Genomic DNA, 144,179 nt, shown 5'->3' with positions numbered 1-144,179 from the left:
TACTTTACTTTCTGTAAAAGACATCATGTTGATACATATTTTTAATGCCATATATATGGGAAGCTTGGCTTGCAAGGTGTCTGTACTGGGTATTTAACAATTCTCTAGATTTGCCAACTTCTTTGTTGTCAAACGTGTCCAGGTTTGGAATTGGGAATGAAGTTACAGTTATGGGGATCCTATACTTGAGGCCTTAAGCATCCCTATTACAGTCCTGTGACATTTCCCCAGACCATATTTATCATCTCTGTGAAAACTATTGATTTTGTACCAAGAGTTAAATTATGGGTAGTCTCATCTATTTGTCTTCTGTCAAATGGGAACTGAATTCTTAACTGTTATGGCAAACGTCCCTGGGTGGGCTCGAACCACCAACCTTTTGGTTAACAGCCGAACGCGCTAACCGATTGCACCACAGAGATCTTAACTGTTATGTCCCAGTAAACACTGAAATTGGTGTGCTAATAACTAACTGCTATTATTTCCAGGCCCTCGAGAACATTCTGTCAGTGAATAACAAAGGGACACATGAGAAGTGTGATTGTTATAACGTGCTTACTCCCATCAGGGGGCCAGCTCATACTCATTTAACAACATGCACGTGCCATACACATCAGAAACACAGCAGCCACCCTCCTGTTCTGGAATGGATTTTAACCCAGGTGCCAAAGGTTTAAGGGCAAGCCACCCAAAGAGTTCCTGTGCCGTTTTTAATCTCAGCTTACAAAATGACATTCTCCCCTGCACTCTGACATTTTGTTAAAAATACACATACTTATGTCACAAGTGTGTACACATCACTGACAAGCATTGGCTGATACATTAGGCTTATCCTACACTCAAGGTGCCTGAGGATACCTGACAGCCACATCATTTCATGGTGAAAGAATCAGGACTAATGGGGGATTTGGAAAGTGGAGCGGGGGTGGGGGTGGAAGAAGCACTGGAAAATATCTGGCTTCATCCTTTCCCCCACCCCGGGCAACAATCAAGATGCAGGGGCAGTCAAGAGATGTTAGTGTCCGCATATTATGGGGTGGCGCAATTGTTGTGATTAATTCAGGAAACTACCAGAATATGACATGTACCAGAGCGCCACCATACTTTAATGACTCCATTTACGTTTTTGCAAAGGAAGGCACGGATTGCAAAGGATCATTTAAGCAATGCTGAGATGTGTTTACATTAAGAGATACAAATGAAAACAGGGCCATATTTTTCAATCTAGTGGGATGTCTGTCTTTTTTTCAATTCACTTGTAGGATGTGGGGAAGGCTGGCTGGACCAGCATTTATTGCCTGTCCCCAGTTGCCTTTGAGAAGGTGATGGTGAGCTGCCTTCTTGAATCACTGCAGTCCATGCGCTGCATATAGAACCACAATGCCCTTAGAAAGAGAATTCCTGTTACAGTGAGAAAATGGCAATATATTTCAAAATCAGGACAGTGGGTGGCTTGGAGGGGAACTTGAAGGTGGTGGTGCTCCCATGTATCTGCTGCCCTTGTTCTTCTAAATGGAAGTGGTCATGGGTTTGGAAGGTGCTGTCTGAAGATTTCTGGTGAATTTCTGCAGTAAATCTTGTAGATAGTACACACTACTGCGACTGAGCGGCAATGTGGAGGTAATGGATGATTGTAAATGTGGTGTCCATCCAGAGGCTGCTTTGTCCTGGATAGAATCAAGCTTCCCAGGTGTCGTTGCAGCTGTACCCATCCAGGCAAGCAGGAAGTATTCCACAATACTCCTGACCTGCACCCTGTAGATGGTGGACACGCCTTGGGGAGTTAGGAGGTGAGTTACGTGCCACAGTATTTCGAGCTTCTGACCTGCTCTTATAGCCACTGTATTTAGTGACAAGTTCAACTGAGTCAATGATAACCCCAAGGATATTGATATTGAGGTATTCAGTGATGGTAATCTAAATGACCAGCTCCTACTGGGCTTCAGAAAGCAGTGGCAAAATCCCAGCCTTCAGTATTGAGAAAGCTTTTATTATCTCGCTCCTTTCAATTACAAACTTCACACAAGCCCCTCTGGGAGTAGAAACGTGAGCTAAAGGTCAGCATTCAGCTTTCTTGACAGGTCTATGCGATTGCGAGCAGGAATTAACATTTTGATGCTTTTGCTGTCAAGGTGAGCTTATACAAACGATCTTTGGTTACCCCCCCCCCCCCCCCCCCCTAGTGTTCAATTAGCCGATCTCAGTCAGAATGACATTATTTTGTGTAAATGGAGTTTGAGGGTAAGTGCGGTCATGATCCAACCGAGCAGTGGAGTAGGCTTGATGACCTCCACTTTTTTCCTGTGTTAGCTCTGGCTCAGTTGATAGCCCTCACACTTTGGGAAGGTCCCCGTACAGTACTGAGGAAGAGCTGTACTGTCAGAAGTGCTGGATTCTGCAGAGAGCAAAGCCAGGGGGGAAAAAGCCATGCCAACATTAAAGACAAAACTGATCTTTTCCATTTTATTGGAATTTTCTTTGCTCATCCCTAACAGAAAGTTGAAGATTCAAAATAAGCATTTATTGACTGCAGTGCCATGGAAACAGGGGGTCATGTGATGAAGCCTCCAGGAATACATCCAATCAGTGTTGGCAATCTGGTGGTGAGGCAGGTCGGGGGTAGGGGCATCACTGAGATCTCCAATAGCTTGTGTCCTGACTGAATGTTACCAGGATATAGCTATCAAGGAAGAAGATCAAGCTTAACTGAGAGATACCTCAAGTGATTATCTTCCCTGGCTTCATTCTGATGCTAACCAAGCTGATTCCACGAAACATTGGAGTCGGAAACAGAACAAGATAGCATTTCTCTTACTGTTTGTTTGAACCAAACCCCTCCCACTTCATACCTCCCCCACCCCGCTCCCTTGGTGGATGACTCCAGTTTGATATCCCAGTCATAACTGTAATTAATAGGTGAAATTATTGACACCCAAGGCACAAGTAGCATCAGCGACATATCTGAAATAAAGATAAAAATGTAACAAAAATGAAAATAATGCAAAAAGTATACAGCTGAAGAGAAAAGAAAGATTTTCATTTTGCTTTTAAAATCCGCTTTAAAAATTAAGTAATTTATCAGGCTGTCCAATCCAAGTTGAAAATCACCAAACCATCAAATGCCTGTTAATATTCAGACCTAGAAGAGGATATGACATTAGTATTTACAGCATTGATCTTGTGGTGGGAGAGCATTTTGGTGATAGTGACCATAACACTCTCTCATTCTACATAGCTATGGAGAAGGAGAGGATTAGGCAGAATGGGAGGATATTTAATTGGGGAAGAGGAAACTATGATGCGATTAGACACGAGTTAGGAAGCATGGACTGGGAGCAGTTGTTCCATGGTAAGGGAACTATAGACATGTGGAGATGGTTTAAGGAACAGTTGTTGGGAGTGATGAGTAAATATGTCCCTCTGAGACAGGCAAGACGGGGTAAGATAAAGGAACCTTGGATGACGAGAGCGGTGGAGCTTCTAGTGAAAAGGAAGAAGGTAGCTTACATAAGGTGGAGGAAGCTAGGGTCAAGTTCAGCTAGAGAGGATTACATGCAGGCAAGGAAGGAGCTCAAAAATGGTCTGAGGAGAGCCAGGAGGGGGCACGAGAAAGGCTTGGCAGAAGGAATCCGGGAAAACACAAAGGCATTTTACACTTACGTGAGGAATAAGAGAATGGTCAAAGAAAGAGTAGGGCCGATCAGGGATAGCATAGGGAACTTGTGTGTGGAGCCTGAGGAGGTAGGGGAAGCCCTAAATGAGTTTTTTGCTTCTGTCTTTACGAAAGAAACGACCTGTGTAGTGAATGAAACCTTTGAAGAGCAGGTGTGCATGCTGGAATGGATAGAGATAGAGGAAGCTGATGTACTGAAAATTTTGTCAAACATTAAGATTGACAAGTCGCCAGGCCCGGATCAGATTTGTCCTCGGCTGCTTTGGGAAGCGAGAAATGCAATTGCTTCGCCACTTGCGAAGATCTTTGCATCCTCGCTCTCCACTGGAGTCGTACCTGAGGACTGGAGAGAGGCAAATGTAATTCCTCTCTTCAAGAAAGGAAATAGGGAAATCCCCGGCAATTATAGACCGGTAAGTCTCACGTCTGTCGTCTGCAAGGTGTTAGAAAGGATTCTGAGGGATAAGATTTATGACCATCTGGAAGAGCATGGCTTGATCAAATACAGTCAACACGGCTTTGTGAGGGGTAGGTCATGCCTTACAAACCTTATCGAGTTTTTTGAGGATGTGACTAGTAAGGTTGATGAGGGTCAAGCTGTGGATGTGGTGTATATGGACTTCAGTAAGGCATTTGATAAGGTTCCCCATGGAAGGCTCATTCAGAAGGTCAGGAGGAATGGGATACAGGGGAACTTAGCTGCTTGGATACAGAATTGGCTGGCCAACAGAAGACAGCGAGTGGTAGTAGAAGGAAAATATTCTGCCTGGAAGTCAGTGGTGAGTGGGGTTCCACAGGGCTCTGTCCTTGGGCCTCTACTGTTTGTAATTTTTATTAATGACTTGGACGAGGGAATTGAAGGATGGGTCAGCAAGTTTGCAGACGACACAAAGGTCGGAGGTGTCGTTGACAGTGTAGAGGGCTGTTGTAGGCTGCAGCGGGACATTGACAGGATGCAGAGATGGGCTGAGAGGTGGCAGATGGAGTTCAACCTGGATAAATGCGAGGTGATGCATTTTGGAAGGTCGAATTTGAAAGCTGAGTACAGGATTAAGGATAGGATTCTTGGCAGCGTGGAGGAACAGAGGGATCTTGGTGTGCAGATACATAGATCCCTTAAAATGGCCACCCAAGTGGACAGGGTTGTTAAGAAAGCATATGGTGTTTTGGCTTTCATTAACAGGGGGATTGAGTTTAAGAGTCGTGAGATCTTGTTGCAGCTCTATAAAACTTTGGTTAGACCGCACTTGGAATACTGCGTCCAGTTCTGGGCGCCCTATTATAGGAAAGATGTGGATGCTTTGGAGAGGGTTCAGAGGAGGTTTACCAGGATGCTGCCTGGACTGGAGGGCTTATCTTATGAAGAGAGGTTGACTGAGCTCGGTCTCTTTTCATTGGAGAAAAGGAGGAGGAGAGGGGACCTAATTGAGGTATACAAGATAATGAGAGGCATAGATAGAGTTGATAGCCAGAGACTATTTCCCAGGGCAGAAATGGCTAGCACGAGGGGTCATAGTTTTAAGCTGGTTGGTGGAAAGTATAGAGGGGATGTCAGAGGCAGGTTCTTTACGCAGAGAGTTGTGAGAGCATGGAATGCGTTGCCAGCAGCAGTTGTGGAAGCAAGGTCATTGGGGTCATTTAAGAGACTGCTGGACATGCATATGGTCACAGAAATTTGAGGGTGCATCCATGAGGATCAATGGTCGGCACAACATTGTGGGCTGAAGGGCCTGTTCTGTGCTGTACTGTTCTATGTTCTATGTTCTATGTTCTATGTTCTATGTTCTATGAAACAGGCCATTTGGCCCAACCAGCAGCTGCCAGCTTTTATGCTTCATATTGACCCTCTTTCCGTCCCTCTTCATCTTATCCCATTAAATCATCCTGCCCCTTGATGCTATTTGCCTCAATCACTGTTTGTGTTGGAGAGTTCCACATTCAAAGCGATACTACATTGAAAGGTTTCCCTCCTGTCAGTGCTGCTTCCCACCCATTGTTTCTGTGCTGCCTATACACAGAAAGGCAGTGATTAACTGATGCCTTGTAGACATTACACAAGAAACCACACCAAGTTAAGGGATATGGAGCAACTGGTCTGCTGGATTATCCCATCTATTCTCAAGGTTACAACATGGGATTCATTTGTACAGTACTAACCTGAAATAAACAACTTACATATATGTAGTTCCTTCCATGACTTCAGGAATTTTTTTTATTCACTCATGGGGTATTGATGTCGCTGGCTAAGCCTGTACTTATGGATCATCCCACTTGCTCAGAGGGCAGTTATAAGGCAATCACATTGCTGTGGGCCTGGAGTCACATGCAGAACAGACCCAGTAAGGGCAACAGTTTCCTTATCCAAAGGATACTGTTTTCGTGGACCAGATAGGCTTTTCCAACAATCAACAACAGTTTCATGGTCAGCATTCGACTCTTCAGTCCAGACTTTTTCAAGTTCCACCGTTGACCATGATGGGATCTAAACCTGGATCCCCAGAACATTACCTGGGTCTCTGAATTAATAGTTTCACAGTAATATCATTAGAACATCAGTTTCCACTTTACAGCTAATGAGGTACTTGTGAAGTGCAGCCATTGTTGTAAAAATGTGTTAGCCAGTTTATGCGTAGGAAGGTTCCATGAACTACAAGCAGTTAATAACTGGAAAATGTGTTTTTAGCGTAGGGCAAATATTTGTGAGATTCCGCTTGCCTTGCTTTGAAATGGCACCACGGGAATCTTTAACATCTATCTGAACGGGCAAGTTGCGTATCGGTATAAAGTCTTGTTTGAAAGATGGCACCTCAGACGGTGTGGCAGTCCCTGAGTGTAGCACTGGAGTGTCAGCGGGGGTTTTATGCTCAAGTTTCTGGAGTAGGGTTTGAATGCACAACATGCTGGCTCAGAACACAGAATGCACCCAACTGATGCTGTCAGGAGATCTTTGCTGCTGTTTGAACAGGCTATTGACACTCACCCTCCAAGCTCATTTCTGTGAACATTGGTGGCACCCTGATATAAGTCAAAGAATAGCATTGTTAGAGATCCCTCAATTCAAAGCCTAAGTCTACTCATGAACTTGTGCTTTGAGTCTTCGAATAAGCAAACAAGTGAACAATAAATAGGAGCAAAATTGTGAGGACGGGGGGGATGAGTTTGAAAGTATATTCTGTGCAAAAGGAAGAGATCTTTAACACTATGAAATGGCTACACCTGACTGCAAGATTCTATGTTGAACTCCAACCCTTTACACCAAGACACATACATCTCCAAAATCATTTGCAATGAAATGTAAACGACTCAAGACGACAGTCCCGCAGGAAGCAATCCCAGTCATTAAAACAATCAGGCAGAGGGCAGGAAAGCTTGATATTCGTCTGATGACAAGAAAGTACAGTCAATCAGGCAGGATAGCCACACAGTGGGAGGTTAGCAGTCACTGGGGCATCGGATGGGAGGTGTTAACGGGAGGGGAGGGCAGAAGGGGGAATTGATAGAGGATGGCAACCCTTGGCTCTAATGTAGAAGCATTCCAAAACACAGTCTAAGCAACATCAAATGACGTGTGGCTCTTGCAGCTCCGTCACATGCAATTATCAGCGCTTGGAAACAAAAACTGAACTGACACTGTGGCATTAGACTGGCAGCAATGGCTGAACACGTGTCTGTAGGTCTTCGAGCTTGGAAGGTGGGGGTAGAGTTAGAGGGCGATATAACTCACTCTGAAAAGAACTGGGCTGAAACTGCTCGTCAATGTTAATTAAATTTTTAATATGCTGCCACATTCAAGACTTCTAGTCCATAATTAATTAAAACCATTTATGGAAGGAGATGGAAATTGGAATTTAAGTACAACCGCGCAGTCCGCAGGAACATACAAAGATTGCATTATTCCACGCTAGTGATTCATTAGACAGACCAGCATGTAACTCAACACTCTCAGCACACAAGGTTAAAATTCCTCTGCACTAAAGGCACACTGCACTTCCAAACAAATTGTCAACTATTTTCATGCTCTGTGTGTCAGCCAAAGTCTGAGGATGTATTATCCAACTGAAGGTCACTTTTCCCCTGGGCACAGATCAGAGTGTCGTGGTTTTCTGTAAACAGCACTGACCATTTGAGACATATTCAGGTTCTGTTGACAAAATTGCTACACTCTAATGTTCTTTTTGTTGTCTTTTGGTGCAGTTAATTAAGGATGCCTGATAATCTGACAACCAATGTATTTCTTAAATGCAGAGTTTCCTTTTAATCTTTTAGGGAATATAGATGTTGCTTGCCCACCCTTACTTGGCCCTGAGCAGGAGCTGGTCACGGGATAACATGATCCGCTTCACCAAGAGACAACTCTTACAGAAACATTTTATAAGTAAGGACATTCTCCAAAGACAATGTGAGGGCCTCTTAAGACAACCTAATAGCTTCAAGCGCTCTTACTGATGTTGGAGCTTTCTCCCTTCTGGGGGGAACATGTAAACTGCACGTAGACAGTCGCCCAAGGGTGGAATCGAACCCAGGTTCCTGGCGCTGGGAGACAGCAGTGCTAACCATTGAGCCAACATGGAGGACTTCTGCCAGCTTGAATGATGTTCGAGAAATCCTTTAAGGAATCCTGCTGCTGCAATCCTTCAATTACTACCCCCTGCCAATTCCCCCAGTCTTTTTCCCTCCACTTCACAGAAGATTTTGCAGTAACTTAATTTTATAATTTCTGCTAACTTGCATCTGGCAGAACATCACATAGCAGAACTCTTGTAAAAGCATCAAATTTAGGTCATGGGATAACAAGGTGTAGAGCTGGATGAACACAGCAGGCCAAGCAGCATCAGTGGAGCAGGAAGGCTGACGTTTCGTTTCATTTTACTGAAGAAGGGCCTAGGCCGGAAACATCAGCCTTCCTGCTCCACTGATGCTGCTTGGCCTGCTGTGTTCATCCAGCTCTACACCTTGTCATCCCAGATTCTCCAGCATCTGCAGTTCCTACTATCTCTGAAACAAATTTAGGTCACGTGCAGGAAGTTACATTGGAGTAAGCCAAGCTCGAACAAATGATTCGCTGAGGACCAGAGAGGTCAGAAGAGAGCAAAATGGACAGGGAAGAAAAGAGACAAAGACCAATAAGATTGAAACGAGGCTGGAGAAAGGAGAGTGAGGAAGTTGGGAGGTGATAAGAGGGAAGAGAGAGATGAAGTATGAGAGAGGTGAAGAGAAAGGGGACAGAGAGGGGAGAAGAAAAAATGAGCAAGAAGAGATTGAGAGAAAAAGGAGGAGAATGAGCATAAAGGGGAAAGATATAGAAGGGAAATAAGAGAGAAGGCGAGAGAAAAAAGGGAAAGATAACACAAAAGAGAGGGAGTGAGAGAAGGAGAAAGTGTGTAAATGGAAGGGAAAGAGAGTGCAATACAGGCAATTATCATCAAAGTATCAAAGGCAGAAAATAAATGACCCCTACAAATGCACATAGGATAGCTGCAGGCAGATGATGTACTACAGCAATAAGACATGTTTGGCTCATGGAGAAATCAGAATGTCAGTGCTTCTTTCCTGCCTCAACAGAATAGTGCAATGTTCGTTATAACTGTGTGCACAGGCCAGTCTACAACCTCTTAGGGTTTGCTACAGTCAATTGTCAGGCGTATGGCTCATCGCCAACTTCCTTGTTTCTGTTGAAAATTACTCCTGGTCTATTCCAAGCTTCTTTTCGTGGTTATTGCAGAGAAATGTGCACACATATTTAATGGACAAATTATAGGATGGAGAAGGTTGTCAACACATCAGTTTGAGGTTTTACATCATTGCAACCTTAATTTGTCTGGAATAAAGCACAAACAGGCATTGGGAGTTGTATTATTTGAAGTTGGCCATTCAAACATGCCTGGGTGAGTGCACAAAAACAACATTCAAATAACCCTCCAACAGTCAGGCAAAGCAGACCACTTGATCAGCACCCACTGCACACACTTAAACAATCACTCCCTCCACTAACAGTGCACAGTGACAACCATACACACCATCTACAAGATGCACTGCAGTAGCTTTCCTCGATAGCACCCTTCAAATCCACAACCTGTACCACTCCAAAAGACAAAGGCAACAGATTCTCCACCTTCAGATTCCCCTCCAAGCCACACACAGACCTGAGTTGGAACTATATCGGCATTTCTGCACTGTTGTTGAAACAAAATCCTGGAACTCACTACCAAACAACACTGTCAAAGGAATGGGGTAAAAAGGTTCAAGAAAATGGCTGAGGTGTTGGGCTTAAAAATGATATCTCCAAACTGGACCATTAAGGGTTAATTGTTATGGGTTAATTGGACATGACAGTCAGCAATTGAAGCAAATTCTGCATTGAAAACGTCCCTGACAGGCAACAATGCGGTGTGAGATCCACCTGTTTCGTATGTACATCAGTGGTTTGAGCTAACCATACACACATACTATAAATTAAATAAATTAGCTATATATTGAAGTGCATACATCTTCTGGTCAGATCTTAAATAGCCTGTTCGGTTCTTACAGTCTAATACAATGGCTCACCATAAACTTGGCAAGGGAAGACAGGGATAGATGATAACCCAACCAGCAATGCCCATCTCCTCAGTGTGAAGAAAGGGCACAAGGGTGTTCAAGTGAATATCATAAAATTGGTGGTTATTTCAATTGCTGAGCATATCAAAGCTGACACTGTAACATGTCAGCTCTATAGCAGAGTGGATGGTATACATCAATAAAATGCTGATATGAACGCTGGCTGATGTTGTTGGAGATGGAAAGTTAATGAAAGCAGTTTCTGCAGAGTCTGTTCTGAGACACAGCTGGATTGGAATAAAATCTGCCAATTGCATCTTCTGACCTGCCCTCCCTCCTCAGGATAGATGTGTACCTGAGCCAGCCCGCAATTTACTCGTTCGACATGAATGTGCTTTTCAGTTTCACTTAGTGGCTTTTAGTGCTCTGGAACATTCCGTCATTATGTCAATGAGCAGTTTAAAGCTCCATTTCATCCAACTTCCTTTTCTTTTCGTTTCAACACAGAAATCAATAATGTTACCCTTCCAGAAAAACAAAACTGACAATATATGAAAAAATAAATTGGAATCGACTTCAGTCATGAAATTTTAAGGTGGAAGGTTTGATGAATCAAAGTTAGCCCAATTGCTTTTCTGATCCATTGTGCTCAGACCTCAGTTCATCAGTCACATTGCATTTACTTTGCCTGAACAACATCAGACTCATTAACTGGGCTTTTTCTCATGTTCATAACAGAGTTCAATGTTGTGTCCTGTCTCAGGGCAAGCATACAATATACCTTTAAGGGATAGACACATTACATCGTCACCATAGCACGCGACTAGATGGTATAAAAGATTTCCATCGGTGTTTTACAAATTGCCTACTTTAAGCCCAGGCACAGAAGTGGCTATGTTTATAATTATAGACACAGATACAAGGATCTGCGGTAAAAGTTTATTATATGCTTCAGTACGCCATTCTCTTTTTTTCCTTTTTGAAACCTTAAAGTGTGGAAGCAGGCCATTTAGCCCTTCGCGTCTACACTGACCCTCCAACAAGTATCCCACCCCTACCCTATCCCTGTGAACCTGCATTTCCCATGGCCAATCCACCTAACCTGCATATCTCTGGACTGTGCGAGGAAACTGGAGCACCCAGAGGAAAGCCGTGCAGACACGGGGAGAACGAGCAATCTCCACACAGACAGTCGGCCGAGGTTAGAATTGAACCCAGCTCCGTGGCACTGTGAGGCAGCAATGCTAGCCACTGAGCCACCGTGCCACCCTGAACCAACTTGTATCTTATGGGAGCTAACCTCAAATATGAATACCCTGCTGAAGGTAAAAAGCCCATTTCCACGCCTGCAGCAGCTCTTGCGGGCAGAATAGATCGGGGTTAGCTGCGGTGGGTATTCACAGGAGATGGCTACCCACTTGTTCCAACAACATGTTGCTTGGTAACATTGGATGGGGAATTTCATTAAGAATGAGAAAGTGTGGACAACATCACATTAGAAAAATGAACTGGAAATTTTAAACAGTTTTGGAAGATTGCCAGACCCAAAAAAGGGCTATTTGTCCTTTACAGGTGAAAGGAAACCCAAGATGACATCGAGTCTGAAATAATTTGTTTCTCTGTACCTTTCGAGTCAACATGGCAAATGGTACTTCACACTGGATGGTTACAGAGGAGTGAGCTCCATTTGCTGGATATCACCTGACATTATTTCTGTATGTTATTCAAGACATGGGCCAAGGCATTTGTAACAGAATGCATGGAAAATCTTATCATTGAAGAGCACATTCTATCAACTTAGGATTTCCTGAAATGGTTTGCAATCAGTGATGCATCCTTTGAAGTGTAGGCACTGTGCTTATGTAGGAAGTCCAGCTATCACAGTGGCTCAGTGGTTAGTACTGCTGCCTGGGACCTGGGTTTGATTTCACCCTCGGGTGACTGTCTGTGTGGAGTTGGCACATTCTCCCCATGTCTGCGTGGGTTTCCTCTGAGTGCTCTGGTTCACTCCCACAGTCCAGAGATGTGTAGGTTATCTGGATTGACCATGCTAAATTATGCATAGTGTGCAGGTTAGGTGGGAAATGCAGGGTTACAGTGATGGGTAGGCTTCTGGGTGGGATGCTCTTTGAAGGTGCAACGTGGACCTGATGGGCCGAATGGCCTGTTTCCACACTGTAGGAATTCTATGGCACCTCTCAGGGTAATATCCTAGGCCCAAACATCTTCAGCTGCTTCATCAATGAACTTCCCTCCATCATAAGGTCAGGAATGGGATGTTTGCCAATGATTGTACAATTTACAATCCCTTAGATACTTAAGCAGTCCGTCTTCAAATGCAACAAGGTCTGGGCAATATCAAGGTTTGGGCTGACAAGTGGCAAGTAACACTTGTACCACATAAATGCCAGGTAATGACCATCTCTGTTAAGAGAAAATCTAACCATCACCCCTTGACATTCAATGTGTTACTATCATTGCATTCTCCACTATCGATATCCTGGGGGTTACCAAGATAACAAAGTTTGGAGCTGGATGAACACAGCAGGCCAAGCAGCATCTCAGGAGCACAAAAGCTGACATTTCGGGCCTAGACCCTTCATCAGAGAGGGGGATGGGGAGAGGGTTCTGGAATACATAGGGAGAGAGGGGGAGGCGGACCGAAGATGGAGAGAAAATAATATAGGCGGAGAGGAGAGTGTAGGTGGGGAGGTAGGGAGGTGATAGGTCAGTCCAGGGAAGACGGACAGGTCAAGGAGGTGGGATGAGGTTCGTAGGCAGAAAATGGAGGTGCGGCTTGAGATGGGAGGAAGGGATGGGTGAGAGGAAGAACAGGTTAGGGAGGCAGAGACAGGCTGGGCTGGTTGTGTGATGCAGTGGGGGGAGGGGGCAAACTGGGCTGGTTTTGGGACGCAGTGGGGGAAGGGGAGATTTTGAAGCTGGTGAAGTCCACATTGATACCATTGGGCTTCAGGGTTCCCAAGCGGAATACGAGTTGCTGTTCCTGCAACCTTCGGGTGGTATCATTGTGGCATTGCAGGAGGCCCAGGATGGACATGTCGTCTGAGGAATGGGAGGGGGAGTTAAAATGGTTCGCGACCGGGAGTTGCAGTTGTTTATTGTGAACTGAGCAGAGGTGTTCTGCAAAGCGGTCCCCAAGCCTCCGCTTGGTTTCCCCAATGTAGAGGAAGCCACACCGGGTACAATGGATACAGTATACCAACTGCACCTCCCAGTCGCGAACCAATTTAACTCCCCCTCCCATTCTTTAGACGACATGTCCATCATGGGCCTCCTGGAGTGCCACAATAACGCCACCCCAAGGTTGTAGGAACAGCAACTCATATTCCGCTTGGGAACCCTGCAGCCCAATGGAATCAATGTGGATTTCACCAGCTTCAAAATCTCCTCTTCCTCCACCGCATCCCAAAACCAGCCCAGCTCATCCCCTCCCCCCACTGCAACCCAAAACCAGTCCAGCCGGTCTCCGCTTCCCTAACCTGTTCTTCCTCTCACCCATCCCTTCCTCCTACCTCAAGCCGCACCTCCATTTCCTACCTACTACCTCATCCCGCCTCCTTGACCTGTCCATCTTCCCTGGACTGACCTATCCCCTCCCTACCTATACTCTCCTCTCCACCTATCTTCTTTTCTCTCCATCTTCGGTCCGCCTCCCCCTCTCCCCCTATTCATTCCCGAACCCTCTCCCCATCCCCCTCTCTGATGAAGGGTCTACACCTGAAACGTCAGTTTTTGTGCTCCTGAGATGCTGCTTGGCCTGCTGTGCTCATCCAGCTTCACACTTTATTATCTTGGATTCTCCAGCATCTGCAGTTCCCATTATCTCCTGGGGGTTACCATTGACCAGAAACTCAACTCGGCTTGGCACACACATAGATTGGCTACAAGAGCACATCAGAGGCGAGGAATACTGTGGTGAATAATTTACCTCTTGACTCCCTAAAGCCTGTGCATCGTCGACAAGGCACAAGTCAGGAATATGATGGAATACACCCTTCTCGCCTTGACAGGTGCAGCTCCAACATTCAAGAAACTTGACACCTTCCAGGACAAAGCGGCATGCTTGATTGGTCCCATATCCTTTCCCACGACTACTGACACTCAGTAGCAGCACTCTGTACTATCTACAAGATGCACTGCAGAAATTCACCAAAGACTCTCAGACAGCACCTTCCAAATCCACTACCAATTCCATCTAGGACAAGCATAGCAAATACATGGGAACACCACCACATGCCTGTTCCCCTCCGAGCCACTCAGCATCCTGACTTGGAAATATATCACTGTTTTTTTTACCACTGTTGCTAGGTCAAAAGACTGGAATTCCCTCCCTAACAGCATTGTGGGTCAACCTACAGCATGCGGATTGCAGTGGTTCAAGAAGGCAGCTCACCACCACCTTCTCAAGGGCAGCCAGGGACGGGCAATAATGCTGACCCAGATAGTGATGGCCCACGTCCCACAACTGAATAAAAATAAACATAAGAACACACACACAGTAACATGACAACGACTAGAAAATCTGTTTTTTTTTTGTTTGCTTTCATGATACTTATTGTGGGAATAAATCCCAGCCAGATTAGCAAGAAGAATGTCCATGATTACATGTGGGGTTTTTTGCATCGAGCTGAGAGGGTTAAATGTTTCATCTTAATTACAATACCTCAGGCAGTGTAGCACTCTATATGTCGTCCCCTGCTGTGGGATTTGAACCCCTGAACTACCAGGCAATATATCTCATAAATTTCACTTCTGAGGGTAGGAGATAATAACTTGCAGAAACTATCCTGATGTATCAATGGATTTCCCCTTAGACACAGAACCTTTTCATCATGTTTGTGCAGAAATGACCAAGTTTCTGCATTCAAAGGACAAGCAACAGCTAACACTGCTGGAGAGACTCAGAGAGAGAGAGAGAGAGAGCACCAAAAGATGAAAGCGCCATGTGAAGAAATTTCAGTGAGAAATGCAAAAACGTTCCAAATGAAAATTCAAACACAGAAAGCACAATTGCAGTATTATACTGAACGCTGAATTTAATGGAAGTGATGGACATTAAGCGAAGAAAAAAAACAACACTGAACGGTTTGTGTCTTGTATTTTATAGCTGTACTAGCATGATAGATTTTCATACAGCTCCTGGTCCATTATTAATTGGTGGGTTTTCAGTGATGGTAGCTATACCCATATTTAAAGCCCACCTCTAGCTGCCCGCAGTGAATTGTATTGAATTATTTATTGTCACTTGCAGTGAATAATACGGTAAGATACAGTGAAAAGCTCCAACTGTTTCCGCAATACAGTGCCATTATGGATGGTCTGAGAATAAAAAGAGTAAAAAGAAAGTTTTTGTTCCACTGCCTCCAGGATGACTCTGAGCCGGCTCACCAAAGACATCTGCACTGCCAGCCCTCTTGCGCCGTCTTGCACCATCTGTGCCAGGTCCACCAACATAGGTGTCGCCACTCTTCAGGAGCCTTGCCACGGGGCTCATATCACTGTCACCAAGTCCCGTGCTCAACACATAATCGCCCCACATACGGGAATTCCTGATTGCAATCCGTCGCCACCTTGCCAATAACCAGGGGTCCCTGCTCCAGGCCTGCAATCAGCGGTGCCTGCCCGCACTGCCACCTTGATGATGCCAGGAGTTCCCACTCTAGGTCCACCACATCCAGGAGTCCCTGGCTCTGCTGGCGACCACCTCGCCAAGAGCCTCGCTCTGGCTGCCTTCACCCAAGGTGTTGTCTTGCCGGTGTCGCCATCTTGAAGCGTGCGCAGCAGCTGCTGGCCCCACGTGAGGACATCCCTGATGCCATTGCCATGGTTTCTGACTGCCAGGAAGCAGCTGCCAGTCTTCACTGGCCCGTGCTCACTGCAATGTCAATCCGGGTGACTCACACGCCAAAAAGATAATCCAGGAAAAAAAAGCAGAACTAAAAAGAATAAAAAGTGAAAGAAAACAGATGGGAATGGGTGAGCCCCAGGCAAGAGCCCAGACACAACCCTGCTACTCCCTCCTAGAAGCAGTGCAGTGGTTTCAGGCACTTGAAGAGTTTGAGTAACAGGCTGAGGTCCAGTTCCTGTTCCTATCTCAGCCAGAGATAACAAGGTGTAGAGTTGGATGAACACAGCAGGCCAAGCAGCATCATAGGAGCAGGGAAGCTGACGTTTTGGGCCTAGGCCCCTCTTCAGAAATTTCTGAAGAAGGGCCTAGGCCCGAAACATCAGGTCTCCTGCTCCTATGATGCTGCTTGGCCTGCAGTGTTCATCCAGCTCTACACCTTGTTATCTCAGATTCTCCACCATCTGCAGTTCCTACTGCTTATGTCAACCATCTTCTGTGGAAATGTTGTTCAGTGCAGAAAATACAACAAATGCAGACTAGCGTGGTGGCTTGCCTGACAGATATCAGGATGCCATTTAGGAGTTTGCGACAAACCAAAAGCTTTTGTCGTCATTTCCTGATGCCAGTCTGTTGTTTCCAGCATGCACTGAGAGACCACTTACTTACTGATTTTCAATCATGAAGGAGCCACGGGTTTCCATGAAAGACACTTGGAACATTGAAGGCAATGCCAGGGGCTCACGTCTTTGGAGTGTTCTGCCAGTCATGTCTAAAATAGACCAGCAGGTGAAGCAAAGTGATCATGGGAACTGCAGATGCTGGAGAATCCAAGATAATAAAATGTGAGGCTGGATGAACACAGCAGGCCCAAGCAGCATCCTGAGATGCTGCTGGGTCTGCTGTGTTCATCCAGCCTCACATTTTATTATTAAGGTGAAGCAAAGGGCAGTTTTCAACCTTAAAAGCTCCAACACGCAGCCACAATCAGCAGCTCGCACTGCACAATGGACGGTTCCTGCTTATTATTTCACGTTTGGAGTGCGCTCTAATGAGTACAGTTCATTTTTAATACACGAATTATTTCAAACATCAATTCAGAATGCGTAAACATTTTTGCATTAATTCAGCTTTAATTGGCCAATTTGCTCTCATAACAAGCATTGTTGCAAAACAATCTGACCCAGATCTGAAAGATTAAAACATCCTGTAAAAGCCAACACATGAGAATTGTTAAGAATGATATTTACTCGTTCACATCACCCATTTGGATCTTTGCAGCTCTTAAAAAGGTGAATCCTGCTCTCTGTGTTTAAATAGGTTTCCAGTGGATGCTTCTGTTGCTGGTCATGAATGCCTCTGTTGGCATTGCTGAGATGTTGACTGCTCTGCGCTAACCCTCTACTAATTTTGCATTTATGGGCCTTATATCATACTAATGTACCTATCACAGCAACTTTATTCAGAACTGCAGATCATCCAGCTTGTTTAAATCTGAGCAAGGTAAAGAACTTTGAATATGGGAAAAGAAAAGCAGACTTTGTGTATCATTGTCAGCTGTTTATCTCTAGCATTAGAAAGTTAGGCAGTTCTGAACAGTTTGATTAGAAAAGTAGGTCAATCATAATTTCTATTTAAAAAATGGACCATAAGAGTGGGCACTGCAGGGGATAGGGTGCTTTATTTCCCCATGAGAAGAAAGAAAGCAAAAAAAGGGAAAAAATCGAGGCAGTGATGATTCCATTATTTCCCACTCCCAGACTTAGAGTTCCACTACCTTGAATCAGTATTCAACAACCTTTTGTCATCCAACCATCCTGAGAGACTAATTGGAACAGTCTTAAAGAAAAACTGCATTAGTGCAATGCTTTTCACAAGTTCAGGGCATCTCAAAGCAATCAAAGCCAATGAAATACTTTCTGAATTGTAGTCACCACTGTAAAGTAGAAAACAGCAAACTACTGCAAGCAACAATGTAACCTTGTTTTGCCCATGAAAACACAAATTTTGATTGCATTATGTTAACTGTTGAGCTCAATGACATTCAAAAAGAAAGTCAGAATTCCATTTAATAGTTAAAAACAGTAACACTACTGAAACTTATATTTTAAAACCTGTACTGCAGATGACCAAAACACCATTGATTAAGCATTACTATGAAAGACAACTTAGATTTTGAACTACAAAAAGGATCATTTGCCTTTTAAACTTACCCACACATTGCACATTCCATGCACATTGTAAACCATATGCAGTAGCTCCAACCCTACAATGGATTTGTATTTCCATGTTTTACATTCTAGCAGCTTCAAGTGGCCCTCTCCAGGTACCTCCCTCAATTTTTATAGTTTCCTAATCCACCAGGAGTAGTAAAGTCTATCTCAATGGATTTTCTTCCCCGAAAATGTCAAGACAAATCTCCTGCAATCTTTATATCTCTATGCCTATGAAATGCATCTCTTCAACTAGAGTTGGTCTCATACCACAGCCAGTTCACAAAGTCAAGTGATAATGGGAACTGCAGATGTTGGAGAATCCAAGATCATAAAATGTGAGACTGGATGAACACAGCAGGCCCAGCAGCATCTCAGGAGCACAAAAGCTGACGCTTTGGGCCTAGACCCTTCATCAGAGAGGGGGATGGGGTGAGGGTTCTGGAATAAATAGGGAGAGAGGGGGAGGCGGACCGAAGATGGAGAGAAAAGAAAATAAGTGGAGAGGAGAGTATAGGTAGGGAGGTAGGGAGGGGATAGGTCAGTCCAGGGAAGACAGACAGGTCAAGGAAGTGGGATGAGGTAAGTAGGTAGGAGATGGAGGTGTGGCTTGGGGTGGGAGGAAGGGATGGGTGTGGTGCAGTCGGTGGAGGGGACGAACTGGGCCCAGTTCGTCCCCTCCCCCCACTGCACCACACAACCAGCCCAGCTCTTCCCCTTCACCCACTGCATCCCAAAAGTTCAGGGAGGCAGAGACGGGCTGGACTGGTTTTGGGATGCAGTGGGTGGAGGGGAAGAGCTGGGCTGGTTGTGTCGTGCAGTGGGGGGAGGGGACGAACTGAACTGGTTTTGGGATGCGGTGGGGAACTAAAAAAAATTGTACAGGTTTTAATCAAACAGAGACACAAAAAAGGAGTGGGTTGGAGGTGAAAATAGTATCAGAGATAATGGGAACTGCAGATGCTGGAGAATTCCAAGATAATAAAATGTGAGGCTGGATGAACACAGCAGGCCAAGCAGCATCTCAGGAGCACAAAAGCTGACGTTTCGGGCCTAGACCCTTCAGAAACGTCAGCTTTTGTGCTCCTGAGATGCTGCTTGGCCTGCTGTGTTCATCCAGCCTCACATTTTATTATCTTGGGTTGGAGGTGATGTTGGTGGTAGGAAAGAGCTCAGAGGGGCAAAATCAAATGATGTTACAAAGGGGGAATTGGGCAGGTCTGACTCTACGTTGTGGATAAGTGATTGGAAGCTCATCTCAGAGTCACATATGACACCACCGAGTGCGCAAACAGGCTCCAGCCTCTGACAGACGCCAGGAAAAGGAATCTGTGGCCAGGAAGCGTAGTTTGTTTTGGGTTTGAAGATAATGGTTTGCAATACAGAATAGAATCACGACAAAAGGGAGATGAAAAATCGAGCACAATATCGGATTCCTCATATAACGAAAATATAATAACAATGACGTGATTGCAAGCTTTCAGGATCTCTGCCATATATTCATTAAGTGGTAATGGAAAACAATGTTGCATTGTTTGGATACAAGTGCATTTTTACAGTAGAAACATTAGAAAAAAAATTATACTGCAATATAGTCAGATTAGAGAGAAGTTAAAAATAGTCTTCTGAACTTAAGTTGATGAAAGCTCCGTTTAGCCGATGGTTATGGATCTGTGCCGTTCTTTGCATTAAATCTGTCAGTGCTGGAATTTCACAGAATCTCAAACAGGGCTTTGGGTCAGCTTGGATTGAGGTGAAGTCCAAGACAAATATACAGCTATTATCACAATTCTCCAGCACAAAATAGCCACAAAACATTTGGAAGCAAACAAGACCCCATTTTCTGTTGTCAAAATTGGTTCTGCACCAACAGAATATACAGATGCAAAGACGGCATTCTGAAAAGATTCAACACTGACCAGTGGGCCGTCTAAAAACTGGATTGAGGCCATTGGCTATTGTGTGTGAACAGTCCTTCCACCTCTCAGGAAGAAACTTGTGAAAATGGCAAAGGAAATGAGATGACTTCTTGGCCTGTAGCAATGTAGAACCAATGAGATAAAGGAGAAAAATTGGGTTTCTAATATACAGCGGAAGGGGCAGTATGGTGACTCAGTGGTTAGGCCTCAAGTGCCAGAGACCCAGGTTCGCAGATGAGTGTCTGTGTGCAGTTTGCACGTTCTCCCTCTGTCTGTGTAGGTTTCCTCCAGGTGCTTTGGTTTTCTCCACAGTTCAATCAAGTGCAGGTTAGGTGGATTGGCCATGCTAAATTGTCCATAGTGCCCAGGGATGCGCAAGCTGGGTGGGTTAACCATGGGAAATGCAGGGTTACGGTGATAGGGGGTTGGGTTTGGGTGGGATACTCTTTGGAAGGTCAGTGTGAGCTCAATGGGTCGCATGGTCTGCTTCCATTCTGTGGGGATTCTATGAACTGATTTATCAGTGAGGAGGACCTGATCTTCAAACTTTACATGAGATAAATCAAAACATCTTCTAGCCACACTCTGATAAATGAGCACATATCAGAAATCAGCATTTAGCATACAAGAGCAGCTACAGCTAAATGCATTGTAAGATAATAAAATGTGAGGCTGGATGAACACAGCAGGCCAAGCAGCATCTCAGGAGCACAAAAGCTGACGTTTCGGGCCTAGACCCTTCATCAGAGCTCCAGCATCTGCAGTTCCCATTATCTCTGACAGCTAAATGCATTGTTACTGTTGATTACTGGCTTTAGATATGTAGAAGAAGTACATCCAACAGATTTTCATGTAGGCAGTGTGGTATTCTGCAAAGCTGCATTTGGTCAGTTGATGAGGACACTACTTCTACAACCTCCTCTTAAACAAGCAGATCTCTGATTTCCTACAACTCAGGCCTTGTGTGCAAGCCTTACTCCTTTGACCCATTGCTGGTCAAGCATTTAGCCATTTCCAACCTGAGGTTTGGAATTCATTCCAGAGACCTCTTTATCCCTGTCTCCTCCTATAAGATACTTCTCAAACACTTTCTTTCACTCAGTATGGCTCCCTGTTTGATTCTGCTCCTCTGACATGCCTTGGGGCTTGGTAGCTATGGCAAAGGCACTATACAAATGCAACTTTGATTACAGATGACAAGTGAATGTGAAGTGTACAGAATCTGTTAGTTCGTGCCAGTTTTAGCAGCTCTGCTGATAGGTTCCTAAAGATTAGCCCTTAGGATCATCCAGACACTTGACTGCGTTTACTTAATCCTGGAAAGCATCATTTTGGTCCACTTCTCAATAACATTCACACTCGGAGAGAAACAAAAAATGTTGCCAAACCAGAAGTTTGTTGATTTAACAAAACAGAAATAAATCAAGAGTTAAAGAAAAATCTGCTCTCATAAAGACAGATCAGAATATCTGTTTATTTGACAATCATCCAGGACTCTAAGGGCAGAGATCTTCACCTCGTCATTGAGCTAGCTAGGAAAACACATTGCATTGAACGGAACTAATTACAATGGGAAACAAAAACACTTGTCAATAGAAGGGTGACAACTGATAGTCAGCATGTGACATTGCTGTGTCGCTGTTGCCAAGTCTATTTAAGTCACCGTAAACCTTTAGGCTCCTTGTGTCTTAGAAACAGCAGCAGCTTTCCTGAATAAAATACTACATCAAAGTCATTAGATTTCTGACAGCCTGGAACAGTAGCAAGGCCAGATTTGAAACAATAGCTGGTTGAAAATAGGCCACGTAAAAATCTATGCATGAGGTTTTTCTGTACTTGGGATGAAAATCTAATGTCTCATTTAGTTAAAGAACAAAGCAAAACAAAGGTCATTTTAAAAAATTTAAAAATGCAATCAAAGTTCAACAATGAAGAGAAGGAACACTTGCAGTCAAACAGGGAAGTTGGTGCTTAATCGTACAAATTGATTGCTTTGGTTTTGTGTGAATTATAATGGCACTTTTACTTCACACTTAATTTTCAACCTTTTGACTGAGGCGGTCAGTCATATACAGCAAAGTTGAGCTGTGTGTGCACGTGCTCTGTTTTATCTGTCCAGAAAATAAGAACAGGAGGCCATTCAGTCCTTGAACTTCTTCCACTGTTCAATTACATCATGACTGTTCTCTGATTTAACTCCAAAAGCCCAACTTGCTTCAACACGACTCTTGTAAAATCTCAATCACCTTCCAAACTGGTGATCACTACTATTTAGATAAACAAGGAGAACTGACTCATGGGAGCACCACTAAAATCACTCACTATACGTACTTGGAACTATATCGCTGCTTCTTTGCTGCTGAGTCAGATCCTTCAAACTCCCTCCCTGACAACACTTGATGTCCTACACCACATCAAAAGCAGACGTTCAAGAAGGCAGTTCATGACCTTTTTCTCAAGCGCAGATAGGGATGAACAATAAATATGCATTCCAAACTCAAACAGACAAAAAGGATTGATCTCCCACCTCGATAGGTTTTGAGGGGAAGAGCTGTCCAATGCTTTCAGCAACCTTTGTTCAACAAGTACGTCTGGAACAGCCTAGCTCTGATTTCAAGGTTACACGCTCCTTGAGCTGCAATAGGATGAAACTGACATTGAGGGTCCTGAGCTCGCTAGGCCTGACATCAGTGAGTTCCAGCTGGTTTCAGAGCTCCATGTGTAGAAATTGCATTGTAAATGCATGTTTTGCAATGAGTTCGGAAACCACCCCATCTATCAGCATCACTGAGAGCACTTTCACTGCACAAACTGCCAGCAATTCAGCAAGGCAGCCCCTTTCGCAAGTTCAATAAACAATGATCAGCAAATGTCGACTTTATCACCAACATCCCATGAGTTATTTTTTTACAAAAACACATTGCAAAACATTGAAATTTCTTTTACCAGGATAAAGATCTTTTACCGCATGACTGTCAACCGGAATTGCCACTGAACATATTCTTGGACTATAATCACACAAGATGTCCAAGTACTGGACTGTTTTCCTCTATTTCCAAAATTTGTTTCAATAAGAAATTGAAGTATTTAAAGAAACACCATTTTCAACGTCCCTGGATTTTTCTCTCACAATCTTCAATCCTCAAGGAATTCCAGAGAAATCCGAGAAGGTTGGAAATCCTACTCTAAGCCATGTTGATGACAGTTCAGCCACATGAAGACCCACAGCAGAAATTTGCAATCCTGAGTCGACATCATCCTCAAATGCAGGGATAGCTGATGATGGTGACTAACAATGGTGGGCTTACAATGGAAGTTAGACAAGTCCATGAATAAAAAAGGAGCAGAAGGACGTACTGATAAAGTGAAGGTGAGGAAGGTATGAGGACTCATACGAAGTATAAATAGCAGCTTACCCTAGTTGAGCAGAATGGCCTGTTTCTGTGCTGTAAATTCAACATAATTCTACACAGGAGTCAGGAAATATATCCTGTACGATCAAACATTGAGAAGGCCATGATGAGACTGAGCTGGCAAAAACCAATTCTATCATACTCCCATATTAAAAAAACCTGAAGAGTTCTGAGGAATGGTCACTGGACCCGAAACATTAACTCTGTTTTTACCTTTGCAGATGCTGCCAGGCCTGCTGAGCTTTTCCAGCATCTTTGTTTTTGTTCTATCATACCCTTTCTGGATAGAAACACAAAAAAATAGGAATAGGAGTAGGCCATTCAGCCCTTTGAGCCAGCTCTGCCATTATGATTGTGCTGGTCATCCAACTCAAGTACCCTGTTCCCTCTTTCAACTATACTGTTTCATCCCTTTCACTGCAGGAACTATGCTTGTCTCCTTCTTGAAAATATTCAACGTATTGGCCCCAGCTGATTTCTTTGGCAGTGAATTCCACAGGCTCACCACTCTCTGCGTGAAGGAATCTCTCCTCATCTAAGTCCTAAATGGCCTACCCATATCTTTACATTATCATTCCTGGTTCTGAACTCCCCACTCCTCAGAAATATCCTTTCTTGGGTTTACTCTGCCTATTCCAGTTAGAATTTTACAGGTGTTTCGGACACACCCCTCCCCCCACCCCTCCACCCCCAATCTGCTGAACAGCACTGAATACAGTTCAAATTGATCTTGACTCTCTTCATACAACAATCCTGTCATCCCAGGAATCAGTCAATTTCAAACTCAACATTGGATTGAATATTTCATGGTATTATTTCAAGAAATTCAGTAGCAGTGCCCAAGTATGAATACAGTGTAGGTCAATATTTTTCTCTCAGCTTTGCTTAACAATTCCAGATTATCAGAGGGTATTTGGGATGTTTTTGTCTGCACAATGATATTGGGGCTACAAGAGTTAAAGTGTGGGGCAGGCTGCAAAAACTTGGCTTAATTCCCAAATTTAGAAGATTAGGGAGTTTACAAATTGATCTGCTTAAAATGATTTGATGAGGTATATGAAGCGAAACTATTTTTTTCTGGTCATACAGTCTGAAATAAGGGAATATAATGTTAAACTTAGAGCTAGGCTGTTCAGGCTGATGTCAGAAAGCATTTCTTCACCCAATGCAGAGTTGAATCCTGAAATTGGGACCTCACCCCCACCAACTCAAACCCCCTCAAAAAGCTGTTAAATGTGAGGATCAACTGAAAATCTCAAATCTGAGTTTATTTATTTAGGTAAGGGTAGTAAGGAATACAGAATCAAGTTAGGAAATCTATTTTTTTAAAATTCATTCACGGGACCTGGGAATCTCTGGCTACATTAACATTGATTGTTCATCGATAATCACCTTTGACGACCAGCGAAGGTAGTGAGAAGCATTTTTTGAATCACTGCATGTTCTGAAATGTAGAAACGCCACATGAAAGGAATTTCCAGGATTTTTCCCCAGTTGACAGTGAAGGAATAATGATAAATATTTCTGAGTCAGGATCATGTGTGACTCGGAGGGGAACCTGCAGGTGGTGGTGATCCTATGTATCTACTGGCCCAATCCTTCGAGCTGGGAGAGGTCGCAGATTTGGAAGGTACTGTCAAAGGAGTTATAGAGAGTATTTCACTGCTTTTTCCACATGGTAGCTGTCACTGTCCATCCTGTGGTTGGAGGGCATGACTGTTGAAGTTGGTGGATGGGGTACCAATCAAGTGGGTTGTTTTAGCTGGGCTGGAGTCACACTGCTCAAGTATTGTTGGGGTTATACTAATCAAGACAGTGGCCCCAGTTTGCTGTTAGCTGTTTGGATGTGTTGGGAAAGCAGAGCTTAGAGCTGATTTGTTTCTGGGCTGACCTTAGCTCTGTCTATCACTGCATGCAAGTAGTCCCTTGTTGTGGCTTCACCAGGTTGACACCTCATTTTTAGGTATGTCTGGCATTGCTTCTTGCATGTCCTCCTGCCCTTTTCACGGAATAAGGGTTGTTGCCCTAGTTTGATGGTAAGGGTAGAGTGGGGGATATGTCTGGAAGTGATTATGTAAGAGTAAAATTCCGCTGCTGTTGATGCCCCTTCTGAATGCCCAGTCTTAAGCTGATGCCCTTTTGGAACGTCCAGTCTTGAGCTGCTAGATGTGTTTGAAGCCTGTCCCATCTACCATGGTGTTGGTGCCACATGACAAAATGGAGGGTACACTCAAAGCCAAAACAAGACTTTGTCTCCGCAAAGACTGTGCAGTAGTCTCTCTCACCAATACAGTCAGGGACAGACACCTCTTGGTGAGAACAAGATCAAATCGATTTTTCCCTCTTGTTGGTTCTTTCAGCACCTGCCGCAGATCCAGTCAAGCAGGCTCGTCCTTTCAGACTTGACCAATTCGATCAGTAGGGTACTTAATGAAACAGTCCAGAGCAGAGTTAGTAGTGAAGTCCCTCACCCAGAGAGCCCTGTGTGCCTTTAACACCCTCGATGCCACCTCCAAGTGATGTTCAACATGGAGCAGCTGTGGACAAAGGGTGAGGAGTGGTTGTAGGGAGTAATCAGTGGGATGTTTCCTTGCTCATGTTTGATTTGACGCCATCAGACTTCATATGGGCTAGAATCAAAACCAGGGACTCGCAGGGTAATTGCTTCTTGGCTGTAGTTTCTGTGCTACCATCTCTGTCAGGTCTGTCCTGTTGGACCGGGCACACCCAGGGTGGTAATGGTGGTGTCTGGGTTATTGTCTGTCCGCTATGACTCAGTGAGCATGAGAATGGCAGGTTGTTGATTGCCTCGTTTGTGGAACAGCTCTCCCTATTTTGGTGCAGATGTTAATAAGGAAGGCTTTGCAGCGTCAGGGGGGGTTAGGTTTACCATTGACTGGTCAGCGTCAAACCAATCTACTTTAGTCCCTTTGTATGGGCTTTGTAGTAGTTTGACTGGCTTGCCGAGCCATTTCGGGGGCAGTCAAGAGTGAACCATATTGCAATGGGTCTGGAGTCACATGTAAGCCAGTCCAGGTAAAGACAGCAGATGTCGTATCCTAAAGGACACTGGCAAACCAGCTGAATTTTCATGACAATTAGCAATAATTTGATTGCTGCCATTAGTCTCTTTTTTATCTCCAGATTTTATTGAATTAAAATTTCACCATCTGCTGCCTTGGGATTTAAGGCCAATCAACCTGAATCTAACTGCATAATAGCACCAGCTTTAGAATGATGTGTCTTCTAGATATGATATGGTCTGAGTGCTGTCCTATATGTTTGCTCACATAACATATACCACAAAGACCGGGTACTCCTTGAGACAGATGTCTTGAAGTTCATTAACAACACTAACTATTTACACTGCTATAGCATCTCGTACTCATAGTCTGGTTTCAGTGCTTATTGATGTTACTACAAATTACATGCACGTAGCTGACTGAACATGCCAGACTGACCTAATTGTCTGAGAGCTTGACGGAAGGTGGAGGTGGGTATCTTTATGCAAGAGTGTTACACATGATGTCAAGTAACTGTTTTAAAGGTACACTGCCTGTCTGCGCTGGAATCTCTGTAATAACAAACAGAAAAGCTGATTGGCCTACACCAGTTCATATGTCAGACAAGGAAAGGCAGCAAGTTAGCCATGATTTGAGGTTTTTTAGTCAATATGCATCTAGCAGTGCAGTGTAGGCACAGCCATTATACAAAAGCAGTGTTGCACTCCAGTATCCCACAAAGTCTTTAACAGGCTGGTAGAGCTTATAGGCACCACTGCAAAGTACTTAATTTCCATCAGATGGTGTCCTTTCAAGTGCAAGAATTTGTTTGCAGACCATCAGTCAAACCTGGCTGTTAAAATTATCCCCATTACTACAAAACACCAATTCTGCAACACTCTTTAAAAGAACTACTGAGGTGGGAGATCAGCATTTATTCATAGTGATAATGGGAACTGCAGATGCTGGAGAATCCAAGATTATAAAATGTGAGGCTGGATGAACACAGCAGGCCAAGCAGCATCTCAGGAGCACAAAAGCTGACGTTTCGGGCCGAGACCCTTCATCAGAGAGGGGGATGGGGAGAGGGAACTGGAATAAATAGGGAGAGAGGGGGAGGCGGACCGAAGATGGAGAGTAAAGAAGATAGGTGGAGAGAGTGTAGGTGGGGAGGTAGGGAGGGGATAGGTCAGTCCAGGGAAGACGGACAGGTCAAGGAGGTGGGATGAGGTTAGTAGGTAGCTGGGGGTGCGGCTTGGGGTGGGAGGAAGGGATGGGTGAGAGGAAGAACCGGTTAGGGAGGCAGAGACAGGTTGGACTGGTTTTGGGATGCAGTGGGTGGGGGGGGGGGGGGAAGAGCTGGGCTGGTTGTGTGGTGCAGTGGGGGGAGGGGACGAACTGGGCTGGTTTAGGGATGCAATCGGGGAAGGGGAGATTTTGAAACTGGTGAAGTCCACATTGATACCATATAGCTGCAGCGTTCCCAGGCGGAATATGAGTTGCTGTTCATCATTGTGGCAGTGCAGGAGGCCCATGATGGCCTTGGGGATGATCTGGTTCCGTAGGCAGGTGCTGAGGAAGGTGATGTGGCTGTGGTACCTGGTTTGCTTCAGGACATGGTCGAGCAGTTTCAAGGCCGAAGAGATTGCAAGAGAGTTGCAATGGGAGAGAGATTCCCTGAGGTTAGTCCGGAGGGAGGAGGGTAACTTCTTCAGGTGAGGCATCCCTGGAAGAGGCTTCGCAGTGAGGTTAAAATAGTATCAGAGATAATGGGAACTACCTCCTTGACCTGTCCGTCTTCCCTGGACTGACCTATCCCCTCCCTACCTCCCCACCTACACTCTCTCCACCTATCTTCTTTACTCTCCATCTTGGGTCCGCCTCCCCCTCTCTCCCTATTTTTTCCAGTTCCCTCTCCCCATCCCCCTCTCTGATGAAGGGTCTAGGCCCGAAACGTCAGCTTTTGTGCTCCTGAGATGCTGCTTGGCCTGCTGTGTTCATCCAGCCTCACATTTTATTATCTTGGAATTCTCCAGCATCTGCAGTTCCCATTATCTCTGATACTATTTATTCATACATCTGTTTAAGGTCATGAGTGAGCCGAGTCGAAAAACATCAGGCTCCAAGGTTGGGTACACAGAATTCTGTGTTTCTTCCCAAATCTGTCCTCCCCGCTTCGTCTGCAAAACTATAATTATTCTTGGCATTTAAAAGCCGGAAGAAAAGAGTGGTGTTTAGAAAGGTGGGGGGACGGGGGGACAAAGAGGGAGAGCTGCACATCTTATTTGTCATGAAAGGTGAAGCTTCAATTTGTAATTAGATTAAGTGACAGCAGTCGCAAATATGACCATTCTTATCAACAACTCCGAAAGTCAATTAGCTGTAGAGAGCTCTTTTCCAATCGAGTGCTGGGGAGAAAGAGTGATAAAAAGCTGCTTCATTAAAAAAAGACAGAATTTTAATAGCCTGCCAGAGAAGAGTGGACTCACCTCTTAAAGGAACAATGCCAAACATGGACAGATGATTTTTTTTCAGGCAACTTTAGTTCGTGGGAGTTGTCACGTATTAGAGTGTCATCCCAAACCCTGCAGTAGGTACATTTTTGTTTATTTAAAAATATAATGCTGCTTTATTTGAAATGAAATGTCTGTGTGGATTTCCTCCAGGTGCTCCAATTTCCTTCCACAAGATGTGCAGGTTAGGTGGACTGGCTATTCTACATTGCCCATAGTGTCCAGGGGTGTGTGGGCTAGCCATGGGAAATACAGGGTTATAGGGATAGGATGGATTGGGTGGGATGCTCTTTGGAAAGTCGGTGCAGATTCACTAGGCAGAATCTTGTAGGGATTCTATGATTCTAGGAAATTCCAACAAAAGTGAAGTTGTGGTTGATCTGAAGTCAAGGACAATGATGTTGTTGTCAGCAAATATGGCTGCAAGAGAAGTCACCCTTCAAAATGAAATAGCCTTTCTGCCAGCATGAAGCTTATTTCTGAATAGAACAATTAAAACTAATAGCAAACTTGCATAAGTATTGCTTAAGAATGTATTTCTTCAGGAGGGAACTTTCAAATTGACAGTGTACTTGGCAACATTTCCCAGAAATTATCATGTTTTCTATATGCCAGGATGTCTCAGCTGAGAAAAGGAAAGGCTTTCCAGACCTTGCATCTTGTACCAATATCAAGCACTCCTAGGTCAGGTAGAATATGGGTTGATAGTAGGGAATTGGTCCCATACTGAAAATGTATGACATTATCCATCACATGAACTATTGTTTTAGAGATTCTAAGACTGCCAATGCCGTGCCAAGTAATTGCAAATCAGAATTACAGCAGTAATGGTTTACTTTATGTGGGCCAATGAATAATCTAATTACATATATTTGGTGGTTTTCACCACTGTTCTTTTTCAACTAGCATCCTATCCTCCCCATCTGAAATAAGCATCAACCAAATGCACCAAAATGGACCACATCAGCTGAATAGTTAGTTTCTATGCTGTAAAAATCTATGTAAATGTTAAATCACTCCATTCCCTATTTGTGGGATCTTTCTGTGCATGGGTAGCCACCAGCTTTGTCTACGAATTGTCATTGTACTGTAAGATGATCTATTGTAAGAGTTACTTTGAAAGATTTCTGAGGGCTAGGCATGTTTTTTTTCCTTCGAAACTGGCTGGCTCTATGGAAGACATTGGAACATGTTCATTGGCTTCCATCATTGTAAAAGATTTCTGACTTCCCGTTGCTCACTGAGGACAACTAGTGGCAGAAACTCAGTGCTGCAGCTTTAGCGCAGCACTCCATGTGATCTTTCCCAAAATGATCTGAAATGTTGAGGCCACAGGTTCTGAGGTAGGAATGATATTCACAAAGTTCTGACCATGTTCTATCAACTGTGTGCCTATTCTAACAGTTTCCTGTTCTACAGGCCACCCAACAACTCACAACTTCCCCCAATGACCCCGCACCCATACATGCCTCACAGAGGGGATGCAAGATGTTTTAGGCCTCAAAATGGGTCACAGTGGCAAGATGTTTAAGGAGCACGGGCTCATTGGATCCTAACTCAGTTCCCAGTGTGTACACCAGCCACAGACTCCAGTTTTAGACAAATGTGGCTATCTGTTTGACATCACTATTAATATGGCACAGTGGTTCAGTGGTTCGCACTGCTGCCTCACAGCACCAGGGACCCAGTTCAATTCTAACCTCTGGCAAATGTCTGTGTGGAGTTTGCACATTCTGCCCTTTGTCTGCGTGGGCTTCCTCTCGGTGCCCCAGCTTCCTCCCACAGTCCAAAGATGTGCAGGTCGGGTGGATTGGCCATGGTAAATTAAGACCGTAAGACCATAAGACATAGGAGTGGAAGTAAGGCCATTCGACCCATCAAGTCCACTCTGCCATTTAAATCATGGCTGATGGGCATTTCAACTCCACTTCCCTGCACTTTCCCCGTAGCCCTTGATTCCTTTTGAGATCAAGAATTTGTTGATCTCTGCCTTGAAGGCATCCAACGTCCCGGCCTCCACTGCACTCCGTGGCAATGAATTCCACAAGCCCACCACTCTCTGGCTGAAGAAATGTCGTCTCATTTCAGTTTTAAATTTACCCCCTCTAATTTTAAGGCTGTGCCCACCGGTCCTAGTCTCCCCACCTAACGGAAACAACTTCCTAGCATCCACCCCTTCTAAACCACACATTATCTTGTAAGTTTCTATCAGATCTCCCCTCAACCTTCTAAACTCTAATGAGCACAATCCCAGGATCCTTAGCCGTTCACCATATGTTAAACCTACCATTCCAGGGATGATCCGTGTGAATCTCCGCTGGACACGCTCCAGGGCTAGTATGTCCTTCCTGAGGTGTGGGGGCCAAATTGTCTGTCGTGTCCAGAGATGAACAGGCTTCGTAAATGATGGGTTACAGGGATAAGGCAGGTGCGATACTCTGCAAAGAGTTGGTGCTGACCTGATGGGCTGAATAGCCTCTATCAGTACTGCAGGGATTCTGTGGTATCAATTACAAAACTTACACTTCTGAGGGGTTAAGTACAGTAGCTATCTTGAGTTGGACAAGGGACTGAAATTTTGTGCCGTTCTATTTTCAAGGAACTGCCAGAAAACCAGCCCCATTTTACCTCAGTACCAATCACAGACATTAATGCTTTGCTCTGACGTGTTGAAAGAACAAATCAAGTCCTGCTCGGCCCTCTGCAAGTATAGGCAGAATGGTTTTGATCCAGATAGGGAGACCCAGAAACAGTCCAGGGTTCGTTGTTTTGACCATACCGTGGTCTATTCTTTTCTTTAGGTTTTGTCAAATTTTGATGTAACTGGGTGCCTTGCTAAGCCATCCCAGAGAGCAGGCACCCATCGCTGTGGGTATCAAGTCACAAGCAGGGGGCAAGTGACCAGCTAAGAATAGCAGTTAAAGGGTACTAGTGAACCAAATGAATTTTCACAACATTCAACGTGGTCGCCACTAATTCCATTTCAGTTACTGCCATGGCAGGGTTTGAACCAACGACCTCAGTACATTGCCCTCGTCCTCGGGACTCCTCAGACAGTAAGACTGTCTTCGCATTGCCGCCTCCCCATTTTCTCAGCACTTCTGTATGATGATGCTTGGCATAAAGGATCCCATGGCTGCTGTGGTCAAGTTTTTCCTGGTATCCTTGCTATTACTGGGATCTTGCTGTGTGCAGCCCTGTCAACCTACATTTCCTCCATCACAACCGCACCTACACTTCAGAAGTGTCTCTTAGGTTGTAACACATCCCAAAATAATGAAATATGCCAAATAAATGCAAGAATTGTCATTTTTCATCTTTTTGCATAAGGCTGAAACCATGATAAAAGTAAAAGTAGAGGCAAGCTCAAATTAACTTAAATACAAAAGGTTCTGACTACTAGAAGCCACATTGATGCATTGATTAAAATGAATGGCGAGGTCATCAAGCAATAAGGTGAAACACACAAGAATCATGGAGCCAATTAAATTTGTGTTGCATGTGTGACAGGGTCACGGGATCATAACACACTCCTTTACAATGGGCACATACTTCACAGAATGTTACCTGATCAAAATAAGTCAATTTTTTCTCAGATTGATGCTGCATATAATTAACACAATGGTTTCCATCTGGAAGTGTTTTAACACATGAACATTCTATTTTAATATGGGACGGGAGACAAGAACTTCAATAAAGCCAGTCCATACTGGATGTAAATGCTGTTAAATACAACAAGAATAACTTGTTAATAAAATGTGAGGCTGGATGAACACAGCAGGCTCAGCAGCATCTCAGGAGCACAAAACCTGATGTTTCGGGCCTAGACCCTCCTGAGATGCTGCTGGGCCTGCTGTGTTCATCCAGCCTCACATTTTATTATCTTGGATTCTCCAGCATCTGCAGTTCCCATTATCACTCAAGAATAACTTGTTAATATGTAGTGTTTTTAGAGTCCCAAGTTGCTTCACGAGAAGTCATTGGGTAATTTTTTACATTGAGCTACATCGTGATATATTAGGACAAGTGACCAAAAGGTGAGCACTTTAAGTGAGCAGAAACAGATAGTGGAGATTCAGAGAGAGGTTTGTGAGGGAATTACAATGGTAAGGCAGTAGCAACCTGAAGCTAAAACTGCTGGAACAGTGAAGACAAAGCAAAGTTAAGTACATTTAAGACGTCATTGGACAAGCATATGGAATAGTGTAGGTTAGATGGGCTTCAGATTGGTCTGGCTGGTCGGCACAACATCAAGGGCCGAAGGGCCTCTACTGTGCTGTAATGTTCGATGTTATATTCTATGAAATTAAGGATGTGGAAGAAGCCAGATTTGAAGGAATGAAAGAATCACAGAGAGTTTTAGATTTGGAGGTATTGACCAAGATAAGGAGGAATGGGGCCAAGGAGGGCCTTGGACTGTGTAGCCAAAGACCCGAGTAATATTCTGGGCACCTGGATTCATATTCTGCCGTGACAGACGGTGGAATTTGAATGTAATTTAAAAATCTGGAATTAAGAGTCTAAACAATGACCACGAATCCATCGTTGACTGTCGGAAAAAGCCGTCTGGTTCACAAATGTCATTTAGGGAAGGAAACTGCTTTCCTTACCTGGTCTGGCCTACACGTGACTTCAGACCCACAGCAACATGGTTGACTCTTAACTGGCCTCTGGGCAAATAGGGAAGGGCAATAAATACTGGCTTTACCAGCAACGCCCCCACCCTGTGAATGAATAAATAAAAATTTTGTTTCCCGAATCCTTCAGTTCTCTGATCTTTCTTTTTGTTTCCTTCACTGCTTCATAGGAGGCACAGAGCGACCAGTTCACAAATTACCAAGTCTTTGGCTTATCGGTTAAAAGCAACAGCTTACAACAAGTGTTGAGCGAAACAACTGGTTTTCTTTTAGTTCCAAGTATTATTTACTGCAGAGACAAAGAGAGACTCTACCTTCCATTTCTGAGGCCTGAAGGCTTCCACGGTATCATTCACACCCACAAGCTGTTCACTTTCCCAGGAACCAGAGAGCTGTCGTCAGGCTGATGACCTGTAGCATCCACAACTAGTCACAATTCCACAAACCAATCAGCAACCACAGCATGTACTGCATGATACGGCCCAGTCCATAAGCAGCAGGAGGCTGACTTGGATTTTCAACTTGTGAAAGAAATAGAAAACTGGGAAAGCTAAAGACAATTTCATTGCATTGAAGAAGGAGTGAATTAGCTGAGAGAATGTGTTTTGAACTTTAATTTCAAAAAGAGGCAAATTATTCCACAGCTAAGTCCATTTAATGGACAGAACATTACAGGTTCAATATCTGCCTCAGTTTCGAATACCTTCCACCCCAAGGTACCAACTTGAGGCAAGACATTTTGCTGAGGGAAATCAACAGATCTCCCATTGCTTCCTGGTATGTATGGTGATTAAAGCACTCTATTGGGCAGACGGGGAAAATGAAATAATTGAATAGGCTAATGGCCTCACTAGAATGCAACAGGATAGAAATCATGCTTCAGTGATATGAAGCTCCAGACAGACCACATCTCAAGAGGAGTTTTGGACACCATGTCTTAGAAAGGATATTCTAACCTTGTAAATGTAGGTTTATCAGAATAATACTTCTAAAAACCTACAAGGGTGAAATAATGAAGAGAGATTACACAAACAAGGGCTGTACCTGCTATAATTCAAAAATATTAAGGCATAAATTGATTGAAGATTTTAAAATAATAAGGGGAAAAGTCGTAAAAAGATGTTTCTGCTCATTTGAAAGTCTATGGCGGCGAGCGTCTTCAAAAAATTTGAGTCAGGCCTTTCAGCAATAATTGTTTTATACAAAGGGTGGCTGCATTTAGACCTTACTTCACAATTGTCAATTTTTTTAAAAAAATGATTGATTTATTTTTGTTAGCTGAGGGTATCAAAGAATATAGAGCAAAGGTGGCTATACAGAGTTGGGTCACATATTGGCTATGATCTCACAAAGTGGCAGAACAGGCTTGAGAGACTAAATGGCCTCTTCCTGTTCCAATGTTCCGGCTGTTTCATTTGGTTTGGGAATTCTGAACAACACAGCATAAACGTAACATCAGGGCTCGGCCGATCTTGGGCACCGTCAGGAAGCAGCATTGTACACAGTGTGACGGAAATCTGGAACTCTGACATCCAAAAAGGTTAAATTTCAATTGAAAGTTTCAGAACTGAGAGACTGGTAGATTTTCATTTGGCAAAATGAAGCAATATGGAATCAGGGCAGGTCAATGGAGTTCGGATTCAGTTTGTCCGTTATCTAAGTTAAAGGTAGAATAAGCTTAAGGAGCTGTAAGGCCTCCTATGATACAGAAACACCAGTTTGTGTGTGTCTGAGCAGTTTGCCTTCCTGCCATTACCTGTTCAATTGATTCAGTGATCCACTGGGGTTTAAATGAACAGAGAACAGTAAAATAATGTGAGAATTCATAGTGATAAGGAGATAGAGCCTTACAGTCATTACAAATGAGGGGAGCGTTCCATCAATAGTACTTAATCATCATCCATGAGTAATTCCTTCAATCTATATAAATATCATACTGAACAACAGTTAGATTGTCCTATTCCTATTAATAAAATATAATACTTGAGGCATTTGGAGCCTGAAGAGCATATGAAGCAGACACAGGGCACACAGTAATTCCATCAGAATTATAAAGCAATCAAATAGAGAGAAAATAACATCTAAAATCCAGGTTCACCTATTTTAGTTCTACTGTAAAAATTTGGCCCAATATAATTTTAAAAATTAATATAACGAAAAGCATCATATTAAGTTGTCAAAACATAGTCTTTGAAATTAACCTCGAGCTACAGGGAAAATTTGGCAATATTCTACAGTGGTGTATGAATAATATGTTTTCCAGGAGCAAAGCAGAGTCCTCCCACTGAAATACTAATGCACACCTTTTTTTTATCTTTTCCGAATAAAGGCAAAAGTCTATGGTATTTGCATGCAATAGAAAACACCCTGACCTATGTATCGTACACACATTGTTTGTGCATCTTATATCACAGAAAAACAAATACTTTATTCTTCCTGTAATTTAAGGTATTATAACGGGCACCCTTGCATTTAGTCTTCACATCGTCAACTTTTTCACTCCTCACCAGTGATTTCTTTGCTGGCATTTACAGTAGCATGTAGATGTCCTTTGGTTTACTACTAATCGGAAACAAAGGCACCCAATGACATGAATCAGTTTCGATTGTGGGTTGACTGCTGATCACAAGTTTTATTGACCATAACTGATATGTGTCAGAGTAGTCAGTTCATCTTATGTCCGTTGAGATTATCGTGGGTTTTATATCACATTGATGTTGCCAATTGAAAATACTATTGTATCTGAGCCCGAGTACATACTGAGTTAATTTGGTTACATTGCTTTATTTTAAAGTTCTGTCTTTCTCAGTTTGAAGAGATTAAAGCAAGACATCATCACCTTGAAACCTCTATGTGATGTACACGCTTCACAAATAATGTTCATTAAAACATTCAAATAGGCCGGCTCCATCATTCAATTGGATTATTGATGATCCCAGCTCAACTTCATCTTCCCACGCTTTGCTCTAAATTCCTTCAAAACCTCACTGAACAAAAGAAAACTATCAGAAAATTTATACAGAGATAGTAGGAACTGCCGATGCTGGAGAATCTGCTGTGTTCATTCAGCTTCACACCATGTTATCAGAAAATTTAAAATGATGCACAAACACAGCCTTCTGGAGGGAATTTCAGATTTCCCCTGTCTTCTGTATAGACAGCTGCTCCTGCTCAGCTTGGGTTCCAATATTAAGTATTAATCTTTTGTTCTGGATTCACCCCAAGAGGAAACAGTTCCTCTATATTTATCCTAATGAATCTATTCATCATGTTAAATATTTTGTTGAGATCAATGTGGACCATCTAAACTGAAGAGATAAGCTATGTCCAGACAACCTGTCTCCATAACTTGACTCTTTAAGCCCTGCTATCATTCTGGTGAATCTACAATTTACCTCCTCAAAAGGCCTTCTCTGAGGCATGCTGACCAAAACTGAACATTGAATTCCAGATGCCGTCTGGCCAAGCTTCATGAATTTGAACTGCCTTGAGATAAAAGCAATCTTTTCTGCTTGAACTCTATCCTGTAATGGTCTGTTTGTCTTGACACACCAATCTTTTAAAACTCCTGGTCTCATCACTAAGGAGATCGGCCTCAGACTTGTCCACATTGCGATGCTTTGACCCATTCCCCTTCTTTTTGTTTCTGCGCTGTATCCTCCTGACTTTTGAAGAGATAACTCGGTGAAAATGCAGAATTTCCTATTGACAGCTTTGTTTTTTCAAATATTATTGAAATTACAACTTCTCCCTGGCATCCAGTCCTTCACGGTAAACTCAGCCGGTACAAGAATCGGACTCACACTATTGGTATCATTTTGCATCCCAAACCAGCCATCCAGCCAACTCAGCTAACCAACCAAGTTTCTGCTGAAATACTTCAAGTTGAACGTAATGGAAAGTGCATTAGAATTCAACTTTCCTCCTTACAACATATTCTGCTCGGAGGCATCTCAGAGCAATTTCCGTACTATTAGTATTTACTTCATACTTACCATGCCAAACATACAACCACTAGGCCACTAGGGTAGAATAGCTAAAAGGCTATGGTGATCCTTCCCCAGTACCATCTTTATTTTATATCCACCAAAGGCTCAGGCAGTACATAAACTGTCTGGTTTGGAATTGAATGACAGAGACCAGTCTGTGATATGTTATCGGATCTAAGTGATGAAGAAGACATTACTAGTAATCTCTGCATGCCAGATTAAAGGAAGGAATGGGAATCAGAGCTCCCCACAACCGCTGCTCATAAGTGATATCTCTTTTCAAAAGGTTGCTATGCACAGTCACTCGGAGATATCAAGAGCTGCAGATGTTGGAGTCAGAGTCAACACAGTGTGGAGCTGGAGGAACATGAGAGGTCGGGCAGCATAAGAGGAGCAGAAAAATTGACGTTTCAGATTTACAGCCCTGATAGAATGTATGGTCACTATTCTGTGCCCTGTGATGCTCCCACTGAGAACAAGTCAATTCTTGGTCTCATGACACTCCTGCAAATAGTGGGTGCTCAATTGGAGAACCAAATCCTGGCAGCTGGTGTTCTTTCTCAAATGTTGGCCTCATATAAGATGTGTGAAAGATATGTGAGCCCTCCGATGTTTGTTGGATGAGTGTGCATTCTGCGACATTCAAATACCATGACTCTTAACCTTAATCTTGAATAACTTACACAAAGGGATAATGCAATGATGCACATTAGTATTTAAGACTGCAGACTCAGCTTTACTCGTGAAAAAATACATTGCTCATACTTTGCAGTACTGCCTCATTTTAGCTTGTAATTTAATTGTAAAAGGCTACGTTTTGACTAATCATCGTTTCTTAACATAGAACTTCTATTTCACTCCACAAGAAAGGATCTTCAATGCAGCTGAAAGCTGGGTGAACTTCGCTTTGAAATGGTATTATTTCTCCGTCATTTGATAGTGATTGGTTCATCATGAACCACAGCTCTGGTAAATGCCAGTGTCTTCAGTCAGGGAAAAGGATTGGTTTTGTGCCTTCATACATGTGTTCCAATATGACTATGAAATGCAATTGCGATATTAAAAAGAAACATCCACCAGCTCTGCCTATTGGATGTCACAGTCATTCAAATTCACTCAAGTAATTGGCTACAGCCAGTCATCAAGCATCAATGGGCAGGAGTCTCTTGCTTCTGTCAGGGAGGATCATTCACTCTTCAAACACCAATAAAACATGTCACTCAATGATACAAACTCATCTGATGTTTGTCTGATAGTTCAATAGAATAAAGCACTTTGTTTTCTTTGCCAGAAATTCTTCACTGAACTATAACCCACATTAACCATCAGGATTGTGAGAGTGTGGGGTAGAAATTACATGTGATTCATTCATTTTATTACAGCGTCTGGTACTTTCATAACTTTTCTTTCCACTGGTAGATAGGTCAACACATTGAAATATCAAGCACTACTCTGGTTTGACAAGCTCCAGGCTTCTGTAAATAATAATAAATACAGATAAAATAAGGCCAGCCTCCTCCTCCCATCCAATCGCCACTCCAAATACAATGAGCATCTCTGTATTTTAGATCATACGATGACTGTGTAAAGCTGCACCTACTCATCCAAATTACACTTAACTGCTCGATGTACCCCACATTATTAAAAAGCATGTAATTTGTATTATCATGACTTCTGCAAAGTGAAGCATGGTGTTTAGTTATTAAATATGGTTGTAATCTCATCATTTTTCTAAATGATATTATACTATGTCCAATATTATAGAAGCCACTGGAGAATCCTCATGCAACAGAATTCCTCTTCTTTCATTTTTAAAAAGATGAACAATACATAGTGCCTTATAGTGCATCAAACATTTCAGGAATAGATTGTAAAATTTGAAAGTTACGAATATTAGCTTCAAATCACACAGAAGAATGAGCTGTTGAGAAAATATAACTGGAGCCAACTCTCTGACAGAAATCCACAAATAACTTGCCTTGATATAATCTCTCTCTGAGCTTCAGGACATCTCCAAAGCATTTTTTTCAGCCAAATGAGTACAATATTTGGTGAAGGCCAAACCTTAACTTAATTTCTCACCCAATAAAAAGTACCTCTGACTCCTTCAAGACTGCAGTGAAACGTGCTCATATCTCTAGAAAGTGACTTGAATCCACAACCTTTTGACTCAATGGTGATATTTCTACTAAGCCAATACAGTAACAATGGAATCTGTCATGTACCTTCACATCACAGCTATTTCTTTTCTCCATGACTTCATCTTGATTGGCAGCTTGTAAACAGTCAGCACCATACAATACTAGCATAGTATGTGGCTCCCTACACTCAGAATAGAGAATCTCGAATGAGGATGCAAGTAGATGCTCCAACTGGAATCTACAAGATACAGTGCAGTAACGCAACAACATTTCTTCAAAGGTTTCTCCAGAACCCACAACATCTACCAACCAGCAGGGCAAGGACAGCAGGCACATGGGGGCATCACTTCTCAGTTTCCCTCCAATCTTCGGATGTACACACAATCCTGACATGAAAATGTTGCCATTCCATCATCTTTACTGATTGAGAATTCTGCAGCTCCCTCCTTATCATCGCTTTGGGAATACTGTGGTTTTGGAAGGCAGCTCAGGAGCATCTGCTCATGAGCAATTAATGCTGGCCCCGTATCAGTGATGCCCACATTCAATAAATAAATAAATAATATTTTAAAAAGAGGCATTCAGAATGAATCACCTCTCTTGCCACCCACTTTGCCAATAGTGTTTCTAGGGCAACCCAAGCAGCACAATGAAAGCAAGATGCTCTGAGGCAGGAGGAATGAAGCAGTTTAAAATGGGAAATATTTGCAGTGGTGCAGAGGAAAGACTGGGAAGTGGGGCAGATCAGAAATCTCTTTCCGCCAGTCAACCCAGGCATAATGGATTGAATGGACTCATTCTGTGCTGTACAATTTTATGATTTTAACCATTGTGGCAAGTGGATGGCTAAGCACAAAGCCATCTATACAAAGTCTAAGTGCTTCAACAAGCAGCTAGGCTGCCACATTACTTTCTGATTTATTGTGCAATTCCATTTCTTTGGTTTAATAGCTTTTTTAAAAAATAAATCTGTATGTACTTACAATGTGTTCTGCAAAACCCACAGCAATTGCTATTCTCCTTCCTTTGAAGTTATAAGCAGTTTTATGACAAGGTACGAGAGGCAAGCAAAATCAATAAGGCCATACAAAGCAACCAATTCTGTTCAGACCAGCATTCATTTCCTCAATCTGAATACACCTTTTACATTCCCTCACCTTGATACAGTACATTCCGCATGCACCCACAAAAAAACTATTCATTTCCTGAGTTAGATGCTATAACACTTAAAAGACACTTAGAATCGTACATGAACAGGAAAGATTTGGAGAGTTATGGACCAGGAGCAGGCAGGTGGGACTAGTTTAGCTCGAAAATATGTTTGGCACGGGCTGATTTGACTGAAGAGTCTGTTTCCATGCTGTATGATTCTATGACTCTGTTTCTCAAGCAGTTCTCAGAAATATTATAAAAAGATTGAATCTAAAATGAGAAGAACAAAAGGTACTCACATACTCCTTTTTCCTCTCTCCAAGTTTAATAAGTGACACCCAGAAAAAAAGAGTCACAATTTTGGCTATTTGATCTGAGCTTACAAGCTAAGAGATTCTGGACAGCAGCAGGAAGAGGGGTCAACCTATGTGCAGTTGGATGATGGATGTTAGAATGGAATATAGGAACATGTCATTTGAGAGCAACAGAATGCCATTCAGCCCTTAAACTCTGCTCCACCTTTCAGTGGCTGACCTGCTTGTGGACTCAAGCCCCTCTGTCCCTTTTCCCCAAGCCCTCGTCTCCCACATCTATCAAAAAACCATCTAACTCAACCTAGAATAAAGTCAATGGTACAGCCGCCAATACTTTTTGGGGAAGAGAATTCCACAGACCCATACCCCTCTGATGGAAATCCTCCTCGTCTCCATCATAGAAAGAAGACCTCCTGTTCTTAAATTGTACCCCCTTTTTTGAGATTCCCTCACGAGAGGAAACATTTTCCCTGTACACAATGTATCAAGTCCCCTCAGGATTTTATATATTGCCATAGGATCAATTCTCATTCTTCTAAGTTCCAACTGGTACAGATCCGACCTTTCCTCACAGGAGAACCCTATCTTCCCAGGAACAGGTCACAGAGTGGTGTCACAGAATGGCTGCCAACAAACCACAACCGATGTATGAGGGTGGCATAAGACAGACAGAATTGGCACACCATGACAGCAGGTCTCCTGGCAGGAGCGGCTACAAGCAGCAGCTTAATAAGAAGGTGCACTCACAATCTACTGGCAAGTTTCTGAAAATTTGCTCCGAGTGAGTGAATGAGAGCAGGCTGCACAGTGTGGTGTTTACACCATTTTCCTTTCACTCACTATACAGATCAATCATTGGATATTAGCTGCAGCTCAGTGGGTTTCACTCCAACCATTAAGACAGAATGTCATTGTTCAAGTCAGGATCTGTAGACCTGAGAAGAAAATCTAGGCTAACATACCCAGTGCTCCATTGTTAGAGGTGCTGACCTTTGGATGATACCATTCGAACTAACACTTGGAAATTGTGGCTTCAGGTGTCTAGTTGTTAAATACTCGTATTCCCTCTCAGGTAATATAATGTCTCTGTTGTCAAGCAGAGTTATCCTGGTGTTTTGGTCAATACTAAGCTCTGAACTGATATTACTGAAGGGGTTTTCTGGTCACTGTGATGTTGCCGTTTGTGAGATCTCACTGTGCACATATGGACTGCCGTGTTTCCACATTACGACAGTGACTCCAATTCTCAACTATTCTCTTGGCCGGAAGTTGTTTGGGATATCCTAAAGCTGTGAAATGCACAATGTTAAGAAAGAAAGCCTTCTCTTTCCTGTCTTTCATGACCTCAGGACATTCCAAAGCACTTTACAGCCAATGAAGTATTTTGGCAGTAATCAGTTGGTAATACAGAACTTGAAAAAAATACATTTTGTTTATCCTTTTCATCTTGCACTTATTGGGGCAATTTGCAAGAAGTGAAGGGAAAAGCTGTACACAAAGAGAGTGCTGATTCATTTGGAAGTGGAACCACATCAATATTTAGGAACAGGTACAGCAAATGGTTGAAGTAAAGATGAATAAAGCAATTACAGTGGACTCTGAGCTGTTTCCACAGGGAAAACACCAGGACTCACTTCTTATTTACTATAATAGTTGATCCTTTTACATTGTATTTGATGTGAATTGTCCTGTTAAGTGCAAGTCGAAAAACTGTAGCAATATATGCCTTTTCTCAGCAGTATTCATATTTTGGAAGTGTAGTCACTATTGCAATGTCAGGAAATGCAGCAGTCAATTTAGGTACAGCAAGCTGCTACAGTTAACAAAGCAATAGCGAGAAAAATTCATTCCCTCCACCAGTGATGGGAAGTAGCAGCTGTGCACATCATCTACAAAATCCCCTGCATAAATTCACCAAGGCTCTTTAGAAACCAACACTTTCATAAATACTACCATCTAGAAGGATAAGGGCAGCAAATTTATGGGAATACCACCACCTGCAAGTTGCCCTCCAAGCCACGGTTCAAGAAGGCAGCTCACCAACACCTTGTCAAGGGCAGCTATGAGTGGGCAATAAATACTGGCCAGCCAGCAGCAGCTCCATTCTAAGAATGAATACAAAAAAACCCCAGGTAATTTATTCAATGCCAGTTCTTCCTTTCTTTAATGACTATTTAAAGTCTCTATTGATGGTATAACTAAAGCAGCACAAGCCCTTGTTTCCAACTGCTGCATCAAACACAGAGTTCAAAATGTGCAACCAGAATTAATGACTGAACAGGCAGCCAAGTCAATATTTAGGAATAGGTTAAGCAAGTGGTCAAAGTAAGGATGAATAAAGCATTCACTGGAACAGAGTGGGCACATGGGATTAAGACTCATGTCCATGTAGAGGGTAAAATCTTTATACAAAAACGTTGGTTAGAGTGAGTGGCAACTGTTTGCCTTTATTCACGTCTTTAATGGATTCTAAGGCATGTCTCAGAAACTGATACTGCAATAACAAGTGGATAATAGCAAGCGGAAGAGGTAGGTTTTCATCAGACTGATGTTCTATGTCATTAGCGAACTTCTGGAAGAGCTTTACATTCGACTTCAATATTCAAAGGGGAGACCAAAACCTCTCCAAAGTAACGCCACTGATTATATCAAATGATTATATCAAATATCACAAGGTACACACACACACACACACACACACACACACACACACACAGTATCCATATTGTAATTTCCACGTCATTTTCATTGTGATTGTGTTGAAGGTCAAAAGGCATCGAATTGTCACAGCAAACATCAAACTGCTGAAGTCTGGCAGAAATCCAAGAATCATCCCAACTGAAATAAAATGCACCTTTCAATCTGTAAAGACATGTCACAGCACAGGAGTTGACATAGGTGCAGTTGGAATTTTGAGTTTTATCATTAAGAGAATAAAAATGTCTCATGATTTTAATTTGTCATACCAACTTGCAGAGAAATCACGTACTACACATCTGGCATGATAGTAAAATAACAGTGGGGCACATAGATGCTCTACAATAGAGATAACAAGGTGTAGAGCTGGATGTACACAGCAGGCCAAGCAACATCAGAGGAGCAGGAAGGCTCATGTTTCAAGCCAAGACCCTTCTTCAGAAAACTTGGACATGATTTTGGAGTATCGTGGAAATTTGCAGCAATGGAAGGAGAGCATTTGGCCCAGCACATCTTTGCCAGCCAAATTAAAACTATCAAGTTGAATCCTGTTTTCCAGCTCTTGGCCCTCTACATTAATGTTAGTTCAAATACAGATCCAAGTTATTTTTAAACTCTGGGGCTGGCTGAACACAGCAGGCCAAGCAGCATCTCAGGATGCTGCTTGGCCTGCTGTGTTCATCCAGCCCCACATTTTATTATCTTGGAATCTCCAGCATCTGCAGTTCCCATTATCTCTTATTTTTAAACTCTAGCAGCTTTTATGTCTTCAGTTGCAAAACTTTATGGACCCTCTCGACACTCTTCTAAATATTTTGTCCCATCCTCTGCTAAAAACACTGCTTCGTGTTTTTGGCTGCAAAGTAAGTGACCACAGTCTCAGCCAAGAAACCAATCAGTCAGTACCTTGTATTATCATGGGAGGTGGAGACAGAACACTGGGCTTAGCCAGGATCTGTACTTCCATTAGCATTGCACACACCACACAGAGTTCCCAATTTAATAAAGAAAAGTTCTAATTATGTGGATTATGCTGGCAAAGTCACCATTTTATTGCCCATTTTTATGAAATATTTGCTATACTACTTCAGAAGGCAAGTAAGGGTCAACTGCCTCAGGGCTGAATTACACAAGACTCTGGGTTCCCCACCTCTTTGACTAAAAGCACAGAGGTGGGGAAGTCTGCCAAGCTCTGCAACCATCTGATGGGTTGATTGCTCCGCTTACACATGAAGATGTCCTGCCTCAGAGAGATTCAGGCCAGTAAGAGATTGGCAGCATTCCAGCACTGTACCAGCAGCACCACCAGAAGACGTGGTCATTACTGGTATTGCACTTGGGACTTGGACAATTGTTCCAGATTCAGCTCACCAAGTGAGAAGAATTGGTAGGCCCTAGTGAGGATATGTTGGGGAGTTGGGGTGTTGTCAGACTTTTGAAGACTGGTGATAAGCAAGGCATTACATATGATCCTCTAATGGGAGCATGGGCTAATTTAGAAGAGACAGTCACCATCTGCCACCCCACCCTCAAACCCAGCCCCAACACAGCTCCCTGCTGGGTATTTGGCGTTAGGCCTCTCCAGCCATTTAAAACCCAATGATACCGCACCCTCCCACCTCGACTTATTGTCTAATAACAACAGCATGTATGCATCTTGCATTGGTAAAAGTAAAATGTCTCACAATATTTCATAGGAGGAATGATCTAATCAAACGTGACACTGGCAATATCAACACAGGTAACCGCTCTGGTATTTTAGAACCAATAATGTAAAGGAGAACATGGTCGGGGGGGGGGGGGTGGTAAAGGAGTGGTGAGGTTTATGGAAGAAATTCCAGAGCTTAAGGCATTGTCAGCTGAAGGCATGGTCACCAATTATGGAGCACCAATAGACACGAAGACAGACTTTGTGAAGCATGGAGATTTTCATTATCTGTCCCAAGGAAAATAGCATCATCATCACAGATATGATCATTATTGGTAAACATTGATACAGTGTTGCATTCAGTCAGTGAACTTAGAGAACCAATAGAGAGAAATCCAACAAATGCACAGGCCACGCATTCAAAATCTAAACTCAACAGGGATCATGAGGTCAAAGGGAGAGTCAACCCACAAAGGTTCTCAACACCAGAGAATAAGCCAGAAAATTACAAATCAAAGTACTGTGTGTGACATGATCAATCAGTAAGAAACTATTTTTAAAAGGGACATGGTGTCTTCTCCTGAAAGACTTCCACTGCATCCAACAATTGGAGTCTTGTAGAACACAACTACAGCAGCTCTTCATAACTGGATAGCAGAGCAGCGCATCTCCAGACTATGACAGAATCTCATCCTGGCAAATAATGCTTTTAGTTTATTCCATCATCCTTAATCACAATATGTTTTACTCATGTAGGAGCAAGTCACATCAAAATAAATTAACATTTTCCCACGATTTACTCACAGCGGACCCTTCAAATCCCATTATTCTTTTATTTTTAACAAAATATCTGGAGTGAAGCTGTCGGCAAATATAGAACTGAATAAGATTCCCCCTCCCACATTGTGGCGTACATTATCAAGTTTCCAGTTAAGCGATACATAAATGTTTCAGAAATCCTCACTGTGCCTTGTTCGGAAAGGGTTGCCTTTTCATCCTCCTTGCAGCCAGGATAGCTGGGAAGAGACATTACTCCTGCGTCTCAGACAATCTTTCCGAAAATACTGTTATTACTACATCATAGATCAGCCAGCTCGAGGTCTCCCCCGTTTAATCCTGGTTAATTTTAGAATTGAAATCTATCAATTAAAGCGTCTCCCAGCAAAACTGCTTCTAATTACCAGATCTGCAGCATCTATTGCTTTGTCATCAACAGGCACTTGTCAGCCCATCAATCAAGGGGTTAAATCTAAAATAGCCCCGGTTGTTTGGGGCGTGCGAGCCAGTGAGCATCCGGCAGTCAGGGAACAGCGTCAGAGGGCTGCAAGCTAACGGGGTCCGAATCATGTTGCGAAACCACTGCACGGGTGTGGAGTCACTGCATTTGTCACATCCGAGTCCCCCCTCACGTCTCTAGGCTCTCTTTGCAACACAGCAACAACAACCTGCACAGAGTGGGTCAAACAAGATCTCCAGTTTGCACTTCCTCAGAAGCGAGACTCTGAGCTATTACCTTCTTGACAGCTTTCCACTAGAATTAGCTGTTTAACCATCTTAGTCACTGGCCTGATATTCTCTGGTCGGGCACTTTTTTTGCCGAAACAGAACAGTGCAAACCTCCAGAACCACCTTTCCCCTTTTTCTAACTGATTCTGTGCGTTGTATCTCAACCGTGGATTCGCTACAAACCATCTGCAATCTCTTGCCCGGTTGATTGGGAATCTAGGATTCCCAGTATTGACCTTATCTATCCTCAACGTCCAATCTGCGCTGTTAGGAGCAGAAAGCGCCGGCTTGTGAAGCTAAGGGATGCAGGGGAGCTGTCTGAGGGAGAGAGAACGCACTATTCAGGCTAATGCTACATTCCCACCGATTGCACTGTATCAAGAGTCCCTAACAGCATCGGTCAAGATAGGAGAGCCCATATTGAACAACAGACCAAACTCCCTCCCCTCCTACTCCACAATAACAGGACATTTGCAAAACACACACACACAAAAAAAAACGCAGGCACATTCACATCAACCAATAGAACGGTGTGTAAAGGGTACTCACTCGCTTTGCCTTGTTTCGGCCTTTGCAACAGCTTCTGCACTGCAGCTACATCTTCGGTTTTGACAGCTTGCAGTAATTCCTGATCTTTCCCCATGGCTTGTTGATGTGTGTGTGTGTGTGTTTATATGCGTGTTTTTGTATCCGATGCATTTTAGGTTTTAGGAGCTGAAGCGAGAGAGAGACACACACACACACACACACACAGAGGGAGGAAGACCATGCCTGGCAGTGTGTGTGCATAGAGGCAGGGACAGGAGGAGAGCTACCGATGGGTGAAAGGCATAGACAGCCTCGTCTCGTGTATCACAAACCAAAACAGCTCTCTCTCCCAAGATAATAAAATGTGAGGCTGGATGAACACAGCAGGCCAAGCAGCATCTCAGGAGCACAAAAGCTGACGTTTCGGGCCTAGACCCTTCATCAGAGAGGGGGATGGGGGGAGGGAACTGGAATAAATAGGGAGAGAGGGGGAGGCGGACCGAAGATGGAGAGTAAAGAAGATAGGTGGACAGAGTATAGGTGGGGATGTAGGGAGGGGATAGGTCAGTCCAGGGAAGACGGACAGGTCAAGGAGGCGGGATGAGGTTAGTAGGTAGATGGGGGTGCGGCTTGGGGTGGGAGGAAGGGATGGGTGAGAGGAAGAACCGGTTAGAAAGGCAGAGACAGGTTGGACTGGTTTTGGGATGCAGTGGGTGGGGGGGAAGAGCTGGGCTGGTTGTGTGGTGCAGTGGGGGGAGGGGACGAACTGGGCTGGCTTAAGGATGCAGGAGGGGAAGGGGAGATTTAGCATCCTGGTCCCTTTTCACTGGGGGTTGCCAACCTGCTGTCTCAGGAGTCAGCATAACATTTGGCGATTGCAATTTTACGCTGCAAATAGCGCCAATTTGAAAATAATACCGGCGTCTCCGGAAGTGAATTAAACTTGGACAAGAAGCAAATGCGGCTTCCATCAATCATTCCACCCGCCACCACAGCCCTCTCCCACTTCTTACGTCCCTTCAATTTTACTTAACACACAAATACAGCTCAATTCCGATTAGCACGTCTCGTTATTTTTTCACTCCCTTCCCCGCCATGTTAACCAGTTATCACTGAGCACCCTGGCTGGTTCCTTATCTGGTCAATCCATAATTGTACATCCCATCTGTGGTCTGGGATCAAGCTAGTTATTTGGGAATTATCTCCACACCTGTCTGAAAGGCAGTGTCTTGTTCTCCCTGGGTTATGTTTAATCTGGAAGCAATGCTAATGATGCTGTCTGACTTGGGGTCATGCTTGTCATCAAGATTTGTATGTGCACTCTGCGCAGGGTGGCAATTAACTCGGAAATGTTTTCACCTAGCGGCTGAATGGCTCTAAGTGTCTGCACCCCTCTCATGTGCGTAAATTATCACCGACATGTAAATCTCTGATGGTTCTAATTTGGGATACCACATTATCAATGAGTTATTTTCCGTGTCTTAAGATCCAATAACATCAGTATCCACTTGCCCACATCATTTGGATGCTTGAGATAGGCGCAGGTAACAGAGAAGGTTGAAAAGGACAAAGATGCTGTTGTGATGTGCATGGGCTATCCAAAAGCATTTTGTACAATTTTTGAAGAAAATCTTAGAATGAAAGGGACAGCAGCAAAATGGATCCAAAATTGTCTGAGGGATGAGAAAGAGAGTGGAATATAACAAAGTGTGTAGCTGGATGAACACAGCAGGCCGAGCAGCATCTCAGGAGCACAAAAGCTGACGTCAGCTTCTGTGCTCCTGAGATGCTGCTCAGCCTGCTGTGTTCATCCAGCTACACACTTTGTTATCCTGGATTCTCCAGCATCTGCAGTTCCCATTATCTCTGATCACAAGAAAGAGAGTGTGATGGGTGTTTTTCTGATTGAGAGGATGTTTGTTGTGGAGTTCCCCTGAGGCTGGTATTAAGACCCTTGCTTTCCTGATACGTACATAAATGATCTCGGCTTGGGTGTGCAGGGGACAACATTGTACTGTACAGATGACACAAAACTCCAATGTACTGCGACCTGTTATGAGACATAGAGTCATAGAAATGTACAGCACAGTCGTTGGTCCATTTCATGGGCGCCATGAGACTTTCATTCCTGGGTGTTGTTTTGAAATTGAAATTGGATTCAAACATGCGTCATGGTGAAAGTTGATTCTGATAACCTGAATCTCCGGATTACAAGTCCAGTGATGTTGTCACAACGCCTCCATTTATGAGAATGATTCTCAGGGATGAGAAACTCAGTTATGAGGATTTTTTCAAGGTACTGGGACTGCTTTCCTTGGAAACTTGATAGAAACTTTCCAAAACCATGAGTGCTCAGGAGAAAGCAGATAGGAATAAAATGCTTCAGAGATAATAGGAACTGCAGATGCTGGAAAATCTGAGATAACAAGGTGCTGAGCTGGATGAACGCAGCAGGCCCAGCAGCATCAGAGGAGCAGGAAGGCTGACATTTCAGGCCTAGACCCCTCTTCATTTTTCTGAAGAAAGTTCAGAAAGCTCTTCATCCAGTTCTACACCTTGTTATCTAGGAATAAATTGTTCCCACTCCTAAAATGAATCTAGAACCAGAGGGCACAGTTTCAAAGATGCTAACAAAAGAAGCAAATGGGCAGTGAGAAAAAATACTTTATTCAGCCAGTGAGTGATCTGGGCCTGGAATCCACTGCCTGGAAATGTGGTGGTGGCAGATTCAGCGAAGGCACGCAAGAGGGATGGTTACTTAAACAGAAAAAAAAATACATGCAGGGTTTTTGGAAAAAGGTAGAAGATTGGCCTTAAATTAGAGTGCTCAGAGAGCTTGGCAAGTATGATGGGCTGAATGTCCTCCTTCTGCGTTGTAGCAATTCTGCGTTTCTGCCAGGTTCACTCTTCTGTTGTGGGCAGTGATGGATGGCATTTTTGCAGGCAATCACGTAGGTGCTGGATTTTGTACATGACGGGTAGAATTTAACACCCCTCTCTTTATGCGGGGTTTGAGCTGGAGAGTGTAAGTACGGACCTGACTGTCTTTCAAGTTTTACCCTGATGCAGTCTCAATTGGGAAGGCTGGTAAATGGTCTTTACTCCCCTGAGTGGGCAATTAATAACTGAGGCTGAACAAATATCACACAGAAAGTTTGAGAAGTAAAACTCTTAATTATAGAATCCCTACAGTGTACAATCAGACCCTTTGACCCAACATTGACCTTTGCAGCATTCCACCCACACCCATTCCACTATAACCCACCTAACCCACACATCCCTGGACACTCTGGGCAACTTAGCATGGCCAAGCCATCTAACCTGCACATCTTTGGACTGTGGGAGGAAACTGGAGCACCCAGAGGAAACCCATGCAGACATATACAGAATGTGCAAACTCCACACAGACAGTCACCTGAGGTTGGAATTGAACCTGGGTCCCTGGAGCTGTGAGGCAGCAGTGCTAACCATTGATCCGCCATGCCATATTAGTAGCGATGGCAAACAGATAGCACCTGACTACCTTTTCTTACAACCTCCTGATTCCCTGGCCAGAAAACCTCTCCCACGACCCCAATTTGTTCATGACTCACTAATAGCATTGGATTAATTGCAGTACCAGCATCAGCCACCCTTCCTGGTGGCACCACCTGCAATGGCGAGACACTAGTCTCTGTTTGGCCAGCATCTCTCAGTGAGTGGGGTTTTAGCCACAGACTGCCCCCGAATGGTAAGTGCTCGGTTGGCACTTCATTCACTGGAACTTTCCTGACAAGGTAACCTGGGGTTTCTGTCAGTTCTCCAAGTGCTAGGTATAATCCCTGTCATCTGATTCACATTCTGATGGAAGTATGCGTAATGCTGCTTGGATGCTAATGGTATATGTTTTGACCTCAGTATTCCAGTTACAATCCTCTCTTAATCCAGTGCAGTGAGGATAGAGATATCACCAACTACTTACAGGTTAGATGCAAGTGGATTTCCGCTGACTCTTGTAAAAGTGTTTAGTGGTTTTCAGAGCTGTTTAAGCCAGCTGAAATCTCTCAGGAATGGGGAAGCATTCCCTGACTGTGAGGATACTGCACAAGTCAACAACAGGGCTACAGTCGTGGCTATCCCCTCAGACAAGCATGACTGAGAGAATGGACAGAAATCACACAGAGCAGGACAGGTGACTGGAATAAGGTGAATGATGAAGGAGACAACGATTCTCAGTGGGATACCTGAATCTCCAGAGTCTGAATGGAGCCATTTTTCCCGTCGTGAAGAACTGTGCGTGAGCTTTCACCTTAGTACAGACATCCTCACTGGAATTGATCACTTCTGAAACTGTAACTACAACCTCCAAGCAGGGTCACAAGGTCATGGCCAGAGGATGGGAAGATTCCAGGCTGGCCCAAAGATTACTTGCAAAATTTTCCAGCTTGTCATTTTTCCTGTTCCCATAAGGACCTGTAATGGGAATCAAAATTACATGAAAATCAAGTACATTTCAGTTTTCCTTGTCAGAGAGCAGCAGGATACTGAACAGAAGACTTTGTAATAATTCTTCAATATTCTGCCCTGCCATCCTCATTTGAACAACTTGAAGTAATGAGGAGGTGACAAGAGCCTTAGTTTGAAGACGTGGTCCATATGGGAGTGTGTATTACACACTCAGAGGGGCTGCATAAAGTACCACAGGAAATGTAATGGTGCAGACCACTGGAGTAGTTCAATGTTGTTTCTGCTGCCTGGAGCACTCTGGGGCAGTCCTGCAGTACAGAGAAGGGCCGGTGTCGTCATGATTCTTGATAGTCTCCAACCTTGGCATCATGAGGGTACGCTGTCGCTGCCAGTGATAGGGCACCAGCTGAGAAAGAGGAGGAGTTGGAAGCAGTGACGAGGTAACCATTGCAGCTTTTTTGTTGCCAGACTTTCTGTGATCCACTCGACCAACTGTAATACAGGTAAATGTAAGCTCAAATTCCACTAACAAGGCTGAACCTTCCCTCTCCTTGGCTGTTGACTACCACTGCACCACTTGTCTACAAACAACAGTAAATGCCATCACAATATCGATATTTCAAAACAATAATGTTGAACGATCTATGCCATAATGCATGCAAATATCAACTGCCCTCATTTATTTCCTTCATACCAGTATTACAGGTGCCTTTTTCTTGCTTAATGCTCCCACAGAGTGCGATCCCTGTGACTGTGGCACTGCTGGTGAAAGCTGATGATTTTTATTGTGTTTATCCTGAGTAACTCGAGCTCCAGAAGGTCCCACCCAGGACTGTACCACAACAGCAAGGTGTGGCAGAAATCAGGGCTGGCTGGCTGACCAGCAATGTTAGCAAGGGCACTAACAAGGCAAAGGATTGGCAATAAGGGAAGGACACTTGCAGACAGGTGGTTCATGACCCATTGCATCACTGCCACTTCTTGCTGTGACTGTCACCCCCACCACCACCCCACCCCGCCCCCGCACCCCCCCCCCCCCCCCCCCCACCACCCAGCCCTGGGCAGCAGTGCTGGAAATGCACTACACTTTGAGCACTGGAATTGCTGGGCATGATGACATGAGTCTGACCTTGCAGCCATTTCATTGGCTTCTGCTTTTTCTGGAGGAGAGATACCAATCATGACTCAATCTGTAACTGTTCCCATCAGGTTGGCCACAACTCAGTGCTGGAGTGGATGGGTTCCAAACACTGCGCCAGATTGAAGCCAGAGTCTTTCATGCTCCGTGACGTTAATGGCAGGCTTTCTAACCTGCCAATGCACTAATCCTTCTTCTGTCGGCCACCCCATCCCCATTGCAGTTCTCATCTGAATCCCCTGTAGCTGAAATGGAGTGTGACTTCATCCTCTGGTGAACTGACTCCAATTCTTTGAGACCTCACTGCAGGTCACTCATGCTCAGTGTCTGAAATGAGGAATAACTGGTTGAGGGACAGAGTGGTTGAGGAAAGAAATTCCAGTGTTCGTACCTTGGCAGCTCACAGCAATGCCACCTGTGAGCTAACTACAACTGGAAATGTTCAGGAATGAGATAGTGTAAAACTGTAGATAGCTCTGAAAACTAGGAGACTGGAGGGGATTACAGAGATTAGGGGAGGGATTCAAGACCGTGGAGGGATTTGAAACCGAAACTAGAGTTTATTAATTAATATTAAAATTCAGGATTTGCTGAATTTGGAATTGATGCAGGTCAAGGGGCACAGGATGTGCTATGAACGGTTAACATAAACAGCAGAAGACCCTGATTTTATCGAGAATAGAAAGCGGGAGGTGCGCAGGGTGCATTGGAATAATTCAGTGCAAAGGGACCAATAGCAAGAATGTCTGTTTCAGCAACAAATAAACTGGGATTGGAACAAAGTAAGATGTTACAACAGCATTCGTTTGATCGTTCTTTGTGAAAGGGGTGGGGAGCGGTTGTGAGGAAAGAAGGGGTGAGGGCAGGACATTTCCATAATTCTTCTTTCTTTGAATTAGAGTTTCTTTATTTAGTTTTACTGTCTTCTGTCCCTGTAGAGTGCACTGGGTTAATGGCAGGAAATGTACAAGGAGAAGTCCCCTCAGTGACAGCCAACTATGTGACAGCAATTAAAAGAGGAATTACTAAATAATGGTTACTAAATCTGGAGAACTATGATTTTGATTACTAATGAGATTTATCAGCTCTGGTTTCTTTCAGTTGACAGCAAGAGGTTTGTTGATGAATCTCGAACATTCACAGCTTGGACTTTCAACCAACTTTCCACAAGGGGTGGGGTGGGGGGGGTTCGTGAATGGAAGGAGCTGCCAACAGATGTGGTCGAGGCAGACAAAATTGTTGTATTTAAAAGACATTTGGACAGGTACACAATTAGGAAAGGTTTAGACGGATACCAAACATAGGCAAATGGGACCGGTTAAGTTTGGGACACCTGATCATTACAGATGATTGGGACTGAAGGTCCTGATTCTGTGCTGTATGACTCTATGAATCTATGACTGAAGAGTTAACTAGGTGTGTGCATGAGGGCAATGCATTTGATACAGTCTACTTGGGCATCAGCAAAGCTTTTGACAAGATCCCCCATTTGAAGACTGTTAGAACAGGAAACAGTCCATGGGATCCGAGGAAACATGTGCACAGGAAATCATAACTCATGTAATTTGAATGAGTTTTTTAAAGTAGTAATCAAGAGCATTCATTAAGGCAGAAAGATGGACGCATACGGGCTTCAGTAAGGCGTTCAAGAAGGTTCCTCACGGTACTCCAAGAGGGAAGTTAAATCACACGGAGCACAGGGACAGCTAGCCATAGAACATAGAACATTACAGCACAGTACAGGCCCTTCGGCCCTCGATCTTGTGCCGACCTGTCATGCCGATCTCAAGCCCATCTAACCTGCACTATTCCATGTACGCCCATATGCTTATCCAATGGCGACTTAAATGTACCTAAAGTTGGCAAATCTACAACCGTTGCAGGCAAAGCGTTCCATTCCCTTACTACTCTCTGAGTAAAGAAACTACCTCTGACATCTGTCCTATATCTTTTACCCCTCAATTTAAAGCTATGCCCCCTCGTGTTCGCCGTCACCATCCGAGGAAAAAGGCTCTCCCTATCCACCCTATCTAACCCTCTGATTATTTTATATGTCTCAATTAAGTCACCTCTCAACCTTCGTTTCTCGAATGAAAACAGCCTCAAGTCCCTCAGCCATTCATTCTAAGACCTTCCCTCTATACCAGGCAACATCCTAGTAAATCTCCTCTGCACCCTTTTCAAAGCTTCCACATCCTTCTTATAATGCGGTGACCAGAACTGTATACAATACTCCAAGTGCGGCCGCACCAGAGTTTTGTACAGCTTCACCATAACCTCTCGGTTCCGGAACTCGATCCCTCTATTAATAAAAGCTAAAACACTGTATGCCTTCTTAACAGCCCTGTCAACCTGGGTGGCAACTTTCAAGGATCTGTGTTCAAGGACACTGAGATCTCTCTGCTCATCTATACTACTAAGCATCTTACCATTAGCCCTGTACTTTGCCTTCTGGTTACTCCTACCAAAGTGCATCACCTCACACTTGTCTGCATTAACCTCCATTTGCCACCTCTCAGCCCAGCTCTGCAGCTTATCTATGTCTCTCTGCAACCAATCCTTTGTCACTATCCACAACTCCACCTATCTTACTGTCATCTGCAAATTTACTAACCCATCCTTCAAGGCCCTCTTCCAGGTCATTAATGAAAATGACAAACAGCAGTGGACCCAACACTGACCCTTGCGGTACACCACCAGTAACTGGTCTCCAGGATGAACGTTTCCCATCAACTACCACCCTCTGTCTTCTTTCAGCAAGCAAATTTCCGATCCAAACTGCTATATCTCCCACAATTCCATTCCTCTGCATTTTGTACAATAGTCTGTTATGGGGAACCTTATCGAGCGCCTTGCTGAAATCCATATACTCCACATCAACCGGTTTACTCTCATCTCCCTGTTTGGTCACCTTCTCAAAGAACTCAATAAGGTTTGTGAAGCACGACCTTCCCTTCACAAAACCGTGCTGACTATCCCTAATCAATTTATTCTTTTCTAGATGATTGTAAATCCTATCCCATATAACCTTTTTCAACACTTTACCAACAACTGAGGTAAGGCTCACTGGCCGATAATTACCAGGGTTGTCTCTACTCCCCTTCTTGAACAGGGGAACCACAATTGCTATCCTCCAGTCATCTGGCACTATTCCTGCAGACAATGATGAGTTAAAGATCAATGCCAAAGGCTCGGCAATCTCCTCCCTGGATTCTCAGAGGATCCGAGGATAAATCCCATCCGGCCCAGGGGACATAGCTATCTTCACCCTCTGTAGGATTTCAAATACCTCTTCCTTCTGAACCTCAATCCCACCTAGTCCAGTAGCCTGTATCTCTGTATTCTCCTCGACAACATTGTTGTTTTCTAGAGTGAATACTGTTGAAAAATATTCATTTAGCGCTTCCCCTATCTCATCTGACTCCACACACAACTTACCGCTACTATCCTTGATTGGGCCTCATCTTACTTTGGTCATTCTTTTATTCCTTAAATACCGAGAGAAAGCCTGAGGGTTTACCCTGATCCTATGCGCCAACAACTTCTCATGTCTCCTCCTGGATCTTCTGAGCTCTCTCTTTCGGTCTTTCCTGGCTACCTTGTAACCCTCAATCACCCTAACTGAGCCTTCACATCTGAAAGTAACAGAAGCCTTCTTCTTCCTCTTGACCAGAGATTCCACTTCCTTCGTAAACCACGGCTCCCGCACCCTGCAGCTTACTCCCTGCCTGACAGGTACATACCTATCTAGGACACACAGGAGCTTTTCCTTGAATAAGCTCCACATTTCTATTGTGCCCATCCACTGCAGTTTCCTTCCCCATCCTATGCTCCCTAAATCTTGCATAATCTCTTCGTAATTACCTTTCCCCCAGCTATAACTCTTGCCCAGTGGTGTACACTTATACCTTTCCATCACTGAAGTAAACATAACAGAATTGTGATCGCTATCACCAAGGTGATCAACGACTTTGAAATCAAACACCTGGCCAGGATCATCACCCACTACTGATGTGGTCACTGCACCCCAATTCCATCAGTCAATACATCCCATTTCACTCAGTCACTGCATCCCACATCCCTCAGTCACGGCATCCCATTTCACTCAGTCACTGTATCCCGTTTCTCACTGAGGCTGCATTCAATTTCCGTCAATCACTGCATCCCATTTCGGTCAGTCAAGGCATCCCATTTCCCTCAGACTCTGCATCCCATTTACCTCAGTCACTGCATCCCATGTCCCTCAGTCACTGCATCCCATTTCACTCAATCACTGCATCTCCTTCACCACAGTCACTGCGTCCAATTTCCATCAGTCACTGTTTCCCATATCTCACAGACGCTGCATTCAATTTCCCACACTCACTGAATCCCATTTCCCATCGTCACAGCATGTCCTTTCCCTCAGTCTCTGCATCGCATTTCACTCAGTGTTTGCTCCCCTGTCCCTCAGTCACTGCATTCCATTTCCCTCAGTCACTGCATCCCATTTCCGTCAGTCACTGCATCCCATTTCACTCAGTCACTGCATCCCAAGTTCCTCGGTCACTGCACCCCAAGCCCGCTCGGGCACTGCATCCCTATGAACACACTCACACCTTCCCAGTACCTTAGTCACTGCATCACATTTACATCAGACACTGCAACTCATTTCACTCAGTCACTGCAGCTCATGTCACTCTGTCACTGCATCCAATTTCCATCAGTCACTGCATCTCATATCACTCAGTCACTGCATCACATTTCATGCAGTCACTGCATCCCATTTCACTCAGTCACTGCATCCGATTTCCCTCAGTCACTGCATCCCATTGCCCTCAGTCACTGCATCCCATTTCACTCAGTCACTGCATCCCATTACCCTCAGTCACTGCATCCCATTAACTTCATTTACAGGATCCAATTTCAAACAGACACTGCATCACATTTCCGTCAGTGACTGCATCCCATTTCCCTCAGTCACTGCATACCATTTCCATCAGTCACTGCATCCCATTTCCCTCAGTCACTGCATCCCATTTCCCTCAGTCACTGCATCCCATTTCCCTCAGTCACTGCATCCCTTTTCCCTCAGTCACTGCATCCCTTTTCCCTCAGTCGCAGCATCCCAATCCCACAGACACTGCTTTTCCTTTCCTGAAGTCACTGCATCCCATTTCACTCAGTCACTGCACCCCAAGCCCGCTCGGGCACTGCATCCCTATTAACTCAGTCACTCCTTCCCAGTACCTCAGTCACTGCATCCCATTACCCTCAGTCACTGCATCCCATTACCCTCAGTCGCAGCATCCCATTTCCCACAGACACTGCATTTCGTTTCCCTCAGTCAATGCATCTCATTTCCACCAGTCACTGCATCCCATTTCACGCAGTCAGTGCATCGCATTTCACTCAGTCACTGCATCCCATTTCTCTCAGTCACTGCATCCTATTTCACTCAGTCACTGCATCCCATTCCACTCAGTCACTGCATCCCATTTCAATCAGTCAGTGCATCACATTTCACTCAGGCACTGTATCCCATTTCCCTAAGTCACTGCACCCCAAGCCCGCTCGGGCACTGCAGCCCTATTAATTCAGTCACTCCTTCCCAGTACCTCAGTCACTGCATCGCATTTCACTCAGCCACTGCATCCCAGTTCACACAGTCACCGCATCCCAGTTCACACAGTCACCGCATCCCAGTTCACACAGTCACCGCATCCCATTTCAAACAGTTACTGCATCTCATTTCATTCATTCAATGCTTCACATTCCACTCAGTCACCGCTTCCCATTTCTCACAGTCACTGCATCTCCTTTCCTCAGTCACTGCATGCCATTTCACTCAGTAACTGCAGGCCATTTCCCTCAGTCACTGCATCCCATTACCATCAGTCACTACATCCCATTACTCTCAGTCACTGCATCACAGTACGCTCAGTCACAGCATCCCATTTCCCTCAGACACTGCATCCCATTTCCATCAGTCACTGCATCCCATTTCCATCAGTCACAGTATCCCACTTCACTCAGTCACTGCATCCCATTCCCCTCAGTCACTGCATCCCATTACCCTCAGTCACAGTATGCCATTTCCCACAGTCACTGCATCTCCTTTCCCTCAGTCACTGCATCCGTTTGCCAACAGTCAATGCAATCCATTTCCAACAGTCACTGCATCCCGTTTCCAAGAGTCAGTGCATCCCATTTCACTCAGCCACTGCATCCCATTTCCCTCAGTCACTGCATCCCACATCACTCAATCACTGCAGGCCATTTCACTCATTGACTGCATCCCATTTCACTCTGACACTGCGTCCCATTTCCCTCAGTCACTGCATCTCATTTCACTCAGTCACTGCATCCCATTTCCCTCAGTCACTGCATCTCATTTCACTCAAGCACTGTGTCCCATTTCACTCACTCACTGCACCCCAAGTCCGCTCGGGCACTGCATCCCCATGAACTCAGTCACTCCTTCCCAGTACCTCAGTCACTGCATCCCATTTCCATCAGGTACTGCATGACATTTCCATCAGACACTGCAGCTCATGTCACTCTGTCACTGCATCCCATTTCCCTCAGTCACTGTATCCCATTTCACTCAGTCACTGCATCCCATTTCCCTCAGTCACTGCATCTCCTTCACCACAGTCACTGCATCCCATTTCACGCAGTCACTGCATCGTATTTTACTCAGTCACTGCATCTCCTTCACCACAGTCACTGCATCCCATTTCCATCAGTCACTGTTTCCCTTATCTCACAGATACTGCATTCAATTTCCCACACTCACTGCATCCCATTTCCCATCGTCACGGCATCTCCTTTCCCTCAGTCTCTGCAACGCAATTCACTCAGTGATTGCATCCCCATTTCCCTCAGTCACTGCATCTCATTTCACTCGGTCAGTGCATCCCATTTCACTCAGTCACTGCATCACATTTCACTCAGTCACTGCATCACATTTCACTCAGTCACTGCATCCCATTTACTCAATCACTGCATCTCCTTCACCGCAGTCACTGCATCACATTTCCATCAGTCACTGTTTTCCGTATCTCACAGATGATGAATTCAATTTCCCACACTCACTGCATCCCATTTCCCTCAGTCACTGCATCCCATGTCCGTGTGTCACTGCATCCCATGTCCGTGTGTCACTGCATCCCATGTCCGTGTGTCACTGCATCCCATGTCCCTCAGTCAGTGCATCCCATGTCCGTGTGTCACTGCATCCCATGTCCCTCAGTCACTGCATCCCATTTTACTCAGTCAGTGCGTCCCTTTTCGGTCAGGCACTGTATCCCATTTCCCTCAGTCACTGCAACCCATGCCCGCTCGGGCACTGATTCCCTCTTAACTCTGAAACTCCTTCCCAGTACCTCTGTCACTGCAGCTCATTTCACTCTGTCACTGCATCCCATGTCCGTGTGTCACTGCATCCCATGTCCGTGTGTCACTGCATCCCATGTCCCTCAGTCACTGCATCCCATGTCCCTCAGTCACTGCATCACATTTCAATCAGACACTGCATCCCATTTCCCTCAGTCACTGCATCACATTTCAATCAGACACTGCATCTCATTTCACTCAGTCACTGCACCTCATGTCACTCTGTCACTGCATCCAATTTCCATCAGTCACTGCATCCCATTTCACTCAGTGACTGCATCCCATTTCACTCAGTCACTGCATCCCATTTCACTCAGTCACTGCATCCCATTTCACTCAGTCACTGCATCTCCTTCAACACAGTTACTGCATCTCCTTCAACACAGTTACTGCATCCCATTTCCATCAGTCACTGTTTCCCGTATCTCACAGACGCTGCATTCAATTTCCCACACTCAGTGCATCCCATTTCCCATAGTCACAGCATCTCCTTGCCCTCAGTCTCATCATCTCATTTCACTCAGTGATTGCATCCTTCTTCCCACAAATACTGCACCCCATTTCCCTCAGTCACTGCATCCCATTTCCGTCAGTCACTGCATCTCATTTCACTCGGTCAGAGCATCCCATTTCCCTCAGTCACTACATCCGATTTCACTCAGTCACTGCATCCCATTTCACCCAGTCACTGCAACCCATTGCACTCAGTGACTGCATCCCATTTCACTCAGCGACTGCACCCCATTTCACTCAGTGACTAAATCACATTTCACTCAGTCACTGCATCCCATTTCCCTCAGTCACTGCATCCCATTTCAAGCAGTCACTGCATCACATTTCCATCAGTCACTGTTTCCCGTATCTCACAGACGGTGCATTCAATTTCCTACACTCACTGCATCCCATTTCCCATAGTCACAGCATCTCCTTGCCCTCAGTCTCATCATCTCATTTCACTCAGTGATTGCATCCTTCTTCCCACAAATACTGCACCCCATTTCCCTCAGTCACTGCATCCCATTTCCGTCAGTCACTGCATCTCATTTCACTCGCTCAGTGCATCCCATTTCCCTCAGTCACTGCATCCGATTTCACTCAGTCACTGCATCCCATTGCACTCAGTGATGCATCCCATTTCACTGACGACTGCATCCAATTTCACTCAGTGACTAAATCACTTTTCACTCAGTCACTGCATCCGATTTCACTCAGTCACTGCATCCCATTTCCCTCAGTCACTGCATCCCATTTCCCATAGTCACAGCATCTCCTTTCCCTCAGTCTCTGCATCGCATTTCACTCAGTGATTGCATCCTCCTTCCTACAAATACTGCATCCCATTTCCCTCAGTCACTGCATCCCATTTCCCTCAGTCACTGCATCGCATTTCACTCAGTCACTGCATCCCATTTCACTCAGTGACTGAATCACATTTCACTCAGTCAGTGCATCACATTTCACTCAGTCAGTGCATCCCATTTCCCTCAGTCACTGCATCCCAATTCCCTCAGTCACTGCATCCCACGTCCGTGTGTCACGGCATCCCATGTCCGTGTGTCAGTGCATCCCATGTCTCTCAGTCACTGCATCTCATGTCCCTCAGTCACTGCATCCCATGTCCCTCAGTCACTGCATCCCATTCCCCTCAGTCACTGCATCCCATTACCCTCAGTCACAGTATGCCATTTCCCACAGTCACTGCATCTCCTTTCCCTCAGTCACTGCATCCGTTTGCCAACAGTCAATGCAATCCATTTCCAACAGTCACTGCATCCCGTTTCCAAGAGTCAGTGCATCCCATTTCACTCAGCCACTGCATCCCACATCACTCAATCACTGCAGGCCATTTCACTCATTGACTGCATCCCATTTCACTCTGACACTGCGTCCCATTTCCCTCAGTCACTGCATCTCATTTCACTCAGTCACTGCATCCCATTTCCCTCAGTCACTGCATCTCATTTCACTCAAGCACTGTGTCCCATTTCACTCACTCACTGCACCCCAAGTCCGCTCGGGCACTGCATCCCCATGAACTCAGTCACTCCTTCCCAGTACCTCAGTCACTGCATCCCATTTCCATCAGGTACTGCATCCCATTTACCTCAGTCACTGTATCCCATTTCACTCAGTCACTGCATCCCATTTCCCTCAGTCACTGCATCTCCTTCACCACAGTCACTGCATCCCATTTCACGCAGTCACTGCATCGTATTTTACTCAGTCACTGCATCCCATTTCACTCAATCACTGCATCTCCTTCAACACAGTCAGTGCATCCCATTTCCATCAGTCACTGTTTCCCTTATCTCACAGATACTGCATTCAATTTCCCACACTCACTGCATCCCATTTCCCATCGTCACAGCATCTCCTTTCCCTCAGTCTCTGCAACACAATTCACTCAGTGATGGAATCCCATTTCCCTCAGTCACTGCATCACATTTCACTCAGTCACTGCATCCCATTTCACTCAGTCACTGCATCCCATTTACTCAATCACTGCATCTCCTTCACCGCAGTCACTGCATCACATTTCCATCAGTCACTGTTTTCCGTATCTCACAGACGATGAATTCAATTTCCCACACTCACTGCATCCCATTTCCCTCAGTCACTGCATCCCATGTCCGTGTGTCACTGCATCCCATGTCCGTGTGTCACTGCATACCATGTCCCTCAGTCAGTGCGTCCCATGTCCGTGTGTCACTGCATCCCATGTCCCTCAGTCACTGCATCCCATTTTACTCAGTCAGTGCGTCCCTTTTCGGTCAGGCACTGTATCCCATTTCCCTCAGTCACTGCAACCCATGCCCGCTCGGGCACTGATTCCCTCTTAACTCTGAAACTCCTTCCCAGTACCTCTGTCACTGCAGCTCATTTCACTCTGTCACTGCATCCCATGTCCCTCAGTCACTGCATCCCATGTCCCTCAGTCACTGCATCCCATGTCCCTCAGTCACTGCGTCCCATTTCACTCAGTCACTGCATCCCATTTCACTCAGTCACTGCATCTCATTTCACTCAGTCACTGCATCCCATTTCACTCAGTCACTGTTTCCCGTATCTCACAGACAGTGCATTCAATGCTTCTCATTTCACTCAGTCACTGCAGCTCATGTCGCTCTGTCACTGCATCCAATTTCCATCAGTCAGTGCATCTCATTTCACTCAGTCACTGCATCGCATTTCACTCAGTCACTCCTTCCCAGTACCTCAGTCACTGCATCCCATTTCCCTCAGTCACTGCATCACATTTCAATCAGACACTGCATCTCATTTCACTCAGTCACTGCACCTCATGTCACTCTGTCACTGCATCCAATTTCCATCAGTCACTGCATCCCATTTCACTCAGTTACTGCATCCCATTTAACTCAGTGACTGCATCCCATTTCACTCAGTCACTGCATCCCATTTCACTCAGTCACTGCATCCCATTTCACTCAGTCACTGCATCTCCTTCAACACAGTTACTGCATCTCCTTCAACACAGTTACTGCATCCCATTTCCATCAGTCACTGTTTCCCGTATCTCACAGACGCTGCATTCAATTTCCCACACTCAGTGCATCCCATTTCCCAAAGTCACAGCATCTCCTTGCCCTCAGTCTCATCATCTCATTTCACTCAGTGATTGCATCCTTCTTCCCACAAATACTGCACCCCATTTCCCTCAGTCACTGCATCCCATTTCCGTCAGTCACTGCATCTCATTTCACTCGGTCAGAGCATCCCATTTCCCTCAGTCACTACATCTGATTTCACTCAGTCACTGCATCCCATTTCACCCAGTCACTGCAACCCATTTCACTCAGTGATGCATCCCATTTCACTCAGCGACTGCATCCCATTTCCCTCAGTCACTGCATCCCATTTCAAGCAGTCACTGCATCACATTTCACTCAGTCACTGCATCCCATTTCACTCAATCACTGCATCACATTTCCATCAGTCACTGTTTCCCGTATCTCACAGATGGTACATTCAATTTCCAACACTCACTGCATCCCATTTCCCAAAGTCACAGCATCTCCTTGCCCTCAGTCTCATCATCTCATTTCACTCAGTGATTGCATCCTTCTTCCCACAAATACTGCACCCCATTTCCCTCAGTCACTGCATCCCATTTCCGTCAGTCACTGCATCTCATTTCACTCGGTCAGTGCATCCCATTTCCCTCAGTCACTGCATCCAATTTCACTCAGTCACTGCATCCCATTTCCGTCAGTCACTGCATCTCATTTCACTCGGTCAGTGCATCCCATTTCACCCAGTCACTGCATCCCATTGCACTGAGCGACTGCATCCAATTTCACTCAGTGACTAAATCACATTTCACTCAGTCACTGCATCCGATTTCACTCAGTCACTGCATCCCATTTCCCTCAGTCACTGCATCGCATTTCACTCAGTGATTGCATCCTCCTTGCTACAAATACTGCATCCCATTTCCCTCAGTCACTGCATCCCATTTCCCTCAGTCACTGCATCGCATTTCACTCGGTCACTGCATCGCATTTCACTCAGTCACTGCATCCCATTTCCCTCAGTCACTGCATCCCAATTCCCTCAGTCACTGCATCCCACGTCCGTGTGTCACGGCATCCCATGTCCGTGTGTCAGTGCATCCCATGTCTCTCAGTCACTGCATCTCATGTCCCTCAGTCACTGCATCCAATGTCCCTCAGTCACTGCATCCCATTTCACTCAGTCAGTGCGTCCCTTTTCGGTCAGGCACTGTATCCCATTTCCCTCAGTCACTGTGCCCCAAGCCCGCTCGGGCACTGATTCCCGATTAACTCAGTCACTCCTTCCCAGTACCTCTGTCACTGCAGCTCATGTCACTCTGTCACTGCATCACATTTCCATCAGACAGTGCATCTCATTTCACTCAGTCACTGCATCCCATTTCCCTCAGTCACTGCTTTCCATGTCCCTCAGTCACTGCATCCCATTTCACGCAGTCACTGCATCCCATTTCACTCAATCACTGCATCTCCTTCACCATAGTCACTGCATCCCATTTCCATCACTCACTGTTTCCCTTATCTCACAGACGCTGCATTCAATTTCCCACACTCACTGCATCCCATTTCCCATCGTCACAGCATCTCCTTTCCCTCAGTCTCTGCGTCGCAATTCACTCAGTGATTGCATCCCATTTCCCTCAGTCACTGCATCTCATTTCACTCGGTCAGTGCATACCATTTCACTCAGTCACTGCATCACATTTCACTCAGTCACTGCATCACATTTCACTCAGTCACTGCATCACATTTCACTCAGTCACTGCATCACATTTCACTCAGTCACTGCATCACATTTCACTCAGTCACTGCATCACATTTCACTCAGTCACTGCATCACATTTCACTCAGTCACTGTATCCCATTTCACTCAGTCACTGCATCACATTTCACTCAGTCACTGAATCCCATTTACTCAATCACTGCATGTCTTTCACCACAGTCACTGCATCACATTTCCATCAGTCACTGTTTCCCGTATCTCACAGACGATGAATTCAATTTCCCACGCTCACTGCATCCCATTTCACTCAGTCACTGCATCCCATTTCCATCAGACACTGCAGCTCATGTCACTCTGTCACTGCATCCAATTTCCATCAGTCACTGCATCCCATTTCACCCAGTCACTGCATCCCATTGCACTCAGTCACTGCATCCCATGTCCCTCAGTCAGTGCTTCCCTTTTCGGTCAGGCACTGTATCCCATTTCCCTCAGTCACTGCAACCCATGCCCGCTCGGGCACCGATGCCCTATTAACTCAGAAACTCCTTCCCAGTACCTCTGTCACTGCAGCTCATGTCCCTCAGTCACTGCATCCCATGTCCCTCAGTCACAGCATCCCATGTCCCTCAGTCACTGCATCCCATTTCACTCAGTCACTGCATCTCATTTCACTCAGTCACTGCATCTCATTTCACTCAGTCACTGCATCTCATTTCACTCAGTCTCTGCATCCCATTTCACTCCGCCACTGCATCCTCTTTCACTCAGTGACTGCATCACAGTTCACTCAGTGACTGAACCACAGCACACTCAGTGAGTGCATCATATTTCACTCAGTGACGGAATCACATTTCACTCAGTGACTGAATCACATTTCACTGAGTCACTGTGTCCCATTTCACACAGTCACTGCATCACATTTCACACAATCAGTGCATCCCATTTCACACAATCAGTGCATCTCATTTCCCTCAGTTACTGCATCCCATTTCCCTCAGTCACTGCAACCCATTTCCCTCAGTCAATGTATCCCATTTGCATCAGTCACTACATCCCATTTCCCTCAGTCACTGCATCCCATTTCCCTGAGTCACTGTATCCCATTTCCCTGAGTCCCTGCATCCCTGCATCCCATTTCCCTCAGTCACTGCATCCCATTTCCCTCAGTCACTGCATCCCATTTCCCTCAGTCACTGCATCTCATTTCACACAATCACTGCATCCCATTTCACTCAGACACTGCATCCCATTTCCGTGTGTCACTGCATCGCATTTCCCACAGTCACTGCATCCCATTTTCATCAGTCACTATATCCCATTTCCATCAGTCATTGTAACCCATTTTCCCTCAGTCACTGCATCCCATTTCCCACAGTCACTGCATCCCATTTCCCACAGTCACTGCATCCCATTTCCATCAGTCACTGCATCCCATTTCCATCAGTCATTGCAACCCATTTTCCCTCAGTCACTGCATCCCATTTCACACAATCAGTGCATTCCATTTCATTCAGTGAGTGCATCCCATTTCCCTCAGTCACTGCATCCCATTTCCAACAGTCACCACATCCCATTTCCATCAGTCACTGCATCACATTTCACTCAGTCACTGCATCCCATTTCACTCAGTCACTGCATCCCATTACCCTCAGTCACTGCATCCCATTTCACTAAGTCACTGCATCCCATTTCCCACAGGCACTGCATCTCCTTTCACCGAGTCACTGCATCACATTTCACTCAGTCACTGCATCCCATTTCCATCAGTCACTGCATCACATTTCACTCAGTCACTGCATCACATTTCACTCAGTCACTGCATCCCATTTCGCTCAGCCACTGCATTTCATTTCACTCAGTCACTGCATCCCATTTCCCACAGGCACTGCATCTCCTTTAACCGAGTCACTGCATCACATTTCACTCAGTCACTGCATCCCATTTCCCTCATTCACTGCATCCCATTTCACTCAGTCACTGCACCTCAAGCCCGCTCGGGCACTGCATCCCTATTAACTCAGTCACTCCTTCCCAGTACCTCAGTTACTGCATCCCATGTCCCACAGTAACTGCATCACATTTCCATCAGGCACTGCAGCGCATGTCACTCTGACACTGCATCCAATTTCCATCAGTCACTGCATCTCATTTCACTAATTCACTGCATCCCATTTCCCTCAGTCACTGTATCCCATGTCCGTGTGTCACAGGATCCAATGTCCCTCAGTCACTGCATCCCATTTCACTCAGTCAGTGCGTCCCTTTTCGGTCTGGCACTGTATCCCATTTCCCTCAGTCACTGCAGCCTAAGCCCGCTCGGGCACTGATTCCCTATTAACTCAGCCACTCCTTCCCAGCACCTCTGTCACTGCATCCCATGTCCGTGTGTCACTGCATCCCATGTCCGTGTGTCACTGCATCCCATGTCCCTCAGTCACTGCATCCCATGTCCCACAGTCACTGCATCCCATGTCCCACAGTCACTGCATCCCAAGTCCCTCAGTCACTGCATCCCATTTCACTCAGTCAGTGCGTCCCTTTTCGGTCAGGCACTGTATCCCATTTCCATCAGTCACTGCTCCCCAAGCACGCTCGGGCACTGATTCCCTATTAACTCAGTCAGTCCTTCCCAGTACCTCTGTCACTGCATCCCATGTCCCTCAGTCAGTGCATCCCATGTCCCTCAGTCAGTGCATTCCATGTCCCTCAGTCACTGCATCCCATGTGCCTCAGTCACTGCATCCCATTTCGCTCAGTCACTGCATCCCATTTCGCTCAGTCGCAGCATCCTATATCCCACAGACACTGCATATCCTTTCCTTAAGTCACTGCATCCCATTTCACTCAGTCCCTGCACCCCAAGCCCGCTCGGGCACTGCATCCCTATTAACTCAGTCACTCCTTCCCAGTACCTCAGTCACTGCATCGCATTTCACTCAGTCACTGCATCCCATTTCACTCAGTCACTGCATCCATTTCCATCAGTCACTGCATCCCATTACCCTCAGTCGCGGCATCCCATTTCCCACAGACACTGCATTTCCTTTCCCTTAGTCACTGCATCTCATTTCCACCAGTCACTGCATCCCATTTCACTCCCCACTGCATCCCATTTCACTCAGCCACTGCATCCCATTTCACTCAACCACTGCATCCCAGTTCACACAGTCACCGCATCCCAGTTCACACAGTCACCACATCCCAATTCACAGAGTCACCGCATCCCAGTTCCGTCAGTCACTGCATCGCAGTTCCATCAGTCACTGTATCCGATTTCTATCAGTCACTGCATCCCATTTCACTCAGTCAGTGCGTCACATTTCACTCAGGCACTGTATCCCATTTCCCGAAGTCACTGCACCCCAAGCCCGCTCGGGCACTGCATCCCTATTAACTCAGTCACTCCTTCCCAGTACCTCCGTCACTGCATCCCATTTCACTCAGTCACTGCTTCCATTTCCATCAGTCACTGCATCCCATTACCCTCAGTCACTGCATCCCATTTCACTCAGTCACTGCATCCCATTTCACTCAGTCACTGCATCCCATTTCACTCAGTCACCGCATCCCATTTCACTCAGTCACTGCATCCCATTTGAAGCAGTCACTGCATCACATTTCATGCAGTCACTGCACCGCATTTCACGCAGTCCCTGCATCCCATTTCACACAGCCACTGCATCCCATTTCACTCAATGCTTCACTTTACACTCAGTCAGGGCATCCCATTTCCATCAGTCACTGCGTCCCATTTCCTCAGTCACTGCATCTCCTTTCAACAGTCACGGCAATCCCATTTCACGCAGTCACTGCATCCCATTTCACTCAGCGACTGCAAGATGTTACATTCAGTGACTGAAACACATTTCACTCAGTGACGGCATCCCATTTCATGCAGTCACTGCATCCCTTTTCCCTCAGTCACTGCATCCCATTTCACTCAATCACTACATCTCCTTCACCACAGTCAATGCAATCCATTTCGATCAGTCACTGTTTCCCGTATCTCACAGACGCTGCATTCAATTTCCCACACTCACTGCATCCCATTTCCCAGAGTCACAGCATCTCCTTTCCCTCAGTCTCTGCATCGCATTTCACTCAGTTATTGCATCCTACTTCCTACAAATACTGCATCTCATTTCACTCATTCACTGCATCCCATTTCACGCAGTCACAGAATCACATTTCCATCAGACTCTGCATCTAATTTCTGCATCGCATTTCACTCAGTGATTGCATCCCATTTCGCTCAGCCACTGCATTTCATTTCACTCAGTCACTGCATCCCATTTCCCACAAGCACTGCATCTCCTTTCACCGAGTCACTGCATCACATTTCACTCAGTCACTGCATCCCATTTCCCTCATTCACTGCATCCCATTTCACTCAGTCACTGCACCTCAAGCCCGCTCGGACACTGCATCCCTATTAACTCAGTCACTCCTTCCCAGTACCTCAGTCACTGCATCACATTTCCATCAGGCACTGCAGCGCATGTCACTCTGTCACTGCATCCAATTTCCCTCAGTCACTGCATCCCATGTCCGTGTGTCACAGGATCCAATGTCCCTCAGTCACTGCATCACATTTCACTCAGTCAGTGCGTCCCTTTTCGGTCAGGCACTGTATCCCATTTCCCTCAGTCACTGCAGCCGAAGCCCGCTCGGGCACTGATTCCCTATTAACTCAGCCACTCCTTCCCAGCACCTCTGTCACTGCATCCCATGTCCGTGTGTCACTGCATTCCATGTCCGTGTCTCACGGCATCCCATGTCCCTCAGTCACTGCATCCCATGTCCCTCAGTCACTGCATCTCATTTCACTCAGTCAGTGCGTCCCTTTTCGGTCAGGCACTGTATCACATTTCCCTCAGTCACTGCAGCCTAAGCCCACTCGGGCACTGATTCCCTATTAACTCAGCCACTCCTTCCCAGCACCTCTGTCAGTGCATCCCATGTCCGTGTGTCACTGCATCCCATGTCCGTGTGTCACTGCATCCCATGTCCCTCAGTCACTGCATCCCATGTCCCTCAGTCACTGCATCCCAAGTCCCTCAGTCACTGCATCCCATTTCACTCAGTCAGGGCGTCCCTTTTCGGTCAGGCACTGTATCCCATTTACATCAGTCACTGCACCCCAAGCCCGCTCGGGCACTGATTCCCTATTAACTCAGTCACTCCTTCCCAGTACCTCTGTCACTGCATCCCATGTCCCTCAGTCAGTGCATCCCATGTCCCTCAGTCAGTGCATCCCATGTCCCTCAGTCACTGCATCCCATGTCCCTCAGTCACTGCATCTCACTTCACTCAGTCACTGCATCACATTTCCCACTGTCACTGCATCTCCGTTCCTCAATCACTGCATGCCATTTCACTCAGTCTCTGCATCCCATTTCACCTCAGTCACTGCATCCCATTACCATCAGTCACTGCATCCGATTACCCTCAGTCACTGCATCCCAGTACGCTCAGTCACAGCATCCCATTTCCCTCAGACACTGCATCCCATTTCCCTCAGACAGTGCAACTGATTTCCATCAGTCACTGCATCCCATTTCCCTCTGTCATTGCATCCCATTTAGCTCAGTCACTGCATCTCATTTCACTCAGTCACTGCATCTCATTTCCCACAGGCACTGCATCCCATTTCAATCAGTCACTGCATCCCATTTCCCTCATTCACTGCATCCCATTTCCCTCAGTTACTGCATTCCATTTCACTCAGTCAATGTATCTCATTTCCCTCAGTCACTGCATCCCATTTCCATCAGTCACTGCATCCCATTTCACTCAGTCACTGCACCCCAAGCCCGCTCAGGCACTGCATCCCTATTAACTCAGTCACTCCTTCCCAGTATCTCAGTCACTGCATCCCATGTCCCACAGTAACTGCATCACATTTCCATCAGGCACTGCAGCGCATGTCACTCTGTCACTGCATCCAATTTCCATCAGTCACTGCATCTCATTTCACTAATTCACTGCATCCCATTTCCCTCAGTCACTGCATCCCATGTCCATGTCTCACAGGATCCGATGTCCCTCAGTCACTGCATCCCATTTCACTCAGTCAGTGCGTCCTTTTGAGGTCAGGCACTGTATCCCACTTCCCTCAGTCACTGCACCCCAAGCCCGCACCGGGCACTGATTCCCTATTAACTCAGTCACTCCTTCCCAGTACCCCTGTCACTGCATCCCATGTCCCTCAGTCACTGCATCCCATGTCCGTGTGTCACTGCATCCCATGTCCCTCAATCACTGCATCTCATTTCACTCAGTCACTGCATCCCATTTCACATAGTCAGTGCGTCCCTTTTCGGTCAGGCACTGTATCACATTTCCCTCAGTCACTGCAGCCTAAGCCCGCTCGGGCACTGATTCCCTATTAACTCAGCCACTCCTTCCCAGCACCTCTGTCACTGCATCTCATGTCCGTGTGTCACTGCATCCCATGTCCGTGTGTCATGGCATCCCATGTCCCTCAGTCACTGCATCCCATGTCCCTCAGTCACTGCATCTCATTTCACTCAGTCAGTGCGTCCCTTTTCGGTCAGGCAGTGTATCACATTTCCCTCAGTCACTGCAGCCTAAGCCCGCTCGGGCACTGATTCCCTATTAACTCAGCCACTCCTTCCCAGCACCTCTGTCACTGCATCCCATGTCCGTGTGTCACTGCATCCCATGTCCCTCAGTCACTGCATCCCATGTCCCTCAGTCACTGCATCCCATGTCCCTCAGTCACTGCATCCCAAATCCCTCAGTCACTGCATCCCATTTCACTCAGTCAGTGCGTCCCTTTTCAGTCAGGCACTGTATCCCATTTCCATCAGTCACTGCACCCCAAGCCCGCTCGGGCACTGATTCCCTATTAACTCAGTCACTCCTTCCCAGTACCTCTGTCACTGCATCCCATGTCCCTCAGTCAGGGCATCCCATGTCCCTCAGTCAGTGCATCCCATGTCCATCAGTCACTACATCCCATGTCCGTGTGTCACTGCATCCCATGTCCCTCAGTCACTGCATCTCATTTCACTCAGTCACTGCATCCCATTTCACATAGTCAGTGCATCCCTTTTCGATCAGGCACTGTATCCCATTTCCCTCAGTCACTGCACCCCAAGCCATCTCGGGCACTGATTCCCTATTAACTCAGTCAGTCCTTCCCAGTACCTCTGTCACTGCATCCCATGTCCCTCAGTCAGTGCATCCCATGTCCCTCAGTCAGTGCATCCCATGTCCCTCAGTCACTGCATCCCATGTCCCTCAGTCACTGCATCCCATGTCCCTCAGTCACTGCATCCCATGTCCCTCAGTCACTGCATCTCACTTCACTCTGTCACTGCATCCCATTCCACTCACCCACTGCATCACAGTTCACTCAGTCACTGAATCACAGTTCACTCAGTCACTGCATCCCATTCTCCTCAGTCACTGCATCACATTTCCATCAGTCACTGCATCCCATTTCCCACAGTCACTGCATCTCCGTTCCTCAATCACTGCATGCCATTTCACGCAGTCTCTGCAGCCCATTTCACCTCAGTCACTGCATCCCAGTACGCTCAGTCACAGCATCCCATTTCCCTCAGACACTGCACCCCAAGCCCGCTCGGGCACTGATTCCCTATTAACTCAGTCAGTCCTTCCCAGTACCTCTGTCACTGCATCCCACGTCCCTCAGTCAGTGCATCCCACGTCCCTCAGTCAGTGCATCCCACGTCCCTCAGTCAGTGCATCCCATGTCCCTCAGTCAGTGCATCCCATGTCCCTCAGTCACTGCATCCCATGTCCCTCAGTCACTGCATCCCATGTCCCTCAGTCACTGCATCCCATGTCCCTCAGTCACTGCATCCCATGTCCCTCAGTCAGTGCATCCCATGTCCCTCAGTCAGTGCATCCCATGTCCCTCAGTCACTGCATCCCATGTCCCTCAGTCACTGCATCTCGCTTCACTCTGTCACTGCATCCCATTCAACTCACCCACTGCATCACAGTTCACTCAGTGACTGAATCACAGTTCACTCAGTCACTGCATCCCATTCTCCTCAGTCACTGCATCACATTTCCATCAGTCACTGCATCCCATTTCCCACAGTCACTGCATCTCCGTTCCTCAATCACTGCATGCCATTTCACTCAGTCTCTGCAGCCAATTCACCTCAGTCACTGCATCCCAGTACGCTCAGTCACAGCATCCCATTTCCCTCAGACACTGCATCTGATTTCCATCAGTCACTGCATCCCATTTCCCTCAGCCATTGCATCCAATTTCCCACATTCACTGCATCTCCTATCCCTCATTCACTGCATCACATTAACCACAGTCACTGCATCGCGTCACCCTCAGACACTGCATCACATTACCCTCAGTCAGAGCATCCCATTTCCCACATTCACTGCATCTCCTTTCCCTCAGTCAATGCGTCACATTCCACTGAGTCACGGCATCCCATTCCACAGTGTCACAGCATCCCATTTCACTCAGTGACTGCAACCCATTTCCCTCATTCACTGCATCCCATTTCCATCAGTCACTGCATCCCATTTATCTCAGTCACTGAATCCCATTTCCCTCAATCACTGCATTCCATTCCCCACAGTCACTGCATCCCATTCCCATCAGTCACTGCATCCCATTTCCATCAGTCACTGAATCCCATTTATCTCAGTCACTGCATCTCATTCCCCACAGTCACTGCATCCCATTCCCCAGTCACTGCATCCCATTCCCCACAACACGGCATCCCATTCACTTGAGTCGCAGCATCCCATTTCAAACAGACACTGCAACTCCTTTCCCTCAGTCACTGCATCCCTATTCACACAGCCACTGCATCCCATTTCACACAGCCACTGCATCCCATTTCACACAGCCAGTGCATCCCATTTCACACAGCCACTGCATCCCATTTCACACAGCCACTGCATCCCATTTCACTCAATGCTTCACTTTGCACTCAGTCAGGGCATCCCATTTCCAACAGCCACTGCATCCCATTTCACACAGCCACTGCATCCCATTTCACTCAATGCTACACTTTACACTCAGTCAGGGCATCCCATTTCCATCCGTCACTGCGTCCCAATTCCTCAGTCACTGCATCTCCTTTCCACAGTCACGGCAATCCCATTTCACTCAGTCACTGCATCCCAATTCACTCAGTCACTGCATCCCATTTCACAGAGTCACTGCATCTCCTTTCCATCAGTCACTGTGTCCCATTTCATTCAGTCACTGCGTCCCATTTCCTCAGTCACTGCATCTCCTTTCCACAGTCACGGCCATCCCATTTCACTCAGTCACTGCATCCCATTTCACAGAGTCACTGCATCTCCTTTCCATCAGTCACTGCGTCCCATTTCACTCAGTCACTGCGTCCCATTTCCCATAGTCACTGCATCCCATTTCCCAGTCACTGCATCCCATTTCCCTCAGTCACTGCATCACATTTCCCTCAGTCACAGCATCCCATTGCCCTCAGTCACAGCATCCCATTGCCCTCAGTCACTGCATCCCATTGTCCTCAGTCACTGCATCCCACTGCCCTCAGTCAATGCATCCCATTGTCCTCAGTCACCGCATCCCATTTCACTCAGTCACTGCATCCCATTACCCTCAGTCACTGCATCCCATTACCTTCAGTCGCAGGATCCCATTTCCAACAGACACTGCATTCCATTTCCGTCAGTCACTGCATCCCATTTCTTCCAGTCACTGCATACCATTTCCATCAGTCACTGCATCCCAGTTCACTCAATCTCGGCATCTCATTTCCCTCAGTCACTGCATCCCATTTCATTCAGTCACTGCGTCCCAATTCCTCAGTCACTGCATCTCCTTTCCACAGTCACGGCAATCCCATTTCACTCAGTCACTGCATCCCATTTCACTCAGTCACTGCATCCCATTTCACAGAGTCACTGCATCCCATTTCACAGAGTCACTGCATCTCCTTTCCATCAGTCACTGCGTCCCATTTCCTCAGTCACTGCATCTCATTTCCCACAGGCACTGCATCACATTTCAATCAGTCACTGCATCACATTTCACTCAGTCACTGCATCCCATTTCCCTCATTCACTGCATCCCATTTCCCTCAGTTACTGCATTCCATTTCACTCAGTCACTGCACCCCAAGCCCGCTCGGGCACTGCATCCCTATTAACTCAGTCACTCCTTCCCAGTACCTCAGTCACTGCATCCCATGTCCCACTGTAACTGCATCACATTTCCATCAGGCAATGCAGCGCATGTCACTCTGTCACTGCATCCAATTTCCATCAGTCACTGCATCTCATTTCACGAATTCACTGCATCCCATTTCCCTCAGTCACTGCATCCCATGTCCATGTCTCACAGGATCCGATGTCCCTCAGTCACTGCATCCCATTTCACTCAGTCAGTGCGTCCTTTTTCGGTCAGGCACTGTATCCCACTTCCCTCAGTCACTGCACCCCAAGCCTGCTCGGGCACTGATTCCCTATTAACTCAGTCACTCCTTCCCAGTACCTCCGTCACTGCATCCCATTTCACTCAGTCACTGCATATCCTTCACAACAGTCACTGCATCCCGTTCCCCACAGACCCGGCATCCCATTCACTTGAGTCGCAGCATCCCATTTCAAACATACACTGCATCTCCTTTCCCTCAGTCACTGCATCCCTATTCACACAGCCACTGCATCCCAGTTCACACAGCCACTGCATCCCATTTCACACAGCCACTGCATCCCATTTCACACAGCCACTGCATCCCATTTCACTCAATGCTTCACTTTACACTCAGTCAGGGCATCCCATTTCCATCGTCACTGCGTCCCAGTTCCTCAGTCACTGCATCTCCTTTCCACAGTCACGGCAATCCCATTTCACTCAGTCACTGCATCCCAATTCACTCAGTCACTGCATCCCATTTCACAGAGTCACTGCATCTCCTTTCCATCAGTCACTGCGTCCCATTTCATTCAGTCACTGCGTCTCATTTCCTCAGTCACTGAATCTCCTTTCCACAGTCACGGCAATCCCATTTCACTCAGTCACTGCATCCCATTTCACAGAGTCACTGCATCTCCTTTCCATCAGTCACTGCGTCCCATTTCACTCAGTCAACTGTGTCCCATTTCCCATAGTCACTGCATCCCATTTCCCAGTCACTGCATCCCATTTCCCTCAGTCACTGCATCACATTTCCCTCAGTCACAGCATCCCATTGCCCTCAGTCACTGCATCCCATTGTCCTCAGTCACTGCATCCCATTGTCCTCAGTCACTGCATCCCATTGCCCTCAGTCAATGCATCCCATTGTCGTCAATCACTGCATCCCATTTCACTCAGTCACTGCATCCCATTACCCTCAGTCACTGCATCCCATTACCTTCAGTCGCAGGATCCCATTTCCAACAGACACTGCATTCCATTTCCGTCAGTCACTGCATCCCATTTCCCTCAGTCACTGCATACCATTTCCATCAGTCACTGCATCCCAGTTCACTCAATCTCGGCATCTCATTTCCCTCAGTCACTGCATCCTATTTCATTCAGTCACTGCGTCCCAATTCCTCAGTCACTGCATCTCCTTTCCACAGTCACGGCAATCCCATTTCACTCAGTCACTGCATCCCATTTCACTCAGTCACTGCATCCCATTTCACAGAGTCACTGCATCTCCTTTCCATCAGTCACTGCGTCCCATTCCATTCAGTCACTGCGTCCCATTTCCTCAGTCACTGCATCTCCTTTCCACAGTCACGGCCATCCCATTTGACTCAGTCACTGCATCCCATTTCACAGAGTCACTGCATCTCCTTTCCATCAGTCACTGCGTCCCATTTCACTTCGTCACTGCGTCCCATTTCCATCAATCACTGCATCCCATTTCCCAGTCACTGCATCCCATTTCACTCAGTCACTGCATACCATTTCCCTCAGTCAGTGCATCCCATTGTCCTCAGTCACTGCATCCCATTTCACTCAGTCACTGCATCCCATTTCACAGAGTCACTGCATCTCCTTTCCATCAGTCACTGCATCCCATTTCCCAGTCACTGCATCCCATTTCCCTCAGTCACTGCATCCCATTTCCCTCAGTCACTGCATCCCATTGCCCTCAGACACTGCATCCCATTTCACTCAGTCACTGCATCCCATTTGAAGCAGTCACTGCATCACATTTGATACAGTCACTGCACCGCATTTCACGCTGTCCCTGCACCACATTTCACGCAGACACTGCATCCCATTTCACTCAGTCACTGCATCCCATTTGAAGCAGTCACTGCATCCCATTTCACTAAGTGATGCATTCCATTTCACTCAGTCATGCATCCATTTCACTCAGTCACTGCATCCCATTTCCCTCAGTCACTGCATCCCATTTCACTCAGTCACTGCATCCCATTTGAAGCAGTCACTGCATCACATTTCACGCAGTCACTGCACCGCATTTCACGCAGTCACTGCACCGGATTTCACGCAGACACTGCATCCCATTTCACTCAATCACTGCATCTCCTATCCCTCAGTCACTGCATCCCTGTTCACACAGTCACTGCATCCCAGTTCACACAGCCACTGCATCCCATTTCACACAGCCAGTCCATCCGATTTCACACAGCCACTGCATCCCATTGCCCTCAGTCACTGCATCCCATTTCCCACAGTGACTGCATCCCATTTCCCACAGTCACTGCATCCCATTGCCCTCAGTCACTGCATCCCATTGCCCTCAGTCACTGCATCCCATTGCCCTCAGTCACTGCATCCCATTGCCCTCAGTCACTGCATCCCATTGCCCTCAGTCACTGCATCCCATTGCCCTCAGCCACTGCATCCCAGTTCACTCAGTCACTGCATCCCATTTCGCTCAGTCACTGCATCTCCTTTCCACAGTCACGGCAATCCCATTTCCCTCAGTCACTGCATCCCATTTCCTCAGTCACTGCATCTCCTTTCCACAGTCACGGCAATTCCATTTCACTCAGTCACTGCGTCGCATTTCACTCAGTCACTGCATCCCATTTCCATCAGTAACTGCATCCCATTTCCCACTGTCACTGCATCCCATTTCCCAGTCACTGCATCCCATTTCCCTCAGTCACTGCATCCCATTTCGCTCAGTCACTGCATCCCATTGCCCTCAGTCACTGCATCCCATTTCACTCAGTCACTGCATCCCATTTCCTCAGTCACTGCATCTCCTTTCCACAGTCACGGCAATTCCATTTCACTCAGTCACTGCGTCCCATTTCACTCAGTCACTGCGCCCCATTTCCATCAGTCACTGCATCCCATTTCCCACTGTCACTGCATCCCATTTCCCACTGTCACTGCATCCCATTTCCCAGTCACTGCATCCCATTTCCCTCAGTCACTGCATCCCATTGCCCTCAGTCACTGCATCCCATTTCCCACAGTGTCTGCATCCCATTTCCCACAGTTACTGCATCCCATTTCCCTCAGTCACTGCATCCCATTGCCCTCAGCCACTGCATCCCAGTTCACTCAGTCACTGCATCTCCTTTCCACAGTCACGGCAATCCCATTTCCCTCAGTCACTGCATCCCATTTCACGCAGTCACTGCATCTCCTTTCCACAATCACAGCAATTCCATTACCATCAGTCACTGCGTCCCATTTCACTCAGTCACTGCGTCCCATTTACATCAGTCGCTGCATCCCATTTCCCACTGTCACAGCATCCCATTTCCCAGTCACTGCATCCCATTTCCCTCAGTCACTGCATCCCATTTCCCTCAGTCAGTGCATCCCATTTCACTCAGTCACTGCAACCTATTTCACTCAGTCACTGCATCCCATTTCGTTCAGTCACTGCATCCCATTTCCGTCAGTCACTCCATCCCATTTTCCTCAGTCGCAGCATCCCATTTCACACAGACACTGCATTTCCTTTCCTGAAGTCACTGCATCCCATTTCACTCAGTCACTGCACCCCAAACCCGCTCGGGGACTGCATCCCGATTAACTCAGTCACTCCTTCCCAGTACCTCAGTCACTGCATCGCATTTCACTCAGTCACTGCATCCCGTTTCACTCAGTCACTGCATCCGTTTCCATCAGTCACTGCATCCCATTTCACTCAGTCACTGCATCCCATTTCACACAGCCACTGCATCCCATTTCACTTAATGCTTCACTTTACACTCAGTCAGGGCATCCCATTTCCATCAGTCACTGCGTCCCATTTCCTCAGTCACTGCCTGTCCTTTCCACAGTCACGGCAATTCCATTTCACTCAGTCACTGCGTCCCATTTCCATCAGTCACTGCATCCCATTTCCCACTGTCACTGCATCCCATTTCCCACTGTCACTGCATCCCATTTCCCAGTCACTGCATCCCATTTCCCTCAGTCACTGCATCCCATTTCCCTCAGTCACTGCATCCCATTGCCCTCAGTCACTGCATCCCATTCCACTCAGTCACTGCATCCCATTTCACTCAGTCAGTGCGTCACATTTCACTCAGGCACTGTATCCCATTTCCCTAAGTCACTGCACCCCAAGCCCGCTCGGGCACTGCATCCCTATTAACTCAGTCACTCCTTCCCAGTACCTCCGTCACTGCATCCCATTTCACTGAGTCACTGCTTCCATTTCCATCAGTCACTGCATCCCATTACCCTCAGTCACTGCACCCCATTTCCCACTGTCACTGCATCCCATTTCCCAGTCACTGCATCCCATTTCCCTCAGTCACTGCATCCCATTTCGCTCAGTCACTGCATCCCATTGCCCTCAGTCACTGCATCCCATTTCACTCAGTCACTGCATCCCATTTCACTCAGTCACTGCATCCTATTTCCTCAGTCACTGCATCTCCTTTCCACAGTCACGGCAATTCCATTTCACTCAGTCACTGCGTCCCATTTCACTCAGTCACTGCGCCCCATTTCCATCAGTCACTGCATCCCATTTCCCACTGTCACTGCATCCCATTTCCCACTGTCACTGCATCCCATTTCCCAGTCACTGCATCCCATTTCCCTCAGTCACTGCATCCCATTGCCCTCAGTCACTGCATCCCATTTACCACAGCGACTGCATCCCATTTCCCACAGTTACTGCATCCCATTTCCCTCAGTCACTGCATCCCATTGCCCTCAGCCACTGCATCCCAGTTCACTCAGTCACTGCATCTCCTTTCCACAGTCACGGCAATCCCATTTCCCTCAGTCACTGCATCCCATTTCACGCAGTCACTGCATCTCCTTTCCACAATCACAGCAATTCCATTACCATCAGTCACTGCGTCCCATTTCACTCAGTCACTGCGTCCCATTTACATCAGTCACTGCATCCCATTTCCCACTGTCACAGCATCCCATTTCCCAGTCACTGCATCCCATTTCCCTCAGTCACTGCATCCCATTTCCCTGAGTCACTGCATCCCATTTCCCTCAGTCAGTGCATCCCATTTCACTCAGTCACTGCAACCTATTTCGTTCAGTCACTGCATCCCATTTCCGTCAGTCACTCCATCCCATTTTCCTCAGTCGCAGCATCCCATTTCCCACAGACACTGCATTTCCTTTCCTGAAGTCACTGCATCCCATTTCACTCAGTCACTGCACCCCAAACCCGCTCGGGGACTGCATCCCGATTAACTCAGTCACTCCTTCCCAGTACCTCAGTCACTGCATCGCATTTCACTCATTCACTGCATCCCGTTTCACTCAGTCACTGCATCCGTTTCCATCAGTCACTGCATCCCATTTCACTCAGTCACTGCATCCCATTTCACACAGCCACTGCATCCCATTTCACTTAATGCTTCACTTTACACTCAGTCAGGGCATCCCATTTCCATCAGTCACTGCGTCCCATTTCCTCAGTCACTGCCTGTCCTTTCCACAGTCACGGCAATTCCATTTCACTCAGTCACTGCGTCCCATTTCCATCAGTCACTGCATCCCATTTCCCACTGTCACTGCATCCCATTTCCCACTGTCACTGCATCCCATTTCCCAGTCACTGCATCCCATTGCCCTCAGTCACTGCATCCCATTCCACTCAGTCACTGCATCCCATTTCACTCAGTCAGTGCGTCACATTTCACTCAGGCACTGTATCCCATTTCCCTAAGTCACTGCACCCCAAGCCCGCTCGGGCACTGCATCCCTATTAACTCAGTCACTCCTTCCCAGTACCTCCGTCACTGCATCCCATTTCACTCAGTCACTGCTTCCATTTCCATCAGTCACTGCATCCCATTACCCTCAGTCACTGCATCCCATTACCCTCAGTCACTGCATCCCATTTCACTCAGTCACTGCATCCCATTTCACTCAGTCACTGCATCCCATTTCACTCAGTCACTGCATCCCATTTCAATCAGTCACTGCATCCCATTTCACTCAGTCACTGCATCACATTTCATGCACTCACTGCACTGCATTTCACGCAGTCCCTGCACCACATTTCACGCAGACACTGCATCCCATTTCACTCAGTCACTGCATCCCATTTCACACAGCCACTGCATCCCATTTCACTTAATGCTTCACTTGACACTCAGTCAGGGCATCCCATTTCCATCAGTCACTGCGTCCCATTTCCTCAGTCACTGCCTGTCCTTTCCACAGTCACGGCAATTCCATTTCACTCAGTCACTGCGTCCCATTTCCATCAGTCACTGCATCCCATTTCCCACTGTCACTGCATCCCATTTCCCACTGTCACTGCATCCCATTTCCCTCAGTCACTGCATCCCATTTCCCTCAGTCACTGCATCCCATTTCCCTCAGTCACTGCATCCCATTGCCCTCAGTCACTGCATCCCATTTCACTCAGTCACTGCATCCCATTTCACTCAGTCACTGCATCCCATTTGAAGCAGTCACTACATCACATTTCATGCAGTCACGGCACCGCATTTCACGCAGTCCCTGCACCACATTTCACGCAGACACTGCATCCCATTTCACTCAGTCACTGCATCCCATTTCACTCAATCACTGCATATCCTTCACAACAGTCACTGCATCCCATTCCCCACAGACCCGGCATCCCATTCCCCACAGACCCGGCATCCCATTCACTTGAGTCGCAGCATCCCATTTCAAACATACACTGCATCTCCTTTCCCTCAGTCACTGCATCCCTATTCACACAGCCACTGCATCCCAGTTCACACAGCCACTGCATCCCAGTTCACACAGCCACTGCATCCCATTTCACACAGCCACTGCATCCCATTTCACACAGCCACTGCATCCCACTTCACTCAATGCTTCACTTTACACTCAGTCAGGGCATCCCATTTCCATCAGTCACTGCGTCCCATTTCCTCAGTCACTGCATCTCCTTTCCACAGTCACGGCAATGCCATTTCACTCAGTCACTGCATCCCATTTCACTCAGACACTGCATCCCATTTCACTTAATGCTTCACTTGACACTCAGTCAGGGCATCCCATTTCCATCAGTCACTGCATCCCATTGCCCTCAGCCACTGCATCCCAGTTCACTCAGTCACTGCATCTCCTTTCCACAGTCACGGCAATCCCATTTCCCTCAGTCACTGCATCCCATTTCCTCAGTCACTGCATCTCCTTTCCACAGTCACGGCAATTCCATTTCACTCAGTCACTGCGTCCCATTTCCATCAGTCACTGCATCCCATTTCCCACTGTCACTGCATCCCATTTCCCACTGTCACTGCATCCCATTTCCCAGTCACTGCATCCCATTTCCCTCAGTCACTGCATCCCATTTCACGCAGTCACTGCATCTCCTTTCCACAGTCACAGCAATTCCATTACCATCAGTCACTGCATCCCATTTCACTCAGTCACTGCGTCCCATTTACATCAGTCACTGCATCCCATTTCCCACTGTCACAGCATCCCATTTCCCAGTCACTGCATCCCATTTCCCTCAGTCACTGCATCCCATTTCCCTGAGTCACTGCATCCCACTTCCCTCAGTCAGTGCATCCCATTTCACTCAGTCACTGCAACCTATTTCACTCAGTCACTGCATCCCATTTCGTTCAGTCACTGCATCCCATTTCCGTCAGTCACTCCATCCCATTTTCCTCAGTCGCAGCATCCCATTTCCCACAGACACTGCATTTCCTTTCCTGAAGTCACTGCATCCCATTTCACTTAGTCACTGCACCCCAAGCCCGCTCGGGGACTGCATCCCTATTAACTCAGTCACTCCTTCCCAGTACCTCAGTCACTGCATCGCATTTCACTCAGTCAATGCATCCCGTTTCACTCAGTCACTGCATCCGTTTCCATCAGTCACTGCATCCCATTACCCTCAGTCGCACCATCCCATTTCCCACAGACACTGCATTTCCTTTCCCTAAGTCACTGCATCTCATTTCCACCAGTCACTGCATCCCATTTCACTCCCCACTGCATCCCATTTCACTCAGCCACTGCATCCCAGTTCACACAGTCACTGCATCCCACTTCACATAGTCACCGCATCCCAGTTCAGATAGTCACCACATCCCAGTTCACACAGTCACCGCATCCCAGTTCCGTCAGTCACTGCATCCCATTTCCATCTGTCACTTTATCCGATTTCTATCAGTCACTGCGCGCATTTCACTCAGTCGCTGCATCCCATTCCACTCAGTCACTGCATCCCATTCCACTCAGTCACTGCATCCCATTCCACTCAGTCAGTGCATCACATTTCACTCAGGCACTGTATCCCATTTCTCGAAGTCACTGCACCCCATTTCCCTCAGTCACTGCACCCCAAGCCCGCTCGGGCACTGCATCCCTATTAATTCAGTCACTCCTTCCCAGTTCCTGAGTCACTGTATCACATTTCACTCAGCCACTGCATCCCAGTTCACACAGTCACTGCATCCCAGTTCACACAGCCACTGCATCCCATTTCAAACAGTTACTGCATCTCATTTCACAAATTCAATGCTTCACATTCCACTCAGTCACCGCTTCCCATTTCCCACAATCACTGCATCTCCTTTCTTCAGTCACTGCATCCCATTTCACTCAGTTACTGCAGGCCATTTCTCTCAGTCACTGCATCCCATAACCATCAGTCACTACATCCCATTACCCTCAGTCACTGCATCAAAGTACGCTCAGTCACAGCATCCCATTTCCCTCAGACACTGCATCCCATTTCATTCAGTCACTGCACCCATTTCCCATAGTCACTGCATCTCCTTTCCTCAGTCACAGTATCCCATTTCACTCAGTCACTGCATCCCATTCCCCTCAGTCACTGTATCCCATTTCCCTCAGCCACTGCATCCCATTTCCAACAGTGACTGCATCCCATTGCCAACAGTCACTGCAATCCATTTCCAACAGTCACTGCATCCCATTTCCAAGAGTCAGTGTATCCCATTTCACTCAGCAACTGCATTCCATTTCCCTCAGTCACTGCTTCCCAAATCACTCAATCACTGCAGGCCATTTCACTCATTAACTGCATCCCATTTCAGTCAGACACTGCATCACATTTCACTCAGACACTGCATCCCATCTCACTCAGTCACTGCATCCCAATTGACGCCATCACTGCATCTCCTTCACCACAGTCACAGCATCCCATTTCCATCAGTCACTGGTTCCCGTATCTCACAGACGCTGCATTCAATTTCCGACACTCACTGTATCCCATTTCCCATAGCCTCAGCGTGTCCTTTCCCACAGTCTCTGCATCTCATTTCAATCAGTGATTGCATCCTACTTCCCAAATATACTGCATCCCATTTCGCTCAGTCACTGCATTTCATTTTACTCGGTCACTGCATCCCATTTCCCTCAGTCACTGCATCCCATTTCCCTCAGTCACTGCATCTCATTTCCGACAGTTCCTGCATCATATTTCCATCAAACAATGCATCTCATTTCGCTCAGTCACTGCAGCTCATGTCACTCTGTCACTGCATCCAATTTCCATCAGTCAGTGCATCTCATTTCACTCAGTCACTGCATCACATTTCACTCAGTCACTGCATCATATTTCACTCAGTCACTTCATCCCATTTCACTCAGTCACTTCATCCCATTTCACTCAGTCACTTCATCCCATTTCACTCAGTCATTGCATCCCATTTCACTCAGTCACTGCATCTCATTTCACTCAGTGATGCATCCCATTTCACTCAGTGATGCATCCCATCTCACTCAGTGATGCATCCCATTTCCCGCAGACACTGCATCCCATTTCCCGCAGACACTGCATCCCATTTCACTCAGTCACTGCATCCCATTTCACGCAGTCACTGCACCGCATTTCACGCAGTCACTGCACCGCATTTCACGCAGTCACTGCACCGCATTTCACGCAGACACTGCATCCCATTTCACTCAATCACTGCATCTCCTTCACCACAGTCACTGCATCTCATTTTCATCACTCACAGTTCCCCGTATGTCACAGACGCTGCATTCAATTTCCCACACTCACTGCATCCCATTTCCCATAGTCGCAGCATCTCCTTTCCCTCAGTCTCTGCATCACATTTCACTCAGTGACTGCAGCCCATTTCTCTCAGTCACTGCTGCCCATTTCACTCAGTCACTGCATCCCATTTCACTCAGTCACTGCATCCCATTTCACTCAGTCACTGCATCTCATTTCACTCCATCACTGCATCTCCTTCACCACAGTCACAGCATCCCATTTCCATCAGTCACTGGTTCCCATATCTCACAGACGCTGCATTCAATTTCCGACACTCACTGTATCCCATTCCCATAGACTCAGCGTGTCTTTTCCCACAGTCTCTGCATCTCATTTCAATCAGTGATTGCATTCGACTTCCCAAAAATACTGCATCCCATTTCCCTCAGTCACTGCATCTCATTTCACTCGCTCACTACATCCCATTTCCCTCAGTCACTGCATCCCATTTCCCTCAGTCACTGCATCTCATTTCCGGCAGTTACTGCATCATATTTCCATCAAACAATGCATCTCATTTCGCTCAGTCACTGCAGCTCATGTCACTCTGTCACTGCATCCAATTTCCACCAGTCAGTGCATCTCATTTCACTCATTCACCGCATCGCATTTCACTCAGTCACTGCATTACATTGCACTCAGTCACTGCATCCCATTTCCCTCAGACACTGCATCCCATTTCACTCAGTCACTGCATCCCATTTCACTCAGTCACTGCATCCCATTTGAAGCAGTCACTGCATCCCATTTCACACAGTCACTGCACCGCATTTCACGCAGACACTGCATCCCATTTCACTCAATCACTGCATCTCCTTCACCACTGTCACTGCATCCCATTTTCATCACTCACTGTTCCCTGTATCTTACAGACGCTGCATTCAGTTTCCCACACTCACTGCATCCCATTTCCCATAGTCACAGCATCTCTTTTCCCCCAGTCTCTGCATCGCATTTCACTCAGTGATTGCATCCTACTTCCCAAAAATACTGAATCCCTTTTCCCTCAGTCACTGCATCTCATTTCACTCAGTCCCTGCATCTCATATCCCTCCGTCACTGCATCCCATTCAACTCAGTGATGCATCACATTTCACTCAGTGACTGCAACAGATTTCACTCAGTGACTGCAGCCCATTTCTCTCAGTCACTGCAGCCCATTTCTCTCAGTCACTGCAGCCCATTTCAATCAGTAATGCATCCCATTTCACTCAGTGACTGCAACACATTTCACTCAGTGACTGCATCCCATTTCCCTCAGTGACTGAATCACATTTCACTCAGTCACTGCATCCCATTTCACTGAGTCACGGCATCCCATTTCACTCAGTCACTGCATCTCATTTCCATCGGTCACTGCAACCCATTTCCAACAGTCACTGCATCTCATTTCACTCAATCACTGCATCCCATTTCCCTCAGTCACTGCATCCCACTTCCCTCAGTCACTGCATCCCATGTCCCTCACTCACTGCATCCCATGTCCCTTCCCAGAGTCACAGCATCTCCTTTCCCTCAGTCTCTGCATCGCATTACACTCAGTGATTGCATCCTACTTCCTACAAATACTGCATCTCATTTCACGCAGTCACAGAATCACATTTCCATCAGACTCTGCATCTAATTTCTGCATCGCATTTCACTCAGTGATGGCATCCCATTTCGCTCAGCCACTGCATTTCATTTCACTCAGTCACTGCATCCCATTTCCCACAGGCAATGCATCTCCTTTCACCGAGTCACTGCATCACATTTCACTCAGTCACTGCATCCCATTTCCCTCATTCACTGCATCCCATTTCACTCAGTCACTGCATCCCAGTTCACACAGTCACCGCATCCCAGTTCACACAGCCACTGCATCCCATTTCAAACAGTCACTGCATCTCATTTCACTCATTCAATGCTTCACATTCCACTCAGTCACCGCTTCCCATTTCCAACAATCACTGCATCTCCTTTCCTCAGTCACTGCATCCCATTTCACTCAGTTACTGCAGGCCATTTCTCTCAGTCACTGCATCCCATTACCATCAGTCGCTACATCCCATTACCCTTAGTCACTGCATCACAGTACGCTCAGTCACAGCATCCCATTTCCCTCAGACACTGCATCACAATTCCCTCAGACACTGCATCCCATTTCCATCAGTCACTGCATCCCATTTCCATCAGTCACTGCATCCAATTACCCTCAGTCACTGCATCCCATTTCACTCAGTCACTGCATCCCATTTCACTCAGTCACTGCATCCCATTTCCCATAGTCACTGCATCTCCTTTCCTCAGTCACAGTATCCCATTTCACTCAGTTACTGCATCCCATTCCCCTCAGTCACTACATCCCATTACCCTGAGTCACAGTATGCCATTTCCCACAGTCACAGTATGCCATTTCCCACAGTCACTGCATCCCATTTCACTCAGCCACTGCATTCCATTTCCCTCAGTCACTGCATCCCACATCACGCAATCACTGCCGTCCATTTCACTCATTGACTGCATCCCATTTCACTCTGACACTGCGTCCCGTTTCCCTCAGTCACTGCGTCCCATTACCGTCCGTCACTCCATCCAATTACTGTCAGTCACTGCATCCCATTTCGATCAGTCACTGCATCCCATTTCCACCAGTTACTGCATCCCATTTCACTCAGCCACTGCATCCCATTTCACAAAGACAGTGCGTCCTATTTCTCTCAGCCACTATATCCCATTTCCCTAAGTCACTGTACTCCAAGCCCGCTTGGGCACTGCCTCCCCATTAGCTCAGTCACTCCTTCCCAGGACCTCAGTCACTGCATCCCATGTCCCACAAAAACTGCATCCCATTTCCATCAGGCACTGCAGCTCATGTCACTCTGTCAATGCATCAATTTCCATCAGTCACTGCATCTCATTTCACTCATTAACTGCATCCCATTTCAATGAGACACTGCATCCCATTTCACTCAGTCACTGCATCCCATTTCGTTCAGTCACTGCATCCCATTTCCGTCAGTCACTCCATCCCATTTTCCTCAGTCGCAGCATCCCATTTCCCACAGACACTGCATTTCCTTTCCTGAAGTCACTGCATCCCATTTCACTTAGTCACTGCACCCCAAGCCCGCTCGGGGACTGCATCCCTATTAACTCAGTCACTCCTTCCCAGTACCTCAGTCACTGCATCGCATTTCACTCAGTCAATGCATCCCGTTTCATTCTGTCACTGCATCCGTTTCCATCAGTCACTGCATCCCATTACCCTCAGTCGCACCATCCCATTTCCCACAGACACTGCATTTCCTTTCCCTAAGTCACTGCATCTCATTTCCACCAGTCACTGCATCCCATTTCACTCCCCACTGCATCCCATTTCACTCAGCCACTGCATCCCAGTTCACACAGTCACTGCATCCCACTTCACATAGTCACCGCATCCCAGTTCAGATAGTCACCACATCCCAGTTCACACAGTCACCGCATCCCAGTTCCGTCAGTCACTGCATCCCATTTCCATCTGTCACTTTATCCGATTTCTATCAGTCACTGCGCGCATTTCACTCAGTCGCTGCATCCCATTCCACTCAGTCACTGCATCCCATTCCACTCAGTCACTGCATCCCATTCCACTCAGTCAGTGCATCACATTTCACTCAGGCACTGTGTCCCATTTCTCGAAGTCACTGCACCCCATTTCCCTCAGTCACTGCACCCCAAGCCCGCTCGGGCACTGCATCCCTATTAATTCAGTCACTCCTTCCCAGTTCCTGAGTCACTGTATCACATTTCACTCAGCCACTGCATCCCAGTTCACACAGTCACTGCATCCCAGTTCACACAGCCACTGCATCCCATTTCAAACAGTTACTGCATCTCATTTCACAAATTCAATGTTTCACATTCCACTCAGTCACCGCTTCCCATTTCCCACAATCACTGCATCTCCTTTCTTCAGTCACTGCATCCCATTTCACTCAGTTACTGCAGGCCATTTCTCTCAGTCACTGCATCCCATAACCATCAGTCACTACATCCCATTACCCTCAGTCACTGCATCAAAGTACGCTCAGTCACAGCATCCCATTTCCCTCAGACACTGCATCCCATTTCATTCAGTCACTGCACCCATTTCCCATAGTCACTGCATCTCCTTTCCTCAGTCACAGTATCCCATTTCACTCAGTCACTGCATCCCATTCCCCTCAGTCACTGTATCCCATTTCCCTCAGCCACTGCATCCCATTTCCAACAGTGACTGCATCCCATTGCCAACAGTCACTGCAATCCATTTCCAACAGTCACTGCATCCCATTTCCAAGAGTCAGTGTATCCCATTTCACTCAGCAACTGCATTCCATTTCCCTCAGTCACTGCTTCCCAAATCACTCAATCACTGCAGGCCATTTCACTCATTAACTGCATCCCATTTCAGTCAGACACTGCATCACATTTCACTCAGACACTGCATCCCATCTCACTCAGTCACTGCATCCCAATTGACGCCATCACTGCATCTCCTTCACCACAGTCACAGCATCCCATTTCCATCAGTCACTGGTTCCCGTATCTCACAGACGCTGCATTCAATTTCCGACACTCACTGTATCCCATTTCCCATAGCCTCAGCGTGTCCTTTCCCACAGTCTCTGCATCTCATTTCAATCAGTGATTGCATCCTACTTCCCAAATATACTGCATCCCATTTCGCTCAGTCACTGCATTTCATTTTACTCGGTCACTGCATCCCATTTCCCTCAGTCACTGCATCCCATTTCCCTCAGTCACTGCATCTCATTTCCGACAGTTCCTGCATCATATTTCCATCAAACAATGCATCTCATTTCGCTCAGTCACTGCAGCTCATGTCACTCTGTCACTGCATCCAATTTCCATCAGTCAGTGCATCTCATTTCACTCAGTCACTGCATCACATTTCACTCAGTCACTGCATCATATTTCACTCAGTCACTTCATCCCATTTCACTCAGTCACTTCATCCCATTTCACTCAGTCACTTCATCCCATTTCACTCAGTCATTGCATCCCATTTCACTCAGTCACTGCATCTCATTTCACTCAGTGATGCATCCCATTTCACTCAGTGATGCATCCCATCTCACTCAGTGATGCATCCCATTTCCCGCAGACACTGCATCCCATTTCCCGCAGACACTGCATCCCATTTCACTCAGTCACTGCATCCCATTTCACGCAGTCACTGCACCGCATTTCACGCAGTCACTGCACCGCATTTCACGCAGTCACTGCACCGCATTTCACGCAGACACTGCATCCCATTTCACTCAGTCACTGCATCCCATTTCACTCAATCACTGCATCTCCTTCACCACAGTCACTGCATCCCATTTTCATCACTCACAGTTCCCCGTATGTCACAGACGCTGCATTCAATTTCCCACACTCACTGCATCCCATTTCCCATAGTCGCAGCATCTCCTTTCCCTCAGTCTCTGCATCACATTTCACTCAGTGACTGCAGCCCATTTCTCTCAGTCACTGCTGCCCATTTCACTCAGTCACTGCATCCCATTTCACTCAGTCACTGCATCTCATTTCACTCCATCACTGCATCTCCTTCACCACAGTCACAGCATCCCATTTCCATCAGTCACTGGTTCCCATATCTCACAGACGCTGCATTCAATTTCCGACACTCACTGTATCCCATTCCCATAGACTCAGCGTGTCTTTTCCCACAGTCTCTGCATCTCATTTCAATCAGTGATTGCATTCGACTTCCCAAAAATACTGCATCCCATTTCCCTCAGTCACTGCATCTCATTTCACTCGCTCACTACATCCCATTTCCCTCAGTCACTGCATCCCATTTCCCTCAGTCACTGCATCTCATTTCCGGCAGTTACTGCATCATATTTCCATCAAACAATGCATCTCATTTCGCTCAGTCACTGCAGCTCATGTCACTCTGTCACTGCATCCAATTTCCACCAGTCAGTGCATCTCATTTCACTCATTCACCGCATCGCATTTCACTCAGTCACTGCATTACATTGCACTCAGTCACTGCATCCCATTTCCCTCAGACACTGCATCCCATTTCACTCAGTCACTGCATCCCATTTCACTCAGTCACTGCATCCCATTTGAAGCAGTCACTGCATCCCATTTCACACAGTCACTGCACCGCATTTCACGCAGACACTGCATCCCATTTCACTCAATCACTGCATCTCCTTCACCACTGTCACTGCATCCCATTTTCATCACTCACTGTTCCCTGTATCTTACAGACGCTGCATTCAGTTTCCCACACTCACTGCATCCCATTTCCCATAGTCACAGCATCTCTTTTCCCCCAGTCTCTGCATCGCATTTCACTCAGTGATTGCATCCTACTTCCCAAAAATACTGAATCCCTTTTCCCTCAGTCACTGCATCTCATTTCACTCAGTCCCTGCATCTCATATCCCTCCGTCACTGCATCCCATTCAACTCAGTGATGCATCACATTTCACTCAGTGACTGCAACAGATTTCACTCAGTGACTGCAGCCCATTTCTCTCAGTCACTGCAGCCCATTTCTCTCAGTCACTGCAGCCCATTTCAATCAGTAATGCATCCCATTTCACTCAGTGACTGCAACACATTTCACTCAGTGACTGCATCCCATTTCCCTCAGTGACTGAATCACATTTCACTCAGTCACTGCATCCCATTTCACTGAGTCACGGCATCCCATTTCACTCAGTCACTGCATCTCATTTCAATCGGTCACTGCAACCCATTTCCAACAGTCACTGCATCTCATTTCACTCAATCACTGCATCCCATTTCCCTCAGTCACTGCATCCCACTTCCCTCAGTCACTGCATCCCATGTCCCTCACTCACTGCATCCCATGTCCCTTCCCAGAGTCACAGCATCTCCTTTCCCTCAGTCTCTGCATCGCATTACACTCAGTGATTGCATCCTACTTCCTACAAATACTGCATCTCATTTCACGCAGTCACAGAATCACATTTCCATCAGACTCTGCATCTAATTTCTGCATCGCATTTCACTCAGTGATGGCATCCCATTTCGCTCAGCCACTGCATTTCATTTCACTCAGTCACTGCATCCCATTTCCCACAGGCAATGCATCTCCTTTCACCGAGTCACTGCATCACATTTCACTCAGTCACTGCATCCCATTTCCCTCATTCACTGCATCCCATTTCACTCAGTCACTGCATCCCAGTTCACACAGTCACCGCATCCCAGTTCACACAGCCACTGCATCCCATTTCAAACAGTCACTGCATCTCATTTCACTCATTCAATGCTTCACATTCCACTCAGTCACCGCTTCCCATTTCCAACAATCACTGCATCTCCTTTCCTCAGTCACTGCATCCCATTTCACTCAGTTACTGCAGGCCATTTCTCTCAGTCACTGCATCCCATTACCATCAGTCGCTACATCCCATTACCCTTAGTCACTGCATCACAGTACGCTCAGTCACAGCATCCCATTTCCCTCAGACACTGCATCACAATTCCCTCAGACACTGCATCCCATTTCCATCAGTCACTGCATCCCATTTCCATCAGTCACTGCATCCAATTACCCTCAGTCACTGCATCCCATTTCACTCAGTCACTGCATCCCATTTCACTCAGTTACTGCATCCCATTCCCCTCAGTCACTACATCCCATTACCGAGTCACAGTTTGCCATTTCCCACAGTCACTGCATCCCATCTCCCACAGTCACTGCATCCCATTTCCAACAGTGACTGCATCCCATTGCCAACAGTCAGTGCAATCCATTTCCATCAGTCACTGCATCCAATTACCCTCAGTCACTGCATCCCATTTCACTCAGTCACTGCATCCCATTTCCCATAGTCACTGCATCTCCTTTCCTCAGTCACAGTATCCCATTTCACTCAGTTACTGCATCCCATTCCCCTCAGTCACTACATCCCATTACCCTGAGTCACAGTATGCCATTTCCCACAGTCACAGTATGCCATTTCCCACAGTCACTGCATCCCATTTCACTCAGCCACTGCATTCCATTTCCCTCAGTCACTGCATCCCACATCACGCAATCACTGCCGTCCATTTCACTCATTGACTGCATCCCATTTCACTCTGACACTGCGTCCCGTTTCCCTCAGTCACTGCGTCCCATTACCGTCCGTCACTCCATCCAATTACTGTCAGTCACTGCATCCCATTTCGATCAGTCACTGCATCCCATTTCCACCAGTTACTGCATCCCATTTCCACCAGTTACTGCATCCCATTTCACTCAGCCACTGCATCCCATTTCACAAAGACAGTGCGTCCTATTTCTCTCAGCCACTATATCCCATTTCCCTAAGTCACTGTACTCCAAGCCCGCTTGGGCACTGCCTCCCCATTAGCTCAGTCACTCCTTCCCAGGACCTCAGTCACTGCATCCCATATCCCACAAAAACTGCATCCCATTTCCATCAGGCACTGCAGCTCATGTCACTCTGTCAATGCATCAATTTCCATCAGTCACTGCATCTCATTTCACTCATTAACTGCATCCCATTTCAATGAGACACTGCATCCCATTTCACTCAGTCACTGCATCCCATTCCACTCAGTCACTGCATCCCATTCCACTCAGTCACTGCACCCCTTTTCCATTCAGTCACTGCATCCCATTTCACTCAGTCAGTGCATCACATTTCACTCAGGCACTGTATCCCATTTCCCTAATTCACTGCACCCCAAGCCCGCTCGGGCATTGCATCCCTATTAATTCAGTCACTCCTTCCCAGTACCTGAGTCACTGCATCCCATTTCCATCAGTCACTGCATCCCATTTCCATCAGTCACTGCATCCAATTACCCTCAGTCACTGCATCCCATTTCACTCAGTCACTGCATCCCATTTCCCATAGTCACAGTATCCCATTTCACTCAGTTACTGCATCCCATTCCCCTCAGTCACTACATCCCATTACCCTGAGTCACAGTATGCCATTTCCCACAGTCACTGCATCCCATTTCCCACAGTCACTGCATCCCATTTCCATCAGTCACTGCATCCCATTTCCATCAGTCACTGCATCCCATTTCCCATAGTCACTGCATCTCCTTTCCTCAGTCACAGTATCCCATTTCACTCAGTTACTGCATCCCATTCCCCTCAGTCACTACATCCCATTACCCTGAGTCACAGTATGCCATTTCCCACAGTCACAGTATGCCATTTCCGACAGTCACTGCATCCCATTTCACTCAGCCACTGCATTCCATTTCCCTCAGTCACTGCATCCCACATCACGCAATCACTGCCGTCCATTTCACTCATTGACTGCATCCCATTTCACTCTGACACTGCGTCCCGTTTCCCTCAGTCACTGCGTCCCATTACCGTCCGTCACTCCATCCAATTACTGTCAGTCACTGCATCCCATTTCGATCAGTCACTGCATCCCATTTCCACCAGTTACTGCAACCCATTTCACTCAGCCACTGCATCCCATTTCACAAAGACAGTGCGTCCCATTTCTCTCAGCCACTATATCCCATTTCCCTAAGTCACTGTACTCCAAGCCCGCTTGGGCACTGCCTCCCCATTAGCTCAGTCACTCCTTCCCAGGACCTCAGTCACTGCATCCCATGTCCCACAAAAACTGCATCCCATTTCCATCAGGCACTGCAGCTCATGTCTCTCTGTCAATGCATTCAATTTCCATCAGTCACTGCATCTCATTTCACTCATTAACTGCATCCCATTTCAATGAGACACTGCATCCCATTTCACTCAGTCACTGCATCCCATTCCACTCAGTCACTGTATCCCATTCCACTCAGTCACTGCACCCCATTCCATTCAGTCACTGCATCCCATTTCACTCAGTCAGTGCATCACATTTCACTCAGGCACTGTATCCCATTTCCCTAATTCACTGCACCCCAAGCCCGCTCGGGCATTGCATCCCTATTAATTCAGTCACTCCTTCCCAGTACCTGAGTCACTGCATCGCATTTCACTCAGCCACTGCATCCCAGTTCACACAGTCACCGCATCCCAGTTCACACAGTCACCGCATCCCAGTTCACACAGCCACTGCATCCCATTTCAAACAGTCACTGCATCTCATTTCACTCATTCAATGCTGCACATTCCACTCAGTCACCGCTTCCCATTTCCCACAGTCGCTGCATCTCCTTTCCTCAGTCACTGCATCCCATTTCACGCAGTCACTGCAGGCCAGTTCCCTCAATCACTGCATCCCATTACCATCAGTCACTACATCCCATTACCCTCAGTCACTGCATCCCAGTACCCTCAGTCACAGCATCCCATTTCCCTCAGACACTGCATCCCATTTCCATCAGTCACTGCATACCATTTCCATCAGTCACTGCATCTCATTTCAGTCAGTAACTGCATCCCATTTCCCTGAGTCAGTGCATCCCATTTCACTCAGTCACTGCATCCCATTTCACTCAGTCACTGCATCCCATTTCGTTCAGTCACTGCATCCCATTTCCGTCAGTCACTCCATCCCATTTTCCTCATTCGCAGCATCCCATTTCCCACAGACACTGCATTTCCTTTCCTTAAGTCACTGCATCCCATTTCACTCAGTCACTGCACCCCAAGCCCACTCGGGCACTGCATCCCTATTAACTCAGTCACTCCTTCCCAGTACCTCAGTCACTGCATCGCATTTCACTCAGTCACTGAATCCCGTTTCACTCAGTCACTGCATCCATTTCCATCAGTCACTGCATCCCATTACCCTCAGTCGCACCATCCCATTTCCCACAGACACTGCATTTCCTTTCCCTAAGTCACTGCATCTCATTTCACTCCCCACTGCATCCCATTTCACTCAGCCACTGCATCCCACTTCACATAGTCACCGCATCCCAGTTCACATAGTCACCGCATCCCAGTTCACATAGTCACCACATACCAGTTCACACAGTCACCACATCCCAGTTCACACAGTCACCGCATCCCAGTTCCGTCAGTCACTGCATCCCATTTCCATCAGTCACTTTATCCGATTTCTATCAGTCTCTGCGCGCATTTCACTCAGTCACTGCATCCCATTCCACTCAGTCACTGCATCCCATTTCACTCAGTCAGTGCATCACATTTCACTCAGGCACTGTATCCCATTTCCCTAAGTCACTGCACCCCAAGCCCGCTCGGGCACTGCATCCCTATTAATTCAGTCACTCCTTCCCAGTTCCTGAGTCACTGTATCACATTTCACTCAGCCACTGTATCCCAGTTCACACAGTCACCGCATCCCAGTTCACACAGTCACCGCATCCCAGTTCACACAGCCACTGCATCCAATTTCAAACAGTTACTGCATCTCATTTCACTCATTCAATGCTTCACATTCCACTCAGTCACCGCTTCCCATTTCCCACAATCACTGCATCTCCTTTCCTCAGTCACTGCATCCCATAACCATCAGTCACTACATCCCATTACCCTCAGTCACTGCATCACAGTACGCTCAGTCACAGCATCCCATTTCCCTCAGACACTGCATCCCATTTCCATCAGTCACTGCATCCCATTTCCTTGAGTCACTGCATCCCATTACCCTCAGTCACTGCATCCCATTTCATTCAGTCACTGCACCCATTTCCCATAGTCACTGCATCTCCTTTCCTCAGTCACAGTATCCCATTTCACTCAGTCACTGCATCCCATTCCCCTCAGTCACTACATCCCATTACCCTGAGTCACAGTATGCCATTTCCCACAGTCACTGCATCTCCTTTCCCTCAGTCACTGCATCCCATTGCCAACAGTCACTGCAATCCATTTCCAACAGTCACTGCATCCCATTTCCCACAGTCACTGCATCCCATTTCCAACAGTGACTGCATCCCATTGCCAAAAGTCACTGCAATCCATTTCCAACAGTCACTGCATCCCATTTCCAAGAGTCAGTGTATCCCATTTCCCTCAGTCACTGCATCCCAAATCACTCAATCACTGCAGGCCATTTCACTCATGAAGTGCATCCCATTTCAATCAGACACTGCATCCCATTTCACTCAGACACTGCATCCCATCTCACTCAGACACTGCATCCCATTTCCCTCAGTCACTGCATCCCATTTCCATCAGTCACTGCTTCCCGTATCTCACAGACGCTGCATTCAATTTCCGACACTCACTGTATCCCATTTCCCACTGCATCTCATTTCAATCAGTGATTGCATCCTACTTCCCAAAAATACTGCATCCCATTTCGCTCAGTCACTGCATCTCATTTCACGCAGTCACTGCATCACATTTCACTCAGTCACTGCATCTCCTTTCCCTCAGTCTCTGCATCGCATTTCACTCAATCAATGCTTCCCATGTCCCTCAGTCACTGCATCCCATGTCCCTCAGTCACTGCATCCCATTTCACTCAGCCACTGCATCCCATTTCACTCAGCCACTGCATCCCAGTTCACATCGTCACCGCATCCCAGTTCACACAGTCACCGCATCCCAGTTCACACAGTCACTGCATCCCAGTTCCATCAGTCACTGTATCCGATTTCTATCAGTCAGTGCGCGCATTTCACTCAGTCACTGCATCTCATTTACTCATTCACTGCATCCCATTTCACGCAGTCACTGCATCACATTTCCCTCAGTCACTGCATCCCATTTCCTTCAGTCACTGCATCCCATTTCCATCAAACAATGCATCTCATTTCACTCAGTCACTGCATCCCATTTCACTCAGTCAGTGCATCGCATTTCACTCAGTCACTGCATCCCATTTCACTCAGTCATTGCATCCCAATTCCCTCAGTCACTGCATCCCATGTCCGTGTGTCTCCGCATCTCATTTCACTCAGTCACTGCATCCCATTTCCCTCAGTCACTGCATCCCATTTCCCTCAGTCACTGCATCCCATTTCACTCAGTGATGCATCCCATTTCACGCAGTCACTGCATCCCATTTCACTCAGTCACTGCACTACATTTCACTCAGTCAATGCATCACATTTTACTCAGTCACTGCATCCCATTTCACTCAGTCACTGCATCTCCTTCACCATAGTCACTGCATTCCATTTCCATCAGTCACTGTTTCCCGTATCTCACAGGCGCTGCATTCAATTTCCCACACTCACTGCATCCCATTTCCCAGAATCACAGCGACTCCTTTCCCTCAGTCACTGCATCGCATTTCACTCAGTCAATGCATCCCATGTCCCTCAGTCACTTCATCCTATGTCCCTCAGTCATTGCATCCCATTTCCTTCAGTCACTGCATCTCATTTCACTCAGTCACTGCATCTCATTTCACTCAGTCACTGCATCCCATTTCCCACAGTCAATGCATCCTATTTCCCTCAGTCAATGCATCCCATGTCCCTCAATCACTGCGTCCCATTTCACTCAGTCAGTGCGTCCCATTTGGCTCAGGCACTGTATCCCATTTCCCTCACTCACTGCACCCCAAGTCCGCTCGGGCATTGCACCCCCATGAACTCCGTCACTCCTTCCCATTACCTCAGTCACTGAATCCCATTTCCCTCAGGTACTGCATCACATTTCCATCAGATCCTGCAGCTCATGTCACTCTGTCACTGCATCCCATTTCACTCAGTCACTGCATCCCATTTCCCTCAGTCACTGTACTCCAAGCCCGCTTGGGCACTGCCTCCCCATTAGCTCAGTCACTCCTTCCCAGGACCTCAGTCACTGCATCCCATGTCCCACAAAAACTACATCCCATTTCCATCAGGCACTGCAGCTCATGTCACTCTGTCACTGCATTCAATTTCCATCATCACTGCATCTCATTTCACTCATGAACTGCATCCCATTTCAATGAGACACTGCATCCCATTTCACTCAGTCACTGCATCCCATTCCACTCAGTCACTGCATCCCATTTCACTCAGTCACTGCATCCCATTCCACTCAGTCACTGCATCGCATTTCATTCAGTCACTGCATCCCATTTCACTCAGGCACTGTATCCCATTTCCCTAAGTCACTGCACCCCAAGCCCGCTCGGGCACTGCATCCCCATTAACTCAGTCACTCATTCCCAGTACCTCCGTCACTGCATCCCATTTCACTCAGTCACTGCTTCCATTTCCATCAGTCACTGCATCCCATTACCCTCAGTCCCAACATCCCATTTCCCACAGACACTGCATTTCCTTTCCCTAAGTCACTGCATCCCATTTCACTCCCCACTGCATCTCATTTCACGCAGTCACTGCAGCGCATTTCACTCAGTCACTGCATCCCAGTTCACACAGTCACCGCATCCCAGTTCACACACTCACCGCATCCCAGTTCGCAGTGAGCGGTTGAGGGCCGCGGGGGCAAATCCCTGTCAGCGGGACAGGACTGCGGGGGGCAAGTCGCAGTGAGCGGGTTAGGGCTGTGGTGGACAGTCCCTGTGAGCTGGTCAGGGCTGCGGGGGGCAAGTCCCTGTCAGCTGGACAGGGCTACGGGGGGCAAGACGCAGTGAGCAGGTCAGGGCTGCCGGGGGCAAGTCGCAGTGAGCGGGTCAGGGCTGCCGGGGGCCGGGCCCTCTGAGCGGGTGAGGGCGGCGGGGGTCAAGTCGCAGTGAGCGGGTCAGGGCTGCGGGGGGCCGGTCCCCGTGAGCGGGTCAGGGCTGCGGGGGGCAAGTCCCTGTCAGCGGGACAAGGCTGCGGGGGGCAAGACGCAGTGAGCAGGTCAGGGCTGCGGGGGGCAAGACGCAGTGAGCGGGTCAGGGCTGCCTGGGGCCGGGCTCCCTGAGCGGGTGAGGGCGGCAGGGGGCAGGTCGCAGTGAGCGGGTCAGCTCTGCGGGGGGCAAGTCGCAGTGAGCGGGTCAGGGCTGCGGGGGGCAAGTTGCAGTGAGCGGGTCAGGGCTGCGGGGTGCCAGTCCCTGTGAGCGGGTCAGGGCTGCGGGGGCCAGTCCCTGTCAGCGGGTCAGGGCTGCGGGGGCCAGTCCCTGTCCGCGGGAGAGGGCTGCGGGGGGCAGGTGGCAGTGAGCGGATCAGGGCTGCGGGGGGCAAAGTCGCAGTGAGCGTGTCAGGGGTGCGGGGGGCAATGTCGCAGTGAGCGGGTAACGGCTGCGGGGGCCAGTCCCTGTGAGCGGGTCAGGGCTGCGGGGGCATGTCCCTGTCAGTGGGATAGGACTGCTGGGGGGCAGGTCCCTGTCAGCGGGACAGGCCTGCAGGGGGGCAGGTCGCAGTGAGCGGGTCAGGTCTGCGGGGGGCAAGTCGCACTGAGTGGGTCAGGTCTGCGGGTGGTCAGTGGCAAAGAGCGGGTCAGGGCTGAGGGGGCAAGCCCCTGTCAGCGGGTCAGGGCTGCAAGGGGCAGTGTCGCAGTGAGCGGGTGAGGGCTGCGGGGGGCAGTGCGCAGTGAGCGGGTCAGGGCTGCGGTGGGCCGGTCCCAGTGAGCGCGTCAGGGCTGCGGGGGGCCGGTCCCCCTCAGCGGGTCAGGGCTGGGGGGGAAAGTCGCAGTGAGCGGGTCAGGGCTGCGGGGGGATGTCCCTGTGAGCGGGTCAGGGCTGCGGGGGGCCAGTGCCTGTGAGCGGCTAAGGGCTGCGGGGGCCAGTCCCTGTGAGTGGGTCAGGGCTGCGGGGGCATGTCCTTGTCAGCGGGACAGGACTGCAGCGGGGCCGGTCCCGGTCAGCGGGACAGGACTGCAGGGGGGCAGGTCGCAGTGAGCGGGTCAGGGCTGCGGGGGGCCTGTCCCCGTGAGCGGGTGAGGGCTGCGGGGGGCCGGTCCCCCTGAGCGGGTGAGGGCTGCGGGGGGCAAGTCGCAGTGAGCGGGTGAGATCTGCGGGGGGCAAGTCACAGTGAGCGCGTCAGGGCTGCGGGGTGCCAGTCCCTGTCCGCGGGAGAGGGCTGCGGGGGGCAGGTGGCAGTGAGCGGATCAGGGCTGCGGGGGGCAAGTTGCCATGAGCGGGTCTGGGGTGCGGGGGGCAAAGTCGCAGTGAGCGTGTCAGGGGTGCGGGGGGCAATGTCGCAGTGAGCGGGTCATGGCTGCGGGGTGCCGGTCCCTGTGAGCGGGTAACGGCTGCGGGGGCCAGTCCCTGTGAGCGGGTCAGGGCTGCGGGGGCATGTCCCTGTCAGTGGGATAGGACTGCTGGGGGGCAGGTCCCTGTCAGCGGGACAGGCCTGCAGGGGGGCAGGTCGCAGTGAGCGGGTCAGGTCTGCGGGGGGCAAGTCGCACTGAGTGGGTCAGGTCTGCGGGTGGTCAGTGGCAAAGAGCGGGTCAGGGCTGCAGGGGCAAGCCCCTGTCAGCGGGTCAGGGCTGCAAGGGGCAGTGTCGCAGTGAGCGGGACAGGGCTGCGGGGGGCAGTGCGCAGTGAGCGGGTCAGGACTGCGGTGGGCCGGTCCCAGTGAGCGCGTCAGGGCTGCGGGGGGCCGGTCCCCCTCAGCGGGTCAGGGCTGGGGGGGAAAGTCGCAGTGAGTGGGTCAGGGCTGCGGGTGGCCAGTGGCAAAAAGCGGGTCAGGGCTGCGGGGGCAAGCCCCTGTCAGAGGGTCAGGGCTGCGAGGGGCAGTGTCGCAGTGAGCGGGTCAGGGCTGCGGGGGGCAGTGTCGCAGTGAGCGGGTCAGGGCTGCGGTGGGCCGGTCCCAGTGAGCGGGTCAGGGCTGCGGGGGACAAGTCGCAGTGAGCGGGTCAGGGCTGCGGGGGGAAGTCCCTGTGAGCGGGTCAGGGCTGCGGGGGGCCAGTCGCAGTGAGCGGGTCTGGGGTGCGGGAGGCAATGTCGCAGTGAGCGGGTCAGGGCTGCGGGGGGCAAATCGCACTGAGTGGGTCAGGTCTGCGGGGAGCAAGTCGCAGTCAGCGGGACAGGACTGCGGGGGGCAAGTTGCAAGGAGCAGGTCAGGGCTGCGGGGGCGAGTCCCTTTGAGCGGGTCACGGCTGCGGGGGCCAGGCCCTGTGAGCGGGTCAGGGCTGCAGGGCGCAAGTCGCAGTGAGCGGGTCTGGGGTGCGGGAGGCAATGTCGCAGTGAGCGGTTCAGGGCTGCGGGGGGCCAGTGCCTGTAAGCGGCTAAGGGCTGCGGGGGGCCAGTCGCAGTGAGCGGGTCAGTGGTGCTGGGGGCAAGTCGCAGTGAGCGGGTCAGGGCTGAGAGGGGCAGTGTCGCAGTGAGCGGGTCAGGGCTGCGGGGGGCCGGTCCCCGTGAGTGGGTCAGGGCAGCGGGGAGCAGTGTCGCAGTGAGCGGGTCAGGGTTGCAGGGGGCCGGTACCCGTGAGTGGGTCAGGGCTGTGGGTAGCAAGTCCCTGTCAGCGGGACTGGGCTGCGGGGGGCAAGTCCCTGTCAGCGGGACAGGGCTGTGGTGGGCAGCCCGTGTGAGCTGGTCAGGGCTGCAGGGGCCAGTCCATCACAAGGTCAGGGCTGCGGGGGGCCGGTCCCCGTGAGCGGGTCAGGGCTGCGGGGGGCCGGTCCCCCTGAGCGGGTCAGGGCTGCGGGCGGCAGTATCGCAGTGAGCGGGTCAGGGCTGCGGGGGCAAGTCGCAGTGAGCGGGTCAGGGCTGCGGGGGCAAGTCCCTGTCAGCGGGTCAGGGGTGCGGGGGGCAAGTCGTAGTGAGCGGGTCAGGGCTGCGAGGGGCAGTGTCGCAGTGATCGGGTCAGGGCTGCGGGGGGCCGGTCCCCGTGAGCGGGTCAGGGCAGCGGGGGGCAGTGTTGCAGTGAGCGGGTCAGGGCTGCGGGGGGGCTGGTCCCCGTGAGCGGGTCAGGGCTGTGGGGGCAAGTTCCTGTCAGCGGGACAGGGCTGCGGGGGGCAAGCTGGAGTGAGCGGGTCAGGGCTGCGGGGGGGCAAATCGCAGTGAGCGGTCAGGGCGGTTTGGGGCCAGTCGCAGTGAGCAGGTCAGGGCTGCGGGGGCAAATCCCTGTCAGCGGGTGAGGACTGCGGGGGGCAAGTCGCAGTGAGTGGGTCAGGGCTGCGGGGGGCCAGTCGCAGTGAGCGGGTCAGGGCTGCGGGGGCAAGCCCCTGTCAGCGGGTCAGGGCTGCGAGGGGCAGTGTCGCAGTGAGCGGGTCAGGGCTGCCAGGGGCAGTGTCGCAGTGAGCGGGTCAGGGCTGCGGGGTCAGTGCGCAGTGAGCGGGTCAGGGCTGCGGTGGGCCGATCCCAGTGAGCGGGACAGGGCTGCGGGGGGCAGTGTCGCAATGAGCGGGTCAGGGCTGCGGGGGGCCGGTCCCCCTGAGCAGGTCAGGGCTGCGGGAGGCAGGTCGCAGTGAGCGGGTCAGGGCTGCGGGGGGCCGGTCCCCGTGAGCGGGTCAGGGCTGCGGTGGGCCGATCCCAGTGAGCGGGACAGGGCTGCGGGGGGCAGTGTCGCAATGAGCGGGTCAGGGCTGCGGGGGGCCGGTCCCCCTGAGCAGGTCAGGGCTGCGGGAGGCAAGTCGCAGTGAGCGGGTCAGGGCTGCGGGGGGCCGGTCCCCGTGAGCGGGTCAGGGCTGCGGGGGCAAGTCCCTGTCAGCGGGACAGGACTGCGGGGGGCAAGTCCCTGTGAGCTGGTCAGGGCTGCAGGGGCCAGTCTCTGTCACCGGGTCAGGGCTGCGGGGGGTCGGTCCCCGTGAGCGGGTCGGGGCTGCAGGGGGCAAGTCGCAGTGAGCGGGTCACGGCTGCGGGGTTAAGTCGCAGTGAGCGGGTAAAGTCTGACGGGGGGCAAGTCGCATTGAGCGGGTCAGGGCTGCGGGGGGCGATGTCGCAGTGAGCGGGTCAGGGCTGCGGGGGGGCAGTCCCTGTGAGCGGGTCAGGGATGCGGGGGCCAGTCCCTGTGAGCGGGTCAGGGCTGCAGGGGCCAGTCCCTGTCAGCAGGACAGGACTGCGGGGGGCACGTCGCAGTGAGCGGGTCAGGACTGCGGGGGCAAAATCGCAGTGATCGGTTCAGGTCTGTGGGGAGTATGTCGCAGTGAGCGGGTCATGGCTGCGGGGGGCCGGGCCCCCTGAGCGGTTCATGGCAGCGGGGGGCACGTCGCAGTGAGCAAGTCAGGGCTGCGGGGGCCCAGTCGCAGTGAGCGGGTCAGGGCTGCGGGGGGCCAATCCCTGTGAGCGGGTCAGGGCTGCAGGGGGCAAGTCGCAGTGAGCGGGTTAGGGCTGCGGGGGGCCAATCCCTGTGAGCGGGTCCGTCTGCGGGGTGCAAGTCGCAGTGAGCGGGTCAGGGCTGCGGGGGGCCAGTCCCTGTCACCGGGACAGGACTGCAGGGGGGCAGGTCGCAGTGAGCGGGTCAGGGCAGCGGGGGGGCCGGTCCCCGTGAGCGGGTCAGGGCTGTGGGGGCAAGTTCCTGTCAGCGGGACAGGGCTGCAGGGGGCAAATCGCAGTGAGCGGTCAGGGCGGTTTGGGGCCAGTCGCAGTGAGCGGGTCAGGGCTGCGGGGGCAAATCCCTGTCAGCGGGTGAGGACTGCGGGGGGCAAGTCGCAGTGAGTGGGTCAGGGCTGCGGGGAGCCAGTCGCAGTGAGCGGGTCAGGGCTGCGGGGGCCAGTCCCTGTCACCGGGACAGGACTGCAGGGGGGCAGGTCGCAGTGAGCGGGTCAGGGCAGCGGGGGGGCCGGTCCCCGTGAGCGGGTCAGGGCTGTGGGGGCAAGTTCCTGTCAGCAGGACAGGGCTGCGGGGGGCAAATCGCAGTGAGCGGTCAGGGCGGTTTGGGGCCAGTCGCAGTGAGCGGGTCAGGGCTGCGGGGGCAAATCCCTGTCAGCGGGTGAGGACTGCGGGGGGCAAGTCGCAGTGAGTGGGTCAGGGCTGCGGGGGGCCAGTCGCAGTGAGCGGGTCAGGGCTGCGAGGGGCAGTGTCGCAGTGAGCGGGTCAGGGCTGCCAGGGGCAGTGTCGCAGTGAGCGGGTCAGGGCTGCGGGGTCAGTGCACAGTGAGCGGGTCAGGGCTGCGGTGGGCCGATCCCAGTGAGCGGGCCAGCTCTGCGGGGGGGCAAGTCGCAGTGAGCGGGTCAGGGCTGCGGGGGGCCGGTCCCCGTGAGCGGGCCAGCTCTGCGGGGGGGCAAGTCGCAGTGAGCGGGTCATGGCTGCGGAGGGCCGGGCCCCCTGAGCGGGTCAGGGCTGCGGGGGGCAGGTCGCAGTGAGCGGGTCAGGGATGCGGGGGGCCAGTCCCCCTGAGCGGGTCAGGGCTGCGGGGGGCAAGTCGCAGTCAAAGGGTCAGGGCTGCAGGGGCAAGTCCCTGTCAGCGGGTCAGGGCTGCGGGGGGCAAGTCGCAGTGAGCGGGTCAGGTCTGCGAGGGGCAGTGTTGCAATGAGCGGGACAGGGCTGTGGTGGGCAGCCCGTGTGAGCTGGTCAGGGCTGCAGGGGCCAGTCCATCACAAGGTCAGGGCTGCGGGGGGCCGGTCCCCGTGAGCGGGTCAGGGCTGCGGGGGGCCGGTCCCCCTGAGCGGGTCAGTGCTGCGGGCGGCAAGTCCCTGTCAGCGGGACAGGACTGCGGGGGGCAAGTCGCAGTGAGCAGGTCCGGTCTGCGGGGGCAGGCCCTCTGAGCGGGTCAGGGCTGCGGGGGGCAAGTCGCAGTGAGCGGGTCAGGGCTGTGGGGGGCCGGTCCCCCTGAGCGGGTCAGGGCTGCGGGGGGCCGGTCCCCGTGAGCGGGTCAGGGCTGCGGGGGGCCGGTCCCCCTGAGCGGGTCAGGGTTGCGGGGGGCCGGTCCCCCTGAGCGGGTCAGGGCTGCGGGGGGCCGGTCCCCCTGAGCGGGTCAGGGCTGCGGGGGGCAGGTCGCAGTGAGCTGGTCAGGGCAGTGGGGGGCCAGTCGCAGGGATCGGGTCAGGTCTGTGGGGGGCAAGTCGCAGTGAGCGGGTCATGGCTGCGGGGGGCCAGTCCCTGTGAGCGAGTCTGGGCTGCGGCGGAGAGTCCCTGTGAGCGGGTCAGGGCTGCGGGGGCCAGTCCCTGTGAGCAGGTCAGGGCTGCGGGGGACAAGTCGCAGTGAGCGGGTCATGGCTGCGGGGGGCCAGTCCCTGTGAGCGAGTCTGGGCTGCGGCGGAGAGTCCCTGTGAGCGGGTCAGGGCTGCGGGGGGCAGTCCCTCTGAGCGGTTCAGGGCTGCAGGGGGCAAGTCGCAGTGAGCGGGTCAGGGCTGCGGGCGCAAGTCCCTGTCAGCGAGTCACGGCTGCGGGGGGCAAGTCGCAGTGAGCGGGTCATGGCTGCGGGGGGCCGGACCCCCTGAGCGGGTCATGGCTGCGGGGGGCCGGGCCCCCTGAGCGGGTCAGGTCTGCGGAGGGCAAGTCGCAGTGAAATGGGTCAGGTCTGCAGGGGGCAAGTCGCAGTGAGCGGGTCGCCAGTCGCAGTGAGCGGGTCAGGACTGCGGGGGGCAAGTCGCAGTCAGCGGGTGAGGACTGCGGGGGGCAAGTCCCTGTCAGCGGGACAGGACTGCGGGGGGCAAGTCGCTGTGAGCGGATCAGGGCTGCGGGGGGCAAGTCGCAGTGAGCGGGTCAGGTCTGCGGGTGGCAAGTCGCAGTGAAATGGGTCAGGTCTGCAGGGGGCAAGTCGCAGTGAGCGGGTCAGGTCTGCGGGGGCCAGTCCCTGCGAGCAGTTCAGGGCTGCGGCGGGCCAGTCCCCGTGAGCGTGTCAGGGCTGCGGGGGGCCTGTCACTGTCAGCGGGACAGGACTGCGGTGGGCAAGTCTCTGTCAGCGTGTCAGGGCTGCGGGGGGGCAAGTCGCAGTCAGCGGGTCAGGGCTGCGGGGGCAAGTCAATGTGAGTGGGACAGGACTGCGGGGGCAAGTCCCCGTGAGCGGGTCAGGGCTGCGGGAGGGCCAGTCGCAGTGAGCGGGTCAGGGCTGCGGGGACAAGTCCCTGTCAGCGAGTCAGGGCTGCGGGGGGCAAGTCGCAGTGAGCAGGTCAGGGCTGCGAGGGGCAGTGTCGCAGTGAGCGGGTCAGTGCAGCGGGGGGCCGGTCCCCGTGAACGGGTCAGGGCTGCGGGGACCAGTCCCTCTGAGCGGTTCAGGGCTGCAGGGGGCAAGTCGCAGTGAGCGGGTCAGGGCTGCGGGCGCAAGTCCCTGTCAGCGAGTCACGGCTGCGGGGGGCAAGTCGCAGTGAGCGGGTCATGGCTGCGGGGGGCCGGACCCCCTGAGCGGGTCATGGCTGCGGGGGGCCGGGCCCCCTGAGCGGGTCAGGTCTGCGGAGGGCAAGTCGCAGTGAGCAGGTCAGGGCTGCGGGGGGCAAGTCGCAGCGAGCGGGTCGCCAGTCGCAGTGAGCGGGTCAGGACTGCGGGGGGCAAGTCCCTGTCAGCGGGACAGGTCTGCGGGGGGCAAGTCGCAGTGAGCGGGTCAGGGCTGCCGGGGCCAGTCGCTGTGAGCGGATCAGGGCTGCGGGGGGCAAGTCGCAGTGAGCGGGTCAGGTCTGCGGGTGGCAAGTCGCAGTGAAATGGGTCAGGTCTGCAGGGGGCAAGTCGCAGTGAGCGGGTCAGGTCTGCGGGGGCCAGTCCCTGTGAGCAGTTCAGGGCTGCGGCGGGCCAGTCCCCGTCAGCGTGTCAGGGCTGCGGGGGGCCAGTCACTGTCAGCGGGACAGGACTGCGGTGGGCAAGTCTCTGTCAGCGTGTCAGGGCTGCGGGGGGCAAGTCGCAGTGAGCGGGTCAGGGCTGCGGGGGGCAAGTCGCAGTCAGCGGGTCAGGGCTGCGGGGGGCCAGTCGCAGTGAGCGTGTCAGGGCTGCGGGAGCAAGTCAATGTGAGTGGGACAGGACTGCGGGGGCAAGTCCCCGTGAGCGGGTGAGGGCTGCGGGGTGCAAGTCGCAGTGAGCGGGTCAGGGCTGCGGGGACAAGTCCCTGTCAGCGAGTCAGGGCTGCGGGGGGCAAGTCGCAGTGAGCAGGTCAGGGCTGTGAGGGGCAGTGTCGCAGTGAGCGGGTCAGTGCAGCGGGTGGCCGGTCCCCGTGAGCGGGTCAGGGCTGCGGGGGGCCGGGACCCCTCAGCGGGTCAGGGCTGCGGGGGGCAGGTCGCAGTGAGCGGGTCAGGTCTGCGGGGGGAAGTCGCAGTGAGCGGGTCAGGCCTGCGGGGAGTAAGTCGCAGTGAGCGGGTCAGGTCTGCGGGGGGAAGTCGCAGTGAGCGGGTCAGGCTGCGGGGAGCAAGTCGCAGTGAGCAGGTCAGGGCTGCGGGGGGCAAGTCGCTCTGAGCGGGTCAGGGCTGCCGGGGGCAGTGTCGCAGTGAGCGGTTCAGGGCTGTGGGGGGCCAGTCCCTGTGAGCGGGTCAGCGCTGCGGCGGCCAGTCCCTCTGAGCGGGTCAAGGCTCCGGGGGCAGTCCCTCTGAGCGGGTCAGGACTGCGGGAGGCAAGTCGCAGTGAGCAGTTCAGGGCTGTGGGGGGCAAGTCGCAGTGAGCGGGTCAGGGCTGCTGGGGGCCAGTCCCTGTGAGCGGGTCAGGGCTGCAGGGGGCAAGTGACAGTGAGTGGGACAGGACTGCAGGGGGCAAATCCCTGTCAGCAGGTCAGGACTGCGGGGGGCAAGTCGCAGTGAGCGGGTCAGGGCTGCGGGGGGCAGTGTCGCAGTGAGCGGGTCAGGGCTGCGGGGGGCAAGTCGCTTTGAGCGGTTCAGGACTGCGGGGGGCAAGTCGCAGTGAGCGGGTCAGGTCTGCGGGGGGCAAGTCGCAGTGAGCGGGTCAGGGCTGCGGGGGGCAAGTCGCAGTGAGCGGGTCAGGGCTGCGGGGAGCAGTGTCGCAGTGAGCGGGTCAGGGCTGCGGGGGGCAAGTCGCAGTGAGTGGGTCAGGTCTGCGGGGGGCAAGTCGCAGTGAGCGGGTCAGGGCTGCGGGGGGCAAGTCGCAGTGCGCAATTCAGGGCTGCGGGGGGCAAGTCGCAGTGAGCGGTTCAAGGCTGCGGGGGGCGAATCCCTGTGAGCGGGTCAGGGATGCGGGGGGCAAGTCGCCGTGAGCGGGTCAGGGTTGCGGGAGGCCAGTCCCTGTGAGCAGGTAAGGGATGCGTGGGCCAGTCCCTGTGAGCGGGTCAGGGCTGCGGGGGCATGTCCCTGTCAGCGGGACAGGACTGCAGGGGGGCAGGTCGCAGTGAGCGGGTCAGGGCTGCCGGGCGCCTGTCCCTGTGAGCGAGTCTGGGCTGCGGCGGAGAGTCCCTGTGAGCGGGTCAGGGCTGCGGGGGCCAGTCCCTGTGAGCGGGTCAGGGCTGCGGGGGGCAAGTCGCAGTGAGCGGGTCAGGGCTGCGGGGGCCAGTCCCTCTGAGCGGTTCAGGGCTGCAGGGGGCAAGTCGCAGTGAGCGGGTCAGGGCTGCGGGCGCAAGTCCCTGTCAGCGAGTCACGGCTGCAGGGGGCAAGTCGCAGTGAGCGGGTCATGACTGCGGGGGGCTGGACCCCCTGAGCGGGTCATGGCTGCGGGGGGCTGGGCCCCCTGAGCGGGTCAGGTCTGCGGAGGGCAAGTCGCAGTGAGCAAGTCAGGGCTGCGCGGGGCAAGTCGCAGTGAGCGGGTCGCCAGTCACAGTGAGCGGGTCAGGACTGCGGGGGGCAAGTCGCAGTCAGCGGGTGAGGACTGCGGGGGGCAAGTCCCTGTCAGCGGGTCATGACTGCGGGGGGCAAGTCGCAGTGAGCGGGTCAGGGCTGCCGGGGCCAGTCGCTGTGAGCGGATCAGGGCTGCGGGGGGCAAGTCGCAGTGAGCGGGTCAGGTCTGCGGGTGGCAAGTCGCAGTGAAATGGGTCAGGTCTGCAGGGGGCAAGTCGCAGTGAGCGGGTCAGGGCTGCGGGGGGCAAGTCGCAGTGAGCGGGTAAGGGCTGCGGGTGGACAGTCGCAGTGAGTGGGTCCGGACTGCGTGGGGCAAGTCTCAGTGAGCGTGTCAGGGCTGCGGGGGGCCAGTCACTGTCAGCCGGACAGGACTGCGGTGGGCAAGTCCCTGTCAGCGTGTCAGGGCTGCAGGGGCAAGTCGCACTGAGCGGGTCAGGGCTGCGGGGGGCAAGTCGCAGTCAGCGGGTCAGGGCTGCCGGGGCCAGTCGCTGTGAGCGGATCAGGGCTGCGGGGGCAAGTCGCAGTGAAATGGGTCAGGTCTGCAGGGGGCAAGTCGCAGTGAGCGGGTCAGGTCTGCGGGGGCCAGTCCCTGTGAGTGGGACAGGACTGCGGGGGCAAGTCCCCGTGAGCGGGTCAGGGCTGCAGGGGGAAAGTCGCAGTGAGCAGGTCAGGGCTGCGGGGGGCAGTGTCGCAGTGAGCGGGTCAGGGCTGTGGGGGGCCAGCGCTGCGGCGGCCAGTCCCTGTGAGCGGGTCAGGGCCTAGGCGGGCCAGTCCCTGTGAGCGGGTCAGGCCTGCGGGGGCCAGGCCCTGTGAGCGGGTCAGGGCTGCGGGGCCAGTCCCTCTGAGTGGGTCAGGGCTCCGGGGGCAGTCCCTCTGAGCGGGTCAGGACTGCGGGGGCCAGTACCTGTGAGCGGGTCAGGGCTGCGGGGGGCAAGTCGCAGTGAGCGGTTCAGGGCTGAGGGGGGCAAGTCACAGTGAGCGGGTCAGGGCTGCGGGGGGCAGTGTCGCAGTGAGCGGGTCAGGGCTGTGGGGTCAAGTCGCTTTGAGCGGTTCAGGACTGCGGGGGGCAAGTCGCAGTGAGCGGGTCAGGTCTGCGGGGGGCAAGTCGCAGTGAGCGGGTCAGGGCTGCGGGGGGCAAGTCGCAGTGAGTGGGTCAGGGCTGCGGGGGGCAGTGTCGCAGTGAGCGGGTCAGGGCTGCGGGGGGCAAGTCGCTTTGAGCGGTTCAGGACTGCGGGGGGCAAGTCGCAGTGAGCGGGTCAGGTCTGCGGGGGGCATGTCGCAGTGAGCGGGTCAGGGCTACGGGGGCAAGTCCCTGTCAGCGGGACAGGACTGCAAGGGGGAAGTCCCTGTCAGCGGGTCAGGTCTGCGGGGGGCAAGTCGCAGTGAGCGGGTCAGGTCTGCGGGGGGCAAGTCGCAGTGAGCGGGTCAGGGCTGCTGGGGCAAGTCCCTGTCAGCGGGACAGGACTGCAAGGGGGAAGTCCCTGTCAGCGGGACAGGACTGCAAGGGGGAAGTCCCTGTCAGCGGGTCAGGTCTGCGGGGGGCAAGTCGCAGTGAGGGGGTCAGGACTGCAGGGGGCAAGTCGCAGTGAGCGGGTCAGGGCTGCGGGGGCCAGTCCCTCTGAGCAGGAGACAGTGACACCTGTCCAAATCAGGCAGGGAATCCACTTCCATCAGTCACCACACCCTATTCCCCACAGTCACGGCATCACATTGCACTCAGTCACTGCATCCCATTACACTCAGTCACTGCATCCCATTTCACTCAGTCACTACAACCCATTTCACGCAGTCACTACAACCCATTTCACGCAGTCACTGCATCCCATTTCACTCAGTCACTACATCCCATTTCCCTCAGTCACTGCATCCCATTTCCCTCAGTCACTGCATCCCATTTCATGGAGACAGTGAATCCTATTCAACTGCGACAGTGAATCCATTTCCATCAGTCACCGCACCCTATTCCCCACAGTCACGGCATCACGTTACACTCAGTCACTGCATCCCATTACACTCAGTCACTGCATCCTATATCACTCAGTCACTGCGTCCCATTTCCCGCGAGCACTGCGTTCCCTTTCACTCAGTCACTGCATCCCATTACACTCAGTCACTGCATCCCATTACAATCAGTCACTGCATCCCAATTCCCTCAGTCACTGCATCCCATTTCACTCAGTCACTGCATCCCAATTCCCTCAGTCACTGCATCCCATTTCACTCAGTCACTGCACCCCATTTCACTCAGTCACTGCATCACATTTCACTCAGTCACTGCGTCCCATTACCCTCAGTCAGTGCGTCCCATTACCCTCAGTCACTGCGTCCCATTTCACTCAGTCACTGCATCCCGTTTCTCACTGACACTTCATCAAATTTCCGTCAGATACTGCATCCCACTTGCGCAGTCACTGCAACCCATTTCACTCAGTCACTGCAGCTCATGTCACACTCTTACTGCATGCAATTTCCATCAGTCTCTGCATCTCATGTCACTCATTCAGTGCATCCCATTTCACTCAGTCACTGCATCCCATTTCCCTCAGTTACTGCATCCCATTTCCCTCAGTCACTGCATCCCATTAGGCTCAGTCACTGCATTTCATTTCTCACAATCACTGCATCCCATTTCACTCAGTGACTTAATCACATTTCACTCAGTCACTGCAACCCATTTCCTCAGTCACTGCCTCCCATTTCCCTCAGTCACTGCCTCCCATTTCCCACATTCACTGCATCTCCTTTCCCTCAGTCACTGCATCACATTTCACTCAGTCACTGCATCCCATTTCCCTCAGTCACTGCATCCCATTTCAGTCACTGCATCCCATTTCCCTCATTCACTGGTTCCCATTTCACTCAGTCAGTGCATCCCATTTCCCTCAGTCACTGCGTCCCATTTCACTCAGTCACTGCATGCCATTTCACTCAGTCACGGCATCCCATTTCACTCAGTCAATGCCTGCAATTTTCTCAGTCACTGCCTCCCACTTCACTCAGTCACTGCCTCCCATTTCACTCAGTCACTCCCTCCCATTTCAGTCAGTCACTCCCATTTCAGTCAGTCTCTGCATCCCATTTCACTCAGTCACTGCATCCCATTACACTCAGTCACTGCATCCTATATCACTCAGTCACTGCGTCCCATTTCCCGCGAGCACTGCGTTCCCTTTCACTCAGTCACTGCATCCCATTACACTCAGTCACTGCATCCCATTACAATCAGTCACTGCATCCCAATTCCCTCAGTCACTGCATCCCATTTCACTCAGTCACTGCATCCCAATTCCCTCAGTCACTGCATCCCATTTCACTCAGTCACTGCACCCCATTTCACTCAGTCACTGCATCACATTTCACTCAGTCACTGCGTCCCATTACCCTCAGTCAGTGCGTCCCATTACCCTCAGTCACTGCGTCCCATTTCACTCAGTCACTGCGTCCCATTTCACTCAGTCACTGCATCCCGTTTCTCACTGACACTTCATCAAATTTCCGTCAGATACTGCATCCCACTTGCGCAGTCACTGCACCCCATTTCACTCAGTCACTGCAGCTCATGTCACTCTCTTACTGCATGCAATTTCCATCAGTCTCTGCATCTCATGTCACTCATTCAGTGCATCCAATTTCACTCAGTCACTGCATCCCATTTCCCTCAGTTACTGCATCCCATTTCCCTCAGTCACTGCATCCCATTCGGCTCAGTCACTGCATTTCATTTCTCACAATCACTGCATCCCATTTCACTCAGTGACTTAATCACATTTCACTCAGTCACTGCAACCCATTTCCTCAGTCACTGCCTCCCATTTCCCTCAGTCACTGCCTCCCATTTCCCACATTCACTGCATCTCCTTTCCCTCAGTCACTGCATCACATTTCACTCAGTCACTGCATCCCATTTCCCTCAGTCACTGCATCCCATTTCAGTCAGTCACTCCCTCCCATTTCAGTCACTGCATCCCATTTCCCTCATTCACTGGTTCCCATTTCACTCAGTCAGTGCATCCCATTTCCCTCAGTCACTGCGTCCCATTTCACTCAGTCACTGCATGCCATTTCACTCAGTCACGGCATCCCATTTCACTCAGTCAATGCCTGCAATTTTCTCAGTCACTGCCTCCCACTTCACTCAGTCACTGCCTCCCATTTCACTCAGTCACTCCCTCCCATTTCAGTCAGTCACTCCCATTTCAGTCAGTCACTGCATCCCATTTCACGCAGTCACTGCATCCCATAGTCACTGCATCTCCTTTCCCTCAGACACTGCATCCCAATTCACTCAGCCACTGCATGCCATTTCACTCAGCCACTGCATCCCATTTCACTCAGTCACCGCATCGCATTTCGCTCAGGCACTGCATTGCATTTCCCTCAGTCACTGCATCCCGTTTCCCACAGTCACTGCATCCCATTTCAATCAGTCACTGCCTCCCATTTCACTCAGTCACTCCCTCCCATTTCACTCAGTCACTGCATCCCATTTAACAGAGACAGTGAATCCTATCCAAGTGAGACAGTGAATCCAATTCCATCAGTCACCGCACCCTATTCCCCACAGTCACGGCATCACATTTCCCTCAGTCACTGCGTCCCATTTCACTCAGTCACTGCGTCCCGTTTAACTGAGACAGTGAATCTCATTGAACTGAGACAGTGCATCCCATTACCCTCAGTCACTGCATCTCTTTTCCCTCAGTCACTGCATCACATTTTCCTCAGTCACTGCATCCCATTTCACTCAGCCACTGCATCCCATTTCACTTTGCGACTGCATCCCATTTCACTGAACCACTGCATCCCATTTCACTCAGTCACTGCATCCCATTTCACTCAGTCACTGCATCCCATTTCACTCAGCCACTTCATCATATTCACTCAGTCATTGCATCACATTTCACTGAGTCACAGCATCCCATTTCCTTCAGTCATTGCATCCCATGACCCTCGCTCACTGCATCCCATGACCCTCACTCACTGCTTCCCATTTCACTCAGTCACTGCGTCCCATTTCACTCAGTCACTGCGTCCCACTTCACGCAGTCACTGCCTCCCACTTCACGCAGTCACTGCATCCCATTTCACCAAGTCACTGCCTCCCATTTCACACAGTCACTGCCTGCCACTTCACAGAGTCACTGCCTGCCACTTCACACAGTCACTGCCACCCATTTCCCACAGTCACTGCATCCCATTTCACTCAGTCACTGCATCCCATTTCACTCAGTCACTGCATCCCATTAACCTCAGTCATAGTATCCCATTTCCATCAGTCACAGCATCCCATTTCACTAAGTGAGTGCATCCCATTTCACTCAGTCACTGCCTCCCACTTCACACAGTCACTGCCTCCCACTTCACACAGTCACTGCCACCCATTTCACTCAGTCACTGCCACCCACTTCACTCAGTCACTGCATCTCCTTTTGCCATTAACTGCATCGCATTTCACTCAGTCACTGCATTACATTACCCTCAGTCACAGCATCCCATTTCACTCAGTGACTGCCTCCCATTTCACTCAGTCACTGCATCCCATTTCCCTCAGTCACTGCACCCCGTTTCACTCGGTCACTGCGTCCCATTTTACTCAGTCAATGCGTCCGATTTCACTCAGCCACTGCGTCCCATTTCCCTCAGTCACTGCATCCCATTTCACTCAGTCACTGCATCCCACTTCACGCAGTCACTGCCTGCCACTTCACACAGTCACTGCCACCCATTTCCCACAGTCACAGAATCCCATTTCATTCAGTAACTGCATCCCATTTCACTCAGTGACTGCATCCCATTTCACTGAGCCACTGCATCCCATTTCACTCAGTCACTGCGTCCCATTTCCCTCCGTCATTGCGTCCCATTTCCCACAGTCACTGCATCTCCTTTCCTCAGTCACAGCTTGCCATTTCCCACAGTCACTGAATCACCTTTCCCTCAGTCACTGCATCCCATTCCACTGAGTCACAGCATCCCATTTCCCTTCGTCACTGCATCCCATTCCATTCAGCCACTGCCTCCCATTTCACTCAGTCACTGCCTCCCATTTCACTCAGTCACTGCATCCCACTTCACTCAGTCACTGCCTCCCACTTCACTCAGTCACTCCCTCCCATTTCAGTCAGTCACTCCCTCCCATTTCAGTCAGTCACTCCCTCCCATTTCCCTCAGTCACTGCATCCAATTTCCCACATTCACTGCATGTCCTTTCCCTCAGTCACTGCATCCCATTTAACGAAGCCAGTGAACACTATTCAGCTGAGACAGTGCATCCGTTTCCGTGAGACACCGCACCCTATTTCCCACAGTCACCGCATTCCATTTCCCTCGGTCACTGCTTCCCATTTCACTCACTCACTGCATCCCATTTCACTCTCACTGCATCCCATTTCACTCAGTCACTGCATCCCATTTCACTCAGTCACTGCATCCCATTACCATCCATCACTGCATCCCATTTCACTCAGTGACTGCATCCCATTTCACTCAGCCACTGCATCACATTTCCTTCAGCCACTGCATCACATTTCACTCAGTCAGTGCATCCCATGACCCCGAGTCACTGCATCCCATTTCCCTCAGGCACTGCACCCACTTCCCTCAGTCACTGCACCCCATTTCATCCAGTAACTGCATCCCATTTCACTCAGTCACTGCCTCCCATTTCACTCAGTCACTGCCTGCCATTTCACTCAGTCACTGCATCCCATTTCCCTCAGTCACTGCACCCCGTTTCACTCGGTCACTGCGTCCCATTTCACTCAGTCAATGCGTCCGATTTCACTCAGCCACTGCGTCCCATTTCCCTCAGTCACTGCATCCCATTTCACTCAGTCACTGCATCCCACTTCACGCAGTCACTGCCTCCCACTTCACGCAGTCACTGCATCCCATTTCACCAAGTCACTGCCTCCCACTTCACACAGTCACTGCCTGCCACTTCACACAGTCACTGCCTGCCACTTCACACAGTCACTGCCACCCATTTCCCACAGTCACAGCATCCCATTTCATTCAGTAACTGCATCCCATTTCACTCAGTCACTGCCTCCCATTTCACTCAGTCACTGCCTCCCATTTCACTCAGTCACTGCACCCCATTTCACTTAGTCACAGCATCGCATTTCACTCAGTCACTGCATCCCATTTCACTCAGCCACTGCATCCCATTTCACTCAGCCAATACATCCCATTTCACTCAGCCAATGCTTTCCATTTCACTCAGTCACTGCATCGCATTTCACTCAATCACTGCATCCTATTTCACTCAATCACTGCAACCTGTTTCCAAAAGTCACTGCGTCTCCTTTCCTTCAGCCACTGCATCCCAATTCCCTCAGTCACTGCATCCCAATTCCCTCAGTCACTGCATCCCATTACCGTCCATCACTGCATCCCATTTCACGCAGTCACTGCATCCCATTTCACTCAGCTACTGCCTCCCATTTCACTCAGTCACTGCCTCCCATTTCACTCAGTCACTGCCTGCCATTTCACTCAGTCACTGCATCCCATTTCCCTCAGTCACTGCATCCCATTTCGCTCAGTGACTGCACCCCATTTTACTCAGTCACTGTGTCCCATTTCACTCATTCACTGCATCACATTACACTCAGTCACTGTATCCCATTTCCCTCAGTCACTGCATACCATTTCCGACAGTCACTTCATTTCCTTTCCCTCAGACACTGCATCCCATTTCCATTAGTCACGGTATGCCATTTCCCGCAGTCACTGCATCCCATTTCCCTCAGTCACTGCGTCCCAGTTCACTCAGTCAGTGCGTCCCATTACCCTCAGTCAGTGCGTCCCATTTCCCTCAGTCACTGGAACCCATTGCCCACAGTCACTGCAATCAATTTCCCACAGTCACTGCAATCGATTTCCCACAGTCCCTGCATCTCCTTTCCCTCAGTCACAGCATCCCATTTCACTCAGTCAGAGAATCCCGTTTCACTCAGTCACTGCATCCCATTTAACTGAGACAGTGAATCTCATTGAACTGAGACGGTGCATCCCATTACCCTCAGTCACAGCACTCCATTTCCCACAGTCACTGCATCTCCTTTCCCTCAGTCACTGCATCTCATTTCCCTCAGTCACTGCATCCCCATTTCACTCAGCCACTGCATCCCATTTCACTCAGGCACTGCAGCCCATTTCACTCAGGCACTGCAGCCCATTTCACTCAGGCACTGCAGCCTATTTCACTCAGGCACTGCAGCCTATTTCACTCAGGCACTGCATCCAATTTCACTCAGGCACTGCATCCCATTTAACGGATACAGTGAATCCTATTCAACTGAGACAGTGCATCCATTTCCCTCAGTCACAGCATCCCACATTCACAGTCACTGCATCTCCTTTCCTGTCACTGCATCAGATTTCCAGTCACTGCATTCCATTTCCATCAGTCACTGCATTCCATTTCACTCTCACTCAGTCACTGCCTCTCATTTCACTCAGTCACTCCCTCCCATTTCAGTCAGTCACTCCCATTTCAGTCAGTCACTGCATCCCATTTCACGCAGTCACTGCATCCCATAGTCACTGCATCTCCTTTCCCTCAGACACTGCATGCCATTTCACTCAGTCACGGCATCCCATTTCACTCAGTCAATGCCTGCAATTTTCTCAGTCACTGCCTCCCACTTCACTCAGTCACTGCCTCCCATTTCACTCAGTCACTCCCTCCCATTTCAGTCAGTCACTCCCATTTCAGTCAGTCACTGCATCCCATTTCACGCAGTCACTGCATCCCATAGTCACTGCATCTCCTTTCCCTCAGACACTGCATCCCAATTCACTCAGCCACTGCATGCCATTTCACTCAGCCACTGCATCCCATTTCACTCAGTCACCGCATCGCATTTCGCTCAGGCACTGCATTGCATTTCCCTCAGTCACTGCATCCCGTTTCCCACAGTCACTGCATCCCATTTCAATCAGTCACTGCCTCCCATTTCACTCAGTCACTCCCTCCCATTTCACTCAGTCACTGCATCCCATTTAACAGAGACAGTGAATCCTATCCAAGTGAGACAGTGAATCCAATTCCATCAGTCACCGCACCCTATTCCCCACAGTCACGGCATCACATTTCCCTCAGTCACTGCGTCCCATTTCACTCAGTCACTGCGTCCCGTTTAACTGAGACAGTGAATCTCATTGAACTGAGACAGTGCATCCCATTACCCTCAGTCACTGCATCTCTTTTCCCTCAGTCACTGCATCACATTTTCCTCAGTCACTGCATCCCATTTCACTCAGCCACTGCATCCCATTTCACTTTGCGACTGCATCCCATTTCACTGAACCACTGCATCCCATTTCACTCAGTCACTGCATCCCATTTCACTCAGCCACTTCATCATATTCACTCAGTCATTGCATCACATTTCACTGAGTCACAGCATCCCATTTCCTTCAGTCATTGCATCCCATGACCCTCGCTCACTGCATCCCATGACCCTCACTCACTGCTTCCCATTTCACTCAGTCACTGCGTCCCATTTCACTCAGTCACTGCGTCCCACTTCACGCAGTCACTGCCTCCCACTTCACGCAGTCACTGCATCCCACTTCACCAAGTCACTGCCTCCCATTTCACACAGTCACTGCCTGCCACTTCACAGAGTCACTGCCTGCCACTTCACACAGTCACTGCCACCCATTTCCCACAGTCACTGCATCCCATTTCACTCAGTCACTGCATCCCATTTCACTCAGTCACTGCATCCCATTAACCTCAGTCATAGTATCCCATTTCCATCAGTCACAGCATCCCATTTCACTAAGTGAGTGCATCCCATTTCACTCAGTCACTGCCTCCCACTTCACACAGTCACTGCCTCCCACTTCACACAGTCACTGCCACCCATTTCACTCAGTCACTGCCACCCACTTCACTCAGTCACTGCATCTCCTTTTGCCATTAACTGCATCGCATTTCACTCAGTCACTGCATTACATTACCCTCAGTCACAGCATCCCATTTCACTCAGTGACTGCCTCCCATTTCACTCAGTCACTGCCTCCCATTTCACTCAGTCACTGCATCCCATTTCCCTCAGTCACTGCACCCCGTTTCACTCGGTCACTGCGTCCCATTTTACTCAGTCAATGCGTCCGATTTCACTCAGCCACTGCGTCCCATTTCCCTCAGTCACTGCATCCCATTTCACTCAGTCACTGCATCCCACTTCACGCAGTCACTGCCTGCCACTTCACACAGTCACTGCCACCCATTTCCCACAGTCACAGCATCCCATTTCATTCAGTAACTGCATCCCATTTCACTCAGTGACTGCATCCCATTTCACTGAGCCACTGCATCCCATTTCACTCAGTCACTGCGTCCCATTTCCCTCCGTCATTGCGTCCCATTTCCCACAGTCACTGCATCTCCTTTCCTCAGTCACAGCTTGCCATTTCCCACAGTCACTGAATCACCTTTCCCTCAGTCACTGCATCCCATTCCACTGAGTCACAGCATCCCATTTCCCTTCGTCACTGCATCCCATTCCATTCAGCCACTGCCTCCCATTTCACTCAGTCACTGCCTCCCATTTCACTCAGTCACTGCATCCCACTTCACTCAGTCACTGCCTCCCACTTCACTCAGTCACTCCCTCCCATTTCAGTCAGTCACTCCCTCCCATTTCCCTCAGTCACTGCATCCAATTTCCCACATTCACTGCATCCAATTTCCCACATTCACTGCATGTCCTTTCCCTCAGTCACTGCATCCCATTTAACGAAGCCAGTGAACACTATTCAGCTGAGACAGTGCATCCGTTTCCGTGAGACACCGCACCCTATTTCCCACAGTCACCGCATTCCATTTCCCTCGGTCACTGCTTCCCATTTCACTCACTCACTGCATCCCATTTCACTCTCACTGCATCCCATTTCACTCAGTCACTGCATCCCATTACCATCCATCACTGCATCCCATTTCACTCAGTGACTGCATCCCATTTCACTCAGCCACTGCATCACATTTCCTTCAGCCACTGCATCACATTTCACTCAGTCAGTGCATCCCATGACCCCGAGTCACTGCATCCCATTTCCCTCAGGCACTGCACCCACTTCCCTCAGTCACTGCACCCCATTTCATCCAGTAACTGCATCCCATTTCACTCAGTCACTGCCTCCCATTTCACTCAGTCACTGCCTGCCATTTCACTCAGTCACTGCATCCCATTTCCCTCAGTCACTGCACCCCGTTTCACTCGGTCACTGCGTCCCATTTCACTCAGTCAATGCGTCCGATTTCACTCAGCCACTGCGTCCCATTTCCCTCAGTCACTGCATCCCCATTTCACTCAGCCACTGCATCCCATTTCACTCAGGCACTGCAGCCCATTTCACTCAGGCACTGCAGCCCATTTCACTCAGGCACTGCAGCCCATTTCACTCAGGCACTGCATCCCATTTCACTCAGTGACTGCATCCCATTTCACTCAGCCACTGCATCACATTTCCTTCAGCCACTGCATCACATTTCACTCAGTCAGTGCATCCCATGACCCCGAGTCACTGCATCCCATTTCCCTCAGGCACTGCACCCACTTCCCTCAGTCACTGCACCCCATTTCATCCAGTAACTGCATCCCATTTCACTCAGTCACTGCCTCCCATTTCACTCAGTCACTGCCTGCCATTTCACTCAGTCACTGCATCCCATTTCCCTCAGTCACTGCACCCCGTTTCACTCGGTCACTGCGTCCCATTTCACTCAGTCAATGCGTCCGATTTCACTCAGCCACTGCGTCCCATTTCCCTCAGTCACTGCATCCCCATTTCACTCAGCCACTGCATCCCATTTCACTCAGGCACTGCAGCCCATTTCACTCAGGCACTGCAGCCCATTTCACTCAGGCACTGCAGCCCATTTCACTCAGGCACTGCAGCCTATTTCACTCAGGCACTGCATCCCATTTAACGGATACAGTGAATCCTATTCAACTGAGACAGTGCATCCATTTCCCTCAGTCACAGCATCCCACATTCACAGTCACTGCATCTCCTTTCCTGTCACTGCATCAGATTTCCAGTCACTGCATTCCATTTCCATCAGTCACTGCATTCCATTTCACTCTCACTCAGTCACTGCCTCTCATGTCACTCAGTCACTGCATCCCATTACCCTCAGTCACTGCATCCCATTTCCTACAGTCATGGCATTTCCTTTCCCTCAGTCACTGCATCCCATTTCCCACAGTCACTGCATTTCCTATCCGTCAGTCACTGCATCCCATTTCACTCAGCCACGGCATCCCATTTCACTCAGCCACGGCATCCCCTTTCACTCAGCCACGGCATCCCCTTTCACTCAGCCACGGCATCCCCTTTCACTCAGCCACGGCATCCCATTTCACTCAGCCACGGCTTCCCATTTCACTCAGCCACGGCTTCCCATTTCACTCAGCCACGGCTTCCCATTTCTCTCAGCCACTGCATCCCATTTCACTCAGCCACGGCATCCCATTTCACTCAGCCACGGCATCCCCTTTCACTCAGCCACGGCATCCCCTTTCACTCAGCCACGGCATCCCATTTCACTCAGCCACGGCTTCCCATTTCACTCAGCCACGGCTTCCCATTTCACTCAGCCACGGCTTCCCATTTCACTCAGCCACGGCTTCCCATTTCACTCAGCCACTGCATCCCATTTCACTCAGCCACTGCATCCCATTTCACTCAGCCACTGCATCCCATTTCACTCAGCCACTGCATCCCAGTTCACACAGTCACCACATCCCAGTTCAGACAGTCACCGCATGCCATTTCAAACAGTCAGTGCATCTCATTTCACTAATTCAATGCTTCACATTACACTCAGTCAGTGCGTCCATTTTCACTCAGTCAGTGCGTCCCATTTCCCTCAGTCACTGCATCCCATTTCCCTCAGTCACTGCATCCCATTAACTTCAGTCGCAGGATCCCATTTCAAACAGACACTGCATCCCAGTTCACAGTCACTGCATCCCAGTTCACATAGCCACTGTATCCCATTTCACTTACCCACTGCATCCCTTTTCACACAGCCACAGCATCCCATTTCACTCAGTCACTGCAGCTCATTTCACTCAGTCATAGCATCCCATTTCACTCAGACACTACATCCCATTACCATCAGTCACTGCATCCCATTACCCTCAGTCACTGCATCCCATTACCATCAGTCACTGCATCCCATTACCATCAGTCACTGCATCCCATTACCATCAGTCACTGCATCCCATTACCCTCAGTCACTGCATCCCATTTATCTCAGTCACTGCATCCCATTTCCCTCAGTCACTGCATCCCATTTCCCTCAGTCACTGCATCCCATTTCGCTCAGTCACTGAATCCCAGTTCACTCAGTCACTACATCTCCTTTCCATCAGCCACTGCATCCCATTTCCCACAGTCACTGCATCCCATTTCCCTCAGTCACTGCATCCCATATCCATCGGTCACTGCCCCCATTTCCTTCAATCACTGCATCCCATTCCACTCAGTCACTGCATCCCATCTCACTCAGTCACTGCATCTCCTTTCCCTCAGTCAGTGCATCTCCTTTCTCGCAGTCACTGCATCTCCTTTCCTGCAGTCACTGAATCCCATTTCCCACAGTCAGTGAATCTCCTTTCCCTCAGTCACTGCATCCCATTTCACTCAGTCACTGCATCCCATTTCCATCAGTCACTGTATCCCATTTCCCTCAGTCACTACAACCCATTTCCCGCAGTCACTGCAAACTATTTCACTCAGACACTGCATCCCATTTCCACAAGCCACTGCATCCCATTACCCTCAGTCACTGCATCCCAGTTCATACAGTCACTGCATCCCATTTCACTGAGTCACTGCATCCCATTTCACTCAGTCACTGCATCCCATTTCACTCAGTCACTGCATCCCATTTCACTCAGTCACTGCATCCCATTACCGTCCATCACTGCATCCCATTTCACTCAGTGACTGCATCCCATTTCACTCAGCTACTGCCTCCCATTTCACTCAGCTACTGCCTCCCATTTCACTCGGTCACTGCCTCCCATTTCACTCAGTCACTGCATCCCATTTCCCTCAGTCACTGCATCCCATTTCCCTCAGTCACTGCATCCCATTTCGCTCAGTGACTGCACCCCATTTTACTCAGTCACTGCGTCCCATTTCACTCATTCACTGCATCACATTACACTCAGTCACTGTATCCCATTTCCCTCAGTCACTGCATACCATTTCCGACAGTCACTTCATTTCCTTTCCCTCAGACACTGCATCCCATTTCATCAGTCACGGTCTGCCATTTCCCGCAGTCACTGCATCCCATTTCCCTCAGTCACTGCGTCCCAGTTCACTCAGTCAGTGCGTCCCATTACCCTTCAGTCAGTGCGTCCCATTTCCCTCAGTCACTGGAACCCATTGCCCACAGTCACTGCAATCGATTTCCCACAGTCCCTGCATCTCCTTTCCCTCAGTCACAGCATCCCATTTCACTCAGTCAGAGAATCCCGTTTCACTCAGTCACTGCATCCCATTTAACTGAGACAGTGAATCTCATTGAACTGAGACGGTGCATCCCATTACCCTCAGTCACAGCACTCCATTTCCCACAGTCACTACATCTCCTTTCCCTCAGTCACTGCATCTCATTTTCCTCAGTCACTGCATCTCATTTCCCTCAGCCACTGCATCCCATTTCACACAGCCACTGCATCATATTCACTCAGACATTGCATTCCATTTCACTCAGTCACAGCATCCCATTTGACTCAGTCACTACATCCTATTCAACGGAGGCACTGAATCCTATTCAACTGAGACAGTGCATCCATTTCCCTCAGTCACCGCACCCTATTCCCCACAGTCACGGCATCCCATTTCACTCAGTCACTGCATCCCATTTCACTCAGTCAATTCGTCCCATTTCACTCAGTCACTGCGTCCCATTTCACTCAGTCACTGCACCCCATTTCACTCAGCCACGGCATCCCATTTCACTCAGCCACGGCATCCCCTTTCACTCAGCCACGGCATCCCCTTTCACTCAGCCACGGCATCCCATTTCACTCAGCCACGGCTTCCCATTTCACTCAGCCACGGCTTCCCATTTCACTCAGCCACGGCTTCCCATTTCACTCAGCCACGGCTTCCCATTTCACTCAGCCACTGCATCCCATTTCACTCAGCCACTGCATCCCATTTCACTCAGCCACTGCATCCCATTTCACTCAGCCACTGCATCCCAGTTCACACAGTCACCACATCCCAGTTCAGACAGTCACCGCATGCCATTTCAAACAGTCAGTGCATCTCATTTCACTAATTCAATGCTTCACATTACACTCAGTCAGTGCGTCCATTTTCACTCAGTCAGTGCGTCCCATTTCCCTCAGTCACTGCATCCCATTTCCCTCAGTCACTGCATCCCATTAACTTCAGTCGCAGGATCCCATTTCAAACAGACACTGCATCCCAGTTCACAGTCACTGCATCCCAGTTCACATAGCCACTGTATCCCATTTCACTTACCCACTGCATCCCTTTTCACACAGCCACAGCATCCCATTTCACTCAGTCACTGCAGCTCATTTCACTCAGTCATAGCATCCCATTTCACTCAGACACTACATCCCATTACCATCAGTCACTGCATCCCATTACCCTCAGTCACTGCATCCCATTACCATCAGTCACTGCATCCCATTACCATCAGTCACTGCATCCCATTACCATCAGTCACTGCATCCCATTACCCTCAGTCACTGCATCCCATTTATCTCAGTCACTGCATCCCATTTCCCTCAGTCACTGCATCCCATTTCCCTCAGTCACTGCATCCCATTTCGCTCAGTCACTGAATCCCAGTTCACTCAGTCACTACATCTCCTTTCCATCAGCCACTGCATCCCATTTCCCACAGTCACTGCATCCCATTTCCCTCAGTCACTGCATCCCATATCCATCGGTCACTGCCCCCATTTCCTTCAATCACTGCATCCCATTCCACTCAGTCACTGCATCCCATCTCACTCAGTCACTGCATCTCCTTTCCCTCAGTCAGTGCATCTCCTTTCTCGCAGTCACTGCATCTCCTTTCCTGCAGTCACTGAATCCCATTTCCCACAGTCAGTGAATCTCCTTTCCCTCAGTCACTGCATCCCATTTCACTCAGTCAATTCGTCCCATTTCACTCAGTCACTGCGTCCCATTTCACTCAGTCACTGCACCCCATTTCACTCAGTCACTGCATCCCATTTCCCAAAGTCACTGCATCCCATTTACCAAAGTCACTGCCTCCCATTTCACTCAGTCACTGCCTCCCATTTCACTCAGTCACTGCCTCCCATTTCACTCAGTCACTCCATCCCATTTCACTCAGACACTCCATCCCATTTCACTCAGACACTCCATCCCATTTCATTCAGTCACTGCATCCCATTTCACGCAGTCACTGCATCCCATTTCCCATCGTCACTGCATCTCCTTTCCTCAGTCAATCCATCCTATTTCAGTCAGTCACTGCATCCCATTTCACTCAGTCACTGCACCCCATTTCACTCAGTCACTGCATCCCATTTCCCACATTCAGTGCGTCTCCTTTCCCTCTGTCACAGCATCCCATTTCACTCAGTCAATGCAACCCATTTCAAACAGTCACTGCATCTCCATTCCCTCAGTCACTGCATCCAATTTCCCCAAGTCACAGCATCCCACTTCACTCAGTCAGAGCATCCCATTTCACTCAGTCACTGCATCCCATTTAACTGAGACAGAGAATCTCATTGAACTGAGACAGTGCATCCCATTACACTCAGACACAGCATTCCATTTCCCACAGTCACTGCATATCCTTCCCCTCAGTCACTGCATCCCATTTCCATCAGCCACTGCATCCCATTCCCCTCAGTCACTGCCTCCCATTTCACTCAGTCACTGCCTCCCATTTCACTAAGTCACTGCAACCCATTTCACTCAGTCACTGCCTCCCATTTCACTAAGTCACTGCATCACATTTAACTCAGCCACTGCATCGCATTTCACTCAGTCACTGCATCCCGTTTCTCACTGATGCTGCATTCAATTTCCGTCAGGTACTGAATCCCATTTTCTCAGTCACTGCAATCGATTTCCCTCAGTCACTGCATCCCATTTCCCACATTGACTGCATCCGATTTCACTCAGTCCATGGCATCCCATTACACTCAGTCACTGCAACCCATTACACTCAGTCACAGCATCCCGTTTACACAGGCACTGCATCTGCTTTCCCTCAGTCACTGCATCCCGTTTCCATCAGTCACTGCAGCCCATTTCACTCAGGCACTGCAGCCCATTTCACTCAGGCACTGCAGCCGATTTCACTCAGGCACTGCATCCCATTTAACGGATACAGTGAATCCTATTCAACTGAGACAGTGCATCCATTTCCCTCAGTCACAGCATCCCACATTCACAGTCACTGCATCTCCTTTCCCTGTCACTGCATCAGATTTCCATCAGTCACTGCATTCCATTTCCATCAGTCACTGCATCCCATTTCACTCAGTCACTGCAACCCATTTCCATCAGCCACTGCATCCCATTACCCTCAGTCACTGCATTACATTTCACACAGACACTGCATCACATTTCCCTCAGTCACAGCATCCCATTTCACTCAGTCAATTCGTCCCATTGCACTCAGTCACTGCGTCGCATTACACTCAGTCACTGCGTCCCATTTCCCTCAGTCACTGCAACCCATTTCCCACAGTCACTGCAACCCATTTCCCACAGTCACTGCATTCCATTTCACTCAGTCACTGCACCCCAATACCGTCAGTCACAGTATCCCATTTCCATCAGTCACAGCATCCCATTTCACTCAGTGAGTGCATCCCATTTCACTCAGTCACTGCATCCCATTTCACTCAGTCACTGCATCCCATTTCCCACATTCAGTGCGTCTCCTTTCCCTCTGTCACAGCATCCCATTTCACTCAGTCACTGCATCCCATTTCACTCAGTCATTGCAACCCATTTCCCACAGTCACTGCATCTCCATTCCCTCAGTCACTGCATCGCATTACCCTCAGTCACACCATCCCATGTCCCTAAGTCACAGCATCCCACTTCACTCAGTCAGAGCATCCCATTTCACTCAGTCACTGCATCCCATTTAACTGAGACAGTGCATCCCATTTCACTCAGACACAGCATTCCATTTCCCATAGTCACTGCATCTCCTTCCCCTCAGTCACTGCATCTCATTTCCCTCAGTCACTGCATCCCATTTCCATCAGCCACTGCATCCCATTCCCCTCAGTCACTGCCTCCCATTTCACTCAGTCACTGTCTCCCATTTCACTAAGTCACTGCAACCAATTTCCATCAGCCACTGCATCCCATTTCCCTCAGTCACTGCATCACATTTCACACAGACACTGCATCACATTTTCCTCAGTCACAGCATCCCATTTCACTCAGTGACTGCGTCCCATTTCACTCAGTCAACTCGTCCCATGACACTCAGTCAATTCGTCCCATTACACTCAGTCACTGCGTCCCATTACACTCAGTCACTGTGTCCCATTACACTCAGTCACTGCGTCCCATTACACTCAGTCACTGCGTCCCATTTCCCACAGTCACTGCGTCCCATTTCCCACAGTCACTGCAACCCATTTCCCACAGTCACTGCAACCCATTTCCCACAGTCACTGCAACCCATTTCCCACAGTCACTGCATCCCATTTCACTCAGTCACTGCATCACATTATCCTCAGTCACAGTATCCCATTTCCATCAGTCACAGCATCCCATTTCACTCAGTGAGTGCATCCTATTTCACTCAGTCACTGCCTCCAACTTCACGCAACCACTGCCACCCACTTCACTCAGTCACTGCACCTCCTTTTGCCATTAACTGCATCGCATTTCACTCAGTCACTGCATTACATTACCCTCAGTCACAGCATCCCATTTCACTCAGTGACTGCCTCCCATTTCACTCAGTGACTGCCACCCATTTCACTCAGTCACTGCATCCCACTTCACTCAGTCACTGCCTCCCACTTCACTCAGTCACTGCCTCCCACTTCACTCAGTCACTCCCTCCCATTTCAGTCAGTCACTCCCTCCCATTTCAGTCAGTCACTCCCTCCCATTTCAGTCAGTCACTCACTCCCATTTCCCTCAGTCACTGCATCCATTTTCCCACATTCACTGCATGTCCTTTCCCTCAGTCACTGCATCACATTTCACTCAGCCACTGCATCACATTTCACTCAGCCACTGCATCACATTTCACTCAGTCAGTGCATCCCATAACCCTGAGTCACTGCAGCCATTTCCCTCAGTCACTGCACCCATTTCCCTCAGTTACTGCACCCCATTTCATACAGTCACTGCCTCCCATTTCACTCAGTCACTGCCTCCCATTTCACTCAGTCACTGCCTCCCATTTCACTCAGTCATTGCCTCCCATTTCACTAAGTCACTGCAACCCATTTCCATCAGCCACTGCATACCATTACCTTCAGTCACAGCATCCCATTTCACTCAGTGACTGCATCCCATTTCACTCAGTCAATTCGTCCCATTACACTCAGTCACTGCGTCCCATTACACTCAGTCACTGCGTCCCATTTCCCTCAGTCACTGCGTCCCATTTCCCTCAGTCACTGCGTCCCATTTCCCACAGTCACTGCAACCCATTTCCCACAGTCACTGCATCCCATTTCACTCAGTCACTGCATCACATTATCCTCAGTCACAGTATCCCATTTCCATCAGTCACAGCATCCCATTTCACTCAGTGAGTGCATCCTACTTCACTCAGTCACTGCCTCCAACTTCACGCAACCACTGCCACCCACTTCACTCAGTCACTGCACCTCCTTTTGCCATTAACTGCATCGCATTTCACTCAGTCACTGCATTACATTACCCTCAGTCACAGCATCCCATTTCACTCAGTGACTGCCTCCCATTTCACTCAGTGACTGCCACCCATTTCACTCAGTCACTGCATCCCACTTCACTCAGTCACTGCCTCCCACTTCACTCAGTCACTGCCTCCCACTTCACTCAGTCACTCCCTCCCATTTCAGTCAGTCACTCCCTCCCATTTCAGTCAGTCACTCCCTCCCATTTCAGTCAGTCACTCACTCCCATTTCCCTCAGTCACTGCATCCATTTTCCCACATTCACTGCATGTCCTTTCCCTCAGTCACTGCATCACATTTCACTCAGCCACTGCATCACATTTCACTCAGCCACTGCATCACATTTCACTCAGTCAGTGCATCCCATAACCCTGAGTCACTGCAGCCATTTCCCTCAGTCACTGCACCCATTTCCCTCAGTTACTGCACCCCATTTCATACAGTCACTGCCTCCCATTTCACTCAGTCACTGCCTCCCATTTCACTCAGTCACTGCCTCCCATTTCACTCAGTCATTGCCTCCCATTTCACTAAGTCACTGCAACCCATTTCCATCAGCCACTGCATACCATTACCTTCAGTCACAGCATCCCATTTCACTCAGTGACTGCATCCCATTTCACTCAGTCAATTCGTCCCATTACACTCAGTCACTGCGTCCCATTACACTCAGTCACTGCGTCCCATTTCCCTCAGTCACTGCGTCCCATTTCCCTCAGTCACTGCGTCCCATTTCCCACAGTCACTGCAACCCATTTCCCACAGTCACTGCATCCCATTTCACTCAGTCACTGCATCACATTATCCTCAGTCACAGTATCCCATTTCCATCAGTCACAGCATCCCATTTCACTCAGTGAGTGCATCCTACTTCACTCAGTCACTGCCTCCAACTTCACGCAACCACTGCCACCCACTTCACTCAGTCACTGCACCTCCTTTTGCCATTAACTGCATCGCATTTCACTCAGTCACTGCATTACATTACCCTCAGTCACAGCATCCCATTTCACTCAGTGACTGCCTCCCATTTCACTCAGTGACTGCCACCCATTTCACTCAGTCACTGCATCCCACTTCACTCAGTCACTGCCTCCCACTTCACTCAGTCACTGCCTCCCACTTCACTCAGTCACTCCCTCCCATTTCAGTCAGTCACTCCCTCCCATTTCAGTCAGTCACTCCCTCCCATTTCAGTCAGTCACTCACTCCCATTTCCCTCAGTCACTGCATCCATTTTCCCACATTCACTGCATGTCCTTTCCCTCAGTCACTGCATCACATTTCACTCAGCCACTGCATCACATTTCACTCAGCCACTGCATCACATTTCACTCAGTCAGTGCATCCCATAACCCTGAGTCACTGCAGCCATTTCCCTCAGTCACTGCACCCATTTCCCTCAGTTACTGCACCCCATTTCATACAGTCACTGCCTCCCATTTCACTCAGTCACTGCCTCCCATTTCACTCAGTCACTGCCTCCCATTTCACTCAGTCACTGCCTCCCATTTCACTAAGTCACTGCAACCCATTTCCATCAGCCACTGCATACCATTACCTTCAGTCACAGCATCCCATTTCACTCAGTGACTGCATCCCATTTCACTCAGTCACTGCGTCCCATTACACTCAGTCACTGCGTCCCATTTCCCTCAGTCACAGCATCCCATTTCACTCAGTGAGTGCATCCCATTTCACTCAGTCACTGCCTCCCACTTCACGCAATCACTGCCTCCCACTTCACACAGTCACTGCCTCCCACTTCACACAGTCACTGCCACCCATTTCACTCAGTCACTGCCACCCACTTCACTCAGTCACTGCGTCTCCTTTTGCCATTAACTGCATCGCATTTCACTCAGTCACTGCATTACATTACCCTCAGTCACAGCATCCCATTTCACTCAGTCACTGCATCCCATTTCACTCAGTCACTGCATCACATTTCACTCAGTCACTGCATCACATTTCACTCAGTCACTGCCTCCCATTTCACACAGTCACTGCCTCCCACTTCACCCAGTCACTGCCACCCAGTTCACTCAGTCACTGCCACCCATTTCACTCAGTCACTGCCACCCATTTCACTCAGTCACTGCATCCCATTACCATCCATCACTGCATCCCATTTCACTCAGTGACTGCATCCCATTTCACTCAGCCACTGCATCACATTTCACTCAGTCACTGCATCCCATTACCATCCATCACTGCATCCCATTTCCCTCAGTGACTGCATCCCATTTCACTCGGTCACTGCCTCCCATTTGACTCAGTCAATGCGTCCCATTTCACTCAGCCACGGCATCCCATTTCACTCAGTCACTGCCTCCCATTTCACTCCGTCCACTGCATCACATTTCACTCAGCCACTGCATCCCATTTCACTCAGCAACTGCAACCCATTTCCATCAGCCAATGCTTTCCATTTCACTCAGTCACTGCATCCCAACTCACACAGCCACTGCATCCCAATTCACACAGTAACTGCATTCAGTTTCACTTCTTCACTGCATCACATTACACTCAGTCAGTGCGTCCCATTACACACAGTCAGAGCGTCCCATTTCCGTCAGTCCCTACATCCCATTTCCCACAGTCACTGCATCCCATTTCCCTCAGTCACTGCATCCCATTTCACTCAGTCACTGCATCCCGTTTCTCACTGATGCTGCATTCAATTTCCGTCAGGTACTGAATCCCATTTTCTCAGTCACTGCAATCGGTTTCCCTCAGTCAGTGCATCCCATTTCCCACATTGACTGCATCCGATTTCACTCAGTTCATGGCATCCCATTTCACTCAGTCACTGCATCCCATTTCCCTCAGTTCGGCATTCCATTTCACTCAGTCACTGCATCCCATTTCACTCAGTCACTGCAACCCATTACACTCAGTCACTGCAACCCATTACACTCAGTCACAGCATCCCGTTTCCACAGGCACTGCATCTGCTTTCCCTCAGTCACTGCATCCCATTTCCATCAGTCACTGCATCCCATTTCACTCAGGCACTGCATCCCATTTCACTCAGGCACTGCATCCCATTTCACTCAGGCACTGCAGCCCATTTCACTCAGGCACTGCAGCCCATTTCACTCAGGCACTGCAGCCTATTTCACTCAGGCACTGCATCCAATTTCACTCAGGCACTGCATCCCATTTAACGGATACAGTGAATCCTATTCAACTGAGACAGTGCATCCATTTCCCTCAGTCACAGCATCCCACATTCACAGTCACTGCATCTCCTTTCCCTGTCACTGCATCAGATTTCCATCAGTCACTGCATTCCATTTCCATCAGTCACTGCATTCCATTTCACTCTCACTCAGTCACTGCCTCTCATGTCACTCAGTCACTGCATCCCATTAACCTCAGTCACTGCATCCCATTTCCTACAGTCATGGCATTTCCTTTCCCTCAGTCACTGCATCCCATTTCCCACAGTCACTGCATCACATTATCCTCAGTCACAGTATCCCATTTCCATCAGTCACAGCATCCCATTTCACTCAGTGAGTGCATCCTATTTCACTCAGTCACTGCCTCCAACTTAACGCAATCACTGCCTCCCACTTCACACAGTCACTGCCTCCCACTTCACACAGTCACTGCCACCCATTTCACTCAGTCACTGCCACCCACTTCACTCAGTCACTGCCACCCACTTCACTCAGTCACTGCACCTCCTTTTGCCATTAACTGCATCACATTTCACTCAGTCACTGCATTACATTACCCTCAGTCACAGCATCCCATTTCACTCAGTGACTGCCTCCCATTTCACTCAGTGACTGCCACCCATTTCACTCAGTCACTGCATCCCACTTCACTCAGTCACTGCCTCCCACTTCACTCAGTCACTGCCTCCCACTTCACTCAGTCACTCCCTCCCATTTCAGTCAGTCACTCCCTCCCATTTCAGTCAGTCACTCCCTCCCATTTCAGTCAGTCACTCACTCCCATTTCCCTCAGTCACTGCATCCATTTTCCCACATTCACTGCATGTCCTTTCCCTCAGTCACTGCATCACATTTCACTCAGCCACTGCATCACATTTCACTCAGCCACTGCATCACATTTCACTCAGTCAGTGCATCCCATAACCCTGAGTCACTGCAGCCATTTCCCTCAGTCACTGCACCCATTTCCCTCAGTCACTGCACCCCATTTCATTCAGTCACTGCCTCCCATTTCACTCAGTCACTGCCTCCCATTTCACTCAGTCACTGCCTCCCATTTCACTCAGTCAGTGCCTCCCATTTCACTAAGTCACTGCAACCCATTTCCATCGGCCACTGCATACCATTACCTTCAGTCACAGCATCACATTTCACTCAGTGACTGCCTCCCATTTCACTCAGTGACTGCCACCCATTTCACTCAGTCACTGCATCCCACTTCACTCAGTCACTGCCTCCCACTTCACTCAGTCACTGCCTCCCACTTCACTCAGTCACTCCCTCCCATTTCAGTCAGTCACTCCCTCCCATTTCAGTCAGTCACTCCCTCCCATTTCAGTCAGTCACTCACTCCCATTTCCCTCAGTCACTGCATCACATTTCACTCAGCCACTGCATCACATTTCACTCAGCCACTGCATCACATTTCACTCAGTCAGTGCATCACATTTCACTCAGTCAGTGCATCACATTTCACTCAGTCAGTGCATCCCATAACCCTGAGTCACTGCAGCCATTTCCCTCAGTCACTGCACCCATTTCCCTCAGTCACTGCACCCCATTTCATACAGTCACTGCATCGCATTTCACTCAGTCACTGCGTCCCATTTCCCTCAGTCACTGCGTCCCATTTCCCTCAGTCACTGCGTCCCATTTCCCACAGTCACTGCAACCCATTTCCCACAGTCACTGCATCCCATTTCACTCAAGTCACTGCATCCCATTACCCTCAGTCACAGTATCCCATTTCCATCAGTCACAGCATCCCATTTCACTCAGTGAGTGCATCCCATTTCACTCAGTCACTGCCTCCCACTTCACGCAATCACTGCCTCCCACTTCACACAGCCACTGCCTCCCACTTCACACAGTCACTGCCACCCATTTCACTCAGTCACTGCCACCCACTTCACTCAGTCACTGCGTCTCCTTTTGCCATTAACTGCATCGAATTGCACTCAGTCACTGCATTACATTACCCTCAGTCACAGCATCCCATTTCACTCAGTGACTGCCTCCCATTTCACTCAGTCACTGCCTCCCATTTCACACAGTCACTGCCTCCCATTTCACACAGTCACTGCCTCCCACTTCACCCAGTCACTGCCACCCATTTCACTCAGTCACTGCCACCCATTTCACTCAGTCACTGCATCCCATTACCATCCATCACTGCATCCCATTTCACTCAGTGACTTCATCCCATTTCACTCAGCCACTGTATCACATTTCATTCAGTCACTGCATCCCATTACCATCCATCACTGCCTCCCATTTCACTCAGTCACTGCCTCCCATTTCACTCAGTCACTGCCTCCCATTTCACTCAGTCATTGCCTCCCATTTCACTAAGTCACTGCAACCCATTTCCATCGGCCACTGCATACCATTACCTTCAGTCACAGCATCACATTTCACTCAGTGACTGCCTCCCATTTCACTCAGTGACTGCCACCCATTTCACTCAGTCACTGCATCCCACTTCACTCAGTCACTGCCTCCCACTTCACTCAGTCACTGCCTCCCACTTCACTCAGTCACTCCCTCCCATTTCAGTCAGTCACTCCCTCCCATTTCAGTCAGTCACTCACTCCCATTTCCCTCAGTCACTCACTCCCATTTCCCTCAGTCACTGCATCACATTTCACTCAGCCACTGCATCACATTTCACTCAGCCACTGCATCACATTTCACTCAGTCAGTGCATCACATTTCACTCAGTCAGTGCATCCCATAACCCTGAGTCACTGCAGCCATTTCCCTCAGTCACTGCACCCATTTCCCTCAGTCACTGCACCCCATTTCATACAGTCACTGCCTCCCATTTCACTCAGTCACTGCCTCCCATAACACTCAGTCACTGCATCGCATTTCACTCAGTCACTGCGTCCCATTTCCCTCAGTCACTGCGTCCCATTTCCCTCAGTCACTGCGTCCCATTTCCCACAGTCACTGCAACCCATTTCCCACAGTCACTGCATCCCATTTCACTCAAGTCACTGCATCCCATTACCCTCAGTCACAGTATCCCATTTCCATCAGTCACAGCATCCCATTTCACTCAGTGAGTGCATCCCATTTCACTCAGTCACTGCCTCCCACTTCACGCAATCACTGCCTCCCACTTCACACAGTCACTGCCTCCCACTTCACACAGTCACTGCCACCCATTTCACTCAGTCACTGCCACCCACTTCACTCAGTCACTGCGTCTCCTTTTGCCATTAACTGCATCGAATTGCACTCAGTCACTGCATTACATTACCCTCAGTCACAGCATCCCATTTCACTCAGTGACTGCCTCCCATTTCACTCAGTCACTGCCTCCCATTTCACACAGTCACTGCCTCCCATTTCACACAGTCACTGCCTCCCACTTCACCCAGTCACTGCCACCCATTTCACTCAGTCACTGCATCCCATTACCATCCATCACTGCATCCCATTTCACTCAGTGACTGCATCCCATTTCACTCAGCCACTGTATCACATTTCATTCAGTCACTGCATCCCATTACCATCCATCACTGCATCCCATTTCCCTCAGTGACTGCATCCCATTTCACTCGGTCACTGCGTCCCATTTGACTCAGTCAATGCGTCCCATTTGACTCAGTCACTGCATCCCATTCCCCTCAGTCACTGCGTCCCATTTCCCTCAGTCACTGCGTCCCATTTCCCACAGTCACTGCAACCCATTTCCCACAGTCACTGCATCCCATTTCACTCAAGTCACTGCATCCCATTACCCTCAGTCACAGTATCCCATTTCCATCAGTCACAGCATCGCATTTCACTCAGTGAGTGCATCCCATTTCACTCAGTCACTGCCTCCCACTTCACGCAATCACTGCCTCCCACTTCACACAGTCACTGCCTCCCACTTCACACAGTCACTGCCACCCATTTCACTCAGTCACTGCCACCCACTTCACTCAGTCACTGCGTCTCCTTTTGCCATTAACTGCATCGCATTTCACTCAGTCACTGCATTACATTACCCTCAGTCACAGCATCCCATTTCACTCAGTCACTGCATCCCATTTCACTCAGTCACTGCATCACATTTCACTCAGTCACTGCATCACATTTCACTCAGTCACTGCCTCCCATTTCACACAGTCACTGCCTCCCACTTCACCCAGTCACTGCCACCCAGTTCACTCAGTCACTGCCACCCATTTCACTCAGTCACTGCCACCCATTTCACTCAGTCACTGCATCCCATTACCATCCATCACTGCATCCCATTTCACTCAGTGACTGCATCCCATTTCACTCAGCCACTGCATCACATTTCACTCAGTCACTGCATCCCATTACCATCCATCACTGCATCCCATTTCCCTCAGTGACTGCATCCCATTTCACTCGGTCACTGCCTCCCATTTGACTCAGTCAATGCGTCCCATTTCACTCAGTCACTGCATCCCATTCCCCTCAGTCACTGCGTCCCATTTCACTCAGCCACGGCATCCCATTTCACTCAGTCACTGCCTCCCATTTCACTCCGTCCACTGCATCACATTTCACTCAGCCACTGCATCCCATTTCACTCAGCAACTGCAACCCATTTCCATCAGCCAATGCTTTCCATTTCACTCAGTCACTGCATCTCATTTCACTCAGTCACTGCATCCCAACTCACACAGCCACTGCATCCCAATTCACACAGTAACTGCATTCAGTTTCACTTCTTCACTGCATCACATTACACTCAGTCAGTGCGTCCCATTACACACAGTCAGAGCGTCCCATTTCCGTCAGTCCCTACATCCCATTTCCCACAGTCACTGCATCCCATTTCCCTCAGTCACTGCATCCCATTTCACTCAGTCACTGCATCCCGTTTCTCACTGATGCTGCATTCAATTTCCGTCAGGTACTGAATCCCATTTTCTCAGTCACTGCAATCCGTTTCCCTCAGTCAGTGCATCCCATTTCCCACATTGACTGCATCCGATTTCACTCAGTTCATGGCATCCCATTTCACTCAGTCACTGCATCCCATTTCCCTCAGTTCGGCATTCCATTTCACTCAGTCACTGCATCCCATTTCACTCAGTCACTGCAACCCATTACACTCAGTCACAGCATCCCGTTTCCACAGGCACTGCATCTGCTTTTCCTCAGTCACTGCATCCCATTTCCATCAGTCACTGCATCCCACTTCACTCAGGCACTGCATCCCATTTCACTCAGGCACTGCATCCCATTTCACTCAGGCACTGCAGCCCATTTCACTCAGGCACTGCAGCCCATTTCACTCAGGCACTGCAGCCTATTTCACTCAGGCACTGCATCCAATTTCACTCAGGCACTGCATCCCATTTAACGGATACAGTGAATCCTATTCAACTGAGACAGTGCATCCATTTCCCTCAGTCACAGCATCCCACATTCACAGTCACTGCATCTCCTTTCCCTGTCACTGCATCAGATTTCCATCAGTCACTGCATTCCATTTCCATCAGTCACTGCATTCCATTTCACTCTCACTCAGTCACTGCCTCTCATGTCACTCAGTCACTGCATCCCATTACCCTCAGTCACTGCATCCCATTTCCAACACTCATGGCATTTCCTTTCCCTCAGTCACTGCATCCCATTTCCCACAGTCACTGCATTTCCTATCCGTCAGTCACTGCATCCCATTTCACTCAGCCACGGCATCCCCTTTCACTCAGCCACGGCATCCCATTTCACTCAGCCACGGCATCCCATTTCACTCAGCCACGGCATCCCATTTCACTCAGCCACGGCATCCCATTTCACTCAGCCACTGCATCCCATTTCACACAGTCACCACATCCCAGTTCAGACAGTCACCGCATGCCATTTCAAACAGTCAGTGCATCTCATTTCAATAATTCAATGCTTCACATTACACTCAGTCAGTGCGTCCATTTTCACTCAGTCAGTGCGTCCCATTACCCTCAGTCACTGCATCTCATTTCCCTCAGTCACTGCATCCCATTAACTTCAGTCGCAGGATCCCATTTCAAACAGACACTGCATCCCAGTTCACAGTCACTGCATCCCAGTTCACATAGCCACTACATCCCATTTCACATAGCCACTGCATCCCTTTTCACATAGCCACTGCATCCCTTTTCACACAGCCACAGCATCCCATTTCACTCAGTCACTGCAGCTCATTTCACTCAGTCACTTCAGCTCATTTCACTCAGTCATAGCATCCCATTTCACTCAGACACTGCATCCCATTACACTGAGACACTGCATCCCATTACCATCAGTCACTGCATCCCATTACCCTCAGTCACTGCATCCCATTACCCTCAGTCACTGCATCCCATTTATCTCAGTCACTGCATCCCATTTCCCTCAGTCACTGCATCCCATTTCCCTCAGTCACTGCATCCCATTTCGCTCAGTCACTGCATCCCAGTTCACTCAGTCACTACATCTCCTTTCCATCAGCCACTGCATCCCATTTCCCACAGTCACTGCATCCCATTTCCCTCAGTCACTGCATCCCATATCCATCGGTCACTGCCCCCATTTCCTTCAATCACTGCATCCCATTCCACTCAGTCACTGCATCCCATCTCACTCAGTCACTGCATCTCCTTTGCCTCAGTCAGTGCATCTCCTTTCTCGCAGTCACTGCATCTCCTTTCCTGCAGTCACTGAATCCCATTTCCCACAGTCAGTGAATCTCCTTTCCCTCAGTCACTGCATCCCATTTCACTCAGTCACTGTATCCCATTTCCCTCAGTCACTACAACCCATTTCCCGCAGTCACTGCAAACTATTTCACTCAGACACTGCATCCCATTTCCACAAGCCACTGCATCCCATTACCCTCAGTCACTGCATCCCAGTTCATACAGTCACTGCATCCCATTTCACTGAGTCACTGCATCCCATTTCACTCAGTCACTGCATCCCATTACCCTCAGTCACTGCATCCCATTACCCTCAGTCACTGCATCCCATTACCCTCAGTCACTGCATCCAATTTCACTGAGTCACTGCATCCCGTTTCGCTGAGTCACTGAATCGCATTTGTTGTTCTCACTTGAATGCACTGGTCAGGAATCTCCTCCAATGGCTTGTCATGTATTTCCAATGCAAAATTTTACCAAGTTTTGATTTTCAATTTTGATTACATGTGTTTCATCTATTCTATAAGATGCTGCAGTAAAGTCAAATTTGACAAATCATAATTCAACCACCATTACCTACAGAGTTAATTTCATCAAACAGATCCAATTAGAATTGTCACATTCCCAAATCCTGATTCATGTTTTTCTAATTATGGGCCACGTGGTTCAGCAAAAAGACACTTAGAGACAGAGAGATGTACGGTCGGGAAACAGATCCTTTGGCACAATTTGTCTATGTTGACCAGATATCCTAAATTAATTTAGTCCCAATTGCCAACATTTGGCCCATATTCCTCTCAACCCATCCTATTCATATACCCATCCACATGCCTTTAAAACGTACAAGCCTCCACCACTTCCTCTGGCAGCTCATTCCATACATGCACCACTATGAAAAAAATCCGGTCCATTTTAAATCTTCCCTCTCTCATTTTTAACCTATTCCCTCCAGTTTTGGATTCCAGCAACCCGGGGAAAAGACCTTGGCTGTTCGCTCTATCCACGTCCCTCGTAATTGTATAAACTTCGATATGGTCAGCCCTGAACTCCAAAGTTCCAAGAAATAGCTGCCTGTTCAAGCCCACGGTATACCTCCAACCTCCGATGCTGGTAACATCCTTGTAGATCTTCTCTGAACCCTTTCAAGTTAACAACATACAACAATACAGCGCACAACAGGCCATCCGGCCCTCAATGTTGCGCCGACATCCTTCCTCTCGCATCCTGGGCCTCTTCCAGTGTCACAACCAAACCACCCAGAAACTGGAGGAGCAGCACCTCATATTCCGCCTCGGGACCTTCCAACTCAATAGCCTCAATATGGACTTGGCCACCCTCAGAATCTCCCCACCCTCCAGCCTCATCCCAAGACTAGTTCCTCCCCTCATCCCCGCCTCCATGACCTGTCCGCCTTCTCTCCCACCTATCCACTCTTCCCACCTCACTGACCAACTCCCACCACTGCTTGGAATTATTCTTCTTTTCACACTTCATCAGCTCGACGTTATTTCTAGAATCTATTTTCCAATTTTGGAAAAAGTGAGATAAAGAGAAGTAAAAGAAGTTACATTCTTACCACTCGTGAAATCTCTGAATATTATTCTGTTGAAAGGCCGCCAAGGAACGATGCAATTCTTTTGTCACAAACGCTGTGAGGGAGACATCTTTTTCGGTTCCACTAACTCCACCCTAAGGAAGACAAACCCACGTAACATATCTAGTGACTTAAAGCATACTCTATTGTTGCCCAAGGTGGAGAGCTGGATGAACACAGCAGGCCAAGCAGCATCAGAGGAGCAAGAAAGCTGATGTTTCGGGACGAGACCCTACTTCAGAAAATTGGCGCTGGAGAATCTGAGATAACAAGGTGTAGAGCCGGATGATACTGCTTGACCTGCTGTGTTCATCCAGCTTTACACCTTCTTATCTCAGATTCTCCAGCATCTGCAGTTGCTCCTACCTCTATTGTTGCCCTTTCACTTTACTGAACTAATATGAGCCAGTAATTTGGTTTAGGCTCGTGTAATCTTACAGTTTTTGGCCTGTACAAAATCCTGAATTAATTTTGATCCACTGACAGGAGGAGAGATGAATTTTATAGAAATTTTTGTTTTCGACCAATTTGCAGAGGGCATCGTGGGCGATTGAAGGACAGTGTTATTATCCTCCAGGTCTGCGGACTGCATCGTTACCAACTTGCCCATTTGCATACACATACAATATTCATTATGTACCAATGAAACATAATAAACCAATACTGCGTACTAAAAACAACCCTCACATATCAATGGAAATTTAAATATTTATCATAGAGTTTGAAGGATTGAATTCAATGATACAAAGCAAAAACCAGTGAAGATGAGTGCAGTTGGTCAGCACTTTTGCCACTAACTGGAGGTTGGCAGTTTGAGGCCACCCAGGAACAAGCAAGCTCTGTCTAACTCCAAGGGCAGCACGGTGGCTCAGTGGTTAGCACTGCTGACTCACAGCGCCAGGGACCAAGGCTCGATCCCACCGTTGGGCGATTTTCTGTGTGGAGCTTGTACATTCTGCCCATGCCTGCATGGGTTCCTGCTGGGTGCTCTGGTTTCCTCCCACAGTCCAAAGATGTGCAGGCTTGGTGTCTTGGCAATGCCAAACTTGCCAATTGTGTTTAGGGATGTGTAGATTAGGTGTGTTAGTCATGGGAAATGTAGGGTTACTGAGGAAAGGGTCGGGGGATGAGTCAGGGTGAGACGCTCTTTGGAGGGTGACCGTGGACTTCTTGGGTTAAAAGGGGCTTGTTTCCACACCGAAGGGATTCTATGAGATGGAAGTATCTTTTGAAGTGGACATTCATGGGTATGCTGTAACAGAGACCTTGAAATACTGCACAACAAATATTTGGAACTAGACTGTCAATTCAGACATAGCATCAAAAAGGTCATGGAAGTTGTCACCGATATAAAGCAGGATTGATGAAAATCCAGCAGGAAATGGTGTCAAAAGGCACAGTATCTCTTATTCATCTCCAGTTATTTTGTCCAAGGCACTGGATGCTGGCAGGATTGGAACATTTAAGAAATGCTTCACAAATCACATATAAGGACCTGCACATCTTTGAACAATGGGAAAAACTGCAGCACCTGGCAGAAGCCGCTCGCAGACGCGGGGAGGACGTGTCAATTCCACACAGATAGTTACCCAAGACTGGAATCTCAATTGGCTCCCCAGTGCATGAGCAGCTCGAACCACTGAGCAACTACCTTGCCCAGAAGGGGTTTTATAAGCGCATACATTATTTCCATTAAGACAGATCCAATCCTCTATGTCCAATCAAAATAACATATTGGAGATATCATGACAACAATCATAAATGATTTTGAACAAGTAAATCAAAAAAATTGAAATAGTTTCCAAGCCTAAATACCAGATATGGTGCAGTTAAGATGAATAGTGCAACAACAAAAAGGCCATATTTTATGTGACCATCGGTAACACTTGAAAATTTGCAACAATTTGTCGCCAGTAGTGCTCTGAAGTGGCTTGATGATGCACTCCTTCATACACTGGAATGAAACTCCAAAGATCACAAATTCTCCTTCAATACCGTGTTGTAACAGTGACTGCACCAACCTGTGTTTATGGGCCTGACTGGAAGCCCACACAACATGCATAAACAAAAAAATAATCTAAGGTGATAGGAGAAATAAATGTA

General features: G+C 49.0%; 1 non-coding gene across 1 annotated transcript; it reads right to left on the bottom strand.

Moving 5' to 3' along the window:
• Positions 1-348: 348 nt before the first annotated feature.
• On the bottom strand, positions 349-422 carry trnan-guu (transfer RNA asparagine (anticodon GUU)). The gene has a single exon. It is a non-coding gene; the product is annotated as a tRNA-Asn (tRNA).
• Positions 423-144,179: the final 143,757 nt, after the last annotated feature.

Source organism: Stegostoma tigrinum, chromosome 48 (genome assembly GCF_030684315.1).
Source record: "Stegostoma tigrinum isolate sSteTig4 chromosome 48, sSteTig4.hap1, whole genome shotgun sequence".
Taxonomy (NCBI): domain Eukaryota; kingdom Metazoa; phylum Chordata; class Chondrichthyes; order Orectolobiformes; family Stegostomatidae; genus Stegostoma; species Stegostoma tigrinum.
The sequence above is the reverse complement of the archived record's forward strand: the minus strand, read 5'-3'. Positions and strand labels throughout refer to the sequence as shown.